The sequence below is a fragment of the Thermobia domestica genome, chromosome 1 (genome assembly GCF_964235325.1).
Source record: "Thermobia domestica chromosome 1, izTheDome1.hap1.1, whole genome shotgun sequence".
NCBI classification, from domain to species: Eukaryota; Metazoa; Arthropoda; class Insecta; order Zygentoma; family Lepismatidae; genus Thermobia; species Thermobia domestica.
In genome coordinates, this window is record NC_137454.1 from 157,116,681 (window position 1) to 157,260,859 (window position 144,179).

At 35.1% G+C, this 144,179-nt stretch overlaps 1 protein-coding gene across 1 annotated transcript; it reads left to right on the forward strand.

Annotated features, from left to right (window-relative positions):
• The first annotated feature begins 23,841 nt into the window (after positions 1–23,841).
• LOC145668663 (sodium channel protein Nach-like) lies at positions 23,842–85,664 on the forward strand. Its single transcript, XM_081736759.1, has 10 exons — positions 23,842–24,044; positions 31,711–31,851; positions 39,439–39,615; positions 46,306–46,425; positions 52,081–52,165; positions 71,586–71,880; positions 78,493–78,546; positions 81,488–81,593; positions 83,443–83,549; positions 85,206–85,664. The coding sequence occupies exons 1-10, from the start codon at positions 23,842–23,844 to the stop codon at positions 85,334–85,336; spliced, it is 1,419 nt and encodes a 472-aa protein (XP_081592885.1). The 3' UTR covers positions 85,337–85,664.
• The last annotated feature ends 58,515 nt before the right edge of the window (positions 85,665–144,179 follow it).

Genomic DNA, 144,179 nt, shown 5'->3' on the forward strand with positions numbered 1-144,179 from the left:
TATCGGCTCATTATAGTGACCTTTTAATGCGACATGTGATTCCTGCACGAAACTATTTGGACAGGATTGTTTTCATGCAAGATGGGGCAACACCGCACATCGGTTGCCACATGGAAGATCTGCTTCGTGAAATCTTCACTGCAGATCGCATCATCTCGTAGGTTTTCCAGATGCGTCGCCAGCAAGATTCCCCGATCTAAATACGTGTGACTTCTGGCTGTGGGGATATCTGAAAGCTCAGGTCTACTAGGGAAAGTTCAGTCACTGGAAGGATAGCATAAGACAACATGTTGCAACAATTCCGCTGGAACTGTTGCTGGCAACTGTTGTGGATGCCATTTTGACGATGTAACATGTCGTCAATATGTCTGGTGGTGATATGGAGCATGTTATTCAAATTAATCACTGTAACCCCAAATGTTATAAAGTTATTCCCATTGAACCTTTTGTTACCATTACATGGAAATAAAGCTTCACGTTTTGGTACACTCACATAGTTTCTAAAGTTGTTTCCTTTGCACCATTTGTTACAATCACCTGCTCTTCATCTTGTTTGTATTACATTTATCTCCTATGTTTGATCTCTTTGACGTAGGTAATCGTCTTACCAATACATTCAGGATCATTTTCAATTGTGTATTACCTGTACAGCGCCACATTTTCTCCTGGTAGTGGCAAGTGGAGTTAATAATTTTTCCAGTGTAACTCGCTTCTACATGGTCTCATTAGCATATTTACTAAATTTCAATATAATACGTTGATTACGAGCTGGACAGCCGCGAATAGCGGTACTTTAATTGTAACTACCGTATATATAGCCTTTGCATTAAAAAAAAAAAATATATATGCTAGGACTTATTGTCTGACTAGATCTTGTCTTATTTTCAGGAAAACACAATATCTGTAGTATCTTTCTGGAGGTAAGCTGTACCGTCGTCTACCACACATCTGTTCTGCTATAGAGACTTTTTATGCAATATATCAAACAAAAGATTACCCGTTTTCCAATATATTATAATAGGTTTTGTATGTGTTAAAAGGGTCTCTTTCTTTCTTCAATTGTTATACATACTAAAATTTTATCTGTAATCCTTCAGACTTGACATCCAATAAAGCAAGGACTCGAAAATGTTATAGTGAGAGTATGGGTGAACTTTGGTTTTATTTTAAACACATCCATATATGTTCTGGCATACTGTTTAATAAGCGCATACCTTATTAAACAGTAGAAAGAGAGACAGAGAAAAGTTGTAGGAAATAAATTATAAATAATTTAACAATGTAATACACACAACATAACTCAATTTAACTGCCTAGCAACAAACTGCTGAAATAAAATTTAATTTTCTTTTCATAGAAAGTTTGTTCAAACGAAAGATGTTCAATGCTTATGAGGAATGTGGTTGCCAGCCATCTTGTGAAGAAGAGCACTTCGAAACACACCTGGGATTTAAAGGGAAGTAAGTATAGTGTAAAATCAAAAGGATTTTAAAGTTGTAGGTATCGATAAAAGTAGAATACGTAGTATACTTTTTTTCAGTATTTCTTATACAAAATAAGAGAGAAAGAGTACAGAGTTAAAATTAGTAGTTCAGTCCAGACTGGTAGCCAGCCCAAAAATGTAGGGGGAGGCGGTAGAAGTTAGGGAAGGCCCGACCCAACGATATTATAGTTTATTACCATATTATAGTTCATTTGCAAGCCTACCTTGAAAATTTTAGGGGGGCCCGGCCCACCTTAGCCCCCCGTGGATACGGGCCTGGTCAGCCTGTTGTAGATTACTCAATCTGACGCTAAGGGTTGTAAGAATATCTTATTAAAAAGCAGTTTTATATTAGGTTGTAATGGGCATCTGACTTCTAGATTTTCCCGAAATTCTCCAGTTATTTAACTGTTTTCCTATAAGCAATGCGGATTTCCACCATTTTTTATTTAATTTAAAAGAATAGCTTGCACAATAAATAAATATATATTTCTTTATTCTATATATATATATATATATATATATATATATATATATATATATATATATATATATATATATATATATATATACAATATTAAATAAGTAAATGGATTTTGAAAAGTACTTTAAGGTCCACCTGCTAATAACTACCTTACGCCTTGTTTCAGCGGAAAGGAAATGACGAAAGTGGTGCATAACAATCTATCGGAAGTACCTAGATTTAGAGCAAATATAAGTAGTTCAATTCATTTTAAATTTGAGGGAATATTGTAAAACTGGACGCTTAACCCTTTTAGGATTTTTGGTAACTTTTGTTATCATGGCGTAGTATCGTCTTTAACCGCTTATTTAGGTTCTTTAACTTGAAATTTTGCATATGTATTATGTGCGTAACAATGTATTAAAAAAAAAAAAAAAAAAAAAACAGATCGCAACGTAAACTCGGGCCCGAGCCAGAGGGGCACAAACAGTTCGAAAGAATTCCCGGTTTTTCCGGATTTTCCCGTTTCTAATGTATAATACAAGCGAGTGGCACCGTTGGAAAGTATGCTCTATTTTGAAAGAAACGAGGTATGAATCATGATCCTACTCTACATTAAAGTCACTCTTGACGTAAAAAATAATTATAGCATCCATAACTAAATAGAGCGAGAATGTTCTAATTTTAAGATTACAGAGACAGGCTTAAATCATGTTATTATGCTATAGTTCGTTTCACATAAACGATAGGAGAAAAGAGTTTTCTCTCCACCACGCTCACTCACGTTGTTGATAAACACGGATTTTTTTTTTTTTTTTTTGTTCCTTTTTCCACCACCAATTCTCGCTCGCGGAGGTACAGAATGTATCTACTATAAATATGTCTAAAGAATTAATAATAACTTTAAAAATAGAAATATATATTTTAAAACACTTTCTTACGTTAATCTGTATTAGTGAGAGAAGTAAGATACCGTTTAATATAACGGTAAATTTAATTGAACAGTTTTTCGTATTTTTGAAAGTCGGTGATGATTTCGGAACAGCAAGTGATGACAGGGTTAGGAATTGAATAAATATTTACAGTATTCCTAGAATAATTTCATAATATGGGATCCAAGAGCAAATACAATCTGTATTCGTGAAGTATCAGAGTACTAACTTAAGGGCAGAACTTGAAAATAGTATCACTGAAACTGAACTTGAAAATAGTAGTGAAATAGTAATAATAATTATAAAAAAGAAATACAGAAATATGTGCCTCGTTTATCTGCTATATATGTATATAGGAACACGAATCAAGAGTACGCACTTGAAGTTCAAAAGGCTGTAATTGACATTTTATTTGTATATCCCTTATCGCATATATGTAGGTAAAACTTTTTCCTATGGGATAGGATATTTTAGTATCACTGTAGTTTTTAAATTAGCGTTAGGAGGGATGAAAGAAAACATTTTGATTTCGGACACAACTCCATACAAGAGGTAAAAGTTCTGTTGTGTAGGGCCAAAATTTCGCAAAAAAAAAAAAAAAAAAAAAAAAAAAATCACAATGTAGTAGAAAATATAAAATATTTTACGCATCAGAAATATAATACGAATTGAATAATACTCTAAAACATAAATGAATTACTTGTTCTTGGAAAATGTGACATCCAAACAAAACGCAAAAAATATTAGGTTTTACGATTGAAATATCCGCCCCAAGTGCATCATTTCCAACGCCCGAAAATTAAAACTACAATACTCACAAGTAATTGACATCTGAAACCGCTCATTTTGCTATCGCTCAACCAACAATTGGATTTCGTAGCAAAAGACATTTTGAATCTGCAATGGGAAAGAATTCTTCACCGCATGTTGCACGGTCTGAACATTAGGGACATTTTCTCTTGCAAGATATGATTGAAATCTCGAAAGGCGTGTTAATCAGTAAGAAATATATAGAGGAAATGCGGAAGGGAGGATGGATTTCATATTTCAGTTCATGGAGAGAATCTCAACTGTCCGTTGCGAGACAGATGGACTAGAAGTTTCGTCCAGTATGAGACCCCATGTCTGCTGCGGACAAATTGGACAGTTGCGGACAAATTAGTGGTGTATTTCGTAGAGTTTAACACTAACCATCTGTGTTGATGGTTTCATTTCACCTCAGGAACTTACGATAAATGACTCCCACCATATAACACCATATTAGCAACAACACCTGTGAATGCAGAGTGGTTTAGAAAACTTTCCAGGACGTTAATCATGGCCCAGCCGTAATTCTTATCGTTTATTATTGTCATAACAGATTCATTTTCATCTGAAGTGATAATTTAACTCAGAAAAAAAAATGCCCGGTTATTTCTTACATCCAAAGAATTGCTCATTTTCGGAAGACGATTGTTGTAGCCCTGCGACAACTCATGTGGCACCTTTGTGAGTCCAACATTTCTACCTTAACGCCTACACGGAGCTACCAAACGATAATGGTACAGCGTATGTATAATTGATTTGCAATGACACGAACATTTTTTCTGAGTGTCCACTTCACCAGTGTTCCTGAGAAGCTATGTTATGTTGATCGGTGCTCATTGAAATCATTCTGTAATACTCTGTCATCGGAAGCAAATTTGACAAAGTAACGGTGAAGAGTTAATGCTCTTTTCGGCTTGCTGTGCAGTTTGTTGCAGTCTCAATTGGTAAAGAAACATCTCTCGCAGTAGTGTTTATTTTATTATGTACTTTCACACAACCGTGTTATAAACGCACTACTTCCTCAATGTCTTTACTGCTGAATATTATTGTTCTAACGTATACAAATTAATTGATTTTTTTCATCAAAAGTCATACATAAACGTATCAGTTTCTTTGTATGAACAAAAACCTTCGTGTCACCATATCTTACACACAACACATTGGATCCAAATTTTCAATAAGAGGACTTTAAAAAGTCTCACTACAGGCCAGACACCTTGCTTCTATGTACATTGTCTTGCTGTCGTGAAACTTTCGGCGTTATGTTTCTTCTAAAATTTATTCCTCGTGCTTAGCTCTTACATTCCTTCCTCGTGCGTTCCTTGCTAGTACCATAAATTTTCTTCTTTCATCTCTTGTCGCTGTTAGGAGTATTCTTGTTCGGAACAGAGATTAATATTTGAGATTTAATTTTCTTGACTTCAGTTTGCATGTGTTTCACTCTTTACACAAGTATTTGAAATAAGCAATGCATTTTTAAACGCTGCTTGTAAGTTTGAGTTATGCTTCAGTCCTTATACGAGGTGTTACCCAAAATCTCCGATACTTTGGGTACACCGATGGGTACTTTGGCCCATTTTTTATTTTCAAAATTCCCATTTTAACATCTAAGATTAGGAAGGTAATTTAATGACATTTCTCCTTGTTAAAATTCAATCCTTTGGGTTTCTTTCGAAAGCAGTAAATACTCAGTGTGACCAAGAATGATGATTGTAATTCCAAATTTTGATACCATGCAAGATTTTTCATGGTTGAGGTAAATTTATCCCATTTGTTAAAATACTAATTAATACACGAAAGTATTATCATAACACTGTATTTAAGAAACAAAAGAGAAGAACGGAGTATTATAAACACATTGGTGCAATTATCAATGTTTTTACTCAAATTCAATTGAACGAGAACTATCGTTCAATGTAAATATTTGTATTCTACTTGGGTGAATACGAAACATCTATAAAAGAACGCTACACATTTCTGAATGCTTAACTTAAAATTCTTTGGTTAATAAACATGGGGGTTAAATCACTTTGTTCAATTTAGAGACAAACAAAAATATCGTTCAATGAAAATCTCTCTAAGTGGATGAATACTTAACATCTAAAAAATAAAGAGCACCATATTCTTCATTGCAGTAGAGTACTTTTCCGGTACCATACTGCTCAGTTTTAGGAAGAAAATTCTTGCAATTCACCATTGTATAATATCCTGTTTTAGCAGATAGTGGAACGTTAACTTTTCTTATTACATCGCATCATTTGTACACCATTTCATCTTTAATATTGGACCATTTCCAACACGTAGAAAATATGGACGAATGTTGCCCTAAAAATTGGGCAATAATTACCCCACGCAATTAAACACTTAATAATTTGTGTGTAATAGAACAAACATTAAGGTATGTTAGCTTATCAATATTCGCTAATGAACAAGGTTTTTATGTTCTACTTAGTTGCACATTCAATATGTCACTTTAATGCAATGAATAAAAGTGAAACTTGATATATAATAAAGGTTTGCTTGCTAACAATTGCTTCCCACCAAGGGCGCCCATCAAGGGGGTAAGGTGGGGCGCTCGCCTTCCTTTAGAGAAAATTATGCTTCGGAAGATCGAAAATCCAATAGATATTTTAGAATAGTTACCGCACAATTTGAGACTACTTGAAATGTCGCTTATACCTGTCCCCCTTGGAAACCACAACATGGGCGCCCTTGCTTCCCACGTTCCGGAACAAATCACTACACCAATATTTATGTGTTCTCAATGTTGTAATACTTCGATCCACAACTTTTCTTACTGATAGAAACCATAATAACCATGTAGAAAAAAATCAAATCTTTCTCTTTTTTGGGCCAAAGTTGCTTTTAAAGGGCTAAAGTATACCCAGTTCACGGTAATCTTTTTCACCGGGCATACCAGTAGCAGTACGTCATTCCGCCGCTTGATGTCTCGAGGTACATGTATTAGCTACTGCACTACAAAGTTACGTCATTTGTGGCGCATTCACTTGTGAGCAGGTCCGCAACCAGCCACAGAGGTTTGGAGAGGAAGCATGAATAAGTTAGGGGAGCTAAGTCATTAAAAATTATCTTACAAACATCTAAATTGTGTTTTTTGTATTAATGAGGGCATTTTTTATTGAAGTCTGGGGGGCCACGAAAACTTTAGGGAGGCAGGTCCCCTAGCCCCCTCTAGTTGCGGGCCTAGTTGTGAGTCGTAGTTGTGCATGTTAGGACGTGTTTTAATGCTTCTGCGATTTGTCAAATGACGTGTTAGGGAGCAATGAATTTGCATCAAGCTCTGTGTCAAATTGAAGAAAACTGGAGCCGAAACCCACCAAATGCTGAAAGAGACATTTGGTGAGAGTGCACTGAGTCAAGCAAGAGCATGTGATGGTTCAAGCGTTTCAAAGAAGGCCGCGAATCTGTGGAAGATGAGAAACATTCTGGTCGACGATCAACATGCACAACACTGGAAATGATCATGAAAGTACATGATGTGATTCGCGAAGACAGAAGGCAGACAATCCACGATGTTTGTAACAGATTTCGTCTGTGGTACTGCACATGTGAACGAATTCTATTCGATAAATTGAACGTGAGACAAATTGCAGCGACATTGTCCCTCGCCTTCTCAGCATCGACCAAAAAAACCTCAGTATTCAGACATTCACTGTGTTGGCACAAAGAGTTAGAGAGTGTCCAAACTTCTTATCCAGAGTCATTACAGGTGATGAATGTTGCGTCTATGGTTATGACTCGGAAACGAAGCAGCAATCATGACAATGGATAACGCCATCCTCTCCAAGGCCGAAAAACGTCGAAAAGTTCGTGGTAACATCAAGTCGATTCTGATAATTGTTTTTGACGTTCGACGAATTGTGCATATGGAGTTTCTTCCACCTCGTCAGAATGGCAACGGGAAATTTTACTGCGAAGATCTGAAGAGACTGAGGAATGGCAAGAGCTCGGCAAACGAAAGACTAGTTGCAGTACCATGACAACGTGCCCGCGCACACCCCGCTCGTTGTGAGGGAATTACTGTCTAAAAACAACATGGCAACGGACCCCCCACTCCCTACTCTCCTAGCCTACCACAGTGCGATTCTATCTGTTGGGATCATAACGCTGGGATCATTGCATACATGCCGGAGGGGGCTACTTTGAAGGTGACGGAGGACATTAGGACGTAAGTGTAGTTTTCTGAATTTTACAATGACATTCTCGGATATTTTGGTAACACCTCGTATAACACCAAAGCTGGGCTTTGAATCCCTTACAATAGTCGATCATATAAGAGCAACTCTCACAGTAACCCATTTCACAGCACACTATCTTACCTTCAAGAGAACTCGATTACTGGATCACATCACCGACACCAGCATCAGTGTTGGTAACATCTTCAGACAGCTGATTTAGCATGGAAACTATTTAGAGCAGCAACGATCTTGATAAGATGGAAATGACAAAAGGATCATTCTCGTTGAATTGTTCGTGCTTGTGTTGTCATTGAAAGGTATTTTATATCTGCATCATCTTCTATGTTTGCACACTACTTTGCAACTCCGACTTCTTCTCGAGTCTTCAAAAATTCTATCACCAAACTGTGTCTGACGAAGTCAAGATGTTTAGTTAGTTGGCGAAACTGTTACACAATTATTTTCAATTAAAACTTACTTTGTTCAGAGATTTCTATTTTTTAGTGAAGTTACTAGAAATTAAATTTAATACATACAACTAAAGTGCAACTTTAGTATAAATACAATATATAAATTGATAAGCTGAATTTTATGTAAAAGATGCAGATGACGAAAGCAATGATTGTTGAATCAGCTGCTCTACAGGAGACCATAAATTATCAAACAATAAGAAAGAAACAGACTGAAAGATATGCAGAAAATTATAGAAGTAACAATAGAAATTCAGTCTGAACACAGACTGTCAGAGGGCAAATCAAACCATGAAACAAATGGGAGAAGGGTAGTTTTCTGAAGGTTATAAGCCAAGTTTGAACAGTTCACGAACTGCTGTAGTAAGTCCAATACGTAAATCAAAACGAATGGATTAAAGGAGGTTGTTAATATAAGTACATCTGCTTTTATCTGTTGAGTGTGAAAATAGGTAAATTAGAGAGCGGAGAGTAATATGAAATTGTGAAAAAAATAAATCGCCTCCTGATAGAGACTGACAGATCGTAGTAAAGGATGTTTAAGGCGCTGCGCCAAGACTGCTGCAAATTATTTAACTTTTAGGTAGAAGTGATATAGGTCAAATCTCGAACGATCGGAGACTTTTGCTTAGTTTTCGGTATAAAATAACTATAACACTCTTATGAATAACACTCTTATAACACTCTCAATATTTTTTTTTTGGGGGGGGGGCACTATGGCTCAGTAATAGAGCTCTTACCTCTGGGCGTGTGGACCCTGGTTCGATCTCCTGACACGTATGTTTATGGTTGACAACACCGTGTCCGTGGATTTTCTTGAGGTACTCCCAATTCATCCCACATTCTCTCATTCTACCAATTCTTCAATCTCATTCACTTGCCTTAACCCTTATCCGGGCAACCGGGGCCTCCCAGGCCCAGTAGCTTATTTATTTATTTTTTTTTAATTTCTCAATAACCATAAATATTTCTACGACATAAAATTCTGAATTATTCTATCTTTAGTCGAAGTTACCGTAATGAACATATCGAGTTGGTAAGGCTAATAGAGTTGGTAAGGCCTCAGTTGCCGTCTACATTACAAAATAGCTTGCCCGGATAAGGGTTAATCATTGTCTCTTTGAATAAAGGGCATAATCGTATTATGCTAACCTGAAATATTTCATTTTATTCGAATAATCCGCATTTTTAAACGCGGTAGAAAGGGAAGTAAGAATAGACCTCAAGTAAGGCCAATAATCCGGATAGAACTTTTACGACAATCCATGTAAACGTAGTGTCTTTGATTGTTTAGCTATACAAAAGACAGAATGGATTTCTCCAACGAAATGGGTTGTAATAACTGAAGAGCATCTGTTGAAGTTAAGATATACGGAAGATGAATATAAGAAACCAATTTGCGAACATTGTGTTGAAGAGTCATCAGGTTTTGAGCAGTGTCATAAATCAGTGTATTGTCGTCCAAACGTAAACTGAAAATATGCTGAGAATTGCGCTATTCAAATAACTATATCACATGATTGATTGAAATAGTCTTCGCCGGAATACTGTGATACACATTATCGTCTATGTAAGATTGCAATGTATGAAGAATTTAAAGGCTTTTAAACTGCGCTTTAAGGAAAAAATGTAACAATACTGTTTATATTTACGTCCATAAAATGCATTAACTGCGTTATTGAGAAAAGGATCAGAAACATTCTGCTGTGCAGGCGAAAAAAAAAGAAGCAAGAAACAAAACCGCATCAGCATAGAAAACGTTAGTGGCTGAAAATACACAATTTAACTAGTTAGCAAGGATTGGGGTGTAAAACAACAACGCGCACCCACAACCTTGGATTTATGCCATTCCTAGTGTCATGTGGATTTTTCGAAGTGAAGCACTGTTGAGACCTATCAGAACATTAGACACTAGACAAAAAAAGGCCACTTGACCGCAAGGTTACTAGAGAACAGGTTGCCTCTTAACCATGCTGCACGGTCATAGGCTGTCCCGGAATGACGTCACTTATAGACCCGCGAAACGCGCAAAAAATTTGTTGTCTGCTTTTTTCCCACTTAAGAATAAGGAAGAGGGTCTTCGCATGAGAAGTTCTATACTGAATTAACATTACATAATGAAATCCTTTTTTTTTCCTTGCATGCAGAATCAAACTTAAGCGTCTGTAATTTACTACATAGAATAATGATCGAGAACAGAATTTATAATAATAATTGTATTTTACGATAATATTCTATTGTTAGAAACCTTACCTCACTGGACAAGTTTCCTGAGCTTTTTCTCCCGTTTGTCCTGAGAGCTTCTTTCTCTTTTTTGCAGAAACCTTAACACTTTTCTGTTTTGTCAAACTATTCAAAAACGTAATTCTGGCATATGTTCTCATTCGCAGAAATGTAGTCACTACCGGCATTTCAGAATTCACATTAGCATTACTCCCACAAATAATCATCTTTAGACATTTCATGGTATCTTTTCCCCTACGCACTGTTCTTCCATGGTAAATGAAAGCTGTTCTTGCATATATTTTACGCACGAAAGCACTCTTCAGTGGGCTGTGTAAGATGGCCATGAGACAAGTTTTGAATCAGGGGTGTAGCCAGCAGACTTATCTAGGAGGGGTTCGTCATTTTTGTGGGTAGGAAGACAGCTACAATTTACAAAGCCAACAAAAAAAAAAGTGTTACAGTTAGTGATTTTGAGACCTGAAAAAACCGGAGATTTTTCGTTTCCGTCCGGAAAACTAAAAAGACTTTTTTTTTAAAAACTTTGGTTTTTGCTTTTTCTCCATAAATATTATGTACCAAGTAGTTTTTATTATGCTTAACCAAGAACTACAGCTCCGGACCAAATGTTATGCCTTACAATTTAAGCCCCTTTACACAGAATCTATTTACATAAGAGTGATTTTCTTTGAAATTTCGCTTAATTTCTTTAAGATTTCCTGACAAAAATATCTATTTATTATTCTTGACTAAAAACATCATACAAATTCACGTATTAGCATAGATTGACAATTATTTTAAAATAGGCCTATATAAAATATTTTCATGCTTCATATTGGACATGATCCGCACAGGAGCACTAGATCAATCGATTGTAGCAAATGTGGCAGCAAACTCTGCATTTGGTCATTCCTTACACGGAAGAGATACCATACTATTCGATCGGTAAATAATTTACCGATTATTAATTATATGTACTTTGTTATTTTTAAATAACTGAAGCGAGGTAATCTGACGATGGTGTTTTAAAAGCTGGTCATTTCGGTGGTCCAGGAAATCATTTGGGGGGTCTGGCCCCGATGCCCCCCGTAGCTATACTACTGCTTTGAATCGATGATGGTGAAGAGAGATGAACGGGAACATTTTTATTGTACTGATTACTTAAATGAGGGTGTATTTTTTGCATTTTCTTTATTATTATTATTATTATTATTATTATTATTATTATTATTATTATTATTATTATTATTATTATTATTATTATTATTATTATTATTATTATTATTGCAAGCCAGGCTGCTATATACGCCAGTCCATCTTCTTCCATTGCTGATTGTGTCTCAATGTAGCACACTTGACTTAAGAACATCTCTGTCTTCGGTCATTGTCTTCAGCATTTCATCAGTACATACAACACCAGATTTTTAAAGAAATTTGCTTAAAATAAATTCTTCATTTTCGACAGTATTTGTGTTTTTGTTAATTTTCAGTACGTCAGGATTATTGCCTAAACTAATCATTCTAATCCTAGTTAGTGCATTTAAAACTGTAGGATGATCATAGGGTTCTCAAGTGTCTTCAAAGCGTTTGGTCTACGGGTGACGTATTACGGTCTTCACCGACTCCCTCCGAACGAAAACCGAAGTGTTTCGAGGCAACCTAGTCCCAATACTAACATAGGCACAGAAATTTCTGAAGGAAAGCCATGTATAGGGCCATTTTGATACGATTGCTAGCGGAAACGATACGCACTAGACTCACTATATCCTTTACGTGTTTAAATTCCACTGTTCAGAGTGAGGTATAAAAAATTACTGAATCTTCTACTGAGATAGGAATTTCAAATAAATGGTACATTCTTCCGAATTCAGTTCTAAAGCACTGATATGATCGAAAATATCCGGAAATGTCGTCGTCATCTATTCACAGATTTGACTGGGATTTGGACGGGCACTTCTATTGCGTCTATCAAGCTTCAATTTAAGATTCTTTAGTAGCTGCCTTAATGATTGTACCTTTGCTCAAAAATCACAATTACACCAAAAAACAATATTGAAAGTGGCAGCAAGTCACAAAACTCAAGAAAGTTTTACCGATTAAACAACTACAAATTAACCGTCGAACACACAGGAGTGAAGCGAACCCAGGTCTGGTTAGCTCACTCTCTACGAATGCTGTGCTACCCCTGAGCTAGCGCGGCTTCCTACTGATATTTAAAATAAAAATCGATAACATGTATTTGAGGTTGTCTTTGAACAAATTCTACACATAAGTAGCTAGTGTATTAAAAAAAAGAAATGAAATTAGTTCCAGTGGCTATGCCCTTTAAGCTAAAGGACACAAATGATTACTGTAGGTGAATAATAATGAAATTTCATTTTCGTGCTTACACATTGGGAATCGAACTGGGGACCACGTGCCAATAAACCAGTTGAGAAGGCTTACCTCTTCGTCTTTCAGTTCAGTCCCCTTCAAGTCATTTGGTGTTGGTAAGGAAACCAAAATATTTGTTTTAATTCTCTTCATACTTTATTTTATTTCAGCTTCGGAGTAATCGGTATTGGAATGGATCAGTTTTCGGAAATCCTTCTTCCCTAACTATATGGATATCTGTTGTCTGCAGTATCATATAAAGATATAATTTTGCAGTTTTGCACACGGTCTTTGCTCGGCAAAGACAGATGTCAACTGCAAGGACACCTATGGCGGGTACAAACAAAATTGAGTTTCTTTTCGAGTGAATTCGGACGGTATTTCTTTTTTTGATGTCTTCAAATACTGAAAAATGTTTGAAGAAATATTTTAATGGACATTTTCTAAATTAATGTTTTACACTTTTTAAATATTAAATCCGTATTTTAGTGGAAATTTAGACTATGATTGGATCGCAACCATAAACTCGGCCTACAATAGGGCCGAAGGTGGCATGCTCATGTAATCGTCATCAAACTACTTCTTCCATCTATTCCTAATGTCGTCCAGTTACCTTTCTCATCCACTCCTCTTAGCCCACAAGACATAGTGAATATTTACTTTTCTTACTTACTTTCTTCTTTTTCTGGCATGGTAGTCATAATCCTGTAACCAATTCCTGATAGATTCCACAATTTTTAACTTGCAACACACCTAGTAAGAGAGTTGACTAATTACTCAAATTAACAGGAAAACTGTCAAGAAATCCAAACACGACATGTATGGAACTTCATGTGCTGACGTGTAACAGAGAAAAAGAGATGCCTTGGTGGACATAGATGTGACAGATTCTACCTTTAAGTGGAATCCGAACAAGGACCGAGACTGGAATTCGGTGCAGTTGGCGGATGTGAACTTCCGAATGTACTTATTTATAGTTTTCTATATCAAAATTCAATATCTTTTCATTTAATTGGCTCAATTGCCTTATGATGCTGGGTCAACATGAAAAATCCCGTGATTTCACCGAATTGAACGCGAGGCTACGTTGAACGAAAGCATAATCTATAACTATTCGCCTGCACAAAAGAAATTAATACAGAGTTCAGCTATATTTATTTACTGCCAGGGTTGGAATAAAACAGTTTTTTTTTTAAAAAAAAAGAACAAAACCTATGTTTAAAACATGAAAAAGATGTTCAAAATGTTTTAAACATGTTTTAAAGCACGCACAAAAAGACATGTTTTAAACATTTTGAACACTTTAAAACACGATTTTAAACATAGATTTCAAACTCGTGTAATAATATTTGTTAAGACTTTTTGCTCTTTACTTGCAACCAACCTTTTCATTTATTTTGTCTTGGTTAAGACTACACTATGTTGTTTAGGTCCAATTTCCTGAATTTTAAGCAAGTCCGAAACTCGAAAGTAGAGCCACCTTTGGAGTCCTTGGGTCAAAAAATATACAAGAGAACAATATAGGCCTATAGCTCCTTACGGACAATGAAAATCGATTATAATATCAAAATCCTTATTAATTCGGTGTGAGATCTTCAATTGTTTTCTGTTTGCTCAGCAAAAGGCTTCTAAATCTGCATTACTGCCCCCAACATCTGAAATTTAGGGTAAGGGGCGGATGATCTCTAAACGGACGCTTCTCTCTAGCGGCAATTATATAAAATTCTACCTTGTCACGTAGTTTTTCTTTCTTTCATTTCGGATTCGTGGTTGCGAAGATATGACGTTTTTCGTCGGTGTATTCTTTTTGACACATCCTGCATTTATTTACGTTAATTATGCATCATTGACTATGGCATTCGGAGTTTGACTTGCTAATCATTCCCACGCTTCAGTGTACACAATGTAATGTTAATATCTTAAATTTACGAGCAAGGAGGGGGGAAATTAGCCCTCCTGTTCTCCCGTTCTATCACCGCCCTTGTCTAGCGATTGTCCTATGAAACTCTAGCCCACACCCTTTCACGTGGTTTTTGTTTAATTTATTTCGTACTCTTGGCTACGAAGATACTACGTTTGCTGAGCAAGGGTAAACCTTTCTGAAAATGGACTTAGATCCATTGTGTTCTAAACGCTCCATATCTAAATATATTACGAAAAAAACTAAGTTGGAGCCAAATTATTTCTGCAACCCAAGTTTGTTCGAAAGCCATAACATTTGTTTAGTTTGAGTTTTGTATCTGTAAAAGGGATATATGAGACGGGGATTATTGTTTAAAGTGGGATCCGAACCACTAATTTTGAAATCTTATGCCGCATCGCAGTCAAAATCTATACTGCAGATTCCGGACGTCTCGTGCTTGTACCCTCAAAATTTAATGTTATAAGACCGAACGGATGAACACATGTATGTCAACTCGTCCCAGGAACCTCACTGACGTTCGACAATGATGTGACAATAAGTATCACGCTTTAATGGTTAGTTACGCGGGCGACTGTCATACTTTGAGCTTTCTTGCCTGGTCCCTTCATACAAGTTATGCCAGGGTGTAAAGTTTTAAAGAAAATTTAAAACGGAGGTGGGGAAGAGGGACGAAATAAAACTTTCATAATGAGAAAGAAATTGGTGATACAAAATTAATTCTTACTTGAAGTTCCCGGTTGCACATCACTGACGTTAGAATCATCAGAAGCAATTTCCCTATCAACAAATCTACCATCAGTTTGAGATTCTAGTATTTTCACAGCATTGCATTTTTCATAATGATTCTTCACTCTTTGAATTAATCAACTATTTCTTTCTTACACGTTTTGCAACGAGCTCGTATGGTCGTTTTCTTATTTGATGGAGTTTGAGTTAATTTAATAAATTTGCTCCAAATGATGTCCTTTTTTCTTCTTATAAAACTCATATTAAACGATTCCAAGTTGTACGGAGACTGAGAAACAATATGTACTGTATCAACGAATGCCTGCAATATTTTAATATCAGAAGCACAATTGTGGGCCTTGCCGGACAAAGGGAACATAGGTCTATGTGCCCTTTTTCCGGCAATCGTTTTAAACGATCCGCCATGTTGTTGTGATTGTGCCCAGAAAGTTTCAAACAAAAATCTCTATTCGTTAGTCTGTGGCAAAACTTTTTTTGAATCTGTGCAGCTGGAAAGAACAAAGAAATAGTCGGCAGCAGACAACAGTGGTGTTTACGTATTTTGCCTGTTGTTTTGAGGTTACATTTATAAAGGAAGTTTATTATTAAATAACAGATATTTAAAGCAATGGAGCAGTCAAAAGCTAAACGTAAACGTAAATCATACAGTAACAATATAAATCTTAAACGTGAAAATGCTAAAGTGAATCGACTTAAAGGTGAAATGTATGTAAACAGATGTGGGAAGACTGTAAGTGGCAAACAGTTTGGTTATGTTCCTGATTGTTGTAGTGAGAAGTGTTGTATTCGTTTTACTAAAGAACATCAGGAAGAATTATTTTCGTTCTTTTATAATCAAGGTAAAGAGCTCCAAGACTCATTTATTTCTAATTGTATAACAAAAACAGAACTTAAAACTCACGCCATTCATCCCAAAAAGGCCCGAATCAATACATGGACCTATAGCCTAAACGTTGGTGGTTTGAATGTATCAGTTTGTCAGGGTTTCTTAAGGAAACTACTACAAGTTAGTCCTAAAAGAATAAGGGTAATCCAACAAAAAATGTTGAATTCACAAGACTTTACAGAACGGAGAGGTCATCACACCAACCGGCCCCACAAATTGAAACCGAACGTTTTGCATTTGATGAAGACGCACCTTGAATCAATTCCACACAGCCTAAGCCATTATAGTGGTAATAAAACCTCTCTCAAATACTTTGACAACCCAGAGCTCAACATTAAAACGTTGTACACTATGTTTCAAGAGTTTTATAGGGCTGAAACTAATGAAAACTTGAAAATGGGCTACCCCCACTATTTTAAGTGTTTTAAGTCTAAGTTTAGTAATGAATTTGGTATAAGAGCACCTAAAAGTGATGTATGTGATTATTGCACAGAGTGCAAAGAAAAACTGGCAAGAAATCCTAATGACCCAATCAAAGTACCGTATCAGGTTCATCAGAGGAAGTATAAGAGAAGACAAGCTTTAAGAAATGAGTACATTGAAAAAGCAAAAAATGATCCATCTTTTTTGGTATGTGAATTTGATTATGCACAAAACTACGCGGTGCCAAGGCTGAATGTTAACAGCCAATTCTATAAAAGGCTTTTATGGCTATATGCATTCAATGTACATGTTTTTAATGATGACGAGTCTTACTTTTACTGTTTCATGGAATCACAAGCATGTAAGAACTCGAACAGTGTGGCTTCATTTTTGTATGATTGCCTTAAAAAATATGTAGAAACATCACAAGTAAAAACTATTGTTTTGTTATCAGACTCTGCGGGAGGACAGAACCGCAATGCTACAATGATTAAGTTTTGCTCTTGGTTCAGCAAAGTGTTTAATGTTGAACTAATTCAGTTGTTTCCAGTTAGGGGACATTCTTTCACACAGTGTGATCGGAACTTTGGGCTCGTTCGGTCTCATATAAAAAAGAAAGAGGTCATTGGAACTGCAAAACCATGGCTTCAAGCTATGGTTCAAGCTCGGCAGAAACCCAGCCCCTTTACTGTAATAATGGATCGAAATCTGATCAAAAGTTGGGACGAGAGCCTTGAACCTTTTTTTTTAAACATTCAAAAGACTTCAAAACATCTGAAGTTCACTATCATGAAATATGTAATGATCAAATACAAATGTGATGGAACTGTATTGTGTTCTCCCAATTTCATCCCTACCTACTCGCCTTTCAAGTTCATGAAAAATGTTAATAAAGCAACATTAGCACAAGTTCAACCAACAACAGTGCTATTTCCTCAAGTGTCACAAGCTAAAATGGTTGATGTTAGAAGTCTGATGAAGTACTTGACCGCTGAGGACCAAAACTGGCTGGAAAGTTTGCTTGAAGAGAACGCTGAGGCCTAACTAGACCTAACAAAACATCCTTTCTATGATTTAGGTATGTAATTTTGTAATAAAGTTTGTTCTTTTAAAACTTGTGTTTTGTTTCCAAACATGATAACTGGTTGCTGGAAAAAGGGCACATAACATGTCTTACAACTTTTATTTTTTACTAAAAGTACTTTTCAGTAATCACCATAGTAATATCACTAACATATAAAGAATGAAATGTCCCACCAAAAAATATTCATCACAGGTGTTTCTTTAATTATAACTAAATATAAATTACAACTCTTAACTTTGAGAGCTCATTCCCGAAAGTACACTTTTACTCTATGTGCCCTTTGTCCGGCAAGGTCCTCAATTTAGCAAAGAACCCTTTTTTTGTTTTCGGAACTCAACACAATAAATTTATTTCCAAGATATTTTTTTTATTTATTTTTAATATCAGTTCTACAAGCAAGGGCGCCGATCCTGGAGGGTCGGGGGGACCGGGCTTCTCAATGCTCGTGTGGGCCCCATGATTTTTTTATTGTCATATGCATTTTTTTTATGAACATACAATATTTGGCATAATTTGAGTTCAATTTGTCTTAAAATCCTCATATATGCCTTCTTGAGTTGATTTTGAGTTTAACGTCCCGTTCAGCAGCGAGGCTATATGAGACGTGGACCTACTGATTAACGTGGAATCCGAACCACATGAGCTCCCGCCGGGAGTCGAACCCGGACCTCCCACGCCAAAGGCGCGTACGCTAACCGCTTAGCCACGAAGGAGCTCTATATGCCTTCTTATACCCTTGTCTAAAACCCTCAGACTGTTGTCTGCAACCACACACACATCTGAATGCCCTGCTCCCTAAAGTTACAGAGAAATCGGGGCCCTTGTCTACAAGTAGTCTACCCTTCGACTACGACACTTCGTCGCAAGTTAACTGATACGTATTTAAACAATGCAATAAACGTAAAAACAAGGGAAAAAGAGGCAAAATAAATTATAGATCAGAACATTGACCTACTGTAGTCACGAGAAATCAAAACATTCACCTTTGAAGAAAATAGTCTTCGGAATGGGGAGCACTTTTTGACAATTTTCTTTCTCTGGCAGATTTTTTACAAAAATAAAATAAAATAAAAATATGTTTAAAACAAGTCTTAATAACACAGTGTTTAAAACAAAATGTTTAAAACGTATACAAAATTTGTTTTAAACAAAATCAATTGTTTAAAACAAGTTTTAGGGGAAGGTTGTCTGGTATCGGACATCGGGTGGTATCGGACAAAAGCAGTTTTCATTATTTTCCGCTTAAGGCGGCACCTGTCAAGCATACAGTGAGTTGATCAGAATGAGCTAGCCACGCCCACGCCATAGTGGATTTGTCCGATGAACGGTATTATATATTATTGCTATCACAACATTTATTAGGATGTATATATTATAATTCAGGCGTATAGTTCCATTCGTGTTGTTACAAGCCGGTAGATAGCCATTCATACGTTGTAAGTCGTTCGGCTGTTATCGGACAAAGTGGAGTCGGGTGGTATCGGACATTACACTGTAAACAAACCTGACGTTTTTTTAATGGTTTCTGGCTTTCTCAGAAACCATGAGGAAAGTACGTGGCAATTGGGATGAAGAAAATATGAAGTTGGTCATGAACAAAGTTATTTCCAAAGAAATACGTGTGGCCAATTCTAGATATGGTGTTCTTAAGAGTACATTAGGAGATCGTATCAAAAACTGTTGGAAGGGAAAGAGGCAACAGCTAAATCTTGCTGCTCGAATAACAAAGACACGTTTAATATAACGTTTGATAGTGAACAAAATGAAATATTATACAATCATGTAAAGGCTTTGAATATTCAACTAATACCACTAAGCAAACCAGAATTTTAAAAACTAACTTACAAACTTGCTGAAGAACTGAACATCATAATCTGCGAGGAGTCTTTTGATGAGATTGGATATAGTGCAAAACATGTAAAGACTGGGTCCATGAGTAATATTCCAATGTTGAAGACAGACTGTTTTATTACTGTCATTTGTGTCAGAATAAAACAACGATTCTTGATGAGACTAAGAAGTTTAAGATCTATTTTTTACTTTTATTTTTAGGTGTATTTTTAAGGCTATTGAAATTGTATTTGGTGTGTAAGAACTCCTGTAAGTAAACAGCTAGCAATTGTAATTTGTTCCGTTATTAAATTATGTCAAAACACCAATTATCAATAGTTTTATGTTTGTCTGATACCACCCTCCATTTTTAAGAACATTAATTTGTGTTACCTTTGATTTTCTACAAAAATATACCCAGACAGAAATTTTAACTTGCTGCAAGTTGCCACAAACTTGCTGTCGCAAGGTCAATTAGCTTGCCGCAAGCTATATTATGCAAGCCAATTAGCTTGCTGCAAGCTAGTTAGTTACATCTGGGCAAGGCTTGGTGCAAGCTTGTCTTCACAAGTTAAACACAAGTCAAATTATCTCAAACGCAAGCCAATTATAAGCGTATTCTCATCAATGGCAAGCTTTAATAAGCTTATTGCAAGCGAAACACACGCCAAACAAGTTATATGGAAGCTTGCAGAAGCGAATTTAGATAAAACAGTATAAAATCAATTAATTTAACCGTGTGACTAAATCTATGCTACAATATATTGTCCCCTCAACTTCCCAATTATTGAAGCAAATAATGCACAACTGTGAAAACACCCAAGTCTCCGATCCGCTTCTGCAAAACATCAAAATTAGCATAATTGTTATGTTTTAGTTGTGACAAGCAACGCGCCGTTGCTTCTTACAAATATCTAATATGTTGCTATATTAGCCGCGAGTACTTGAAATTTCTACCTTTTTATATAAAAACGCAGAAAAATGTTTATACTTTAAACACAGCGTTCAGATAAAGTTTATACTGTAAGTTAAACTTGAAGTTTATATTAAAATATCTCCAACAGTTCTTTGTCCTTTATTCAAGCTGAATGCTAACAAGACGCTAACAACGCGAACACTAGCTTGTCGCCGAAAGTTAAGAGGTCAGCGTCACGTGGTTTTTGAGAACAGCTGAAAATCGAACGCGCGCTGGCTTTTTACTTCAATCTAAAGAAAAGCGTCTCGCAAGTTAAGCGTGGGTTGCCCGCACTACAGCTTGCGCTAAGCAGAAATAAGCTTTTGTATATAAGCCAAAGCGAAATAAAATCAAATAAAAGCGGCAGGCAAGCTTGCGGCAAGCAAACATGCTGTCTGGGTAGATTATTAGTTTTTACCTGTCAAGTCACCTTTAACATGTTATGTATAAGATATCAAGGTATCATTTTGTGCATTAAGTAATTGGATATAGCTTTTTTTCAACCTGACAGACTAAAGAAAGCTAAGGTGTCCGATACCAGACGACTTACCCCTAATCATTTGTTTTAAACAAAACAATCCTGTTTACTACTCACATCGTTTTTCATTTGAACCTAGTTTAAAATGATGTCGTATTTGCCACTAAAATATAGGATACTGGGATAATGTTATATTCTTTACTTGAAGCCCCTCCCCATAGAAGTACGTACTATTTTATCGTAACGAGTGTATTGTATAATGCAACTTTCTGTTCCAGAGCGGGAGGCAATAACGAGAAAGGTCTAGGTTACATTATGGGAGCATTTCCAATCATAAGATACAGACGAGACGTTGTGTTCGGGAAATTAGAAATGCTGGGTGAGTAACTGGAATAAATTAAAAATATATATTAGAAATATTAATAAACTAATACTTGTAGAAAATGACAGAATATATTTGTCTCGATGTCCTATAAAATGAAAACAAATTCTAAAGATCTAAACGGGAACATTCATGAGTCCTAAAAAGCTTGAAAAAGGTTATCGCAAAGAAATTTTTAGTGCTTCAAACTTAAATAACTTCTTAAAAATGAAAGAACATTTTAAATTACATTAAAAAAGTTCTCAGGGAGTTGATCTAGTAAACAGTAATAAAGTTAGCATGATATTTCTGCCAGAGTTGTTTAGCTTCCGAGCTTTCTGCTTTGATTTGTGAGAAATCTGTACTATTTTACTTTATGATAGATTACAGATTTTATACAGATTTACACTATAGAACTTATATTTCATTATAATTTTATAGTGCTTTTCATATTTTGTATATATATATATATAAAATTAAAAAAGATAATCATTCAATTGTTGAGTTCGGAAAACCGATCATCTCCATCAAAGCTACTTTGAGATAAGTGACAAACAAAACTAAATTAGTCAATATCCATCTGACATATAGGGCTGTTTTCATTTTCGGACAGTAGAACTGACATTTTTCTACTTTTCAACCCTACTACAATATTGTATATCTATTTTGTAATTTCTTCTATTTTTATATCTTGATTTTGGGCAACGGTGCATAAAAGTACACCATCTGTCGTGCAGAAGAAGAAGAAGAAGAAGAAAAGAATATATATGTTGTTGATTCTAAATAGAAAAAAATAAGATTTAATCTCAATAGTTAAAGTATATGTTGGTTTTATAGGTGTAATCTGCATTTATAGTTATCAAAACAACAGATAGTTAATTGTTTAAAACGTTGCTATGACAATCGAAAAAGAAAAGTATAGTTAATGAAGTTTTGGAGAATAAAGGTAATAGTGATATAATTTGTTGTGCCTGATTTAATGTGATTAGATCATTTTGACATTTTTTAAAATTTACACGGACTGTGGGCTAGAATGTAACGTAAAATATATGTATAATATAAATGAATCATTACATTTTAAATGGTGGTTCCCAATATACGTTACATTTATAGATGGTGTTTCCGCTCGGGACGTTACATTTTAGATGGTGGTTTACCGACCAGGACATTGAGATTAAATGAAGTGTAGTAAAGCAGTCTCAGCGTAGTGATCAACACGGAGTATTCTTTACTCAGAAGTGGGAAAACAATTATCGAAACATAAAAATGAGTGTTTCTGGAAATGAAAATATGCATGAAGGTGGTGGTGATGTAGAGCTAGTAGGTACGAATTCATCAACGAACGTGGCTGATCTTATAAGACAGCTTGGTCAGCAAATATCGCAGCTACAAAAAATAATGGATACTCAGCTAGATCAAATGTCCCACCAAATATCGCAGCAACAGCAAAGAATCGATACCCAGCTAGAGCAAATGTCTTATCAAATAACTCAATCCATAACACATCAACTTACGCAACAAATGGACTCTAAATTTGAACACTAAATGAGTGATGAATGAAATGGTGGAATGAAGAAAGTGGGAGGAAACGGGAGAACCCCGAGAAAATCCACGCATGCGGTGTTTGTCCACCACAAAGTTCACTTGGCGTGGGCTGGGATCGAACCCGGGACCCCAAGCACCAGAGGTGAGCAATATACCACTGAGCCACCGCGGCCCCTAGAAAAATTCGAGGAAGAGTCTGATTTAGTGGGAATAGACAGATCTAAATTGTTGAAAATTCTGCCTCATATTTTATTACCACCTTGTTCCGTATGGTTCAAAGCAATCCGAAGCAATTTACGTAATTATCTAAATTTTAAAAATGCTTTACTTTCTAATTTCGAGAACGATTTTTTGTTGGCAAATCGAGACGTCTTGGTTCGAAACAGACCGTTTTATTCCAAAATTGATAAGAATCTAACTGATTTTGTGATATCCGTATATAGTGAATTGAAGTTGATTAATCTATACCAACAGAAATCAAGAATAATTGCATCAATCCGAATCTTGTTACCTTTCAAGTTGCAACAAATGTTGATTTCTACACAATACTTTAATTTCAATTACCTGATTATGATAGTGCAAAATTTTGAAAGTCAATCTAGGTTGCAAGCTAATAGTAATCGAAATCAAGCATATGCTAATCGTAATCAAGTTAGTTATGTACCTGTTCGCAACACCAATGTCAGAGAAGAAAGAGATCTTAATGCGTAATAGAATTGAAACAGATTTTACCAGTAATGGAGTCAAACCTAATTACAGAGGAAATAGGAATAGTAACTATACAGCATTCAGAAATCAGACAAACAGTACACATAATTTTCCTCGAAATAGGTTTTGTAACCATTTCATAGATGGCAGAAGGTATTAAAATAGAAGTCAAAGATCTGGAGGAACACCTAATATACAGAACTTTACACAAGATTGTAGTGTGCAATGTAACTTTATCGAATCCTTTGGCAGTATAACTTAAGCTAATGTTTGGCGTCTGACAAAACATATTCAATTGGTTTTTGTTTATTTTCACTTTGAATACAATTATAATTTCATTCGTCATTCGTGCTTTGTTTGAATTCTATGCAAATAATAAAAATGATGGATACTAGATTTCAGTACGCTGTGATATGAATACGAATATCGTTTACTAAAAATTATGATAGATATGCTCTAATAAATAAAACATGTTATACGGTATTCTAACCCACATAAACTTTGCTGATTCTTAATACAATATTTTTTTATTTGTATTGTTCCTGATAATTATATTGATCAAATTTTGTTTTATTTCACTTTGAATATTGTTATAATTTCTTTGTAATTCGTACTTCTTCTGAATTCTATGCTATTTATATCTATGCATCGATACGAATATTGTTTATCAAAACTATGTTAATTGTGCCCAAATGGAAGAAATAAGTTATATAATATGTCAACCTATACTGAGTTGATTTGTTAATGAGCTTCGATAATATTGATTTGAAGAATCTATTTTAGGACCTAAATAATTAATAAATTGATCATATTTTTTGAATTAGTCCTCTTCGTCGATAATTTTATACAATTAAAATTGAATTAATTGTTAAATGAATATAAGAATGAGATAAAATGAAATTAATATATATATATATATATATATATATATATATATATATATATATATATATATATATATATATATATATATACGAGGGCTATTCGAAAAGTAATGTAACCTTAATGTAAAATTATGTAACGGTCTAGGATTCTTTCTTAAATTGTAACCAAGTCCTCGTCTGGAGCCATTTATACAACGATATTGTATATCTATTTTGTAATTTCTTCCATTTTCCTATCTTGATTTTGGGCAACGGCGCATAAAAGTACATAATCTGTCGTGTAGAAGAAGAAGAAAAAAGAATACATATGTTGTTGATTCTAAATAGAAAAAAATAAGATTTAATCTCAATAGTTAAAGTATATGTTGGTTTTATATGTGTAATCTGCATTTATAGTTATCATAACAGCAGATAGTTACTTGTTTAAAACGTTGCTATGACAACTGAAAAAGAAAAGTATAATTAATGAGGTTTCGGAGAATAAAGGTAATAGTGATATAATTTGTTGTGCCTGATTTAATGTGATTGGTTCATTTTGACATTTTTTAAAATTTACATGGACTGTGGGTTAGAATTTAACGTAAAATATATGCATAATATAAATGAATCATTACATTTTAAATGGTGGTTCCCAATATACGTTACAACCCTATATGTCAGATACCCTATATGTTAGATATATATTGATTAATTTAGTTTTGTTTGTCACTCTTCTCAAATTAGCTTCGATGCAGATGACCGGTTCTCACACTGAACGATTCAATTTGTATAGTGCTTCATTGGAATAGGTACTTTTCTGGAACTGATTGACTTCAACATCCGATTTTAGTAGCATACTGATTCCATAAAATTTTCGGTATTGAGCTGCTATTACGATGCAGTTAGAAGTTCTCTTTATTTAAGCTGAATTAACTTTGGCGTTGCGTGAATCTATATTTTGTAAATAATATATACCCAATACATTTAAACAACCCAATTTCTTCTGCTTCTGGGATACCACTATTGTCTTGGATAGGTCAAGAAATTCTCCAAGAAGAACCTTTTTACTCTAAACCTTCGGTGGAAGCACATTTAAGGACACGGAGTAGGAATTCATGAGTTTAGTGCAAGAGTGATGTACCAGAGGATCCGAACATTTGTCACTGTAGGATAATCACCTACACGTCATACGTAATATTGAACATTTATCGGAAATACTTTCACTGTATACTTTGACTTTACATTTAGCAAAAACGTAAATGGTTACGGTACTTTTGTTTCTGTCCTTTACATTTGCTGTCATAAATAACTTTCTGTTCTTATTTCTAGTGTCGTTTGGTGGTATAGCTGGTCTATTTGTAGGAGGAAGTCTTCTCACATTGGTTGAAATACTTCACTTCTTAACGCTAAAACCATTATTCTTATTCGTTCGTATGGCGATACAACGATGTATAAGGGAACATTCTTTCGGATCAAAATCAGAAACTATCAAAATGTATCACTCGAATTCTCGAACAGCAGACAGACATCCTACGCCATCTGTTGAGAAGGCGTTATCAACTACAGAGACATCTAAATTTAAGTCCATCAACTAACTCTTACTTTGCCTGGAGGGAGGAACTTCGAACGCAAATTGGAAGCCAACATGTAACTTCAAGTAATTTGTTTCATCAATATTGAACTTCTTCTTCTTCTTCTTCTTCTTCTTCTTCTTCTTCTTATTATTATTATTATTATTATTATTATTATTATTATTATTATTATTATTATTATTATTATTATTATTATTATATTTCTAGTCTCATGTACCGAAGAAACTGCATAATAATAATACAATATATAAGGACCCATGGATGAATAGAGACCTTAAATCATTAATAAATAAGAAAACAAAATATTTTGTAAAGGCCAAACAATCAAATAATATAATATGGTATCAGAAGTACTCCGATTTAAGAAAGTAGGTCAAAAAGAAATACCTAGAGGCTAGAAAGTTTTACTTTTTAGCCTTTGAAAGCAGTATTTGTAAAGACAGTTTGTACTTCTGAAGAACATTGAAACAACCACATAACAAACAAATACCAAAACAGATAAAATATAATAATACATCAGTGTGAGAAATTTTAGACATAGCAGAATGTTTTAAAGTTGTATTTCATAATTCTTTTAATTCTGGATCAGTGGCGTAGGGAAGGGGGGGGCCCGGAGGGCCCCCCCAAAGAGGTCCGACAATGTACTTTGGTACTTTGATGTTTGCAATGTTTTATATATTTTTATGTTTATATATTTTTTTGTTTGTAATTTTTCTATATGTACCTATAACAGCACTTGCCCCCCCCCCCCCAAACACACATCCTGGCTACGCTACTGTTCTGAATCCAACCAAAATAAAAAAAATGTAAGGTTATGCAACTGACAGAATATAATCAAGGGTAAAAGTGAGGGGGAGCGCGGAGGGACGTCGTCCCTCACTTCCAGAAAATAGCGTCAAATTTAGTAATTATATGTAACACATCGCCAAAGACTGGAGTGTTTCCTTCAAAATGGAAGCAAATATATGTTTTGCCAATATACAAATCTGGCAATGGACATGGTGTTAAAAATTATAGGCCCATTAGTTTAGTTAGTGCACTCTCTAAGATTTTTGAATTAATTGCACACAAACATTTATTTTTTAATGTAAAGAACATTTTAATTAGAGATGCAAAAAAGCCGGCTTTTTTGAATCGATGGTTTTTTTCACATAAAAAGCCGGCTTTTTTGGAAAAAAACCGAGAATTTTGGAAATTTTGGTTTTTTTCATTTTCATGATTTTTCTATCCAAATAGCTTTCTTATAGTATATTCTATAGTTAGATAAGATTTCCACGACCTGAATGCCATATTTAGCTCTGTAATTCACCATCAAGATGGATGGAGCACATATTTTACGAATTAAAGATAACATGAAGAATGTAGTATTTGAGGGCAATTTTACAGGTTATTTAACTTTATTTTAACTTTTGAGTTATCGACATTTTTTTCCTTCTCTAGATCATTTTAGTTTGTCATCCGTGTTTTATTTCTAAGAGCTTCTAGCACGAAAGTTAAACCTACGTTTTTCTATATATCCGTCAAAGCATACGTTCTTCAATATGTCCGTCAAACCGTATTTCCACATTTCTGTTATACTGTAGTTGTGCAATGATTTAGCAATAATTTTCCAGATACAACCTTGAATACCAATTTATACAAATAATCAATAGCGGATTTAGAAAAGTACTTTGGGAGGGGTTTCTCTGATTGTTTCGTTTTCTAAAAAGTCCTAATTTTATTTGGGAGGTGCTTGAAGTTTATATGAGTACTGTACAGGCATAACTAATATTTCGTTTCGTTTATATGTTTAGCAATAATCTTCCGGATACAACCTTGAAGATCATTTTATACTGAGAATCAGTGGCGAATTTAAAAAAGTGTTTTGGGAGGGGTTTTCTTACTACTAATGTTTAGTTTTTCTAAATATTCGTAATTTTTATTTGACGGGAGCTTAAAGTTTATGAGAAAAGGCATACCTAATATATATTTCGTTCGTTTTAGACGTTCCACAACTTTGGAGAACAGGCTTCAGTCCGAAAGACCGATCCTCTAACCTTCGCAAAACCGTCACTGCTGGTAATTAGTAATAATAACGATTTAAAAACAATAAGAAAGGAAGTCGGCCAACTCCTACACTCCTAGTCGGCCAGTACACGCACTATTTCTACATTCTCAGATGGAATGAAGGAAGGCTTTGTCAGAATGGTCGAATGCTGGGTTGAATCCCGGACTTCCCGATAGAAGCGCAAAAGCCAACCACTCAGTCACGTTTGTTGTGCAGTTGTATTTAGCTTAACTTAAATATATTCCGTAGTCTTTTTTTTTTGTTCCGTAATGATATGTTGAATCCCTCTTGTTAAAAATTCAGAAAACTTGAGGACTGGGTAAACCGTGATGGTGATCAAGGGCGCCCATGTTGTGGTTTCCAAGGAGGGGAAGTATAAGCGACGTTTCAAAAATAGTTTCAAATTTTGCTGTAACTAATGTAAAAATCCTATTGGATTTTCAATATTCTGAAGTACATTTTCCTCTAGGGGGGGCAAGCGCCCCCTTAACCCCCCTGATGGGCGCCCTTGATGGTGGTTATAAAAAACTTGACTGTAGAATTTCAAGAATATACAGAACCATGTGCAGCCTTTAATTGTATCATACAAATCTAAGTATTTCTCTTATGTTTTATTTTAATTTTATTTTGTTTCAAAAAGAGGGTATGGAATATTTTGAAGTAAAAATACTACATACAATTTTGCTAGTTATTTGTGTATTTTTTGAAAGAAGTTTTTACTCTTAGGGTTGGCTCGTTTACACCAGCTGTTTTTTTTTAAAAATAACTGGTTTAAACTAAAAAAAATAAAAGAACAAAAATGCGAATCGTGTGAACTTCATAGTGACGTTTCACATGTCAAACCATCTGCATTAGTCTTATTTCCTTTTCACCTTTTAATCAAGGTGTCCCATGTTCAATTCTCGGTCGAACCACAACCCTTTTTTCATGTGTAAACCAAGTACTCTTTCGGATGTCACTTTAAGCGAAAGTCTTCTCCTTGATAACCTCGGTATTACGTAAGGATGTTAAGCCTAAACATACAAAACGAAACCAAATTATATATTTCTGCATGCCTGTTGTTTTATAAAGAAGCGAAGGTTGCTAAAATATATTGATTAAAATTGGTAAAATTTATCGATTGCCTACTTAGCTTCCAACATTAGCTTGGATTCGACTTTCAATGATACCTACATACTAAATTTGTAATTTAATACCTCAGTTTTAGAAAAATAAACACACTGCTGAACAAGACTGCACTTATTTAATATAAAAACACATTTACACGTGACGTTTCGATCTTCTATCCAAGATCCTCATCAGATGTACACTCACGTCTGATGAGGATCTTGGATAGAAGATCGAAACGTCAGGTGTAAATGTGTTTTTATATTAAATAAGTGCAGTCTTGTTCAGCAGTGTGTTTATTTTTCTGATTTTATTCGCAAGACGTTGACTATGATTGTGTGTCACTCAGTTTTAGCGTACTGATTATAATACGTTGACCTTTAAATTTTACATGCAAATTAAATTTTACAGGATTTTCCCGTTATTGTTTTACATTTAAAAGAATGACGGGATTTGCCCGATGGCTAGGGCGGGAGTTTCTCAATTTAAGAAATTTACTGACCGGACTTCTTTAAGCTTATGGGACCTCTTCCAGCATAACCCCGTTGTTGAATAATAACACCAAGGCGAAACAAACTTATTTCTGTGAATATGTAATACAAATACATAAAGCAAAATATCTAAATCAAAAAACCTGGTTTAAACCCCAAAAAAGCCTGGTTTAAACTGCCCCCCCAAAACGGGTTTTTGGCATTTTCAGAAACAACCATGGTTCTTGCCAACTCTGCTTACTTTTGTATATAGGAGGTTAAAATGTGTTTATTATATACATTGGTTAATCCTTTGGAATTCATAATGTAAAAATGTTGAAGTAAAATTGTTTAAAATATCTTTTCGAAATTCATGGTTTACTTTCGAGGTTTTATATTATTATCGGCATCAACCACTAATTAAATGACTTTCTGTGTTATAGAGAAGCGAAACAAAGTCTGCTTTATCGATTTAAAGCAGAATTTTGAAAAAAGCCCAAAATTTCCCAAGCAAAAAAGCAAAGCAGAAAAAACCGAGTTTTTTTTCCCAAAAGAGCCGTTTTTTTTCCGAGCCCTTGCATCTCTAATTTTAAGTGATACACAACATGGTTTTTATAAAGAGAGATCGATTGCAACCAATCTTATCCATTTTACAGATATTACGCACTTTGCACTAAAAAGTAATTTACAGGTTGATGTTATCGATATGTATGAAGGATTTTGTCTCTGATAGTACCAATCTATTATTGACGTAAGACAATTTGAATATGTGTGATATAGAGGAGCGCAGGAAGGAGTCATGGGAAGGAGGCAGCAAAATATTGACCATGGCAGTGACACTCGGGTACACCTTCTAGGTTACGAAATATGTGCGTGATTAGTCCCAAATCGGAAGATTATTTTGGCGCACAACACTTAAAGCATTTCACAAGTTGAAGACGGTGTTTGGCCATATACTTTAAGCAATAGCCTTTTTAGTTCTACAGACACATTGTAAATTGAAGTATGTACTTACCATATGATGGTATAACCTTTTTTCTACCAGTAACGCATGCCCTGAAACAATTCTACATGTGATATTCAAAGTTCAGTTTGAGCCAGCTTGAGATAAATGTTTCTCGAATGCCTTATGGACTTCAATATACTGAGAAAATTGACAATCTTTCAAAATATGGTACTGATGATGAATACCAAGAGGCTGAAAGTATTTCTGGGCTACATGTACTTTCTCGTTAGCTATGCACACAAGAAATCTGTTACTGACGTGATTGAATAACTTTGTGGCAATAGTATATAGTGAAGCTGGTACTGCACTACAGGAAGTGCTTGAACTTGCATGATATCTGTGTGGATAGGATAAGTAGAAACATTTTGTACTTTCAGCCCAACAATATTTCACTAGCATGTGTTACACCAAAACTTTCAATACATACTGAAAAACCCACACATTGTCTATCTTAATACTTATGATCTCGAATAGCTATTACACATAGAAAAAAGAACTAATGATAATACATATCAGACTTTATAGACAAACTTCTTGGCTATGTTGAGTAAAATCCATTTATTCATCATGACCACATTCTCTTCAAAGACGTTTTATAGGTATGCGTGGGATACCTTGATAACAGATTATATGTATTTCGATTTCGTATAATTAACTGTTATTCAAACATAGAATCTAGCAATAGTTAAGAGGATATTGACTATTCAATTCTGTTTTAACGTATTTCTTTTCAGCAGATTGTCAAATATCCGTCTTACAAAAGGAATAGTTTTATATTTTAAAGTTCTCTGCCAGTCCTTGAAGGAATATTCACGTAATACAGCTGTTGATGGAGTTCGGTATATCGGACAATTGTCACTTGTGTGGCCGCTGAGGTAAGAAATTAATTCTTACTTTGTAGGAATTCTATTCATTTTTGAAAGAACAACGCTCTCGTTTCTAGTGAATTTCATTAGCTCATGTTCCTTATCAACATGTTAATCAAAAAAGTAACAAATAATTCTGAATAATCAACACTCCTGATGATCAATTTAAAAATATACAATCCCACTTACTTCGTTAGTTGTTATTTCGAGCTGTTTCCATGTGTAACTTCGTACACAAATCATTTTCCTAATTGTGAAGTAATCAATATTTCCGATATAAATTTCATAACTAAATCGATTTGTGTTTGATAAATAATAATAAAAAACAGTAAGACATCCTTATTGGTTTACTATTCCTTAAAAAAATGCTTCGAGAGGATTTGAAACCCAAGAGACAGACACTAATTACATAAAAGCTCACATTATGTTGATTACAAGTATACATAAACTGCTGTATAGCACGTTCTATAGAAGATTTTTTCTTTCTTCCTCTCGCATATTTGCTATATCAATGTGTATAATATAAGTATGTATTATATTATGTTAAATAACCCACATAGGTTCCATCCTTTCCACACAAACCCATTATATAACCACTTACTGTCAAAGGTCAAAACCTGCAAGAACAGTATCATCCCAGAGATTTTCCTTCTTAATACTGTCCAGTATTATTGCCTTCGTAGTACGAGTAGTACGCCGAGTGCAGCTGTCGACAGAATTTCTCGAGTTGTCTTGAAGTGGAACTCTTATCCAACAATCAAATTGTCTAGAATCAACTGCTAATTCTTCAGTGACAAAATCGAAAGATTCTAAACGGCTAAATTGTTAGAATTTGGTCAGATTGGAAGTTGTTCTATCGGACACTGCGTTGAGAGTACATTGACAACTTACCGAAAACAGTACAATACTGCAGCTAGAGTTTATCCATTGCCTGAACGATTTAAGAAGAATATAACCGCATTGAGGAGCATGACCATAAGGACTTCGAAGCCGACAACTTGCATCATCTATCTTCTAGAATAGCTGAAATATCAGGTAGTCTAGAAAGTATTGCATCTAGAAAGTAAGCAGTTATGACATCATGACTTAAACATCCGTCACTAAATAGTGTTAATTCATTTTGAGAAAGCTGGCAAGGTAAAGAATCTTGATGTATGGGTGGCACATGATCTTATTCAATCGAATTTCTATTTAGGAATCTCTACTGAAACGTAAAGAAATCGAACCGTTTCTGAAACGGATAACCTACAAGAAAAATGTGCGGAAAAGATCGTGGTCGAAACGAGGAGAAACTCCACAGTTTATAACAAAGTTCACATTGAAGGTCATGCTCTACATTTGGTGGATTGGGAGGGCATCATGCATCACGATACATCATGCCGGACAGAACAATAGACTCAGACCTGCACTGTCGATAATTAGCGTGTGTGCACCTAGCAATTCAAAAGAAACTACCGGAACTGGTCAGTAGAAAGAGTGCTATACCACGCTGATAACATCAGACCGCTTGCATATTTAACAATCTATCGGAAATGGAGATAACTTTGTTCGTAGGTTTTAATGCATTCACCGTATAGCCCGGACATGTCAATATCAGATTATTATTTGTTTTGGTCTCTGCAGAGCTCCCTAAATAGTGTCATTTTCAAAATGGATCAGTGAAAACCACGTGTCACAAATTTTTGACCAGAAAACAGAACTTCTGTGATGATGGGGGTTATGGTGCTGGATGGGGTTGCTGGAAAAATGGCGGAAAGTCATTGGCCAAAATGGTACACATGTTATTTGGTAATGTCAGTTTCAATAAATGCGTTCTAAATTATGACCTTCAAAGTCTCAATACATTTTAGACAGCCTGATACACAAACCTTTGTAACTATCTAATCTTCTTTCTCTTCTTTTCACTTTGTCTATTTTTCTAAAGAAATTGCTTCTTCATGTCAACATCTCCTTCTTTATTGCAGCTGAGAGCTCAGTTACTATACACTGGGTCTGAAACAATCTCCAGTACCCCTATCAGAGTTATATTCTGTCCACAGGCGGTGCAGACTTCCTGAGAAATCCACCTTCGAAAAGCACCTTTAAATAATATAAGGATTACAGGGTGGATTTAATATGAATAGATTGATTGGAGGTATTGTCCCGTTTCAACACCAACCTTACATAAGACAGTGCAATTATTGTTTTTATTGTCGTATACAGTTGCAATCCTATTTCTCCTTCTATTTCTATAAAGGTAACCAAGAAAGTTCTGTCGCATTTTCAGCCACCACCTTCGAACATCGATATGCCACCCAAGACGTACCTGGATGATCAAAAGTAATCCCCATCAGCATCGACGACCTTCTGCCAATGTTCTGGAAGGCCATGGATTCCATCGCGGTAGCACTTGGTGGGTCGTGAAGTGAAGAATGTATCAAGTGCATTTTACACCTCTATTAGGGATTTGAACTGCCGTCCTCGAAGGTCATTGTCCGAGGAATGAAACAGGTGATAATAGAACAGCAATGTTCGGGAGTATGGCGGATGCAATAGTGTTTCCCGTCCATGGTGTAGAATGGTGTCCCGGGTCATCCTAGTCACGTGGGGCTTAGAGTTCTCCTGTAAGAAGAGGACCTCTTTGCGATTTAGAAGTGCTGGCTCCAGAGTTTTGAGTTTTTTGAAGACGGCTCAACTGCTGACAGTACACAGTTGCATTGATGCTCTTATCATCTGGTAGCAGTTCCCAATGCACGATGCCGCAAGCAGTCCACCAAACACACAAGAGGATCTTCTTCTAGTGCAGTTCTAGTTTCGGCTGTTTTGGAACAGGTTCATGGGATGCTACCAATGACGACGGCGCCGTGAAGCTTCGTACAGAACTCACTTCTCATTACATATCAACACCCTATCCAAAAATGGCTTCTTCCTCAGATAAGACAGTAAAGAAACACAGGTGTCTGCTCGTGTTGCCTTCTGGCCCGGTGTAAAATTATGTGGGACCAATCGACCCAACTTGTAGTACTTTCCAACTAGATGGAGGAGCTGCCGAATCGTTTCTCCACTCACAGTGAATTGTAGTCCCAGTTCTTCACACGTCTGGTCACTGTTCGCGTCAATTAGTGTCTGAAGATCTTAATTTTGTCCATGTGTTGGTCTTCCAACACGCAATGCGTCTTCGAGTGTTTCGTCACCTCCTTAAACTTGTTAATCCACCACTGCACTGTCCGCGTAGTCATGACACTCTCACCGAAGGCCTTGCATATCTTCCGCTCCGCTGCAGTGGCATTTGACCCCAGTTTGAACTCGTACAGTATACATGCTCTTATGACGTTCTGTGGAGATCTTATTTTCACTCTGCTCCACGCAAGTTCATGGTGCAACTGAACTGCCCAACCGGGTAGCATGTTGGATATACCCACACCAACAACTGACCTTCACCTTATCTCCATTCGCATTCAACTCACGGTCTGAGGGCCAATTGAACACATACCTATACAAAAAGCGACAGAACTTTCTTAGTTATCTTTATATTTAACATTTTATAACTCCTTCAAAATAATATTTCATTTAACATAGTATCCCAGAGTTTCGATCAACTTATGGTAGCAAGATCTACCTCGAAGAGTATTGCCTTAAGCCATTAAGTTGACATTAAGTTATACTGTGTGTTATGACTGATCGACTTCGTCGAAAGTGCTGTAAATAGTTTGGCAGTAAAGCTTCACGGCAGTAAAGATTTATCTACATGGTGTTCCATAAAAATGTACTCACACTAATTGGCTATTACATACATATTTAATTTTGAATAAGATATTCATTGACATATTTATAGATCTAATAAAATACATTAACAAAATGTAACATTATGGATAGATTAGTCTTTTTCGCAAATCGTTTATACATTTTGTATCAAAATAAAAAGTATGTGAGTGATAGTCAATAAAGACTGAGCATATTTTTATGAGATACCCATTATGGTTATAGTTGATGCGCTGTCAACTATTCCTAATTCCATTTTATTCTCAAGTTAAATTGGTATTCGCTCTACGTCACTAAACACCTGCATCGGAATCGGAATCGGTCTTGCAAGCCTACTTTGTAACGAGAGTTAGATTTCTGGATTTGTCTATGAGGTGGATGCGTTTGTTAGGATCGATCCCCTTGAACAGTAGATTTGTTAAGGTTAGAATTTTGGGTTGGTTGGGAAAGGTTACTAATTGTTGATTGAACATAATTAGTGATAGGATTTACCAGAATGTTGTTACTAATTCTTTTCTATAATAGAATAATTTTCTTTTAGTTTCCCACAATGTTATTAAATGTTTGATTTGGCATAAAAGATCGGACACTCTGTTTAAAGATGCAGTATTATACAGTACTGCCATTAAGTCTTGTCATCAAGTATGTACCAGGTATGTTCTCTGGAGTATATGTTTGAGTTTTATTCTTTGGTGGCTAAAACTTGACAATTTGAGATTATTGAGCAGCGAAGATATACTGTATGAGAGCGAATTTACAACTTAACATAGAATCCGAACTACATGGGCTCCCATCGGGAATTCCTCCTCTAAAGATGCACATAATAACCACATAGTCATCAGGGAGCTCTGGTAGGATGCAAGTTCACATAGTACCTTTTAACTATAATTTGCTGGAAATAGTCTGAGATTATCCTGCAATTCTCTTTTCCTTCTTCATTCTAGTCTATAGTAAATTACTTCTAAATCGGAGAGACAAGATATAAATTTGTCTAATGTGAGTATGGTGTTACGTGTCGTAACTTTATATATATATATAAAAAGAAATGAGAGAAGTATTAGAAATGCGCCTTAGTTCACTTTTGTTAAAGAGGTTAATCAGCTCCGCCAAGTGGTTGGTTGACGAACTATACCAACAGGTATGTGAAATACGTATGTGTAAGGCCGCTTCATACTGAAGTTGTTGATAGCAAGGGTAATATATATCTAGTGTAGAATTGGATACTAAGCGAAATCTAAATTGCTACTACGAGTTTGAGCAGATTTTGTAATGGAGTTGTGTTATTACGCTCTTCTTGTTAATCGAAATTGGATTATAACATTGATATAAAGTTGTGCTACGAATTTTATTAATACTGAATAGGAGGATTATTGAAAAATTTAATAGAATTTCTGTGACTCTGTGGACGTTTAAATGGAAGGCGGTAAGTCTCATTAGAAGCATATGTTTGTGGTGGATTGAGACTCCATTGTTCAAGATTTGTTAAGTTATTGTACATTCGTTGCTTTATTTAATTTCTATAAAGATATATTTGTTTATAAGAGCTCATCATTTAACCTGAATGGAGAACATAGTGATATATTCGAAGTTTTCACAATCCGATATTTTGTGGCAAGTAAGTAATTTTCCGAGTGAAAGAAATCTTTATGTTATATTATCTCTGGAATATTCTGATGAAGTTAGTGAACTATTATTTGTTTCTCTCTGCTTCAGTTTCACAATTTAATCAAACAAAACGTGGGGTGATTTCTCGACTGGGGTCGCCTTACCCTATGCGACTGTCCATGCTTACTTCGGTAAGGTCACATGAGCACAGCATAACAATGAGTAAGCAAATACAAAACCCGTAATGTAGATAAGCCATAAAATTACGAACAGCTATTACTGTTTTATAATGGCTGTAAAAATAAAAATTAAAAGTCTGCAAAGTCTCGAAAAGAAACATGCTTCAAATATCTTTATCCTGTCAGAAGGATATTAAACGTGAGGAAAATCTCTGCAAAAGCTAATGGAAAATTTCGGATAAGCTTCTGCCATGTGGTAATAAAATGAGAAGGATTAAAAAGGGTAAAAAAAAACTTGGAGAGCTTCCGAGAAATTCCGGAAAAAACAGTTACTAACATCGGGAAAACTAAGGAAGAAGTCCTGAAAAACTCTAGCAAAACTTCCACCAACTCGGAAGAATCTGACATGAGTATTGTGTGTTGCCAACCTTGAGTATGTCTTGAAAAATTTGGCAAATGCATTACGATGTTGTTACAAGTTAGAAGATCGGGAAAAACTCAAGAAAAATAATGGAAAAGATCGAAGATGTCCCTGGAAGGCCTTTGTAAGAAAAGTAATGACACTAGGCGGTAGAAAAATACATGGGAAACTCCAGCAAAACAGCTACTAATACACAAAGAAAAATCCTTTCTCCGGACAGCGGTATATTGTACAAATATACGGTATCCTCTTGCTTACTATAGAAATCAGTACGGAGCATACGTTATTCGTATGCTACATAGGCACTGCCCTTAGATGTTACATCATGGCGTTGCAGGATGTCTGACATCTAACAGTTTTCCGTATATCGCATACATATACTTATGTTAGCTTAGTCAGCTCTATGTTATATACGCCCATTTATATGTGAGATCATTACCGCCTACGTTGTTTCATACAGAAAGTACGTATAGATGGAACACTTATACAGGAAGTATTATAAAAGATGCGTTTTCAGTTATACGTCTGCTGTACGTTAAGTCCAAAAACTACAGGAATTACGCATGTAACCTATCTTTTTAAGTACGCCACTTACAATTTTTTTTCTCAGTGTACCTCTACTATAGAAAGGCTGTATTCACTGTTTTGGCTGCATATTTCTATACTTCACTTTGAACACATTTCCTTGTTACTGCTCAAATTAACAATACTTGTCAAAAGAAACAATTGCTATTTTCCTTCTGAACTTTCACGATGTTGTCGTTAGTCTTCTGACAGTAGCAGCAATAGCAGGACAATTAACAATGTTACTGTCTTCTAGAATCGAGGCCCTAATCGAAGTTTTAAAATAATCATCATGTCTCTAGTGCCACACAATCATAGTCAACGTCTTGCGAATAAAATCAGAAAAATAAACACACTGCTGAACAAGACTGCACTTATTTAATATAAAAACACATTTACACGTGACGTTTCGATCTTCTAGCCAAGATCCTCATCAGAGTGTACGTCTGATGAGGATCTTGGCTAGAAGATCGAAACGTCACGTGTAAATGTGTTTTTATATTAAATAAGTGCAGTCTTGTTCAGCAGTGTGTCTCTAGTGCACGTAGCACCCTGCGAACGGGTTAGTGAATTCTACAACTATGACTCGAACTCGGTTGGATGGATTGAATTCTCACTGGGATGGCTTGAATTCTCGCAAGTAAGCGAGTATTGAATTTACTTTCTTCTTGGAAACAATTTTATTGAGAAGCTACGCGGTTCTTCAATCTCATCTGACTAAGCTATTTTAGACTTAATTTTGTGTCTCTTTTATTATCAAAATAAAAATGAATTGCTAGATACTTATACAAAATTACAATAAAATCGTTCATTGACATCTGTTTTCAGAGGTGTCTGATTTTGTTTGAGGATATCTTATTTTTCTCTTAATTTTGACCAAGTAATACTTTATTAACAGTGTAGAGATTTAAATACGTATTTATGTGATCTACCTTCAGTTTTGCACAAAATCAATCTATATTTTCAATCATGATATGCTAGTTTTAAAACATAATTTTATAGAAGTCTTACAGCTTTTTTCTTTGCGAATCTTATCGTTTGTTTCATGTGAAATATTTTAAGTGAAATGATTGTCTCTAATTTTAGAATTTTCTGGACTCTGATTTGGATAGCATCAACAGGAGCTTCTATTTACATATCTTTGTCCATGTTTCATATGTACTACCACAGCTCTATTGCTTATGAAATGGAAACAGATTTTATATCTTGGAACTCTACAAAGGCTCCTGCCACAACAATTTGCTTCGATAAAACAGATAACCTGTAAGTGTAACTTTATTTTCTTGTTTGATTAGGGAGTAAAGCACATTTTCATCAAATGCGACATTAAGGTTTTCGCGGTGTTTGGTACTGTAATGCCGTAAACACATAGTTTATTATCTCAATTAGTAGAATAAAATCAAAACCAAACCTGAACTGAAATAATACTGACAGTGTGCAGTTGCAGTTTAAGAAATGTTGTGTAGCCTAATCTACTTAAATATACAGTAGGAAGTCGAAAATCCGAACTAATTAGGACCACAGGTAGTCCAGATTGTCAAATTGTTCGGATTTTCGAAAATGACCAAGAAAATGCCATTTAGGCTTAAATATACTGTACAGTATGCTCTTTTATCGATGCAGTGGTCATACAGTACATACAGTAATTACAATACCGTAGGTAAGGCTACTTACATTTAATATTTCTGAAGAACCTGCTCGTATACTAAATTACACTGTTCTTGTAATTCACACTTAAAATTTAACTTGTATAGGCCTAAGAGAAAATTAAAATATGTATGACAAACAATTACATATGAATAAGCTTCTGTAAAAACACTGACTTCACACAAAGAAAATTGAATTAGTGTACTGTCACTAGCTTCTAGGGACTGCGTTCGGATTTTTGACGTTCGGAGTATCAACGTCTTACTGTATATTTAATACATTTGATACATAAAATAATGTTACATTAAAAACTTTTGGTTACTTGGTACAGTTTCACCTAATGCCATCTATCATACTACCAGCATTAAAGCTATAAAATTAATTACAATAGTCCTTCACTTATTGCCGAGAAGCAGCACAAATAATATTTTGTAAAAAATCACAAGATGAAAGTTCAAAATGTCTCAAATATGCTTCGTACACTTCGTTGAAATGGAGAGCACAGTGGCTGAATGATAGACTGCTTAACACTGGAGCAATTGGTCCTTGGTTTGATGGTAAGCCATGTGAGTTTGTGGTAGATGTAATCGTATCTATTAATCTCCGTGTCGCCCATGCATCTCTTTTGAAGAACCGTCGAACGTTAAATGTCTTGTTTGAGTTTTTATAATATTGAAATATGATCTTGAACAACCTTTTCATCACCTAACAGTTTCTACTGTGTCATCAACCTACGAGTAAATTCACTATAGTTTTGTCTCTTCATATTGCGAAGGAAACAGCTGAACAGTTATTATTATTATTATTATTATTATTATTATTATTATTATTATTATTATTATTATTATAGACGTAAAGCGTCATATTATTAAAAAAATATATGAGTGAAACATTTGTGCACAACATATAAATGAAAGAGAATTGAGTTTAATGCGTAATTTATACTCATTGCTTCTATATTGAACTAGCTGAAATATCAATTCTTCTCATTAAATAATAAGGTTTGATAAAAATAAAACTGGGACCTTGAATATCGATAATCTCTTACCTGAGTTGATGTTCGTGAGAATAGCCAATTAGGATTTACTCTTATATTTTAAATTGTAACGAAACTACTTAAATTTCAAAATTTAAGAAAAATTATCCTTAACCAAAAAGTTTTTTTTTTTTAAAAAAAAAGATAGTTGTTTAGTTTCAAGCTAAAATTAGGCTAATTCTTACACGAAACATCTCTCTCTCTCTCTTTGGAAAAAAACAAAATTCATAATTATATTAAGACATAAACCGCCTTATGCAGAATCGTTTTGACGGATGATTAGCGTCATATTAAAGGCCTGACTACTGCAGGAAACATATGTTAGTGGAACTCTTTATTGTGGCATTAATCACGCGTCAGAACGACTCTGCATAAGGCCCAAACTGTTTATTTAAACCAAGTCAATAGCCTATAGAATAAGCACAAGAGTGCATTTACTTGAATGTAATTCTTTCAGCAAATCAAGTTCATTGTTCTGTGCAGTACTAATTTCAGTGAATGCATATACAACCTTCATGTCTTCAATATTTGTTTTTGTTTCTTTAACTATCCATCGGATAATATAGTGGAGAGCTCCCGTCCAATTCCGCTGATCTTCAGAAACATTATCCGGTCCTTTCCTTCCCTAAAGGTACTTCGATGAATATGCCACTATTCTATGAAGAAATTAAATTTAAGTTGAGTTGATTTTAGTTCAGCATTCCTTTCAGCAGCGAGGCTATGTGAGACGTGGACCTACTGATTAATGTGGAATCCGAACCACATGAGCTCCCGCGGGGAATCGAACCCGGGTCTCCCACGCCAAAAGCGCGTACGCTAACCGCTTAGCCAGGAGGGAGCTCGAAATGAAATTTAGTCTCTCCAGAATTTCTTCGGCTTAATTTGGAGGAGAAAACTAGTCTAGCTGAGAAAGGCATCAAATTACAAGTTTCTTCTTTCGCTGTTATATAATCCACATCTCTTTGTACCAAAATCCAAATTTTCTGACATTGAAGATTGTAAATTTAAATCCTCAAATGCGAATACTTACATTGGTCATTGTGAAAGTTCCTAAATCCATTTGATGAGTGAACAAAAACTAAGTTACCACTCAGTTAATAAATAGTACAAGTGTTCGTTGCCGTGACTTTTCTTTAGTCCTGAGCTAAGGGTATTGAGCTTCTAATTCTTTGTCACGCCAATCAATCGGCTTTATTGGACGACCACAATTTGTTACGCCGTCGTAACGCTCTACCTTGAAAGTTTTCTGTTCGAAGAATCGTGCTGAGTAATGCAATCTTGTTAAGTTTATATTTATCATGACTTTGTGTTTCCAAGAGCGAAATTCAGGTTCTGTTAGAAAATAACTAATTAAAGGATTTCTATTCCCGGATTAATTTAAGGAAAGAAAAATAATCAAAGGTTGAGTAGAAATTAAGATTTAAAATGATTTCTGGAGCTCGTACTAGAATTTCAGATAGTTTTCCTTGTCAATTTGTTTTTATTTCTAATTGTTTACTTTCTAAAAAAAGGAAAATTACAAATTATAATAATTCAGAATTTCTGGGAATCATAATTTATTTTGAGTTTCATTTTACGATATTGTAGAAATTGCTCCCTTTCCCGCTTCGGAAGCGGATTATTAAAATTGTTCTCTTTGTTTCTTTTAGAAGTGGCGTTTTCAAGATCACTAAAACAAATATTCATTTTATTAATTTAAAAGTTTGTACATCAAATTTCAAACATTCAGTTTAATCGTATATCCATATTAGACATTTTCCAGAGTCGGATATTGAGATTTTAGTAACTACCCCATTTTCACCCTTTAAGAGCTGAATTTCAGAAAATGCTGTTAGAAAAATGCATAAACCTTGTCAGAAAAGGAAGTATTTGCATATAAAATTGTAAATAGAGCGCTTTATATAACACAAACTGAACAAAATCATTTGAGAATCGTTATCTGTATTTTTACACCAACTTATCTACAGAATGAGCGAAGTTTCCTAAACTATGATTCAAAAACTGATTTATGGTGGACAGCGAAAAGGTTTTTGCACTGAATTGTAAATTAAATTACAGGGCCGCATTTAAAGGGTCTTAGGGGGTCTGTAGACCCGGGCCTCTAGATGGATGGGGGCCTCCACTCTGATTAAAATCTCATCTGGGTGTCTAAAAGTAATCATAAAGATACAATAATTATCATAATATAAAATATGACCAAAAATATGAAACATATTTCTTCGTTTGTTACATCCCCCATCTTAATAAATTAGCATAATTCAGTTCTAAAAGGGAAGATCGAATATAGTGCATGAGAATCGTGATTTATATTTTTTCTTTGAATACAAGTCTTCTGTAGTCTCATATAATTATAAAATATTCAGTCCCAGTCCGGTAATATATGTCATGGTTCATGTCGCAGAACTACATATATTCCCTTAACTTTCTTACTGTACTTTAACATACATGTATCAGGCGAAGTCAGCGGCCACATTTTTTCTAGCCCCGGGCCTTTAGATGTATTAATCCGTCTCTGTGAATCTGAATTATGAACAAACGTTACAAAGATCTTCAATTCTAATGTATCAAAGACATTGTAAAATCTTGGACGCTATCCTTGAACATGTCAGAATAATAAGTTAATAGAAGGAAAAATTGAAGTATTTCGAAATAACAATTATTTTCATCATCTTCTAATACTCGAACTATTCCTAAGAAAAAAATAACATCTACTACATTCCTTATTCCTTGTATGTGAATCAATAAAAACTTCATTTTATGTTTGGAATGTTTGAGTGCAAAGCTGACCCTCTTGAAGACTGACAAACATAAAAGTAGATTTCGGGGAGAAAAAAATCCAAGTTAATAACTACTAGTATGTGAAATAAGTTTCCCAGGCTGGTATAATGATAAGAATGTTAAAAAAAAATCATCGTATTCTAAATTACCATTACCAATGATATAGATTAACTTAGCCGTTTGATTTACCTTTACATTTGAACTGTTAGCATCTAGGTGTCAACCTCATGATAAATCGGATACAAGTTGCCTATAACTATCAATTTCTTAAAATTGTCGGGAAACCAAGTATCTGATCCCTCGCTATTATCAGATTACTATTTGTGCCAGAACCACTTAAAACAGCAATATATGTTATAGTAATAATAACTATCAGTGACGTATTTAAGGAGGGCTTCCAGGCTTAAGCCCCCCCGAAATTTTATTAAAGTAAATGAAATATCTTGCAGAATTTTCACATTTTGAGGAATTACGTTAGCAAAGCCCCCGAAACAAAATCGTAAATACGTCACTGATAATAATAATAATAACTTTATTTTCAGTGTTGTGAACAGCTCATTAACAAAAATACAACACTATGTTAAAACCATTACACAATCATTGAAAACAGACCAGAAAATTTGTAGTATAGAATGAATATTAGAGCTGGTTAAGGCCCTTTTTAGAATATTAATATATTCGAATTACAAGATTCAAGCTGATTATAAAACAAGAGTAAATAGAAACAGTCAAAATCATAAAATACTATTTACAGAATTATGGAAATTAAAGCTTCATTTAACTATCGTTTCAAGCTTGCTTAAAATTTCATACCCAGTATGTAAAAGATCCTGGTTATTTATTATCTTATTTTTATATAAAAGAATGGTTCTTTGAATAAATTGTTATAACTAAAGATATTCTGAATATAGATTATATTGTATAATAACAATAAAATCAAGTCCTTGTCAAAAAGTTAAAATAATTTAATTTTGCAAAAAATGCTCTATTGTTTCTCCTAACATATGCTCATTTTAAATTCTTGTAAGACACTCTTCTCAATATTTTTCGTTTTGAATTTAGTGTTACCAAAGTCGACTGACTTCTTACACTATAAATCGGCACTCTTATTCCTATATTTTCCAAGTAGTAATCACTACTATTTATTATCCAATACCATTTGAATAAAGTATTTATCCATAAATTTCCTTCTTTCTGATAGAAATTGAAGTCTCCAAAAAGTTACCAATATTCGTATTCGTGTGAATAGTAGTCCTTTTTCATTTTATGACATAATAGTCGTATAAAACACTTCTGTACTGCTTCGATTTTGTTAACAAGTATATTAGACGAACTATGTTATTATTATTATTATTATTATTAATAATAATAATAATGGTTGACCAAAGTTTTTTCTATTATATTGTACTAGACTGGCTATGAATAAATATTAAGTTACGTAGAAACAACTTCTTTAAAAATTCAGAAATTTGTGATTGATTGATTTACGTCCTTAAGCAACATAGAAGCTATAGTAGACGAGACTACCATATATGTCACGTTCAATACTCAAGGGAATCAAGTTTATTTTTGAATATTTTGGACATAACTCACCTTTAAGATCCTTTCAGAGCTATCTGAAGCTCCTCTTAGAGCTAAACGGATGCACGTATAGATATTGTAAATAACGCTTATAATGCCAAGTACAAACTTTCTATTTCTTTTTCTCACAATTTTGGTAACTGGACTTGTTTTTCGTGTGCTCTGAACGCCTCATATAGTCTCAGAACCACGATGGGGATTGAATCCGTTACGGTTAGTGAGTGTACCAAGCAAGACCACCTCGTAGTGAACAGTTCTTTCTGCACCACACATTTCACTTCCAAGACAGCTGAATTATGAGACCACGCTACAGTTCCCTGTACTGAACTGTCATGTTCATAATTACTGTTCAAATCTATTATCGGTAACTGAATTAGCAAATTCAATGAAACTTTTAACATATCTTACCTCAGCGAAGGTCAGAGACTCGGTTTTTTCGAGTTTCTCGAGACATCTTGATATCAAAATGGCACTCCAACTGTCTGCAAGGACGTATTCAACTATTTAAACAACGTCTTTTGTATTCAAACCACTTCCTGGTAGGTGGAACACTCGTGATGAGAGGGGTCGTTAGAGATATCGAAGAGATATTTTGTGCAAATATTTTTGTCGATGATTTAAAGTTAAATGAAGTCATAACTTACATGAAATAAATTAGTGTAAATAATAAACGTGTATGTTAGTATGGTCAATATCACACATATATAATTTCTTTCAATTTTTATAGAAACATTTGGATATTTGAGCCGATTTAAGTACAATTTGCTGCAACTTGAGGAAAATAATGTAATTTTTAAATTGCAGCAGTATAATACACTGAAATAATAGTCTTCATTTTGGCAGTTTTGTAAAAATAAATTATATACCTCTGCATTTGTTATCTATTTCTACAAATACTATTTCTTCTACAGAACATGCAAGGAGCTCTTTCAAAATTGCTCACTAGATGGCGAGCCTATAGATTGCTGTTCTTTTAGAAGTCTGCCGTCTGATTTCCCCAATTGCTACTCATTCAACTCGCAGCAAGTGAGGTACGTATAATAACCACACAAAGTCTGAGTTTAAATATGACTACGAATATCATAAATTTTATGAAATTACAATTTGATCGTAATTAAAATTACATTTTTTACAAATCAACGAAACTAACGATCTACACCGTTAGTTGCGCGGCAAATGTCAACACAGTATTCCACTTCAATTCAAATGTTCACAAGCATGTAGAGTGACGCTTCTTATTGCAACAATTCTATCACGCAAGTCTTCCAAATTTTCAAACTATGTAGAATAAACCTGATTTACCATAACTATCTATGGTAGAAGTATACCATAACAAGGAAAGGCCAGATACAGAAAGATGTGGGGATCGTTAGGGCCATTTTATGAACTTAGAACTTCTTTCAATCCATTTGTGTTAAGATGATCATCCAGGAAGACTCTGAGGACGTAGAAAAATGACATGGAACATCATCTTCCTGGAGAATGGCTCCGGGTGGGAGTTGTGGCAAGCATATTGTTGCACGTAAAACTTCTCGGAACAAAATCCACAGACTTCAATTCCATCAGGAATAACACATAAAAAAAGAAAAAAAATTGGCGTCCATGTAACTACTAGCTATAGGCTAACAGTTGATAACACTTTAACGACACTGTAGCTAGTGCGTAAGCGAAATTGACACATGATGCATTCTTAGCAAAATTTTCTGAGTTACTCTTCACAGTGATACAAATTTCCGTCATTCTACTGATTTGTTATATTGTTACGAATTTTTGTTTTATCGGAGTTCTAATGGAACATGTATATATTGTTTGGTAATACATAGGTTAATTCAGTTTTTTTGAGCCAAAGTCAATGTACTTTACAACTGTGCCGCGCATGCGCAACCTATCACAGTAAAATTACCATGGGGCAACCAACAGTATTTCGTTAGTCATGCAGTAGATCAGTGTAGTGATTTGTAGTCTGATGCCAACAAAACTGAACATACTATTTTGGGAGGAATTTATTGTGGTCCTTTCCAACGCTAAGTTCACGGTGTCGCGCATCGTAGAAATGTGTCAAGTGCGTAACTTCCATGTAGGTCGTGCCATGTGAATCGTATTATACAGAAATATGCGGCACAAAGTCTTGGGCTCACCACATTGACGCTAACAGCAAGAAACTGGACGCTATTGCATGTGACGACCTCAGAAACCCGCACATAGCGTGCGATGGCCGCATATCGCAGGCAACAATTAAGCACGTTATTCACAGGGATTTACTCCTCACGGTAATTCATAAGAACAGAGTGCACACTCTGAAACTATGTCATGTGGCTGAGCGAAAAAGGAATTGAAGGAGGCTGTATGAACGTCATCTAGCGGGTGATGGATGGAAGTTGGTTGTTATTCTTGATGAGACGTGGATTTACCTCACAGGCTGATGTAAAGTTCGCGCCATTACTTACAGATCTGTTGACGCTAAAGGTCGAAGCGGTTTCTTCTGCCAGTGGGTAGAGACTTTCAAAAAAAAAAAAAAAAAAAAAAAAAAAAAAATCATGATTGTGGTCGGTTTCTTGTACAGAGGCAAATTGAGTATCCGAAAGGTGAAGCGAAAAGTCAAAACTAATGCTGTATACTACTAGACACATGTCATGACTAACATGTACCAGCATGAAATCCCAGCGTTGCACGGACAAGGCGTGATCTACGTTGAACTGCACCAAGAAAAGGCACCCATCCACATGGTGAAAACATCGGTGGAATTCTATCGCCGTATGGAACAGAAAACTTAAATTTCGGCAATTTTCTATCCTGATATCCTTGTTAAGAGTCCAGATGTCAGCCCAATGGACTATTGTACTTTCGAACTCCTCAAGCGGCGCCTGTCCCATCGTCAAATCCGCATCGTCTCCGACCTGTGGAAAGTCTGTAAGGAGGAGTGTGATGCAATAACCAGGATTCAGCTGAAACTCAGTCTGCTGCAATGGAAACACCGATGGCGGGCAGCAGTCAGTAAAGGTGGCTTGAGATCGTACACAGTTGGCGATGGAAACATGGCAGTTCCTAGGTAAGTGGCACATTCAAATTCGGTTTAATATACTGTAAATGAATCAAGCTCTGTATATATTAACTTGATGACTTCTCATTCAATAGCTGACTTCAAACCAAATATTAGTTGCAAGTGAGAAATATGACGATAAGAGATTTAATTCAAATTGATGAGTAAGGACCTCGACCAACAACGTGACAAACGCCAACAGGCCCGTAACCAGCCCAAAAATGTAGGGGGGCCCGGCTGAACTTAGGGGGGCCCTATCCAACCATATTATAGTTCATCACCATATTATAGTTCATTTGCAAGCCTACCGTGGAAATTTTAAGGGGGCAGCAAAAATTTAGGGGGCGCCCGGTCCCCCAGACCCCCCTGGATACGGGCCTGAACGCTAACCTAAGAACAGTACTCGAATTTTCAGCGGCGTAGGACCATGTTTTGTTTCATCGAAAAGCCTCTAGATAGCGCTGCAGGTGTGATTTAGTTGACCGATCCGCACTTTTTTTCTACACACGAGAGCAGCTGGCTTGGCGGGTGGAATTTAAATCCTCAGTGAGTGATGCTAACCTGTGGGGAAAATCCCATTTTGTGAGATTTTTTGACGTTATATTTTCGGAAGGGGATAAAGAGCAACATATATCAGATTTTTCATACATGCAACATATATATAAATCCACGTCAACAAAATTCTTTACAGGCGAAAAGTAGACAATAAGTGATCAATAAGCACGAAATCACTGTTGATACTGAAATTCGAAGTCTTTCCTTTGCTGTGAAGAAAGTTCATGCTAGTGGAGAAGTGGTTTATGAACCAAGTTAACCATATCTTGTGCTCAAAATCCAAGCGCCAAGGAACACAATTCGGTGCTCGGGTATTTGAGAAATGAAAGAGAAAACTATAATGAATGAATGGAAAGAGTAAAATACTAATCGAGAAACAAGCAACTTTCAAGACAAGACATTCTCACAAAATATGTGAAGAACGTTGTTTCTTGCGGTATTGTTACTCTCAGTAGAAGCTGATGGCACAAGATCTCAATATGGACACTACATTTCTGATAATAAAATATATTTGTTTTCTGATTAAGGAAAACATTCTTTCATAAACTGTTTTACCAAGAGAGAAGATCGATATATAAGGATAATTCGTTCAGATATTGTGAAAAGTGAGTAACATACAAAAGCTTCATTTGTAAAAATTGGTATAGAACTCGTCAGTGCTTAAAACAGATCAAATAAAATACTTAGAAGGAATATGGTACTTCTGTTCCAACAATCAATAACGTATGAAAGGAGATATTAAAAAAATATTGTTACGATCTATAATAATAATAATTATATGCATCGATTTAATTACTTACTATTCAAATTAGTCATTTTTCGAAATTACTAAGAGTTGTTGAGATATTTCAATCCCAAACAAAAATGCAGAACATTATGATGCATAACAGATTCGAGAAAAATTGCACTTGAATGTGAAAAGGATAAATACAAAGCAAGAGGCGCCGATTTCTGTATGAGAGGATTGCCCGTGGTGTTAGGGAGTTTGAAGTAAACAATCAAATAGGGAAATCCCTAAGGTGTTTAAGATATATTGCAAAGTTGCATTGAATCGATCCTTTCTCTTGACAAGTGTCACAAGGCCACGATGTATAACAGGGCTCCCTTTAAAGCTGCCTAAGTGTATAGTTAGTGTGACATGTTTAATGTTTGAAATTTTCATTTTATTTCTTTCATGTGCTTGGGCGATATTCTACAACAGCTGGAAACTATAGAGCATCATTGAATTTACAAAGTTTTTTGACGGGGTATACACTTCTATTCTAGATAATAATTGATATTAACATTGAAGCTTGTCCTTTTAAATTAAATTAAACTACGAATGGAGCTCACTTATGAGTTTGTTCTAAGTCGGTCAAGTGTAAGAATGATTAATTACAACTAAATAGTCTGTGATGCAAATACATTAAAGAGCTGAGATGATTGAGTAATTTATTTTGAATTTATTTGCCTTTTGTATACACATTGTTACTTTATACTTCTCGACAACTCATTGCTTGCTCGGTTGATTTCAATTAATGCCCTTTTCATCACCCAAGCTATAAGGTAGTGGAGCATATTGTCTATAGTGGAGTACAAAATAAAGAGAGTAATATTTACGAATATATTTTGAAGTTAATGGCACGGCATTTCTACTTATTGTAATGAATCGTGATTATCTCTTGGGAAGGGACATTTTGGCACTCTAAGCGAGACTGATAACATCTGCTGCTTGCAAGGGACCTTTTGACACGAATTGCTCAACATTTTTATGAGAGGACGCTTTGGCATCAAGTTAGACAATCAGAAGGCAATATGTTATTGAAGAGATTAGTATGAAAATGAAGCATGGAGAACATACAATTGTAATTTTTCTGTATTAATTGAAACTGGGACATTCTTCATAGCAAGCAGCAAAAAAAACATTAATTGTGTATTTGACGAATGGCGAATGAACGCACCATTAGCCATTAGTTTGCCGAATTTCGTACCAGTTACACAACATTACGAAATAATCCTCGAATGCATTGACCAAGATTATGTTCAGATGAGCTACTCAGAAATACCATGAGATACCCTTAAAAATTGTTTATCCTCTTGCTGACAAGTTAGGAATACACCATACAACTGTTATTTGATGATTCTGTTGAATCGGTAACGTACTACATGGATTGACACCAGTCAACATGTATCGCCATCTGGAGGTATGCAGTTCTCTGAGTGTAAAGAATAACCTGGAAAATTTACTGGATCGAATGATCACTTTAGATGAAAAATGGATCTATTGTGACAATTGTAAACAGTCAGAGAATGGTTGGCTCGTGATGAACGTCCAGGACGGTTTAATAATCCACCTCTCCAACCATAGAAAGTATAGTTGTTGATGTTGTTGTCAATGATGGCAGTAATCTATCACATCTTTCTCAGGGAAGATGAAACCACCAGTGCATATCGTTATAGAACTGAACTCCGTGAAATGCATCGCAAACGTATCTTCAAGTATCCAGCAATGGTCATCAGACATAGTGCCCTCGTGTGAGACAAAAATATTGGCCCTCATGTTGCGTAAAGGATGGTGCAGGCTCCTCTTGAGTTACAGTACTCTTCCTCACCCATAATATTCCCCAATACCTCTCCCACTTACCACTATTTCCCCAGCACCTCGATCGCTTCTTGGTACGGAAGATCTTTCTTAGTGATCGGGCTGTGCAACGTGCCCTTTCAAAATTTCTCCTCGCAGACTGCAGATTCTTTTCCCACGGAATTCAAACCTTGACTGAGTATGACAAAAGTGTATTTGCAAATGCAGACGGATAAACGGCGACTATTTTGATTTCATTTTATTGGCCTTTAGGGATGATGAACTTGCGACGAAAATTTAATTCGCACAAGCCTAGATGTCTCGGATCGACTTTATTCCGAAAACTGTGTATTTCGTTTTTTTTTTATTTTTGTAAATCACGTTTTATTAATAATACTGCTGCATATGATAACGACTGTATCTGAAATTTTGTTTTAAAAATAAAAAAGAAATAATGATTTTGTTTCGACGTTAAATATATTTGTTGTTCATTGTAATTTTTGCCAATGATTTATTTTTAATGAATTTTAGGGAGCCAACAGAAATGGTCTACCTGAACACTACATATGACATAAATCTTAAATTTAAGTTCAAATGGACATCTCTTCCGGGAATGGTAAGTGTTTCTTTTAAGAAATATTATTTTCGGCTATTTTAGATTTAAGAAGTGAGTCGTACTGCAATTCTTGATGTAAGATGCTGAATTTATATTTGAAACTGCAAACAGATTTGCAATGTTATAAATATGGAAGTTATTTAGTAAATCAAATGCAGCAGTCTATCGACACTTATTTTTTTTTAAAAAGATCAAATTCAGTACTGGTATTCTCGTTTTAAAAAATAAAAAAAGCTTATTGAAACTACTTCTAGAGATATACTAATTGTTCAATATAAAAATATATTATAATCTATCATAAGGTAAATGAGAGATTATTAAAAAAAAACATTTTTACTATTGAAATTATATTGTTCAAACATTGTCTTCGTAAATAATAGAATACAATTGGTTATTACAAAATATTTCATACACATCAGTTACAAGATAAATTGAGGAGTTCGATGTAATAAGGGCGTAAGCAAAGTTATGCTCTTTATGCATCAAACGCATAAGTGGCTTTTACCATGCTTGTTTAGCCTCCTGTCAAAATTTCAACTCAATATCGGAATAAAATGCTGCATATTACATTGTTTTATGTAAGATAAAAACACTACTTAAATTTTCAACATTGTTTTTTCCTCAAATGCATATTTCAGATTTACTCTTATTGTATCAAACGTCTCAATTGTGAAATATATAGATTTCTTAAAATTTTAAGTTGTGTTCCTTCATGAAGCATGGAATTGTTGCGCTACATCGCTTGGAAAAGTGATGAAAGAAGTGCTAGTACCCCGTCACTGAAAAATACATATTTTCCTAATATGAAGCACACATGTAATCTGACCCTTGTTTCAATAAAACATCAAGTGGGGTCCCTAGAAAGAATAAAAATGTTTATTAGGGTTTTAAATTCTAGTGAGGACCCAAATTTCACATTTTATGTTTTTCTAGGGGGTAAAGTATAAATGCTTGCTTCCGCAGGAAAAGTTCCAACTTACAGCGCTTCAAACTACTACTCTTACTTTTTAAATGTAAAACTTTGGAAATTCTTTATTTTGCTATATTTTGATAGGACTACAGAATACTTATATTCCAGTAATTTCACTAGAAAAACGAAAGTTATTTATTAAAACGATCTAATGATTTAAATAAGTATAGGGTAATATGTAAACGTATAAGATAGGAAAAAGTAACTAAAAGCTGAATCCATTCTATCAATGTAAGTCACAAATGCATTGGAATAATAATTAAGGTGAATAAGGTGAAGAGTGTGAAGGAACCATACACTGAGAAAAAAAATGTAGGTGGCATACTTTGAAAGCCGGCGTGTTTTTTTAAAAAGGTACTCAGAAAACCAGCCATTTTTGGTATTTTTCAATAAAGAATTAAAAAATATTCTACAGGTTAATATGTGTGTTTATCACACCACATGAAAGATCAGTGCTTCCTCTACATTCACAAACAAACATTACAAGCATGCGTGTGTCATAAGGCGAACTATAATGGTTTATCTTGGATATGATTTTCGATATAGGAAAAAGTCCGTACCTAGCCTTGGTATGATAAACACGGAAACATTCTGGCATGCAGAGACCCACATCATAATCAGGACACATCCATGTTGTGTTCTTTCGCTTCCGTTTGCCATCATATACCTTTCCTACATCAGAACAGACCTTACAATATCTAGTAGGTCTCTCTTTTTTCCGTAGCGGGAACCTTCTTTGTAAAATGTCTCCCGGTCAATCTGTTGGTTCCAGTTGAGATTTGAGGAACTTGTTGAGCTTCGAAACATGCTTTTTCGCTCAAAGCTTCCCCCACTTTCTGCAGAAAGTCTGCTAACTGCACATTGTTCTTCTCTTCTAGTTTTCTTGTATAGTATCCATGCATTTGCTCATGACATATCGAACAATTGGAAGAATAGTTTCTTCCACCACTTCAGTTGCTTCCGATTGAAGGGGTAATACGCCACTAATTGATCACTTTTGTCCACACCAACTTTGTTTATATTGTAGTCTAACACTACGTTCGGTTTTATCTTCCCTACAGGCCCGTTCTTTGATTTTACGGTAACTTCAGTGGATGTAGCTTGATGTTTAGTTGAAAGCATCAAGACATCCCTTGTGTCTTTCCATTTCACACACAAAAGATGATCTTTACGCTGAAACACCATATCACCTTATTGTTCTCCCTTCCTGCCTACAACGGACTTCATTTTTTGCCGACCAGGGTATAGCAGCATGCAGAGGTATCCCTACAGATTCTGCAAAATCATCTTGCACGTCTCTGGCATGCAATAAGGAATCCTATATAATAACATTTGCTTGCACGTTCATAGCACGTGCATGGCCAGCTTGGCCAAAATACCGTGCACGTGCTATGCACGCGCATGGCTTTCAATGTGTTAAAAACGTAGGTTACATTCGTAATTCCTGTAGTTTCTGGACTTAACGTACAACCGTATATAGCATCCTGCAGCAAACGTATAGCTGAAAAAGTATGTATTATACGTACTGTCTACATAAGTGCAATGACGTCATTCGCGTGACGTCATCTACAGTAACAAGTATATACGGAGGTAATATCTAGCTTTGTGACGTCAGGATCGTATGTAGCATGTGGGTTAATAATGACGACACTCACTGACTATCAGGACGGAGCATAATTTCAAGAAGTATGCAATATACGTTCTGTACGTGTGTTTCTTGCGTTCAACCCCGAGACAGCATCTATATTGTACTTCTGCCCCGTACGTACGACTAGATACAGTGTACGTATTGTACCTATGTATTATACAGATTTTCCTTATGTCGCACACAGCTTGTCCCGATACAGCATACAGAATATCCGTATGCACCATACAGAGTGCACATATGCAGCTTACAGACTGGCTGCATGCGGCATATAGATTACACGTATGTCGCGTACAGGCTGGCCATATGTAATGTATGGATTGGATGTATGTAGCTTATAGATTGTCCATATGAAATATACGGATTTTACCTGTATCGCATACGTATTGCCTTGTTGTAATATATGAATTGGACATATTCAGGATCTACATTGTACGTATAGTGCATCATTATTGAAGTGCTGCAACATACTGAGAAATGCATGATACATTCTTACTGTAATGTTGCCACATATTGTTTTTCTCTGTATGGAAACAAAAATAGCTTAAAATATGGTTGATCTCCTTTGTGCCAATAATAATAAAATTAAAAATACTACACTTTTCAATCTTAGTTTGGAGCAGTGAAACTGTCCAGAGAAATGTATTTATCTGCAGGGTGTAAGTTTGGACTTCCTGCTAATTCTTTGGAAAGCTACTGCAAAGCCAAGTGTTGAAAAGTGGCACAAGAGTTAATTTTAAAATTATTGGCACAAAGGAGGGTAACCACATGTTAAACTATTTTAGTTTTCATACAGAGTAAATCAATATGTGACAATATTACTGTAAGAATTTATCATACCTTTTGCAATAACTTAGTTGCAGCACTTCAATAATAATGCAAAATGCACAACCATGTACAATCCTATGTTCAAACTCAAAAAAGACTTACGTACAGTCATTTATTAAGCCGTTATCATCCATTGCTTGTACAGTCACGAAAGAAAATATTCTTCAGTTGACAAAATTTGTTTTCCTAAAAACTCAACAATAAATTAACCTATCAGAGTACCGACTTTGGCAGGTTGTCAAGTTATAACTATTCGAAGAATAACAACAAAAAGATCCAAATTAATTAATTTGTTGCCGAGCTATTGGCAAAAGAAAATTTGTCAACTGTCAAATACTTTCTTTTCCGTGTGTACTATATAAAGATGACTTTACCTCATTCTTTTCCTTAATAATATCCTCTTCCAAAATGCAGAAGTTGTTACCACAAGAGGCGTGAATAGGATTTTCCAGAAATAACTTCTCTGCACATTTTAATTAACAGATATGTTATTTTTTAAATGACGCTATAATTAAAAACACGGTGTCAGCTGAAAAAGTTTTCCCTCACAAGATGATTCCTAAACAGTACTCGCCATTAAAAATGAAACTTCAAGGAGACAGGGTAGCTACGCCAAAGTTCCCAAGCCGATATCTAATAGTAAGTGTCGAATATGCTTAACCCTTAACATACCAAGCGGGGTACTCTAGGGACCCCAGAGAGTAATATTTGGTGATACTGCCGCAATTATAAGAATCAATTTATTCTCGATTTTTATATGTATTCTGCAACCCTTTGAGATATCAATTACATGATTAGATCAACGATGCGTTTCTTTAAAAAATACAAAAAATAAAAACACACTTCAAAATGTAAAAACTCCATTGTTAAACCTGTGTTTCAGATTTACGAACACAAAAGTATGAAATTGTATGAAGAACTGAATAGTGTTCAAATATACATAATATTTGACGTCAACAATGTTCATTTAACTTAAGTATGCTTCTAGACATCCAAAAAATAATAGTTGGAGTACCCTCTGCAATACTATGTTGAGAAATTAAAATAATACTTGGGGTCCCCAGAAGACTCCAGCTTGGTAAACAACTTTGACGACTTAGGCTTGGTACGTTAAGGGTTAAACTTACCGCTGTATTCGCTGTGTGACAACGTGGTGATAGCAGAGCAGAACTGACCCAACATTGACAACCAGAACGACTGTAACACAGCGAGACATCGAGAGGATGTTCTCTTCTGGTATGGTAAGCCATGCGTCTTACGATCCAATGCCACAGCTCATCAACTGTAGCTGGCGGAGTTCACAGGTATAAGAAGCTGTGCAGCCATCGACCAAACATATTTATCCTTCCCTGCTCTACACATTCTGCAAATTTGGACTTTCCTGGATGTATCCTTCTTAGTTCAACATTTTAAGTAACGAGCAGTGTAATAGTCTCATACATTATTTAAAGAAAGAGCGATGATTCTCAGAATTACTCGGAAGTTTCTAGTTTACAATTATATACATATATAGATAGATAGATAGATGTACAATAATTTAAAACGGTTATATCAAAGTTTGCATTCAGAGCACAAAAAGAAGTATAGCTCTCGGAACATTGATTTTAGCCAGATAATACCACTAGTAAACTCAACCACACTCAGTACCGTTAGTTGCTTGGTATTGTCTATAAGGCAAAGATCATCGTATCTCATTGCGTGTAGATTTTTGTATTTGTTTAACACTAAAAATTGTTTGTCGCTAATCGAACCCAGTAACATATATACCGACAGGACGTACGTTAGTCACAAGGTTACATGAGTGAAACACTAAATTATTCGATTGACACTTGTGGCCTTGTCAACACTAGAGAAAGGTACAAAGTGATTAAATAAATACGAAACATAGTACATACAAAATATAGCGATGTATGAAGTCTCCTTTTCATACGATTTGGAGAAAGGATACATCTGTAGAGAGCAACATAAATGATTTCTCTGGATAATTTGGATTAGTACAGAATTCGAACAAAAATAATTTTGAAATTCGTTAAGTCCAACATTTTTTCTTTCTTTCTTCAGATTCTCAATAAAGTTGACTACTGAAAAGCTGAGTTACAGATTTTATGTTAAAACATATTCACTATACCATTGCCTTATTCACAGAACAATACATTAGTTATTAATGTATGACTGAAATAATAGTGCTTCGTGCAGATTTATCCAATCGGAATTGCACAATGATAAAAAAAAATGTTGCAAGGTATAATGTTCTTATTTACAGAGAAAAAGAGTTGAAAGGACTTAACGCTAACAAACATTTTCTTTAAACAGACATACATTTATTCTAATTTATGGAAGAAAGAAATAATTTGCGGAGCAGTATATTTATTAAGGTTACATATTTGTACAAAAGAATGTAAATACAATCGGGTCTGTCTTCAGAAAGGACGTGCTTTTAGCCACAAATTACACTGCTTCTTTTCGCTGTCTTTCATGCAGAATCCTGGTTTTGTTTTGATGCATGAAATACCTGAAACAAAAATCCAAAAATATTTAAAATGTTACATTTTAAAATATTTAACATTTTTTAGATTAAATGGACAAAATCTGTTCGGTCAGGTATGGACTTTTGGGTTTCTGGTAGAAAAATGATGAATTAAAAAAAAAAGTGTTTGTTGATGCTGAACAACTCGAAATGTATTACTATGCAAAAGTAAGTGGGTACCCACTGGCGTTCGAGGTACCATGGGGTACCTAATATGTCTGCATTTTTAGATATGTGGAAATATATGTCTCTAAAATGTAAAGAACTGATATCTGTTTAGTACAGAAAACCGCAACTCGGTAAGCCTTATGGATACCGAGGTATGGGAAAATAAAGGATAACACCATAGAAGTGTGAGTTTTGCGTACTAGATTGTGCAGTTTCGAAAACGTAATTACTGAGGGCTAACAACAACCTCAAAAGTAGTTTCAATTCAATACACTACACACACGTCCTTATGGGGGTTTTCGGGTACTATGGCATTCGCAGACCTCCCATTTCTAAACATTCTAAAATATATCTTAATAAACTTATAAAGAACGTTACAGGTGTGTGTTTACCGAAACCGCAAGTCGGTACGTTTAACAGTTACCGAAATATGGTGAAATAAATAGGAACACCATAGGTATGTGGGGCTTCCATACTTGACAGTAGTTTAGAAAATTAATGAAAATATGACTAATGGCTATCAAGATATTGTCAAATAAAGGGAGGACCCACACAGTTATGGGGTTTTCGTGTTAGGTTGTAAAATTTCCGAAACCGATCATGAAATCTGAATAAGCACCAGTAGCAATTTCATCCTAAAGTAACTGGGTATTTTCATGGGGTTTTAGAACATCATGGGTCTAAAAAGATTAAGTTTTAAAAGCTTTGGAAAATATAATTTGACATTTGTAAAGAGTATTAGAAAAGAGAATAGAGTTACCCAAAACTTCCAGCCAGTACATCTTACAGCTAGAGAGAGACCGTGAAATAAAAGAGTTTTAGATCTTGAAATTTCATAAAACAACTTTTGATCTTAATAAAAGTTAAATAAGATGGTACTTATATGGGTGAAGTGAGTACCTCACACTCGTCAGGGCAATTCCGATCGAAAGATTAATTCAGCTCGAAGTTTTCTTCGGGTAAATCCAAGCGTGATAATTCCTAGCGTACAAAAAGAATGAAAATTCTTTGTCAATATCTAATATAGCGACCGAGATATAAGTAATTATGTATTTTACGACGTCGTAAAAATGGAGACCCACATGGATTTGTACTGTTGAGTCTTTGCTGTAAGAAGAAGAAATTTCAGAAAACTACCGTATATACCTTAATAGACAATTAAATGGGTGGAGGCACGGTGGCTTAGTGGTAGAGTGCGTACCTTTGGTGTATTGGGTCCCTGGTTTGATCCGTGTCCAAGTCAGTTTGTAGTCGACATTGTATTCGTGGGTATTCTCGGGGTACTCCCGTTTCCTCCCACCTTTACACTCCATCAATTCTATCATCAACATTCACTTGCCTTAATTTCATTTTAAAATTAAATGGGCAGTTAAGTGTGATCGTATCTCTGTGGATTAAGAGAATACTCCAGTGTAGTTTCTGCAAAACATACTAGGTACACACCCCACCACTAAGTTACTGTGTCCTCACTGATTTAATTGTATATTAAGGTATATACAGTAGGTTTTTGAATTTCTTTCTTATAGCAAAGACCCAGAAGTACAAATCCTTAAAGATCTCTATTTTTACGTCATAAAATAAATGACTCGTTATATTTTGGTTGCTATATTAGATATTCACAGGGAATTTTCACTCTTTTACACAGCTCGATGAACCTTTGGAACTGCCTGAAGAAAACCTAGAACTAATCTTTCCATCGAAATTGTACTGAGGTACTCACTTAACCCATAGAAATACCATCTTATTTAATTTTGTTGGGACCAATAATTTTTCCGAAGTTTCAACATCTCATACTCTTTTATTTCACGGTGTTTCTCTATATGTTAGATGTACTAGCTGCAAGTTTTAGGTAAATACATATTTCTAATACTCTTTACAAATGTCAAGTTATATTTTCAAAAGCTTTTAAAATTTAATCTTGGTAGACTGTAAGATGTTCTAACACCCCATGGAAATATCTAATTACTTGAAGATGGAATTGCTACTGGTGTTTATTAACTTTCCATGACCGGTTTCGGAAATTTTATCATCTAATACGAAAATCCCATACCTGTATTGGTCCTCTCTTTATTTGACAATATCTTGATAGCCGTTAGTCATATTTGAATTCATTTTCCAAATTGTACCTTCAAGTATGCAAGCCCCACATACATATCGTGTCGCGCTTTATTTTCCCATATCTCGGTATCCGTAAGGCTTACCGAGTAACAGTTTTCGGTAAACAAATATCAGTTCTTTACATTTTAGACACATGTATTTCCATATATCTAAAATGCAGAAATTAGGTACCGCATAGTACCCCTCTACCCCATTGGGGTACCCACTTACTTTTGCATACCAGGGCAAAAACACCAGTGGTCGTTACTTTAAGGTTGAAAACATACTCTTTTGTCTCTTCTGTGAGCACCGTGAATCGGTCGGAGCTGTACCATAGTTGGAAAGAGACACTGATCCTTCCTATATATGACCATGTAGTCAGAATTCAAAATCGAATAGCCGTTGAAGGAAAAACAATATTTTAAAATCCCTTGTATTGCACCGGTAGTAGTCATCTCAAAATTGAAATGTTCCAGTGGTAGTTAGGGTTTTGTACCAGTGTTCGTCACTCAAACAACTTGACATAATTTATTCAGAAACGCACTGTTTATCAGTTTAAAATTAAGAATAGAGTATAAAGTACTAATCTTAATAACTGTGCATCACTTTTGGCACTCAAGAAAGAAAATAAAAAAGTTTTTACATACTTTTTAAAGCAATTTCAGTAAGAAAAATGTTAACTGAATTCAAAAGTTAACTGTATATTATTTTAACGTTAAGAGTACAATATTAATTACTATGTTTAATAACTATAGTGACTTTAAGCACTCAAGAATGAAAATAAACATGTTTGTACATACATTTTTAATACAATTTGAGAAACAAAATTAGTTAACCGAATTCAAAACTTAATTATATATCACCTTAAGATTAAGAATGGACTATAAAATACTGAGGTTAATAATAATGCATTACTGAAGAATGAAAACAAAAATGTTTTTAACTACCTATATTGTATTTACATGTTGTTATTTCTCATTAACATGCTTTTTGATAACGCACGATATGGGCTAGGGGACGCACGAGAAATGATTTGAGACTGTCACCTCTCGCAAAGGTGTCGCGAAAGTTGTCTCGTCTCGAAAACTGTATCTGTTTCTATTGGAAGAGCTATGTCTCGTCTCGAATTTCGTAACAAAAATTCGTTACACATGCAGTTTTGTGTAAAAAGTGAAATGTATAAATACAGGAGAGAAAACATTGCAAACAAACATTATGTTAGTATGTTGAACATACTTTTTTGTATGTGGTGCAAAATATCTTCATCTATGGGGTTACTTTGCACCAAAGTTTATATGAAATGAAATCTTTGAGTTTTACGTTCCACGCTTTTGCCGGGTATGCAAAAGGAGACTATAATCATGAGAATGAATGAATTAGTAGAATGAAAACTGTGAGAGAAAACGGGAAAACCCCGAGGAAACCACACACAGTGTTTGTCCAACACAAAGCCCATTTGGCACGTGCTGGGATCGATCCAGGAACTCCACGCAGGAGAGGTGAACGCTCCACCACTGAGCCACCGCGATCCCTCATATAGAGTAGAAGTAACAAGATGTAAAAAAAAAAAAAAAAAATGGCCCGTCTGGAGGACATGTAAGCTAAACACCAATACAATTGTTACAGATTTATTTACTTGCACTGTTTAGGCTCAACATCGCAACACCAATATCATTATGTCACATCCTTTCAAAACTATGCTAACTGCAACGTAGACCTGCTTTGCTTCGTAATGTCCAAATAGTTGATTACTGTGCTCGAAAGCAGGCAAGTAGCATACAAATTTATGATGTTGAAGGCGTTATTTTTCACAGCTATGGAGAAAAGACATGAAAACGAAAAATAAAAAGAAATCTTTGTTTTACGTCCTACGGTTATGCTATGTATGCTGACAGTCACAAATGAGTATTGAAAATTGATGATCTTGGAATACGATTTGGTGGAATAATGAGGGGGGGGGATAGACATTGATTAAATATAAAATTGAAAAGAAATAAGGGCCTGACGCTCAAATATTTATCTATCTGGCAGCCATCTTGATCCCTCTAAAATATCATGAAGTACTTGATTGATTCTAAACCCAATAATAGTAATAGTAATTATAACAATAAACACAGAATATACCTAGATATAATTTACGCACCTTGAAGTGTAGAAATTAATGATTGCAATCCTCAGCATTCCAATAGTTCTTTGGTTTCTCCAAATGAAGATTCGGACATCGGTTTTCTTCTCAAGCTATAATGGGGTACAGTAATCAGTTGCAGTCCAAAGCAAAGTCACTAAGTTAAGCATGAATATAAAAGATTTTGTGTTAAATATTTCAATGTAAATTTCATGAAATAGAATTCATTAGTTAGTTACATACAAACTCTTACGCATGTAAGTCAGAATCTACTTGTAATAACTTGTAAATTTAAACAAACTAAATTATACTACAGTTATAGGGACATCAAACATATATTCCATAAGATATATAGGGTGTCTCAAAAGTCCCCTGACTCGATTATTATCAGAGTTACAACAAAATGTAATTGGGAAACCGTCTCCAAATATGATGTTTCCAATGTAAGTTGAAGGAATTTTCAAAATCGGATGAGCCGTTTGGCTGTATACTCTTTATGCGTCCAATGTTAAATGAAAATGCAACGTTGCCATTTACCTGGACCCACAACATAAGTGAATGAAGTTACTGATTTTTACGCTAACATGTCGATGGCTAGCCCCCATTTCAAACAGTAACTTCATTCACATATGTTGTGGGTCCAGGTAAATGGTAACATTGCATTTTCATTCCACATTGGGTGCATAAAGAGTACAGCCCAAACGGCTCCTCCGATTTTTAAATTGTGTTCACTTTAGATTGAAAACAACATATTTAGAAATGGTTTTTCCTCTTACGTTTTGTTGTAACTCTAACTGTCAGAGGACTTTCGAAACACCCTGTATACATCATACGAAGTTCCTTTCTAAATTCTATACGGGTGTAGTTTAATTGAATGTGAGGTGGGTAATACACATTAAGCCGTTTGGGAATACTCTCACAGACGGCCGCCATTTTGGATTAAATTTGTTTGTTATAAACTGGTGGGTAATGTGATATATATATGGCCACGGGCTAGAATTTTCTCAGTATGTCAAATATGCAATCAGATTCCATGGAGCTTAATTTGGTGAAAAGTTATTGCCAATTGAACGTTGTATTTACCTTTTTCTTCTAGATGTAGAACCATACCGTTAGCACGTGAGGAATGCATCGAAATATTCAAACTGTGGAGCGGGAGGAGTGCCTGTACAGTGGTTACCGATTGCAAACAGAATCATCCACAATGTGACTGTGTTACATGTTGCAGTGTCACAGTAATTAACTAAATTTGAGGAGACGGGCACATTCGTGGACATACGTCGTAGCGGACGATCGTAGACAGCTACAGATGAAGCAACGCCTACGGCAGTGCTGACTTCTTTCTCGATGTGGCCCCAGAGGAGCACACGTCATTTATTAATGCAATGTGGGTTGAGTCATAGGGTCTGCGCGTGTATAAGTGCATCCGTACAAGGTGCAAATGAAGCAACATCTCCACAAGAACGATGTTGATCGCCAAGTGCAGTGAGTAATTATGGTTAACATTTTTATGCAAATACTCTTTTCAGATGAAGCTGACCTCTACGTAAATGGGAAGGTTAATAGGCAGAACATGCACAATTGGTTACCTGACAACCCCGCGTGCAAGACCCCTCCAACATGACCAGCGCAAAGAAAATTAATTATGGTGTTGGCAGACAAATGAGGAATACGTCTAATCAGTCACTTTTTCATTCCATAAAAATAACTGCGGAATAATACCTCACGCTCGTACAGGGATAGATATTGCGAGCTGCGATGCCCGAGGATGGTACATTCTCGCAGTTTTTTCAACACCATGGCGCTTTCTTCATTATGGATTCGTATTGCGTCACTACTTGAACAATTCTCTAGAACATGGGTTGATCGACGAGAGGCAGTTGAATGGCTGCTCGATCACCGGACCTAACGCTGTTCAATTTCTAGCTAAGTGGAAAAGTTAAGGCTATGGTTTGTGCAGTAAATATTCATAATTTTTATCATCTAGAACAAAGTATCGCCATCGTCTGTGCACAAATTTGACCCTATATCCTACTTTGTGTCCACATCAATTGGAAGAAGCTTCTGCCAATGTTTATTGCTCAGTAGGAACATGTGGAACATATACTATAACCAGGGGTAAAAGTGGACTTGAAAAGGTGGGGGGACGGTAGGTAGCGGCATCACTCCACGCCGTTCCTCCTGCCTATCTCTGCCCATTGTACCATTTTAGGATCTGGGGGACGCCCTACATATTTTTCGAGGTGGGGAACTGCGTCCCCCGCGTTCCCCCTCGCTTTTACCCCTGACTATAACAGGGAAATGTGTTCGAAGTGGGAAAAATCAGAGGCGGTGTGTTTTATTACGATTTTGACTCGACATATCGGCTATCTAAATGTTCAAATGCAGTGAGGTGTGAAGCCTACAAGATTGCATTTCTATTTACATAATGTCTGAAAACCACTGGAAAGCTTCTTTTAGTTACGGAGAAAAAACGGAGAGACTGATCCATCCATCGTGAACAACTTTCTGGAAAAAAATAAATAAAAATAGCCCTTACCTTGTATCAGAGAATTATACACGAAAGTGCTCAAAAACCGACTTTTAATATTAACAATTTCCAGCGGGAAAACTCCTGGACCACACACTCGAATGAGGGGTATTTGAAACTCCCGTAAGATCTGCTCCCACAGCAATCCCCTAAGTCCGCCCATGCTCAAAACACGACGCTTATAAGAATTCAGACAAGACGACACATACATACATACGAAAGAAACAATTCAATACGGCACATCAAAATATAAACTAGATGAACTTCTTTGAAAACACCTCATTTTACAAACAAAAGGTAGAAAAAGGTAAAAATGTCAGTATTGTCAACTTAGAATCTACATAAGAAATAAAATCTTTTTATGTGCAAAGCTATTCGTCAATACGTATAAAAAATGGATTTATTAATGGTATTTAGCATTTATTCTTCCGTGAAGGTATATCTTGATCACTAAAAAACCAGAAACGGTATGTCTCTATCACTGGAAAAAAAAACAGAAGGGTATGACATACCACTACATATAGTCTCACTTGGTTCACTGCCAATAACATTTCACCAGAATAAGTTACATGATATCTGATTGCATATTTGACATCCTCAGAACATTTTAGTGCATGACCATGTATCACACTACCCACTTATCGTCCGTATTACAATTTCGAATCTAAGATGGCGACCGTCCGCGTGATGTAATCCGAAAGTATCCCTCTGGGCCTAATGTGTATCTCTTATCTCGCAATCAATGAAACTACATCCCTGTAGTTTTCAGAAAGGATGACAAGGGACTTCTGATGCATCCTGTATATAATAGTTGTATCAATAATGACGGGTATACCGGCTAGGCTAAAGGAGACGCTGATGATGATATAATGAATGAAATGGTGGAATGAAGAAAGTGGGAGGAAACGGGAGAACCCCGAGAAAACCCACTCACACGGTGTTTGTCCACCACAAAGTTTACTTGGCGCGAGCTGGGATCAAACCAAAGACCCCAAACACCAGAGGTGAACGCTCTACCACTGAGCCATCGAGGCCCGACAGGAATATTTGTTGAAGTCTACTGTCTTCTTCAGTACCAAGGTTACACAAAAATGAGCCTATGGTTTTGATGGAATTCGAACCAACATTATATGTATACTCTCTCAGCGAGAATCAAAGCTGGCACCAAGTTTACATATGCGCGTGCATTGTATTTTACTTATATAGCTCACAGAGCTATGGGCGAGCAAGCAAGGCACGTGCCCCGGGCGTGTGGTTGGAGGGGCTACTAAAAGAGAGGTTATATATTAGTACTTTTCCATTTTGGTGTTTAATACTTTTCATCAGAGTGCGAAATCATGAAATCAAAGTGGGGGAGACTGAAGTACTGAAGAGAGCGAGAGAGAGGAAAAAAAAAAAAAAAGCTGCGCAGTCTTACACTTCAAAGAATTGTAGTGAAATGAGAAGGTCAGAATTCAAGATGACATTCGAATGCTTGGCACGAAGAAAAACATTGCAAGCAATTTTGAAAAAAAAGAAAGAAAAAAACTTAAATAATGTGATATATTTTGTAGGCTTTGGATATGTATGTTTTAGTTGGCATCAACAATTATTGGTGTGTTTTGTCACAATTGACAGTTTAGCGAGAGACTAGGCTAACTGACAATTTTAACTTTCTGAAAGAAAAGGAAACAAATGAAAACAGCACGTTACAAAGGATACGACTGATATTCATAGTTTGGCTTAGTATACAACAGGGGTGGATTCAGGATGGACTACTGGGGGGCGGTGGGTTGTAATGCCACTACTTACAAGATAGAGCTACTTTTAAGAGATTCAACTCTGGGTGGGTTTTATTTTATATTAAAATACACAAAGTTTCCTCTTCTTGGGGGAGATAGACCCTCCCTGGATCCGCCCTTGTCTCAGGACAAGCCACACAGACAAGTGGTTGAGGCAAAAGTCAATTAATGACATTAGTATGCTGTTCCGTCAAAATCTCAATCTTGACCTGGATGTAAGTTAGCCTGGTCTCTCACTGAACCCCTCAATTGAATGTTTAATATGTAAATTAGGCACTTCTACATCACAAACAGTAAATATAACCTACCTTATTCTACGTTTTTAAATGCATTTCTACAACTGATTGTAACTTTAAAGGTTCTCGTGAAGATTAGCTGGCGGAGGTTACCTAACATAGCCATGAGTTATCAAATTAACAGTTGTGCTTCGTGGGTGATGATAATGATCCTGAGGTTAGATGTTAAATTGGACTCGAGAGCGGAACAAGGGCTGATCTTATTCGTGTCTCAGACGAGGCATGGAATGGAACGAATATGAAAATAAGGTTGCTGTAATAGTTTTTCATAGGGTTTGTAAGATTTTCGAAACACTTGGGAATTTTTTTTATCAAGACTTGACATTTTTTTAAGAAAAAAATCAAGACTTGGCAATTTCAAGTTTCATCCCCCTCCCAATCTTATAATGCTCACTACGCCGCTGTAAGCAATACATATTTTCGACAATATTCGTTGTTCATCTGTTTCCGCTGGGTTCCAACGTGGTGAGCTGCATATGGGACTTTTAATAGTGTTATTATAATGAGAAAGAATTGCAAATTATGTTCATGTTCCTAAAAGAGGGAAATTGAAAGAGAAATTAAATTAAAAATAAATAAGGGAGAGAAAAGTAATTACTTGAAAATAAAAATAAAGTCTTTGAGTTTAATGTCCCACGATTATGCTGTTAGGCTAAGGGAGTCGGTGATTAAAGCAAGTTAATGATTATGGAATATTTGGTGAAATGAGAAAGTGGGAGGAAACCAAGTCTCCGAGAACACCTACGAGCACGTATATGAAAATGAAGTAAAACATACACTGGCCTATGCTTTCTTTGTCTAGCAGAGTCATAGTTTGGAATCGAAAATGTGTTTTGAATCCTTGTATTTAGAGATTGAGAATGTAAGTAACGAAATCACTTAACACATCCATTAAGATTTCGGAAAGCGAAATCTAAATTTAGGTAAGCTAACTCCATGTACTAACTGCTTGCATCCGCTTCGTACATTGTTCGAAGGGTCACGAAGCAAATCACCTCATTTAGTCTACACATACCTAGTACTAGCGTTAATTACCTGCTTCGTTGGGTGAAAATAGGAAAATCAGTAATATGTTACGTTAGTCAGTCACTTTTCATTTCTGGTTCCGAAGGGGGGGTCTGGACCCACCCCTTGGCTGCGTGCCTGCTTCCCGTAAAAAGCTTCATTCGAACCCTGAATCAAACAACTCCATCTGTAAAGCAGTGCTGAGTTGATTTTAATATCATTTTCTGCAACGAGGCTGTATGAGACGGGGACTTACTGATTAACATGGACTCCGAACCACTCCCGCCGGGAATCGAACGCGGGTCTCCCACACCAAAGGCGCGTACGCTAACCGCTTAGCGGTGAAGGAGCTCATATCTAAAGCAGTGTAAGCAACAACAACAAAAAGAAACACACACACATACTAGAAGTTTGCGCAATTGGGGATCAAAACATTCTCAATGAAGTATGAGAAATAGTAAACGTCAATCAAAGTGGGCTTCTGCTTATTCTTTACTTCGTTAATACTTAATTCCTTCTAGAAATAGTGAAACAATACTATGAAGACACAGTACTTAAACATAATCGAAAGAATAAGACAAGGAAACAGAGTAATTTCCGACTAATTAAACTAGTCATATATACTATACCTAACTGTTACATTGTATTTCTTACCATATCACGAAAGCGATATAACTTCTTTACCAGCCATAGAAGCTGGACGCAATCCAATACTGCAATTTAGACGCTGTAACGAAAGCTGCAAGTCAAACGCCTGACACTCCTTACTCTTCAAACTGTGTAATAGCTGTTTCAAGCGGCCTACAACTTATGACCTTGAAACTATGTGCTAGTAACCAAATTAATGCCAAGGTACGATACAAACACCCCAACTTGCCACAATGACGTCAACACAAGGAAAAAAAGAAAAACATCTAATTTTTGGTTCGAAAATTATGAAACAATAATAATAATAATGTAATTCTCAGAAACTCAAACATTAGTTAACTAGAGAACATAACAAGCAAAACAAAACAAAACAAAACAAAAAGAACCTTAAACGTGAGCTCTCCCTGACTGCTGTTTTTAAATTTCAGTGAGGCTGTAAAATATGTTTTGTTTTATTGTTAAAAAACAAAAAGAAAGAAAAATAAAGAAAGAAAGGAAATAAATTTTGTTGCAAATATCCTAGTAAAAATAGGTTTCCTAGACACAAGTGGCTCCGCGTAGCGTAGTTGCTAACGCTCTCGCCTTCGGTACGAGCGGACCCAGGTTCGATTCCGGTAGGGGCACTCGGTCGAAAAAGTATCAAAAGCTTTTAAGTCCAGACATCCTGAATGAGGCTTTCTTGGGTTTTCCTCATTTCACACCAGGCAAATGCCGGGTGGTACCCAACATATAGGTCCCAGGCCGTTTGCTTCCTTCCCTTTCCCCGGATAGTGTGCTCACCGAGGGACGTCATAACTCACATGTGACGGGCTAACAAGGTTATTGATGCCGAAAGCCCAGAAATCTAAATCCTAAATCTTCACTACACAAGAAAATGTTCGCGCTGAAAACGGTTTCTTAGCAATTATGTTAAGCAGTCCTGTAGTAAATCTCCATCAAGTAATAAACCGTCACATATAAAAAGGAAAGAATAAACACATAACATTCATTTTGCGTACCTTGAAATGTAAAAAGTTACAAAACATTAATATTCAAAGATTTCTCGAAATTCAGATTAACCCATTTCTTTCTCCTCAACCATTAACGAGTTACAATAGTAAGAATTGTAGTCATAAACCACATTACTTGTTTAGTACTATATTAAAGCAAGTTATACTAAAGGAATATATAATTAATGGAATATTTAACTAAAGTGATAATTTACTATTGCACTTACCCAGGCTTTTGTTTCCTTCCGCTCTTCTTTTCCGTTTGTAAACAACCTCGTTTATAAACCAGCTCGCAAGCATACGACAATTGTTTCATGACGTCATCTATGGTGCAAGAAAGAGGTGTCTATAGGCGGTCAGGACCTCACACACAGATGGACGTATATAACATATAGCTGAAGTATTTAACATACGTATACGTATATAAAATACGGAAGATTGTTAGATGTCAGACATCCTGCAGCGACATGATATAACATCCAAGCGCGTTAAAGGCAGTAGCTGTGTAGCATATGGATAAAGTACGCTCCGTACAGATTTCCTTAGTAAACATAACGAATCCTTGTATTTGTACAATATACCGCTGTCCGGATAATGGATTTTTCTCAGTGTAGCTGTACATTACAATGATAATGTGAATATGTGATTTTTGACTTTATATATGTGCATAATTTACATATGTATTTCTTAAAAAAAATAAGTTAAATTTAGATTTATTTTTAAGTTTTATTTGTGTTTCTTGCTAAAAAAGAACTTCTTCTTCCATACTCACTTCAATTAAAATGAAACTATAAATACCCATGTCAACCTAATTTATTAATTATGTCCAGAAATCCATTTCAAACGGTTACGCCGTTTCGTGTCATAGAACATTTTAAGGGTAGAACATCGAAATTAACATATTAAAGAAATTACTCCCTTAGAAGTGGAATTTTCGTTGAAACATATATTCACTTGCTTTTAATGTGAAGTATATATATATATATATATATATATATATATATATATATATATATATATATATATATATATATATATTATATAAAAGAGAACGCACAAATCCTTTGTTAGCTCATCACGCTAATACGGCTGAACCAATTTCTTTCATTTTTGGGGGGTTATTAGGATTTGGACCCTAGATGGTTTTTATCATATCACTTTAATTTTTAATTACCAGTGTCTTGAGATAATTGACCATTCAAGTGTCCATAACGTACAAATCCTTTGTTAGTTCATCATAGGTATAAAAATAAACGTATTTATATGCAACCCGCATGACCGTGTCACTCGGCGGGTTAACATAAATGACAGGCGCTATAATGTTAACATTTACTGCAATTTGAAAGCGAAAAAGTAAAAATTATCTAAGTAACAAAGTTTATTGCGTTCCGGGGTGAACGCAGCGAAGCGGGGTGAACGCTGCTAGTATATATATATATATATATATAAAGTTTTATCTTCCTAACTTGATAGGCTCGTAAATGTTCTATTTTTGGAATACAGTATGAACCAACGATACGAATTTAATCATAATATGATCTGATAAAAAGGCCAGATCAAGCCCAGTCTTGTCTTCAAAAATTTTAATTTCAAACGGTATAGCCATTCTACCCATAATGAGGCAATATACATTAAACTATTTTTAAGTAGAGAGAAAGACGTGAACAATTACAAAGAAAGTACTTATAAAAACATATAGAGATGTTACAATCAAAATTAATTTGTCATTGTTGTAAACATTTATTGTTCTTTTCCTTTATTTGTTAATTGTTTGTTTTTTTAGATTCCAATTTCCTTACCTCAATTCACAGGCCCTTGCACATGGAACGAACGATGTACCACTGAAAACAGGAACAAGCCTCGAGTTCTTAAGAATGGATCAGCCTTATCTCTATTTAATGACAGATTTCATGGTGATTGATGAGGTGGCAGATGCGGACGTGAGAACTATTCCTATTTCATCCAGAGGATGCAAATTTCCTGATGAGACTGAGGGACTGTGGGCCTTCCCGTATTATAGCTATACGGCTTGCTTAGCCCAATGCCGTGTGGAAAAGAAAATGAAATTATGCAATTGCACTGATGTTCTCGTTGGGTTTAATACAGGTGAGTAAAGGACCTATATGAAAGGAAATCGAAAACACGTTATGGAAGAGATACTTTCAAGAATGTAGTATGTAAGAAGGTTAACAAATGCACACAATAAAGATAACTGGGAGATCAGTAGTTAAAGAAAAGTTCGTAAGTAATTGTATGGTAAAAGAAGGACGTAAATCATATTTGGAACTTAAGAAAATTACTTTTGATCCCTATGGTTAGAGTACGGTCTTTGGCGCGGGAGACCCGGGTTCGATTTCCAGCGGGAGCTCATATGGTTTGAATTTCACGTTAAATTGTCAGTCCTGGTCTCATATAACTTTGGCGTTGAAAGGGACATTAAACTCTAATGCAACCAACTAACCAAGATAAAACACTTCACTACATATTTACTATGTTTTATGAATTGTCGTCAACATTACAATAGGAATGATCAGATGAGTAATTTTGAAAAAAATAAGGTGTTTAATATTAATAAAATTCTTTGAAGTAGATTAATCATGGTTTTAAATGCCTTTCTAATAATATAGAAATTTCGGGACTCAATAATTTGGATATCCTCAACTACCCTTCAAATTTCCTAGCTATAAGAAAAGATTAGGAATTAGTTACTAGTTTGCTTAATTACATTTATAAATATTAGATATGTTATTTTCTAAATTTTCGATATTGCCTTGAAGTTATACACACAATAAATAAATAAAATTAAAAAGAACGGGTAAGGAATCATCCAAGTAATTAAATGAAGAATTACCACATCAAAAATAAATACATGAGCATATATGAGTAACTATAACTATGAAAATGAATATAGAGACAATGTTAGAAACATGAAAGCAGACTAAATATTCAATAAATATTCTACTTTTCTTTGCGCTTCACTGTTTCTCTGTGGTAGCTAAATTCTTTTTTTTTTCAAGATAAAAGTAGCCGAAAAATAAATGTACTAATGAAAGTAATATACCAGATAGTTCAAATTTTTTGTCACCTCCTACGGAAAGTGTAAGAATAATAGAATAGTACCATACACATGTATAGAATTTAGTTGATCACTGTCATTCATTGACATTCTCGCACCCAGAAGGTCTGTATGAACATCATTAAATGCTACACGCAAAGGGATGCTGCACCATGTTTTGTGTGATATTTGGCCAAATGTTGCCTTAGTAATTGCTACAAAGCGTCCTCCAATGCTGTTGAGTTGCCTGCGGAAACACATTCCTTAATATTACTCCACAAAACATTGTCGCAAGACGGGAAGTCTGAACGTCTCTTAGGTCAATTGAGAGGTGCTGAAAGTTACAATCCTTGTCATATCTATCTATCATAATAATTGCATTCACGTATTTCCTGATAGTGTTGCCATAGTGAGGTAATGTACATCTTGTTCAATACAAGAGTTATTTTGATCGATATTCAATCTCTGGGCTGTGAAATCAATAAACCACTCCCTCAACATGGTGAGATATGAGCGGTGGTTAACAAAGCCGTTGAAAAATAGGGTCTTATGAAATGCTTACTCGATATCGCGGCCCAGATCATCAGATCCAGGAAGATGTGCTCCAGTTCTTTACAATTATCGGAATTTATATACTCTAGAAATAAATATTCACGTCCATTCCGGTAAATCGCGTATTCATCGGAGAAAAACAGCTTTACATTCTATGGACTCTCTGAAACGCATCAAGAAGCCATCCACATGTAACACGTCTTTTGTGTCCATATATTTGCAATGAACTTTTGTTTCAAACCATAGAGGCCCGACTCAGTCATCTGTAAGATTTCTTGTGAAAAAAAAGCTCCTACGAAAGTACAGGATTACAACTTATTCACAAACATTCCTAGTGCTATTAAGGAGGCGATAAGACATTTGGACCATCCAGTGTGTGATATTGGCGTTTTTCGAAAAAAAAAAGGTCATTATTGTTTACGACTTATGTTCTGATTAGGTGATTACGGAACTGCTCGAAGACTTATAAAATGCACTGATGTCGAAAATTTAAGGACGAAAGTAATTTTCGCATGTTGTATTACTCTCAAGTGGCATTGACCAGTGAAACTTGAACCATACCTAGAAAGTAGTGCTACAGCATGACAAAGGAATCAAAACAAAGAAATGGGTAATAAGAAGAACAAAAATGTCACTTTTATAGAGTGTCAAAATTTACATTGAAGGTCCTGCGACTCATGATGGCTCATGACTTACAGAAGTGAAATAGTTCTTAGAAGTGTGTGTGTGATCACCACGGACTGCGATTCATGCTCTACAATGTTTTCTCAAAGTGCTCTGGAAGGTTGGTTATAAGTTGTTGTGGTATAGAATATCCTTTCTCCAACATTGGTACTGACCACTTATGAATGATTCCTGGTGCATCTGAATGTCCTGGAAGACGTTTACTCATAGAATACTACGCATGATCGATGATCAAGTCAGGGGAACGGATAGGCCAGTCAAATCTCAGAATATTCTTTGGTTTGAAGAGCTCCACCATCTGCACTGTTTGATTCAGCCTCGCATTATCATACAAAAAGACTAAATCCAGACCAAAAGCACCTCTGAAAAGAGACACGTGGGAAAGGAGTGCACTGTCAAAATAACAGAGATCGGTTATATCGCGTTCAAGAATTCGGAGGTTGGTATGGTCATGAACATTATGCTTTTCCGCACACAAGAACAACTAGATCATCAAAATCATCATATTCTACAATATTCCTGGGTTCCTTGCGTGTCCTCGCCTCTCGCGAGATGAGTAAACGTACATAATCACTATTTTAACTGAATCTATTCTCATCTAAGAAGAGAACTCGACCAACTTCTCGATCTAATCCTGGTGTTCTGAGCTCCACTGTAATCGGTGTCGCCAATTTGCGGGTGTCAACGATACACAACGTATTGGCCGTTGGGCAAAGAGGCCACCCGCATCCAATCGACGTGCCGCTGTGGAGCTTAAGATTGGGCGCCTTGCAATCCTTTAAATGTATTAGCCATTGCGTCTTCTGTTTAACGTTGGTCCCTTCTTGCCTGTTTCACAATGTAGCAGTCGTCAGCAGTTACAGTTGACCGTGGTCAACCACCACATTTCTTTCGCATAGCATTTCCTGTAGTTTGGAATGTTCCTTATGCATGTGAAACAACGCTGTGGCTAATATCAAACTTCTGAGCGGCAGTCGTCACACTTTGTCCTTCTTTCAGTTTCCCGATAATTCTTTCCTTGTAAACATATCCAAATGTTGTTTCCGGGTCATGTTATTGTAAGTAGCAGCACTACAATGCACCTTTACAGCTCTGTCTTGTCCCTTTCGTTGAGGGAGCAGACATATAGGCTGATGTAACGCCATGCAACATTTTCCTTCCTGTGCACGTGTGAGAAACCGCTGGCACGTGCCCCCGGGCTTTCACTTATTTCCAACGGCTACGAAATATTATATGTTACTTTATCTATCTCGTCCTTAAGCTTTGCACATCAGTGTAGTTATAGGTGTTATTAACTGGAAACAAATATACATACAAACATAACACATACACTACCACCCTTTAATATGCAGCGCCTTCTTCCTCGGAAAGAAAATAAACTAATTCCTGGTGTTCAGGAAGCTATCGATAAAGAGCTCCATATGCACATCGATACTTGAAGTAGATCTTGCACAATTCTAAAAATAGTACATTTTATGTTATTCTCTACAAGAAATCTTATGCATATCAGGGAACTCATTTTATTAGAGATGATATTAACAGGAAATAATCGAAATTTTTAGTAATGTGTCATCGGAAATAACATTTTATTAAATCGTGTTAGCAGTTATCACTAAATATTAAATCGTATTAAATATTCCCTCTAGTGTTATCAAGAGAAACTTCATAGAATGAAGAACATTAATATTGCTGAAAGATATGATAAAACAACTAATTAATCTGTCTTCCAATCCAATGGAAAAGATAATATCTAATGTGCAGTAATCATTACATTAAAATTCTTTGATTTTTGATACTTTAATAATTTGGTGTGAGAATTAGGTAATTTGAACTTACAATCTCTATGCATCTATACCTTAATGATTACGTTAAAGAATATCATAATAGGAGGGTAAGGCTGAAGTAGTTTAAGGAGTACAGAAGATCAAACAGTGAAAAAAGCCATGATTTTTTTCTAAAAAATTAATTTTGTTAATTTTTTTATTTTTAGTCGTGAAATGAAGAAAAAACATCAGGAATTAAATGTTAATCATGCCATTTAAATGAGTGTAAGTTCCAATTAATCCCGAATCGTTAACCTATTTTAATTCCAAACAATGTTTCTTAAGCATTAAGAAAAAAGTACAGCAACGATTATCAACATGACACTTTTCTTTCACAAGTTACTGATATTTGGCAGGGACATATTTAAAAAAATCGGGATGTCCAGAACTAGCTTGAGGCACGAAATACATATAAAATACGTTAATTTCGCCTAAAGTTATGTAAAATGTACAAAATTCTTAAGTTTCAGAGATGGAATCGGACACCCGTAAATACGCTTCTATTATCTAGGAACAAACAAATAGATGCACACACAAAATAATTTTCGCCTTAAATGTTGATGGTGATTTCCTTGTTAAAATAGTTAAGGATTTACAAACTCTATGTTACAAAGAGAAGAAAGCAAGATTGCCCCGTTACATGTTCAAAGTGATATTTTCCCTAATCATCCTCTGCATGAACACTCGTTTTCACACTGTGCTGTACATACATTTGCGTCTCATTGTATTATGATTATTTCTTACATAATCGAAATAACAGAACAGAAACGGGAGTTCACTTATTTTCACTTCAAATTAATCTATTTCGGAATTTGATTTAAATCAATTTTTATTTAAAAAATCAAATGATTTAAATCTTGATTTTAATCGTGATTTAAATGAGACTGATTTAAATCAACCCACCCTGAGATCAAACATTTTTCTGATTTGTAATTGTTTACAAAAATACGAATTAATAATGATTCATACTTGAATGTTGGTGTACTAATACTTTGGATTTTCAATTAACAAAAAATGTTCAGTGTTATTAGGTTTATTGTCTTACATATTTTTTTAAGATTTTAGCACCGGGTAAAATTATAAAATTTTCAGAACAAAATATAGCTGTAGGCTGAATTTAATTTATAACAGATATCCATCATAAGAAAGTTTGTATGAGGACTACAATACTTTTAAGAATCATCTATATAAATACTTAAAAGAAATCAAACTATTGTAAGGTTTCACATATTTCAACGCTATGTGCTAGTTGTAAACACATTTCAGACGACAGCCACGAAGAAGACGTCTGCCACCATCGCCAGCAATCGCCAAGTGACGAAGATCAACGGAGTCAGACGACATTTTAGGATTAACCCTTTAATTGACAAGCATTGATAGCATTACCATTAAAATATCTAGTTGGCTTTTAAGGTTGAACCATGTATTCCTGATTATAATTTCGTGATTTTTAAAGTATTTTTTACTTTGTTTACAAAATATAGGATAAAGCAACAGTGCCATAAAATAGGTCTCGTGTGTACCTACTGAGTAGCATTGCCCTATTAGGGTCAAATATCATAGGAATATTCTCAATAAATCATTAACAGTTTCGTTGAAATATTTTCCAACAGAGCAAGAAACTACAAATAAAAAAGAGTTGAGTTGATTTTAGTTTAGCGTCCCTTTCAGCAGCGAGGCTATATGAGACGTGGACCTACTGATTAACGTGGAATCCGAACCACATGAGCTCCCGCCGGGAATCGAACCCGGGTCTCCCACGCCATACAAATAAAAAAGAATAAAAGAATAATAACTTTCGCGGAACGAAGGAGATAAAGCTTCTACAATACTAAATTTGACTGTCCCCTGTTGACAAAGATTAGAAGTATCTAAAGAAGCGCCCCACAAATCATGTATATGAATATTGTATGAAAGCAATAATGCCAATTCAATGATCACTGAAGTTATAATTCGTGCTGATAACGCAATAGAATGCGATATTGCTTGAGAGCAACACTGCCAAATAAAGGGTTAAAGAAAACAGTACAACAGAAGGCATCAATCTCCACCGATTAATAAAACCATCAACTATTTTCTAAGATGCTTGGCCATTGAGACGCTTCTCTTGTACACTCTCTAAGAACGCGTGGTCATTGAAAGTTCCCGTTCCCCTCTCTAAGATGTAAGGTCATTGAGAACCACCTATGCAACATGCTCTAAGACGCATGGTTATTGGGCTCTTATAATTGACCAACACATTACAAAGTTATTTAGAGGAATATATACATATTTGTAATATTTGTTACTATTGTATACTAAAGAAAACTTTTATAATAAAAGGTGGTAGGAAAGTCCAATCTTCCGTGTACCATTTTTTTTAGCTGACATTAAAAGAGAAAACTCTTTACACTATTCATTTTATTACATTTTCAGGAATAGAAATTACGAAAATTTGATTAGAAATTATATTTAATATTTAATCTAATAGATAAGTTACAACGAAATTTTATATACGTATTAGCACTTGAGCATAATTTTATAAAATTTTCGATATTATTAATCAATAACTTAATTATAGGTAATACAAAAGAAGATTTTAATATTTCATATTATTTATTACAGAAAAACAAGTATTATGTGATGAGATTGGCGCAAAGTGTATTAAGGACAATGAACGTAAGTATTTTATACTGTTGTCAATAGATGTTTGTTGTAGTGAGACATAATCTTTGAAATTCTTTTAAACACTGCAAAAAGGGAACAAAATGTTACAAAACATACGAATATATATATATATATATATATATATATATATATATATATATATATATATATATATATATATATATATATATATATATAATTTTTTACACACACATACAGTTAGATCATATTTTTCACTCCTGGCCGAGAGCGCGGCACATTATTGAAAAGTGCTGTAGAAGTTGGCCAAGAGAGTGACTCTGAAAGGACCCACAAAAAGTAACGTTATAAGTAGAATACTGAAGATACTTTCTTAGCTAAAATTTAAAACAAGTGCGTTTCGTTTCACAGTGTGAAATTACGTGAGTGAGTGATTTTGAGTTTAACGTCGCGTTCAGCAGCGAGGCTATATGAGACGTGGACCTACTGATTAACGTGGAATCCGAACCACATGAGCTCCCGCCGGGAATCGAATCCTAGTCTCCCAAATCAAGGACGCGTACGCTAACCGCTTAGCCACGAAGGAGCTCAGTGTGAACTTACGGTAGACTACCAAATCATAGAAATTCAATGCTTAAACACATCTGTAATTACTGGTTACAAGAGAATAATCAGATCAAAGGTAGAACCTTTTCCTCGGACGCTGAATCAACATAAGAAAGCCATTACTCGCTGATTTACTATTTTGGTTTTATGACGATAAAGATTGAAACCGGAAATCGTTAATTTAAACTACTTCCCGTTTAAATAGATGGTTAAAACAGTAGATGAAACCTACTCTTGTGTAACTGAATCGATTGCGGAAAATTGAATCTCGATATTAATTACCATTCTTGCTTAACGGAAATCTATATTGAAATGGGAAGTAATATTAAATTACAGCCACTTCTGGTTTTGGTACAGTGTTGTGGTTACGATGGTATATTCTCTTGACACCCTGAATCAATTGCAGAAAACAACTTGTCGCTACTTATTACTATTTGTGTTCTGTGGCGATAAATGTTGAAACCAGAAATAGTTAATTTTAACCACTTAAAGATTTAATAGTGGGCTAAGAAAGATATAACCTACTCTTGGGAAGCTGAATCGATTGAGAAAACTGCATCTCGATGTCTCTTACCCTTTTTGCGCTATGGAAATTACTATTGAAATCTGTAGTAGTAGTAAATATTGACCACTTCCAGTTGATTATTGCGACTTTATTGCTTTTGGTAACGTTGGTACATCATTATAACAATGCGTAAGCGGTTTGAGAGTGTGCTAATGAAGAAAAGGACATTTCTGTGCGACACCAGTTTCTGAGAAACTGTTAACGAGTAAACTATGCTCAAAGTTTGGTAGACATTCTCGTTAATCGTACGTGTTCAAAATCCTTGTCCTACGTCTATTTCTTCAGGAAAAATAAGGAATTTCATACGATTTTTGTTAAACACGATTTTCTCGAAAATGTGATGAAGGAACTTTTTCGTTTGGATATATCATTCAGTTTAGTTAACTACATTTAATGAAATAGTTAGTCTCGCTTATTTCTCGGAAGTCTAACTTGTTAGCTAAACACCTCTCTAATTGTCTATAACGGTGTCTGAATACTGAACATTCTGTTTCTCATAGGCACCAATCGACTTAACAGTCAACTTGCTACAGATATTTAAGAAAATTTTTACTACGAAAGTGACATTATCCTGTGCTAATATACCACTGATTAGTCCAAAACACCCTTCACTTTTAAACTCTGATAAATATGTAAATTTAAAAAAAGTAAAATAAAAGTTTGTTTATGTTTATTTGATATAGTAAAGTTATAATTACATGGTTAACATAAATTCATACTTACGAAGAAATTTCCGATACAAAAAATATTGTTGAATTGTATAATTAAACTGTTATTAACCTTTCAATGGGAAAGCATTGATAACATTATCATTAAAATATTTGGTTTGTTTTTATGGTTGAACCATGTCTTCCTGATCATAATTTCGTAATTTTTAAAGTATTTTTGTACTTTGGTTACAAAATACAGGATGTTTATTTCAAAGCAACATTGCTATAAAATAGGTCTTATGTGTAGCTACTGAGCAGCATTGTCCTATTATGGTAAAATATCATAAGAATACTCTCAGTGATTACCAACAGTTTCGTTGAAATATTTTCCTACAGAGCAAGGAACTACAAATAAAAAAATAAAAAAAAATAACTTTCGTGGGACGTAGGAGATAAAGCTTCTACAATACTAAATTTGACTGTCCCCTGTTGACGAAGATTAGAAATATCTAAACAAGCGACACGCAAATCCTGTATATGAATATTATATAAAAGCAATAATGACAATTAAATGATCACTGAAGTTATAATTCGTGCGAATAACGCAATAGAATGCGATGTTGCTTCACAGCAACACTACCCAATAAAGGGTTAATTACTGATTTCCTAAACCGTCGTTGTAGATTCTGTACACCATCTATAAAGTGTATTTTGAAAATTGAATTTTTATATTGCAACACCATTAAACAATATTTTCCAAAATGTTCGTGTTTGTGACCAATCTTACGTTATAGTAAAAATTTGACTTACACGAAGAGTCTTTGAACGATCTATTTACGCAAGTCTTCAATTGTCTTAAATTTTATGTTAAATGATCTTCAATTTATTTACGTACAATCGAAACACTTGAATAACTCTATTCAAACCGCTATTTAATCTTGTGAACATGCTATTAATATATTAAACTGACATAATTGTTAACTAGATAGATACGCATACTTAACGAGAACAATACACAGTATAACGTTTCCATGTTTTTGTTCAGTGTATGTACTTTGTTCATTGTTAAATCAGTTTAACGTATAGCTTGTACGTATGCACATGCTATGTATGAAAAACTAAAAAAATACACGTTATAAAAATGTAATTGCAGTTTTTCTAGAGCCTGTTAACTCTGTAACTGAGAGTGAAAGAGGTCTTAGCTGCGACTGTCCCTTGAGCTGCACTACACAGAGCTTAGAACATATGAGGATCGTGGCGTAAGACAATTCTTTAATATTTTTTTCGTTAACTACTCTAATTTTATTGTAAAAATCAGTGATTCACTTTAATTTAAATTTTGTTACAAAATATTGCCTTCAATCAGTGTGGCAGAATATATATTATGCTGGAAAGAGGATAGAGAATTGAGTACAGTGAGGTTCTCATTAGCTGAATTGTCTATAAATTAAACTTATTAACTCATCTTTCTTAATATTTTTCCCTCACTATTCCAATTATTCACACTTTGATCATCATTAAATATACACATATGTATGTGTTTATGTATACATTATCAATAACAGCAAAAATTGTATAACTTGGCCAAGGGTTATAAATGTATTAGTATTTTTGGAGATGATCATGAATATGCTTTTTTATTACTGATCCCACCGTGATGCATACCATTTTGTAGAATAAGTTTTAGATAACAACATGAAAAGCAGCAATGTGAGATTTGACCAATTTTTATTTTTGGGAAAATATTTCAAATTTGACTTCAAATTAACATTGATTGCCCCTTCTGTACAACTGTAGGCTAATGCAAGATGGAGAGGGAATATTTATACAGAAATTGCATTTATACAGAAATTATGTTGTTTAGTACAAAAGCAAAATGACGACTATTTCCTCACGTTTAATATCTGTATTTTATTGAATAGATTTCAACAATAACTTAAAACTTGTTATTAAAATCAATCCTTCTTTATTGTTGTAAGGATTATAGTTGCTTAGAAGCAAAAGTTGTATTTAGCCGGAATTTATTTATTTATTTATTTTTGTAAATGTGACTGGACAGTATAACCGAGTATTGTTTTGTTTATGTGTCGCTAGGTTTAGTGGTGTTTAAAATTCTATGGAGGCAGCAAGAAAAATATTTTGTTTCGGGTTACATTTAACATATATGTAATTTATATTATGTTATAATGTTCAATTATTATTATTATTATTATTATTATTATTATTATTATTATTATTATTATTATTATTATTATTATTATTATTATTATTATTATTATTATTGGAATTTAAAAACATATGACTGAAGTATAAGCTAAATGTGTAGTGGTCACTTCTAAATACTTTTCAATAATAAAATAGTGTAGTTAATTAAAACGACGTTACGGCTTGTAGGCCTATATGGGTATTGTATTTTGGATGTTTTATATATAATCATAATTAGGGCCACACTAAATAGTTAAGTGGCATAGAATGTAATTATTGAAAGCTGAATAATTAGTCGGCTTGGGCGAAGATTATGGTAAGCGCCACTTTCAGTGAAACTGACTTATTAGGTGGAATGGGATATGATCGAACTACAGAAGAGTATGTAGGTAATTTAATTTCGTAAATGTACTTGCAGATAGTAGGGAAATCTTGTTTGTTATGTGTCGTTGCATTGAATTGCATGGGAATGGTTAACCTCTTTTTCCACTTTACTCGAAAGTTAGAAAAGTGACGTATTATTATGTTCCCCTGAGGCGCTCAGTTGTAATATTAAGAAATTATCTTAATGCTAATGTTCAATTCCGATCGCCAATTTTAAGATGAATATTATTGTTATATGTTAATGAAGAATTAAATAAAATCTATGAAAAGTTTTATTTATTTATTTATTTTTAGCTCTTTTGCATTTAAATCTGAATAGTGTAGAAAAACATTGATCATAATTTTTTGAATACATAATTCAATCAAGTTGAAAACGCAAAATGTGTTCTTGTATAGTTAAATTAATAATTACAGATGTTATGTTTTGATTTCTCATCAAGTATTATTATTAAAGATATGTAGATTTGTTATTGAGTATGTTATTGCCAGCCTATTTCATGCTATGTGTTGCTTTTACAGTGAGAGTACTACTGTTATAGGCGATTACTGCGAAGTACAAATGTTCATGACATTAGCAAAAACGAGACGAAGATTGAAAGCTGTCCACGGAATCATTGACATTGCTGGTGAGTATTATATTTAAGTGTCTTTTTCCCGATGTTTCAGATGCAATTTGACGTGAACATTACATACGTAATGTTTTTATGATCCACCAGATTTGATAACATAGAAGATTCCTAACTAACTGGAAGTCATATCAATGAGAAATAGATACTAAAGTTTCTTAAGCTTCAAATTTTGACGATAAGTCCATCTATACAACAGAAAACCTGCAGGTATGCTCAATTGAGGTTCAAACACTCTTGTGTCTGTTTTAAGAATCCTAAAATTGCATGTTGACGATCTTCGTTTTGTATATCCTAAGTAAACTACGGTTTTCTTGCTCTTTTAGTTTATGCACACTTAAATACAGATATTTTTGTTAACACTGTTGTTTTAACATGTTCCCATTACCAGAAGTCAGGGACGTCAAAAATCAGGACTTTACGGACGAGAAACTGGTTCCCTTCGACAAATTTATGTTTCACATAATTGTTCGTCAAGGTAATGCCTCACCTATAGAAGGAGGCCGGAGACTCTTTGAAAGTAATGAGTATTACTCAGGTCTCGTCTGCCTAATTCTGGAATTAGAAATATATGGAAAATTGTCAGGATAATATTTACAGTAACTCCTCTCAAAGAAAAATGGCTATAATAAAATTTCTATGGAAATGGGATTCTTGATTAATCGGATTGTCGAGGTCTTATTGTTTTAATTCCGAGTAGTATGCAACCATTTCTTTTTCACTGTATTGTACGGCTGCATAATGTCAAGGCGGCCAGGCAAAATCCTGTCTTTCTAGAACAATAATGATCACCTCTCTACACTTAAAATTCTTAGACTACGAGCGGAACATGTGTGTCATGAAAAATTTCAGACTGTTGAGTTTGTTTTGCAATTCTGAAACGTATACGCTCTTCTCCCATTGGTTCAGGTGTGACCAAGAGACTCTTTAGTTTCCAAAGTGCCTGCAGATGTAAGGAATGTCGCAGATAAAGTTGTAATTGCATAGGTATATAAATCAATCCTCACATTGACAAAATGATTCGTAGTCTAAGGTTTAGTAATATGAATTCCGAAATAGTTCATGTATATCTCAATGCTTTGTTATGACTTCTTCAATATATTATTGAGTTTATTATCTTTTATAAACCATGTTTAACATTGGAAAAAGGTTTAAGTCAGAGAAAATATGTTTTATGCTTAAGAAAGGCAAATGCAAACGGAATTTTTACTACTTACATTGTAATGGGATATTGCTACTTCTACATAAGCAATATTTTCAACACTAAAAATTCTATCTACTGATGTCCTATATACGAAGCGCTGTATAACAAACTGATTGAAACGACCTGTAAGAAAAAAATATGTAAGAATAAGCCACATTCCTTCTGAAATACTTTAAGCAATTTGTCAGTAATATTTTCATCTATTTTCTTCTTGCAATTTTCTAACGATATTGCATAAAATGTTGAAGTTGAATTTATATTTTATATAGGGTTAAGTTAAAGATGTAAAAATGGTGCTTTAATTAATTAAATGACTTCATGTAATTCCATTTTTCTCCCAAAGGGGATTTTAGATGTAAATATGTGCTAGACAAATGAGCTTTACTATTTAATTTAATTTAATTTTATTCATAAAGAGAAAAACTCACAGATACATGTGATTTCTTTTACAGTGTCAATTGGAGGTGTGTTTGGACTCTTCATTGGTGCTAGTCTCATGAGTTTTGCTGAATTTATTTACTACGTTACAATAAGACCATTCTTTCTACTGTGCAGACGGAATTCACTCTACGTTAGAACATGAAATGGACCCAAATACCTGAAAGATGGAGGTCAATTTTACGATCGATGTTATAACTCATATGTTCGTTGAACTCTATGAATATAGATGGAAGTGGTACAGCTAAGAAGGAGACCTTCTTGCTCTAATTATGAGTGAATTTAAGATCTAGATTGTATTCTACAAAATGTTCAGCAAACAATATTACAAAATTTCAGCAAAGAAAAGATAATGTTTATATCCCTGTATATATCCGATCCCCTATTCTATATATATTGTGAAACTTTGCCCCATATAGGTTAAGGGTAGAGCGTTAATAAAAAGAGCGTCCGGAATCGACTCCCACTACCGGCTTTTATTATAAATTTCCACTATAATTTTATTATAAATTTCCAAGTATTTCTACAAAATACTGTACAAATAATCTCTCTAAGTATGCAAGGTTAGTTATAGGCAGTCTTTGACCGTAAGGTCCCAGACAGGATCTCTACAGAGCCCCGAAGAAGGCTATGCAGAGTGGAGTTAGGGTCCCTATGGTCCGTGGCAAGAAGAGGGATGGTTAAGTGGCCAACAGAGCCCCGAAGCAGGCTAAGCCAGGAGATAGGATAGGCGTAGTCCCAAAGCAGACTAGAGGCCCTGGGGTTAGGTTACTCCTAATGTTCCGTGGCAAACAGTAGGAGGGACACAAAAAACTGGTCCCGAATTGCCGATGTCCAGCCAATTTATAGAGGTCCTTGGGTGGCAGTGGTGCTGCTGCTCAGTTGACATCGTCTGCTTCGCGGGAGGGGCCAGAAGCCCGTCGTCTGCAGGTAATAATAGATCCCTCTGATGTGTGGAATTCTCTTGCTAAACCACGTGGTGGTGTTTGTAAACATTGGCGTGTGGAATTGTTTATACACAACATGACGTGGGACATCACAACACATCCCCTATCCTATTATATCCGATAAGCCAGTCCTTTCCATACTTCTCGGTTCAAGGTGCCTTGGTGTCCCACGATTTTCTGACGGCATTCCAAATCAAAACATATGTGTACCTAACGTAGTATATATAAAAATGAATATTTTAAAATCATGACAATATTAAGAAAGTTTGAAGTATGTACACTCATGTCCAAAATGATTGTCGCATATCTATAACTGTCTTCTTGTAAGAATATAATTTGATAATGATTTTGCAGGGTACTTTTATTACTGATACTATGCGTATAATCGGGAAATGTATATTTGTGGTGAATTTCATAGGAAAAGAATTATAAATACGAAAATTAGAATGAGTAAAACAAAATGTTGCTAAATGGACAAGAAAGTTTTATTTTCGTTTTATTGTTCTTATTTACTGCTCTTTTGACATGAAATTTTCCATATACATGTCTTTGCTAATTATATACACACTACCATTATAAGAAATACCGAGCGAATTCGTTATCAAATTATATTCCTACAACAACATATTTATAGACATGCAACAATAATTTTGGACATGAGGGTACATGTTTTCAGAGGATAAAAATAGGATCAGTGAAAGTATGGTGAACCTCGAAAACAAAGCCTAAGAATCAATTAAATGAAAATTTCCAAATATTTCGCTGCGCCTGCTCTAAGTCAGTCAAGGACACACAAATGTAAGAACCTTAATTCGTCTGATTTATTCGATTATATATGCTACTACTTATTAACAAGATGAGATGTAAACAATACAAATCTATCTTGTACTGTTGTTTTAAATGCAATTCTAAAAATAAGGATTCCTTTAATTTTTTAAACTTTAACAAAGGTTATTGCTTTCTTACTCAACTCTAAAGCTCATGAGCAAGCAATTCAAATATATTTCATAAATACTGAGTCATAAACATTGACTTTTGTATAAAACTCAGGAATATTAGGAAGTTATTTCAATGCAGATGTTATTCACAAGGTTGTCATTTATTTGGTGTTATCGTGCACGTTTGTAATGTAACTTTTTACCAAAGCAAGATTAGTCACAATGTATAAACAATTTCCAATTTATATTATTTGTATATATGGAAAAAGTATAATAAAACTAAATTGTTTGTGTATCACGAAAATAAATGCAGTTACATTGTGAAAATAAAATCATAAATTGAACTTTTAATGGCATGTGAAACATTTTTCTATGCATTTTTCTATAGAACTACGTTGGAGATGAGTGTGGAATTTCTGAAGATTTATGAGGTTTCGATAGCAGTGAGCTCTCCGTGTATATACTTCCCTGTCCTACTACTTTTACAAAAAGAACTATTGATCAGCTTTGAATGTGTTGTTGTTTGTTTGTTTGCATCTAAGGAAAGAATTTTGCATGCATTTTCTTAAATAAAGACTTATTTTGAAAGACATGGATAATAGTTAGTTGTGATCTATCTCAAGTATAATAATACAATAATTATTATAATGAATGCTAATAAATTAGATGTTAAATTGCCTATTACAAACAAAACTTTTAAACATGAAAGGCAATAATTATAAGTTTGCAAATAAAGTATTCTTTAATTTAACTTGGTCATTTAACATTCATGTAATACCATTCCGCTCATATGCACCCACACTCTTGTTGTACATTTTCAAATATAATTAAGACGTAGAGATCCGTAAGTATGACCTGTAGGATGATGAAATAATTCGTGAAGCAAGAAAGTATGAAGAAATATAAGCATTTAAAGAAATATAGAAATTAAGATATTTCTCATTCGTAAGTTATTGTAACCTGGTTGCAGTATAAGTTTTTTGTTATTCAGAAAATAAAAGTTCAGTCTAAAAAATAATTTAGAGACAATTCCAGCACAAAGTAATGATTTTCTTTTGTATTTGCAACTAAACACTTTTAATGAGGCAAAGAACAAAGAACATTTTCTATAAAATGTTAAGATAAAGACATACATCTTCAATCGGTCCTTCAGATTACACTGTTATTAATTTATATACGCATAACGTTTGCTTCATATTTTGTAAATATTTTGGTGTTTGGAATTAAGGAAGTTGTATTTGAATAAAGGAATTTAAGGGAAAATTTAACGATTTCAGAAACCGAGGAAACTTTCAACGATTAATAGAAAGCCTTAGCAAACATTAAATGTACACGTAAAGAAGGTGCTAATCGATATATTACATTTTTATCAGGAAAAGCAATATAAAATGTTCATGAATGCCTTCTTTCCTTGTATACCTGTTTTTTTTTTGTTTAAGTTTTTCTGCAAATACTTACTGCCTCTCTTACTTTTTCACAATACCCGTAGTGCATTTAGAAGTACAAAACAGTACCAACACGTAATGTCCATATAGCCAAAAATTGCAACGAGCCCCTTTTTTCCGTGTACCCTTCATATTTTTAAATTTTTAATTTTAATAAAGTATTGTATATAAAATATGTAATGCTAATAATAGCCATCGAACATAATTCATATATTGTTTATTTTATTCAGTTTTACTAACTCAAAAATGTATTAATTAGGGTCAGCTTTCTTTTACTTTCGGGTAACGATAGAAGAGAAGATAGATGGTCAATGTGATAGGTGATCGTGAAAAAATTCAATTAAGATTTTATCGAATTTACACGTTTCGTGGTCGTTGAAATGAGTTTTCGATGCAAGTACATCTGTTTGTCCGTTCTTCACGATATACCTCACCTAGAAGCCACACTGGTTAATGTACCTGCACCTAATTTTATATTTAACATGTTTTACGAAATTCTCCATAGGAGTTTTTCAAATTTTCTTTCTTCCTGTCTCAAAAAACAAGGATAGTTTACTGAAGGGTGAAAATTAAAAAAAAGTGATTTTATCGAAAATGGAACTGACGATTTTGTTTTAGTAAATTAATATTTCATTAACAACGTTATAATATAGTGTAAATCTTTTCTTTTGGGTGGGAGGTGGAATCCGGAAGAGGTAATTTTATGGCTTGAAGTTGAGCTTTTCTCGGGCGATTTTCTCAAAATCGATGCAGAAAATTTTGTTTAATTTCATAAATAAATGTTCTTAACGAAACTACGATATGGTACAAATGATTTTTCATTGAAGATTCACAAGAGCCAGTTTATTTTTGGGACGAGTTTATCTCTGACGATTTTGTCAAATAAGACTCAAGCAATTTTCTTTATATTTCATAACTAATGCTGTATTAACAAACCTACAATATAATATAAATAATTTTTCAATTTTAAAAAAATACAAGAGATAACTTGTGGGAGTGACATTTCTTCGATGCATATTTTTCTGAAAATGCATAATATAATTTTGTTCATATTTCGTAAATAAATGTTTCTGTAACAACTACAACATGATATGATTCAATTCAAGAAGTCAAGAAATTTGAGTCCAGTGGTCCGTAACATTTATTTAATATTTATAATTTATTTAATATTAATTTATAAATATTTATTTAATATTTATAATTTATTTAATTTATGTAATATTTATCTATGCATTCTCTTTCTTAAAACTGTATTTAAAAGTAAAATCTATTTATTAAAACCTGCATATTAATTTGATTTATAATCAAAACAAAAAGATTGAATATTAATTTGATTTATATTCACAGCCAATCATCTTGGAAGGCATTCTTCTCCTTGCAATATTTACGTGACGTATTTACACTCTCTGATATTTATTAACTACCATCCGACTATTGACATCTGCTGCTGTTATAATGCATTAACAAAGAACAGTAATGACTACGGAGATTGTCTGTTGTAATGAGGAATATTGACACATAAATAGATTGATAAATTGAGTAATTAAGTGCCTTGCATGGTGGTTCAATGGATTACCGCCTTGGGTTACTGATATTACCGACATATGGAAACTATTGAAGGTTGCAACCAGCAAGGCAATTAATTATATTATCATTAATGTCATATTTTAATAAAACAGAAAGGAATGACTTAGCGAGTTTGCTAAAATTACTTATTTCGTATTTAGGCGCCCTACATTCGAATTTAGTTGTTATCTTATTGAGAGAATGTTTTGTTGTTTTGCTGTCGCAAATTTTTCATGCATAGTTCGGTCTATCACGGCTAGCTTTTCACGTTTGGTTCCACCTTCTGTGATCTGTTTCTCCCATCTATATAGGTCTGTTCTGCATTTGACACGCTTGAAGTGTTTCTCTACAGATTTTCAGAACATTTATCTCTTCCTTCCACGTTTCCTAAACGATACTGCCGTCCGCTTGTATTCCATGTCCACAGTATCACTGCTGTTGACTCAGTTTGTCTGTACGTTGGAGATTGTTGGGCCATCCCACTGATCCATCTCATCTTTACTTGACATACTTGGGATGTCTGATCTATTGCTCCATAATAGGTCTTCTTCAATGTCAACATGCATGTGCCCATTCGTCTTGTAACTTTCTAGGATGTCGAAAATGTAGTCCTTGAGCTCCATTTCCGTTCGTGGTGTCCGGACATATCGTGTTGCCTGATATGCCTCCACCAGCATATTCACTACACTCAGAGGATTCAAATAGACAATCTTGGGACCACAAACGTCACAAGCTCACTAGCACCTCACCCGAATTTGTTACACACGCACAAATACGCACAAACACATACAACAATCAAACACCACCCCAGCTATCACACTGTCCAATGTTCATCACTAGGTCTCACAAACAGTTGAACGTCACCTTGTTTGTCTTGTTGAGGTAACCTGTTTGCGGTAACATTGCTTGTCCTGCGGTTGAGGTAACCTTATTTGTCTTGCGGTATCCTGTGAAACACACAAATGCACATACACTTTGTGGGCCTGCACCTCGCATTTGGCAACTTTGTATACTCAATTCAGCTCGTATCTCATACGCTGCGTCCAATACTCTTACTGTTCAAACCAGTGGCGGCCGGTGGATTGTGGTTTCGGGTGTTGCAGCACGAACGACCGGAGACAGAAGATATAAAGTGGACTCATTGACTAATCAGCATAACTTTAGATGCAAATACTATGTGACATGTTACATTAAATAAAATTCTGTTTTTAAAAAATAAAAAATGCAGAACATTTTATTCGATTAATCACCTTATTTAATTAGTAAGTTCATTCTTATCTCTTTGATGGGACCAAATCTGCCTAATACATGCTGGTTGAACTCTGGTATTCTTATTGTCAGGTCTTTTTCGATGGAAAGCATAACCAATGGTGATAACCAGGGACGTGTAGTGCATATTACCGCTGTTACCGGCGGTAACGGTAAAAATATTACAGTTTTTCGTTGTTTTCATATATCTTCAAATTTCATTATCGACATGGGAAGATGTTTACATTTTCCTTTTTCTTTTCTTTCTTTTTTGTTTTCTTTTTTTTTTTTAAAAAAAAAAGTTTGGATGGCCTGTGCTTCATTTACATTGTGAACGAATGCAACATGCCAACAGCAAATAGGAGCATACTGTTGTTGATACCGCAGATTTCAGAGGTAACGCGAACACCGATAGCGTTCGTTCACTCCAGAAGCACCTTTTAGCGTGCCAGCCAGAAGCATCCTGCGAGCTCGTATTTGGACTTTCGGAATAGCCCTTATGTTACCGTTCGGCTGAGTGGAACAGGAAAAAATAGGAACGTTCCTTGTCAAAACAAGGAGAATCTAGAATATCATCATGTATATTCTACTCACCGCCCGCTCAGGAGTCTATTCGCTCTCCTCTCGCTGTAGAGGCGTTGTGTAGAGGATCGAGCGGGCGGTAACTCTACTATACTGTTTCGTTTGCTTCCCCATTCTAAGGATAGAAACTTGGCTGTAATTTCAGTATTCATAAGGTTATTTCACTGTCTTAACAGCATACAATTTCGAAGAAATATAAGTAGCAGGTTTTTCATACTAATAACATTTAACACGTGCTACTCTGAGACTGATGTTCTAGTGCATTATTTATATGTTAATCTATCATTTTTACACGACTTTTGTATGTTAATACGTTATCTTTAAATTTGAATAATATAGCAACAGTGAACAAGAAGAATATATTCCATAGGATATTCTAACAAAAATTTAATATAGGTTTACTTTGGTTCAAAATAAAGTTTCTCATTGAATGTTAATTTGAGCTTACGGGCATTATTTGTTTAAAAAATTGAGATTTTATTTCTGTTTAAACGGTATATATAAATTTAGATGGTTATCTCATGCCTGAAGGAGCAAAGATATTGTCAGTCCCTGAAGTGTCATTAAATATATAGAAATGCGTATCGATAAAACACATTGTGCTATATGGGAACTGTTTCAAGAGCAAGGGGGAATAGTAACAATTAGAGCAAAGCAGAGATATTGCCCGCGCTCCATGCAATTCGAGTAATTATTATTATTTAGGATTTATGCTAATTAAGTTGAAAATATTTGTTTTTGATTTAGTATAGAAAACTTTCGATGCAACAAATTTCCAACTCTAGCCGCTAGCCTACTAGTTGAATTTGCACTTTGATGCAGTTTGATGTGTTGAAAAAGAACTGTGCAATCGTCTTCGTCGTGCCGCAGTTTGAGTGTCTGACTAATTTTCAATATGGAAAACTTGTTGCTCAAACATACGATGAAACTCCAGTTATGGGTGGTGAGGTAGGGAACTGCAGCCTCTTGTTAATTATATTTTCATTCTTCATAGACTTAATTTAGTTTTAGAAAAGTCCGTTGATTATACAAAAGGACACAGGCGTAAATAGCACCCCCGCAACCTTCGTAACGGAGGGGGGGGGGGCGCACGAGCTCCAGGGTCGCAAAATATATCGAAACTAGGGGTGCATAACTAGGTTGCGGGGACACTGAAGCTTCAAGTTACGCTACTGAAAAAGGGTATGTTTTTTTTATTATTATTATTGTGTTGGGACTTGCTTCTTCTTCCTCGAAGTCTTCAAAAAGAACAAATGCTCTGGATTATTTAGTCAACAAAAGTATCCCAACAGTCTCAAATAGAAGTAGGGTAAATGATGTGCTGTATGTCTTTAAAGATGAATTGTTAGGAGTCTTTAAATCCATGATGGATAAAACGGACGAATAGGATTCTCAAACCAGAGTTTGTGTAGCAAAATTATATCAAACATTTCAAAGTTTTGAGTTCAATTTTTTACTTGAACTGTTTTCTGTTATAGCATCAAGATAAGAAATCTTGTTCAATATCTTACAAAAGAAAGTTCATGATGTAGGTTACTGCAGAAAGAAAACAGTTGAGTTTGAAGAATGTCTAAGATCATTGAGAGACAGTTTCAATAATATTTAGTGAAAAAATGAAAGAACCTGAAGAGTCACATTGTTCAAAAAGGTCAAGAGCAAATGAAGTGGGATTTGATCCCTTTGCCAACGCCTATAGTTTGAAATGGTTAATACTCTGAAAGAAAAAGTGAGTACTAGATTTTCTGTTATTGAGAAACAAGAGTTACTTGTAGTATCAGCAACCGGTAACAATCGTCAAAGTGTCACGCCACGTCACTGGTGATAACGTTTCTTGGGACATTCAATTCCTTGAAAGTGTCAATTCTTTTTGATGTGAAAAAACTTTTCTTCTTTTGCTAACGCCATAGGTACAGTTAATATTAATTTCAGAAGCTTTGTAGATTCACTAAATATTTTTTCTAGATTATTGCGAACAATTCATTCTAGCAAACTCAGTCCCTGACAGTGATCCTAATTCCTCTTCAGTGTAGACTGAAGAGAGCTTGTAGCAGAGATTAGTGTTATAAAAATGTACATTGAACACGCTTTATTCACAATTTGTCTAGGAAAATTTAAAATAAATTGTGGAAATATATCTAATGCATACAACATTACTGCTGTAAGATGTCCTGTAAATTTGAACCGGTGTTTTTACGAACACTCACCTGAATTGCACTTTGCTTGTTTTGTTTAAGCCTTAATTGCAAGTTTTTTCTTCAGTTGAAAGCTGGGCAATTTTTGTAAGTTATTTACAGAAGTCATGGTATACAATTCATTCAGAATTTGTAGGTTATTTACAGAATTAAACCCAATAACTAATAACCAAAACAGCTGATACAAAAGAGGTACTGGTATATGAACTGCGAATGTCACATATTCATACATAGGGCTGCTAACTGGCCTGCCGGAAAAAATGTTATTTTGATTAAAGCCGGTGACGGGTACAAAACTTCTCACCAGCCCCTTTATGACCGGTTTTTTCAAATTTGAATCTAATTCGAAGCAATTTTATCTAGTTCGAAGTATAGACATTGAATCCCCTGTTATTCTTTATACCCAAAACTGTTACCTTTCACCATCTATCAACGATTAATATATTTTGTTCACCTGTTTAGATAATTTTAGAGAGATGACAGGGACTTATCAGGGAAAATTTGAAATTTACTTTCAAGGAATTTTATACATTTATTAAGATAGGAAAAGGACTTCTTAAAGCAATTTCCTGTAGTTGAAGTAGAGACCATCCGTCTTATGCAGAGTCGTTTCGACGTGTGATTAGCGTCATATTAAAGGCCTGACTACTGCAGGAAACATATGTTAATCGAACTCTTTAGTATGATACTAATCACATGTCAGAACGACTCTGCATAAGACTCTATATGTTTAAAGAGTGAATTTCATTTTCCAAATCCAAAATTGTCACATAAAGATTAGTATACTTTTGTTCATCTGTTTCGATAATTTTAAAGAAATGGTAGTTACTGGTAAATACAATAAATTGATCAATGCTGATTGATCAATTTCAGTTTCTCATTTAAAGCACAATGTATCTATTAAGCTTATTAGTGAATGTTCTAAGGATATACAAAATATATGTGCTAATGCACTTTTGTTCATGATAGTACATTTCCCTACCCTGGATAGACCCGAACAGAGATACTTCACGCTTATACCTATATAATAGGGAATTTTGAGAAGATGCCGGGCTTTTTTATTTTACAGAGTTGGCAACCCTATTCATACATCAACACACACACACACATGTGCGTAAAAGAAAAAAAAACTACATTCCAAATCATCCGTCTTGGTTGTTACGCAATGCACGACGGACACAATATACTTCCACATGAGACGAAACAATGCTTATAAATGTCATACGTTCTGGAAAGCAACCTTGAAACCCGCCAGATGTAGGAACAGCATGTTAGCTGGGAGGGGTCCAAAGTATTTGAGGGAGCTTCAATACGTCTACGTCATATCGAACCTGTCTTATACTGCACGCGAAAAGACCATAAGTAATTCTTAATTACTGTCACTTATATTTTTAGAGAAAATGATAGAACGATTATTTTTATGAGAAAAGAAAGAGTATATGATGAGGCGTAAAACAAAATATTTAGCCTATTTCAATAATTTCTCTGTTAAACAACTATAGTTCGTTAGGACAGTCTACAAATGTTAGTTTAGTTTCGAAATTTTTGGGAGATCCGGACCTGGTGCCCACCCCCCGGTGGCTACGCCCCTGAGCATTGATAACTAGTCCCAAATTCAATGTGGTGTTCCCCATCATACAGTTTTATGTGGAAATTATCAACAGTATAAAATATACTTATTTTATAAAAGAAATATGTATATACTAAAATACTATCCACAGAGCGAGGGGGGGTATTTTCTACATATTGACTTATTAATACTTGGTTCACAAATTACTGTATAAGATGCCTTCATTATCTATATAAGCAAGAATTAACTTGTGAATGCGGGTCTACTTTCATATGTTTTCTGCTCTACTACATATTTTCTTTCTTATTTTATAATTCTGCAATCACTTTTTTAATTGTCATTATATTGATTTGCTTCAGTATAGTCCCGTAATTTAAAAATATGAATGCATAAAAACAAATTGCATTTGTTAACTGCTAGTGAAATAAAATTCAGAAAGCTTATTTAGCGCGAAAAAGCTTCTCATTCACTGGAAACCGTGCTGTGTTGCAGAAGCACTGCAACGACCAGAGCCTTTAACTTCTGAGATAGGGGAAAGGAGACTTAACATTCGCTCCGATTGCCGCGCTGAAGGAATTTGGTCGTTGTATGCTCGCTGTAACGCAATATAAATTAGAGACTGTCTGACGGATTATTTTTCGCTTTTTAAAACAGATTAACGAAACGGACAGTTACAGAAGTAAAAAAATACGTTATTTAAAGTATATATGGGAGTATTAGAAAGTATGTTTTCTGTTCTTTACTACTATCGCTAATAATATTTTTTTCTTGAAATACTTTGGTCGTTGCGCAACGCTGCAACACTAACACTAGCCGCCATGGTTCAAACTGGTTTTGTGTTCAAGGTCAACTTGCTCTTTCCTTACAATACCAGCATCTATCATGATGTACTATGTCATCTGACCTTGTTTTCTTTCATCTATTAGTCGTTTCTACCACTCAATTTGAGGTTTTGATCCTATATGCAACACGCTACTCTTCTCGTTATCGCTAGATTTCACATAATCTCATTTTGCCCCATTTTTATGTCCCTACTTGACCCTTTCAATGCGCTTGTTGGCCGATATAAAAAATATGTGTAACTTCTTTTTTGATATTCTCTATTCTGTGCAATCTTACCACAATCGGCGTGTTACACCGAGGCACCATGCCTTGTTAGATAGATTTTCATGATCTATCATTGCCCAGATAGGTGAGCAATATTTCATTTGTGAAGAAACTAGTGCCTTGTAAAACGTTGCTAGAGAAAAGAGGTTCCATATTTCTATTAATGTCTGTATACTGATGTCCTAGAACACGCATTAATTGCTTAGTTATTGTTCTGTAAAAGTTAGTATAGTGTTAAAATTATCTTCAACATCCTTATGTAATAGTTGACTATTGTAATGAGCAAACCATTTATGTAGTATGAAGTGTGTACATTATTTTTTCTTTAAGTAAAATGTTATAGAAGTACTCGTATCGGGATTCACTTTTAAGAGCCATGTATTAGGAGAACATTATTTAAGTGGTTTTGAGGTAACTGCTTACTTCCCTGAAGATTTTAGTCATCGGTGAATAACAAGATTCTAGTGGAAGTGGAGCTAAAGCAACGAATAAGGATATATATATAGAATATAAATAAGAGTTATCCATATACATTTCCCTTTGCTATTCCAGATGTTAGAGCAGAGACGGATCTAGAAGGTAAAAACTAGGGGCCAGCCAGACCTCAGACTATGATAGGTATATCGTGAGTTTACTATACACTTCCAAAAATATATAAAATAATAGCTTAAATTATTTTTGTCACTCAAAAAGTGGCGTGGGGCTAGGCCTAGAGCTAGATTTGATATTGTGTTAGAGATATAGGGTTAGAAATCGATCCTACCAAGACGATTTATCTCGGTGCGACCTTGTAGGTAGTTAGTCAATGAAGATAAGAGTGGCCCATGAATGCCGAATTTATTGGGAATTTCGTAAACTAGAAATGGATGGATAATGGAATCGAAGGCTTTAGATAAATATAAATAGATCTAAGATAGATGTAGTTGTGGATTGTAGGAAACCCTATTTATAGCATGATTAAGCATATTACTTAATTTAGTAAGACAACAGCTATTGGAGATAAAACTACGTTGGACGATGCTATTACAGGGAGAGGTGAATTTCAAAAGTTTGTCTGACAATTTTCATCCAAATAACGAATATGTTTGAGGGAAGCGAAATATGACTGTAAGATGACTCGTGAACTTTCAATCTTAATTGGGGAGATAAACTGTTTTCCAAGAAAGGGAAAATAGTTTTCTACATACATTTGTCAAAAGTAAGCAATATTAGATGTTTCAAAACGCAGAAAAAGTCGAGCTTACATTGTCAGGATTTGAGCCTCTTTCAGGTGAGAGAGATAATAACAGTGACTCAGCAGTGAGATAACGTGAATGAACTGAACGGAGTATTTGTGCGAGGCATGTATTCTTTTCTGAATTGCATATTGATTGTAGTAATTGGTAACTTTACTATGCAATGACTAAACCACTTCAGATTTGAAAAACAAACAACTTTCTCTTGTGTTTCATTACTTAAGTATACTGGAAACACGAATATATTATAGTTTAAAGGAAATAATAGGTATAAGACTTTTCTCTTATGTTTCGAACAATGTATTAGGGCTACAATATGTACCTAAATGTGACTTTCTAGTGGCTTATCTCCTAAACTCTTTGAGCTTTGTACCTAAAACTTTCCTGACATGTTAAGCACACTTAATACTATTCTATTACACATGTCTCGGGCAGCAACGTAATTCACCTAAATGTGACTTTTACTTGTAAGTATTTGCACTTCAGTAGTTTTCTTCATGAAGTCTTATATCGAAAAAGTTCTTAGAAGTATGTTCATTTGCGAATACACCGACAGATTTTATAATATATACTATGGATGTAGTATTACATAATATCCTTGAAAGCATTTAAAAATCTTTTTCTTCAAGCAATACCAATACGAAACTAATGTAATCATAATTAATACTATTTTTAAAATATTAAGTAAACCGGTATATACCAAAACACACACACACACATATATATATATACAGTATATATATATATATATATATATATATATATATATATATATATATATATATATATATATATATATATATATATATATATATATATTAGTGCTGTCGAATTTTTGAGACATTTGCAGTGTTCGGTTTTTGAGAAAAACGGTTTTCTGAAAACCGCGGTTTTCAAAACCGAAACCGCAAAAGCGGATTTCCAAACGGAAAACGCAAAAGCTTTTTTCGAAAGCGAAAGCCGCCCGAAACCGTGTTTGCGGTTTTAGAAGCGAAACCATGTTTATCCTTTTCAAAGCAGAAACAAAGTTTGCTGTTTTTAATTACACCTTTTAACAACTGTGAAAGCATCTATCAATCGAGATAATTGTATTGATTTATATGTGTGTTTCAACTTTTTTTTTATTTGCTCCAAGACTGTTATAGTAACATGTGCAGCACTGGGCGAAAGGGATAGTTCGATGGTTGTACAAGTCACAGCTAAATTAGGGTTGCCATATTTTAAAATCAGAAAAGTGGGGGGGAGGGTTCTAAACCGTAAGTACTGATGTGAACTTATGTGTTACAAATAGTGATCTGGGATCCTTCACACTTTTTAAAAAAGTTATTTCTTTGATCACACTTCCAATGTACTTTTCGGCTGCAGGGAAGCAAACTGGACCCCACCAGATTTTCATATATTTTGTAAATTAGCACACGAGGAACACGAATCTGAAGGAATTATGACATTCCGAATTTCGAAACTCGAGATATTCGAACATAAAGTGACCACGGAAGCAAACTGCACCCAACTGATTTTTATATATTTTGTAAACTAGACCACGAGGAATACCAATCTGAAGGAATTTTGACATTCCGAATTTTGGAACTCGAGATATTCGAACATAAAGTGACCCCATTTGGTCATTATATATTTTGTAAACTAGACCAATATGGGCAATAATCTGAAGGAAATTTGACATTCCGACTTCCCGAACTCGAGATACTAGAACTTATACAGTAATTTTATATAGTATGTATAAAAGTAACGAAGAAAGTTCTGTCGCTTTTTGACCTATCACCTTAGAGCATCGGTATGTGATCTAAGATGTACCTGAAAGATCAAAAATAGTACCCTTCAGTATCAACGATCTTCTTTCAACGTTCGGGATGGGCATGGATTATTCCTTCGCGGTAGAACTTGGGTTGCCCTGAAGCGAATAAGGTATCAAGTGCATTTTGCACCTCTGCTACGGAATTGAACTGGAGTCCTCTAAGGTGAGTGTCCAAGGAGTGGAACAGGTGATAATCGGACGGTGTAATGTCCGGGAAGTATAGCGGATGCAATAGTGTTTCCCATCCAAGGCGTAGGATGGTGTCCCGGGTAATTCTAGCCATGTGCGGCTTAGCTTTGTCCTGTAACGGGAGAACCACTTAGCGATTGAGAAGTGCTGGCTCTAGGCTTTTAAGTTTTTCTTGAACACGGCTCACTTGCTGACAGTAGACAGTTGCATTGATGTTCTGCTCTGACCAGCCGGTACCAGTTCCCGATGCACGATGTCGCGAGCAGTCCACCAAACACACAGGAGGACTTTCTGCTGCATTACTGGTTTCAGCTGTTTTGGAACCGGTTCATGGGATTTTAACCAATGATGATGACGCCGTGGAGCTTCGTACAGGACCCACTTCTCATCACATGTCAAGAGCTCCTCTGTGGCTAAGCGGTTAGCGTACGCGCCTTTGGCGCGGGAGACCCGGGTTCGATTCCCGGCGGGAGCTCATGTGGTTCGGATTCCACGTTAATCAGTAGGTCCACGTCTCATATAGCCTCGCTGCTGAAAAGGGACGCTAAACTGAAATTCAACTCAACTCAACTCAACTCATCACATGTCAACATTCTGTCCAGAAATGGCTTCTTCCTCAGACGAGACAGCAAAGAAACACAGGTGTCTGCTCGCGTAGCCTTCTGGCCCGGAGTCAAGTCACGTGGGACCCATAGACTCAACTTGTAGTGCTTGCCAAGGTGATGAAAGTGCTGCCGAATGGTTTCTCCACTCACATTGAATGTTAGCCCCAGTTCCTCACATGTCTGTCCACTGTTCGCCTCAATCGCTACCTGAAGATATTCATTTTGTATATGTGTTGATCTTCCGGCACGTGGTGCGTCTTTCATGAGTGTTTCGTCACCGTCGTTATAACCACTCTTGCACTGTCTGTGTAATCACGACACCCTCATGAAAGGCCTGAGATGTCTTCCGCCCCGCTGCAGTGGCGTTTGACCCAAGTTTGAACTCGTACAGCATACACGCTCTTATGACGCTCTGTGGAGGTTCCATATTCTCTCTGTCCTTACACAAGTTCACGTTGTAACTGAACTGCCACAACCAGGTAGAATGTTGGATATACCCACACCAACAACTGATCTTCGTTTTATCTCCATTCGCATTCAACTCACGGTGTGAGGACCAATTGGACACAGACGTCCACAAAAAGAGACAGAACTTTTTTGGTTACCTTTATATATCTCACAGGACATAATATGTTTCGTATATTGGATATTGTGTTTTTTCATATAGATACATAGCGTCTATATTAAACTTTAAGTTTTAATATCTCGAGTTTCGGAAGTCGGAATGTCAAAATCCTTCAGATTCGTGTTCCTCGTGGTCTAATTTACAAAATATATAAAAATCAGGTGAGGTCTAGCTTGCTTTCCTGCTGCCTACCTTTTAAACGAAACTGAGTTTTCCAGAGTGTACATTATGATTCAAACTGAGTTCTGCCCTGGCTAACATACATACATTCTCTTCTATTAGAATCTTTAAAGTTACACTTGAAATTGTCTTTCGGTATTCTTGTAGCTTATGAAGGCATGAATAATTCAAGTATGTTTGTCACAACATCTACAAACGAACATTCATTCGTATAGAACCTAGAATACATTACATTAAAAAACACATGAACTACAAAATAAAACTCATAAGCTAGAGAAAAAGGAGAAACCATCATACACATGGAGAGAATGTGTGAAGCTGCTAATGTAATTCTAATAAACACCATTCTATCGTCTGCTTCTGCTTTAGTACTAAATCTATATTTTCTTCTAGCTTGTTTCGTGCGTATTTGTACAGCAAGTGTTTCACTGACACGTGACTACAGAGTGGTAAACATATTTAATTGTTCTGAAAGGCTATTAAAAAGAACTAACATTGAGTTTTTAGTAAAAAAGTTTAAGGAAAATGTACTATTTTAATTTAATATTCTATATTCAAGCGTCGTCATCTTTATACTTTTTTTGTATTCAAGTTTTAGTATAATTATAATTTAGCATTATGTACTCAAGCTTCATATGTCCACAATGTAATTGGGCAGCAATGCTTGTTTAATCGATAAATAAATAAATAAACAAACCCCTGATAATAATAGAAAAGATAAGCTACATGCTTTTCTTATGATTGATCGTCAAAATGTACTCGAGCAAACCTGTAAAATTTGTCGTTTAGAATATTAAATATGTCACTGAGTCTAAACAGTGTTTTGTTAAATCTTTTTGTATAATATATATCCAGAAACCACTGTATTATTATTATTTGTATTAGTGGTAGTAGTAGTAGTAGATTTCTAAATTATGCTATGCAGAAGTTTCGGAAGTCTTATAGAACGGCAATGTTCTTCCGACCGTCCGTAGACTGTCTTCCGACAGGTATCAGAGCGGGAACGATATACACTGAAAAAAAATCTGTTACCCAGACAGGGTGTATTGTACAGTAAGTGACACTTCTGGATGGTACACTTTTGTCGGAAATTTCCATATGGGTGTACCATCAAGAAGTGTCCCTTACTGTACAAATATACGGAATCCTTATGTTTACTATAGAAATCAATACGGAGCATACGTTATTCACATGCCTACCCTGAAATGTTACATCATGCCGTTGCTGGATGTCTGACACGTAACAGTCTTCAGTATATTACATACATATACGTATGTTACATACGTCAGCTATATGTTACATACGTCTATTCGTATGTGAGATTCTGACCACCTATATACAATTTTTCGTTCGTACGGAAAAGTAAGAGGGAGAAGAATTCATATTCGTTACCCTGTATAATTTTGATCATGGTTCTAGTCGCCTAAGACTAGTGGTGGAGACGCCCCCATTTAGTATGTGCTTTAATGCTATAAATTTGGTATTGTTATTTCGCGCCTCTTAGGTGCCTCTCCTTTCTATCCCGACAGTTAAGTTGTGTCGCAACATTACTTTTAAGCGGAAGGTCAAATTTGCTTAACAAAAGAGTAATATCCCAAGAAAAAGTTTCCATGATCTGTAGCTGTATCTTCCAGTTTATAGGCTGCTTCATTTAATTTTCCTCTGTAAGTGAGCCCTCTTTTACCAATGATCTTCTGCACTTTGACAATTCGATTCATTACCTGTCTGTTCTCCTCAACCTGATACTGCAGCTGTTTTATCTATTAATTTGGAACATTTGGAAGTAGTTTCTTAACACTATGTTCTCTTTTGTTAGATACGTAAGCATCCACGCTGGTCTGATGTATTTTGGAAGACTCATGTTTTCTTACTCGCTGACGTACAGAATTTTTATGAAACATGTTTGTTCAATCTGCAGAATAAGCTGTGCACACGCTGAAAAAAAAGCGCATTTTGAGTAGGACAATATGAGAGCAAAGCCCTGTTGGTGTTATCTACTCGTTTATAAGTAAACTCAGGATTAAAGGATATGTTCTTTTTTGGTTGTTGGAGATGGAACTCAGAAACTTGAAGATATCACCCTCTTGTGGATGTATGAAGAAGTTCGTTTGTCTGTTCCCTGCTACATGTCACTTTTCACTGTTTTCACTGACTTTGGAATCGAAATCATTAGAACTGAAACTTTTCTATTCATTTTATTCTTTGATAGCAATAATCGTAGCTGATGTTGGAAGTGCACTAATTTCAAGAGTCGTGGAAGTGGAATCGTCTTGTTCATTTTCCACTCTGACAGTGACATTTGTACCTGATATGGTGGGAGAACTAATTTCAGCATTTATGTTCATTTTCTACTCTGACAGTAGCATTCGTAGCAGATGAGGTAGGATCGTTAACTTCAACACTATATTCAGTCTGTTGATAGTCAGTAGTTGATACTCTTGCAGGTTTAGAGGCACTAAATAGGTGTATGATCACGTTGCAGATTTCAGCGTCTGCATCTAATAACTTAGCCTTCTTTCCACGACGCCGCTTTGTTTTTCACGATTTAAAGCTTGGTTCATTCAGTCCGAAATATTCCTTTATGTGTTGCAGCTTGGGGGCGATTCGTTGAGAGGGCGCACCGGGCGCTGCCCGGTATCCCGGTGGCCCTATCCGCCTCTGGATGAGATTATATTTATAGTCACTTCTGGCATCTATGGGCTAAGCCCATCATAAATAGGAGACATAATGTCTCGCGCGAGCACGATAGTCGGGGTCTGTTAATGATCAATGTTGAATGCCAGACAGATACATACTCATAAAATGTGAGACTGCAGGACCTTTCCAAATCGTTTTTTGGAAGTTTGCTGACCCGGAGATGCCATCCCACAGATCATCGCCAAGTAAGGCCTATGTCATAATAGATGGCCTATGTCAGAAAGAAGGAGCTATAAATGAAATGAAACCCACGTCTCTCTTTCCCCAAGAAGGTTCAGAGAATATAATATTACAACCTATTGTTCCTTCAGTTTATACAAATCTTCGAGGTTAGTCTGCATGAGAATTTCTCTTGATATATAGCAAAGTAGTAGTAAATCTTAACGATCTTTTCAAATACTACAGTACGTTATAAGGAAAGGTGGCTAGAAAAGAAGAAAACAATTGCAAGTTTATTTGGAAACGTAAATATTCTACCCTGTCAACTTCTGTCAACACAAGTGATTGACATCAAGTTAGAACCATCCATTCCCACCCTCTCAGAAGAGCTCTCATAGAAGAAATAACTGGACGCTGACTTTAGGTTCAAGAGGGAATATCACATGTTACATTTTTTGGGCCATAAACCCATAGCGAGGAGATTATGATGTTCCCGGAAATATGCCAGAAAGTCATTGAACAAAATGGTGCACATGTTGTTTGGGTAATGTAAGTTCAAATCACAATACATGTATTCCCCACTTTGATCTCTAAATACTCAATAGTTTTTCAACTACTTGATAGAAACATTAATTAAACATTAAAAAGAGTCCAACGCGTTTAGTCTTAGTTCCATTCCTTTATTTTGCCACACTTTAAAAATATACTTTTTAGTGAATTTTACGAAAAGATTGATTTTAAACGTTTCTTATATTGATGAAATGCTTAAACTGACGTTGTCTACGCATATATGCAGTTTAAATACATCTACACACCCACCCACCCACACACACACACACACACATACATACATACATACATACATATACACACACACATGGCGGAAGGTCAAGCGGAGGGGTAGATGTATTTTCAGTGGTAGCTTTTTTTTTATATGGTGAAAATAAGAATTTTATATTATTTGACTTACATTATAACTGATCATGTATGAGGGGCAACCAAAAGGCGGACGATGAAACCAAGGACTATGCTCCTTTGCCCCCTTTAATGTCGTCACTGAGAGGACTACTTTCTTTATGTTTTAAGTTATAGATTTTCTCTTTGTAGGGTCAAAATCGCGCAGAACTGTTTACTGTACCTAATAATATATGACTAGAAACTATTGTTTTAGGTTCAAATTTTTTAATACGTTTTAAATACGTATACATGTGTAAAGAGTTTGGTTTATCAAAGCTCCATTATATATTTACTCTGTTCGTGTGTTCGTCCGTTCGAGAGACAAAACAATCTCAAGAACAACTTAATGAATCATCATCAATTTTCGTCTAGGGCATAGAAGGTCCAAAGTTAGGAATCGAATTCGTTGATGGAGAAGATACTCATACTGTAAATGGTAGAAATCAGCCACTTCCCGTTTTAACGTTCGTCTCTAAAGAGCAAAAATGATAAAAGCGAGAAATGATTTTCTGTAGTCGATAAAGTATCTGAAGAGTACATTTAATCTCCATCCCCAAGTTCATACTAGAACCAAAAGTGAAAGAAATCCCCTAGAACTTCCGGCTTCAATATTCATCCATGTGGAGCAGAGATTATAAGAGTTTCTTTTTTTTCTTTGCTTCGTTCGAAAATAGGTAGAATCTTTCTCGTAACACTCTACCAATAACCTCTCTGTTAGAATTGGTAGTATTAAAGATATACTATCACTTCCAGTTTTAATATTATTTGAGAAAATAATATGCCAAACAAACTTAACTCCTCTATATAGTGTACACAAACCAATAGTTTTAGGGGTTGCAATTAGTCATACGCAAGGAAAACAATTAATCAGCTCCTAAAAAACTTTAAGTTTCTTTCATGAAAAATGACGAATGCTTTATTCGATTATTCTCAATGAACTCTATTACTTGGGGTTGAGATGCGTCAGGAACAAGGGGATGATCTTTTCTCCTGCTTTGTGCTCGAATCGCTCAAAAGTGACGGGGTGAATTGATCACCACCTTGAGGAATGTTCCACAACAAAATTGCTAAAATTTATCCGATTTTAAAATGAAAATAATGTTTTGTTTAAGACTTATACCTATTATTTAGTGTTCAAATATTTTAGCTAAAGGTAAGGGCGACTTCACCTCATGTTACATTTCACAGACATAAAGTCAATTGTGACTACAGACTTCTCCAATGGATTTAACGTGGGAATTTCAATTTACTTATGACACGTGTATTCCTCGTGCGCTTGGTTTCATAATTTTTGTACTTTGATTTAATAATTGGTTAGAGTTTAGCACTATTACCTAGTACATAAGCTAAACCCAATGTCAAGGACAGGCAAAACAATTAATCACTATGAGAAAATAAGATAACAGTGATTAGTAATAATAATTTTCGATTTTTTTTTTTTGGAATAAAGACATATTTTGTCTCCATTATTTCTTAGCTTAAACGTTCATTTACTACACGAGACATGTTTATTAAATGAGCAAACAATTTGTCTACCATATTGTGACTAATGATGAAGATACGATCAACATTCCTATAAACAACTGTAACATATTTATTTTCAATATTTGTTCTCTTCACAGAGATCTATGTATTTTTGTACTATTAATATTTCACACACACAAAATGTGACAACGTTGACAAATATAGTACATACTACAAATCGTTAATATCACGCATTTTAATGATCTATTTATCCGTTGTGCAAACTTTTGAATAATTATCATTCAGAAGGACTAATTCTGTTATAAATTAATAAATTATTCTCTTTGTTGTTATCAACATTGAATTAATTATAATATAGAAGGCAACAATAAAGCCTGCTGTTGTAGAGTTTGTGAGTAATGTGAGATTAGTCAATGCATCATCTGTGCTATTGACGCTATCCTGTACCGATAATACCGATAACTTCTTGAAATAAAATTATGATATTTATGTTACTTTTGCAGTTCTGCTGATGAATTATTATTAGTTAGTATCTCAACTATGTAAGTACCGCATTTATTGGTTATTTCTTATATTTCTATAATTTCAACTTTTTAAAATATTAAAAGGATATTGTAATTTTTCTTGAAGGAAGGTTTGACGTTACATGGCATACACAGAACGTTATGTAGCTTTTATTTTTTGCTTTAATTGGATGTAATGAACGATATTAGAAGAGATCACTCAATTGCCTACTTATAGAGTTACTGCGGACAACACATATTTTATAGCCACATTCGTAGCCTTACCCTTTTTACTAAATTCTCCAGTTTTTCGAAGTAATCAAAATTTCTTCTTTACGTTTCTTTAAATGTCTTCACTCAATCACACTGTACACACTGGTGAATCGTCTTCTACGAGTAACCTTCCATATTAGGTCTTGAATTTGCGGTAACGAAATCCACAATAAAAGGCGTTACTAGCCAGGGTGACAGCCATTTTAGAGTGAGAGTGGGCATGTTGTGTCATTTGTAGGACGTAAAATGAAACAGGTAATTTGTCAAAGAAAAAAAGCAATAACAATTTAACTTTATGATCAGTGTTAAAAGATACACTAATATTCAAACATCTATTAAGAAATTAATGAATAAAGCAATCTTTATACTTTTTGAAATAAGTTCAAAATACGTTGGTACTTTATGCTTTTTTCTCCATTAGACTTTTCTCTATATACTCAGAGCATATGCTGTACGTCCTCAGAAAAAAAGATATCTTATGAACTTCTGGGAAAGACGTGTCAAGCGACGATTTCGAGTGATTAATAAATAATTGTACAGGTAGGAATACTGTGCATTGTACTCAGTGTCGATATTACACCAGCCTCTTACAAGATTACACGGAAGAACAACTTCAAGATACTTTAATTGGATTTAAATTCAAGAAAATAAAGCCTATCTATTAGTTTTCACAAACGCCGCACCCAAGGATTCCCAACTCATAGAAAAGCACGTCAACAACACTTGGAAATTCGAAAGGAACATAAGAAAAGATGAATATTCATATCTCAACTCAAAGATCTCGTAAGTCAAATTTATCAAGGTGAGCAAGTAATCCGTGTGAGAAATTATTATATATCAAGCTTACTTCTTCATGCAACAATAATGCTGAACATGTTGAAATTCTAGACTATCTTTCTACAGTATTGCAAACCCTACCAATTACAGATAAGAGTATTTATCTACCTACAAAAGTGGCGTAGAATTCTAAAGTAGGTAATCAATCACCGTATATTACTCTCATCGTAGAAAAGCAATGGCTAATTTGACCTCTTCAACAGTTAATTGAAAAAAGTCTATTTACTGTAGAAGAGGGTCAAATTAGCCATTGCTTTTGTAAGATGAGAGAAATATAGGGTGATTGATTACCTACTTTAGAATTCTACGCCACTTTTGTAGATTTTTGAGCCCCCTTCTATTCAGAGAATTTCAACGAGTAGCGGAAGAATCTTGCTGTAGTCGAGTCGGTCCACACAAGTGTTATAATTTTCGTACCTGAACATTCTCGATTTTCTAGTTAATGATTTAAGGTCTATTTCACTCCTATGTACAAAGTTTTTAAAAAATAACATACTATTTTACCGTAAGAATGAGAGTATTTTATGATAAACTACTAAGTTCATATTAATATGGTCCTGGCCAAAACAATCCGATCTATAAATCTTTATCAAATGATACAGATTTCATTTTTAACATGAGTCTACTGCTTCTTCACCTATTGCTCTTTTAGCCACAGACTACTCTAAAGCCTTTGATATGGTTAATCATCAAAACCTACTCAAAGTCCTTGAGAAATTAGGTTTTGGGTAATCATTTTCTTCTGTGAAGTATTTATACTCAAAAATTGATAAAAATTAAAGTTAACAGTGACTTAGGTAACTCAATGAACATCAATAGTTGTATTCTGCAAGGTGACCCAATATCAGTCTATTATTCAGTTGGTCGCTCTTCCAGCTTATGTATGTCGCTCAGAGTTTACACCCTAATGTCTCTGTCTACAATAACAAGATAGTTGCATACTCATAACTGGATGTCTCACATTACTTTTTACCAAACCCAGTAAACATGAATTATTTACAACGCCTATTAACCTTGTATTAACGGGATTCTAGAGCACAACTTATTCATAGCACAACACAAATATTGTGTATTCATCAAGAATTCATTCCTTAATATAGTAGTAGTTAGTATAAGGTAATACAGTCGGTCAAAATTCTTGGCGGATACTATCAATCAAACCGTAAAACACACTTGTCACATTACAGCTAATACCAGCCGCATTCTTCTTAGCACTCATATCACTCTTTGCAGCACTTCATTTCTCATGTAATCAGCTTTCAGTGTGTTATGATACATAATGCAAGTTCTTTCACTGTCAATTAAAATACACAAACAGTTAAACAGCATAGGTTCTTTTTCTTAAAGTATTTCAAAATATTACGCGTGCTAAGACTCGACTACCAGTAAAAGAGAAGGAGATAACCTTGTTACATATAGACACATAACATTCGCTTAGTTTGCACTGAGATTGTAGGCTTGCCTGCGAATACGAGGCTTATATCACAGCAACTATCATTAATCCCTGCGTCCACTTTTAAGATTTCGCTGCGCCAATATGCATATTAATGTGGGAGTATAAATACAGTTGACTACGTGATGTTCTATTTGATATGATGTGTACATTAGCAAAAGATTTAATAGAAACTATTTGGTTCAACAATCTTTAATGGCGATATGTTCGCTTGTGGGTTACATTTCAACTTCGTGTCACCTTAAAGCATCCAAACAAAATTGAAATGTTACATGAAAAATCATCAATACTTCCTGTCTTGTATCAGCAACGAACATGGTCTTTTATAGTCAATAATGTTTACGAAACGATTAATAACTTCACAATATAGATATTGTAAATAAAATTATTCAATGTTATTGTAATGTAGGTATTGTAATCAGTAATACATGTTAAATATAGATAATCTTCCTCATAACTTTAATGAATTTCGAAAATGTGCAAAATAAATGGACATATTATTATAAGTAAAATTTGTCATCTTTCATCCCATTGTTTTACTGTAACAGGAATCATATTGTGTTTTAATTTTAATTATTTTTCGACATCAAAAAATAATGCTGTTATTTAGTTCACCATGCAGACTATAATGTTTCTTTTACATACAAGCAGACTTTAGCACCAAGATTTGAACAAGTAATGCCTGAAATATTAATACAGCTATATCGCTACTGCATAGAGAAGAAAACACTTTGCGAACTATGTAACTGTTCCCACAGAATTATTTCAAGTAATGTAATATATGTAAAAAAAAGTATTTATTTATTTATCTTATTTATTTATTTATTTCTTATTTAAAATGGCGGAGTTAAGGCATAACCTTTTCTTCCACTCAACCATTTACATATGAAAAGTGAAAATGAAACTTTCATACATTACATATAAAATAAACACTAAAATAAACAAGCGACAATGCTGAAGACATGTTAAACTATACAAAAAATACATTCCTCCGATTGACTTTGTATAGATAAAATGATGCACATTCTTAAGTGATTGTGTATAATATATACGTGCATACACATGTTACACACGAAACTATTCCTTGTGTTACTATGCAGTCGTACCTTTTTTTGTTTACTGAAGACCTTCATTAGAAAGATATTCTTTAACACTGAACCAGAGTTTCTGATGCTTTCAGGTGTGTCATTCCAAGCTCTGGTGGCAAATAGTGTGAAAGATTTGGAAAAGAAGTTAGATTCGTGCGTTTGAACGGCGAGTGTTGTATTGCTTTTAGAACGGGTATTTAGTGGGTGAGTATCGCCGAGAAATTTAAATTTAGAGGATAGATAAGTAGGCTTTTTTACAATTAATTATTTTATATAAAAGTATTAGAGAATGAATGCGGCGGCGAGTGCTTAGATTGCACCATCCTAGATGCTGATAACAATGGGAGATATGGCCGAAGCGCTTTTTATTCAATATGAAGCGAACGCAGGCATTCTGAATGCGCTGTAAACGTTTTACCAGATCTTCGGTTAAGTCAACATATGCTGCATCACAATAATCTAAATGAGAGATTACCAATGATTGAACCAGGGACGCTTTAATGGATTCGGGAAGAAGATTTTTAAACGCTGAAGAGAATGAAGGGAGCCGTAAGCTTTCTTGCATACTCTATTAATATGGTCTGTCCAATTTAAGAATTTGTCGATCTGGAGTCCTAGGCTATTGACGCTATCGCTTACAGGAATGGGTACATTGTTTACAAGAACATTCGGTAGGCTTGTAATATTGATTGTGGAGAGTAGTTTGCGAGAACCAAGCATGATAAATTTTGATTTGGTTGGGTTTACTTGCAATCCATTGTTATGTGCCCATGTGCAGATACTTTCAATGTCAAGTGATCAATCGCGGTGGTTAAATTTAGGGGATTAGGGGTTAAATAGTATTGTACATCATCTGGATATAAGTGATATTTAGAATGGGTTATGTGTTTATGTAAATCGTTGATGTATAAGGAAAACAGAAGAGGTCCTAGGACGCTGTTCTGCGGGACTCCATATGGGACAAATTTCGTATTAGAACATAAGCTGTTAGTGACAACTTTTTGTTTTCTGTTTGATAAACAGGAGCTAAGCCAAGATAAAGTTGACTGGGAAAAGTTATAGAAGGAATACAGTTTGGCAATCAGTATGTCATGGTCTATAGTTTGGAAGGATTTAGAAAAATCTAGTAAGGATAACAGTGTAATTTGACGTTCATCCATAGCGGCACGAATATCGTCAGTGATATTTACTAGAGTAGTGCAAGTGTTGAGCTGAGATGTGAAACCTGACTGAAAGGGATTGAACATTTTATTTTTTTCGAGAAACTTAGTTAATTGGTCTTGCATTATATGCTCTAACTCTTTGGAAAGTTCAGGGAGTATACTAATAGGGCGGAGATCTGCTTTTGTTGAATTTGGGGTTTTAGGCAATGGGCAAACGTGAGAGAGTTTTTCAAATTCATGGAAATTCTCCGGTTATGATGGAACTATCAAAAATATGTACAATGCCATCTATAATGAAAGGTAATATTTTTTTAAATAAAAATGATTGGCAAGTCGTCAGCTCATGAAGCAGGTGATTTGATTTTGTTTATTGCCTTCATGACTTCCGGAGCAGTGACGAGATGAAGGTTAAATATATTTTTTACAAGGCTGGTTTGTAATATTCTTCAAAGTATAGACTTTATCTGGTGTGGTAATTGGTATATAGCATAGCTGTTCATTTATGGTGTATATATGGAGTTCTGGAAGTTTATCGATTTTGGCTTTGACACTAATACCAAGGAACTTCAGTTTTTGCCATAGTTCTCGTGGTTGAGTAGTATGGCTCAGGAGCCTTCTAGCAAATTCGATTTTCGCCTTACAAATTCTTGATTACAACGGTTTCGTAATTTTCTATATTCCTCCTGCATTAATGAGATGTTTGATTTTTGTTTTAAAGCTGCTCTGTAACGTCTGTGGGCAGAGTCTCGAAGAGCCATGAGCGCGAGTATATCATCATTAATCCAAGGATTGGGGGGGGGGTGTCATATGAAATTGCCCAGTTATATATATATTAAAAAAAACTTGACTGCTATGTGTAGGCACCTATGTACTCATATACTGAATTTATTTATTATTTTATTTGTTTTGATTCACTTATGCTTGTTTTATTTTTAATTCTCATATACTAATGTACATATTTTTGTTTGTTGGTCTTCAACGAAGATTTTTTTTTAGAAAGATGGTCTAATTCTCACGCAACAGATTAGGATTCGAATTTTACTCATCCCAATTTTTTTCAGTTCGTTTGGTTTTGCCATACTTTCGTTTGGTTTGTTCGTTTCGAGAAATACATTAAAGAGCAGTAGAAAACTTCATATACATGTGATATATCATCAAATGCTGACATCAAGAAGCAAATAGTGTCGTAATAATGGCTTGGTTCCTTTGATATATAAATATGTTTTTACTATAGACACTTTGATACAGTTTTTGTCCATGTATTAGAGGAATTGATAGTTTCCGATTGAAGTAGTTTTGAAGTAGGCTATACCAATTTCGAATACAAAAATATGTAGATTTACAAATGCTTATATATTTTTAGAGTATGAAATTAGGAATCCGATCCGATTCGTTCTGATGAAGGATCAAGTGCTACACGCTATCCTTGTGTCAAATAGGATATTCAGACAATTTCACAACAAAGGAAATTAAATTACTAGAGGCTTAATATTAGAACATAAAGTTTCTTCGCATTACATCTGGAAGAAAACACCAAGGTATTGATTACTGTTTGAGTTACGAAATACAAAATAAAACATAAAAGCTTGTCCTTTTTGACTCACGGAGAGAACAATGGAATAATGACATTTGTGACCAAAATATACAAATGGACTTCAATATGCAAAAACGGATACTCTTTGTGAGTTTCACTGATACCATACAGTTATTAAATGTGGGTTCTAATAGTTTTTACTGAGAGAAGATATTTTGTTTTGTATTTTGTTTAAAATATACAAACATATTATAATTTTATTTACATGACAACGTAACAAAGTTGTTACTTTAACATCACTTCTTTGATATTAGTATTTTTGTATGAAGTTTCTCACTATTATCCAATGTTTATCCCAAATGACAAAACCAAACGAAAAAGAAAGTTGATAAGTTTCGAACTCTAAGCTTCAATATGAGAATTCAGTACATTAACGATAAGACCATGCTGGAAACTGGTAAATGATTTTCATATTAATGACTTTCATGTCATTTTCTTCTTGGTATTATTCTTTGATTACTATTTTCTTTAATTCATTGTGATATTCTATGATTTATATGCTTGAAATATAGTGATGTATGGTATGTGTTGTGTTAGTTTGAAAACTATTACACTCGGAATATTTCTTTCAAAATTATTGAAAGATAATTTTATATCCTGACAAGACCGTCGAGTCAATGTGTATATTTGTGTACTTCTTATTATTGTAGTCAGAAACCATTATTTTTTTCATATTTTGCAAGCTATTGATTAAAACTGTAGCAATAAATCTCCTCAAACAATGTTTAAAAGGTCTTGTAACACTGCTCATAATAGATATATATATTTTCTTCACCATTGTGCAGCCATCTTATATACATAATAGCATGACGTAATAACATTTGAGAACATATAGATATTGAGTCGACAACGCTGCTTTACTTACAGAATTAATGATTATGCGTTTGGATAGCCTCTTTAATATGTATTATGTTACCAAAAGTTCCTATACACTGCCTAAATACATTTGAAGTTATTTGAATTTATCTCGAAATTTTACCATTGTCACTTTTTAAAAATATTTATTGTGCCATAGCAGCTATACCTTCGGAACATATTACTTGTTCGGAGCGGCTATCTAATTGTTTTCAGATTATTCAAAACCCATTTGATAGTGAAGAAACATTCCTGGTTCATCAAACTTTAGCAGAAAATGTTGGTAAACATCTCAATAAACACACCCAATCTTCATGAAATTTTGTATAGTGGTAGACCGTAGTATGATAGAATGTGAAATACTTTCCCTCCCAGATCTTTGTTTCTCGGGTCATTGGCCATGAAAGTTGGGACTTGGATTTAGTATAATTTTTACCCTCTCAAAAAGAATCTAACTGATATTTAGAATAAAAAGTACATGGATCAAATGTGTTAATATGAGAAAGTAAGAGGCAAGAGAATTGTTTAGCTATGTTGTAAATACAGTGTATCAAGATTTCCTACAATCAACCACCCATACTTATTGCTTATGACCAATGCTCAACATCTGTAATGTATGAAAATGAGGCAAGTGAAAAACGCTCGGTCGTTGTTTTGAGTAAACGACTAAATTGTCATTTTCCATTAGTCACAATTAACACTAAATTTAAAGTATTTCCCATAATGAACTAAATCTAAGGTATTTTTAAGTTAATAATAAATGTGGAGAGATCCATTGGATAACCGGAAACAGTTTTTGCTAGATTAATGGGTTAACATTATTGTTTTGTCTTACAGACACTAATCGATAGTAATAGAAATGACTGAGTACTTAATATAGTTTACTTTCTACTAGATTTCAGGCCATTATTAAAAGTGTTTCTTGCCTTCCTTCTACGTCTGAAAGCAAGGAAAAATGTTGTCATTTCTTATGTTGTTCCTGAAATACACTACGTTCCATGGCCTTCCTGAAACTGTGAAGAAGGATCGGAGCTGGATAGAAAGGTAAGAGCTAGGTGCTAATATTAAAGAAAAATATTACTTATAATAAAAAGTCTGGATCATACACTAGAAGTAGAAACTAATCTACTTGATAATTAAATTTGTTACAGCAGTTCTTCAACTTGTGAAATAATTCTGTCGCTTTTGTGACTTTCACAAAATCTTGAAATTTTTAGTTTATACAGACTTGACTTAAAGAATTAATTTGGGATGTGGTAGACACAGAAATAATAATGTTAATATTTTGACAAGTGACAGATAACAGAAGGTTCTTCTGAATAATATTGTTAATACCTAGGTATTTAATGAATCAGCAATCTTTTAAACACTATTTGTTCTTGGCAAGCAGTTAACATTCAATGTAAAACAGTTTGATCTGATGTATTACGTGATTCACATACATTTGTATGTTATACTTTATAAGAAATAAGCCGAAAATTGCACATTTTATTTTTTAAGAAAGTGATGTCATTAAAATAGTTTGCCATAATTATTATTAAATAAAATTTGCCTTCGTTTTCAAAAATACGTGTGCCAACATTTGAGATTAGCTTTCGAAGCCAATAAAGAGATGGAAAGTATATATATTACAAAACTGTGCCTAAAACTATGCCACTTATAGAAAATTAATTTTAACAGGAGTTACCGCAACTTTCCAATTAGTTGTTAATAGGGTTAGAACTTTTAGATACAAACATTTACTGTTAGAGTAAAACAAAGCTATCAGATTGCACCCTAAATGCGAAGTATTGCCTCCAGATGGGAACACAGGGAGTTTTCCTGCATCTTTTCTTTCCTTTTTGGACCCTTACCACTTTAGTCTACTTAATGTACTCCTTTTTCATCCCATCTCTACTTTTACTGCTACTTTCTAAAAATTTGTTCCAACTATTATTAACGAAAATAGCTGTCTATTTTATTTTAGCTTATAAGATAACAATGAAAGCAGATAGATTCTGATACGAGACATCGTTATTTTCACTTTCAATTTGGTTATATTACCATTGATCTTGGTTTAAACAGAATTTCTTTGCACTAGGGTGTAATTCATACTAGCTGAACTTGCGCTCTCTACACAGCGCATCATTCATGTATGAGCATGAATCTTCTTATCATTCCTCACAACATCTGTACATGTCCCTTTACAGACACAAGTGAAAGCCGTCTTGATACAAAATGGCAATGAGTATCATAAAGAGGAGACATTTTTCGATATTTTTTTTCAATATCTCCCACCGTTAGCAAGATTTAAGCCTGCTTCCGGTTGGAGTTAGAATTGTCGTAGATATGTAAGACCACGTTTCCATTTTACTCCATCCATGCAGCACTACACTCTAGTAGACAAGTAGTGAACCTCTTCATTAAAAACGTGTATTTTGGCGCACTTCCCCTCCCTGTCCAAAAGAATCCGTTGTTTCGGAAGCGGCAAAACTGGTTTTTCCTTTATGTCAGAGCGAGGGCGATAGCAGGTAGCAAGCAAGACGTCCCAGAAAGTTGCACTTGGTTCAACTCCTTGCAAGATGGAAAAAATGTTGTATGTTCCATTCAAGACTGTGTTTACATGGTGAAATATGGTAGAATTTCAAGATCTTTTTATGGCAGCTACAAGATTCATGTAACGTGGCAATGCGATCTTAAATTCGGTATATGTATGTATCGTAATGAAAATCGACAAAGGGGTATCATAAGGGAGACTTTGTCGATTATTTTTTGAATATCTCTTAAGGTTTGCGAGATATGATTCTACTTCCGCTTTTGGAGTTACAGTTATTGTTGTAGGGACTTGAAATTTGGTTTAGACCTATGTATGTATCTTGATAAGAATCGGCAAGGGGTGTAATAAAGGAGATATATTTTCAATTATCTTTTCAATATCTCGCACCATTTGCAAGATTCGATCCTACTCCCGGTTTTTATTGATTAATTGATTATCGTTTACTGCCCGTTTTCAGCAGAGATGCTATATGAGATGTCGACCTACACTTCAAAGTGTAATCTGAACTATTATTTCTGTATGCTTCCTCTGGGAGTCGAAAACAGGAACCTTTACTCCCTTGGAGTTAGAATTGTTGTAGGTAGGTGAAATATGATACATGTATGTAATTTGATAAAAGGAAAAAATGGGAAATGGACATCATAAAGGGGAGATTTTTCGATTATTTTTCGATATGTCGCAATGTTTGCGAGACATGATCCTACTTCTGGTTGTAGTTGGAATTGTCGAGGGAAAAATGAAATCTTTGAGCTTTACCTCCCATGATTATGCCGGGTAGGCTAAAGAAGACGGTGATTATGAGGAATGAATGAAATGGTGGAATGAAGAAAGATGGAGGAAACGGGAGAACCCGGGAAAACTTACACACACGGTGTTTGCCAACTTCAAATTAAAATGGTGCGAGCTGAGATCGAACCAGGAACCTCACACATTTGAGGTGAACGCTCTACAACTGAGCCACCGCAGCCCCAATTGTCAAGTGAGATGCAATTCGGTATATGTATGTATCGTAATGAGAATCGGCAAGGGGTGTCATAAAAGGGAGGTTTTTAGATTATTTTTTCAATATCTCGCACCTTTTACGAAATATGAGCTTACTTTCGGTTGGACTTAGAATTATCGTAGGTATATTAAATTTAGTATATATATGTATCGTAATGACAATCGGCAAGGGGTATTGTAAAGGGGAGATTTTTTCGATTGTTTTTTCAATATCTTGGTGCGTTTCCGAGAAATTAGCGTGCTTCCGGATTCGAGAATTCAGAGCTTGTATTTAGGAGTTGAGAGGTTGGATGTCATATTCTAGCGAATTTTGTTCACGCAATGTAAAATTTGCATTGCGTTTTAGTTTGCGCTAATTAGCATAGTAAATTTCTTTTTGCATTCTCGCCGAATAGTATGTGAAACGTCTTTAGTGACTAAAAGATTTCGTAAAGCATCAGTTGCTTGATTTTGATAAATAGGTGGTTACTGCAATGGACTTCTTTTGGAAAAACTCGTATTCGAATCCATCGCCACAAAAAGTTTTAATAGGCTTGAATTTCAGTTTCAGTCCGAGGTCAGTGGGGCAAGTAAGATCTCCTGTGAAGAAGAAAAAAGATATACTCGAATGGCGAAGAGGAAGGGGACTGCAACATGCCAATGAACGAAGGAAAAAGATTTACAAGTTCATTTCCTTCACTTGTTTTAGATTTGGTACCATTTTCTGATTCATGTATGATCAGCGTTTTCTTTCTTCTTGCATGCAGTACGTAATAAGCAAATACATTACATACAGAATTAATTATAATGTCAGTGATATATGGTAATAGTGTCAGTGATGAAACAATAAAGATTCATCTTAGCTTGGAAAAAATGATTATTCTTCGTATTTCATTATTATTTGCCCATCAAACAAATGCCTGAGTGATATACAACTCCTATATACAACAATGTTGTGGTAGAATGTATAACTCATAGGATTATAACGATAAAAATCACTGGTTCCTTTGTATTAAAGTTGAGCCATTAAATAATACACACACCGTCCCTTATTTTTATTCCATTGGTTGTCCTGACAACGACGTTCCAAAGGCTTATTATTTTTGAAACATTTCAATATCTTTATATATTGACAATCATATTATTTAAAACATTTCTTTCTCTTCTTCTGATAGTAAAAATCAGCCAGCCTAGTATATATTTGGAATATCTTATGGCCCTAAATTACAAATATGCAATGTACTGTTGTAGGATATGATGCTGTACTTTTTTAAAATTTAAACACTTCCAGTGCACCCCTAAAAAATTGCAATAAAGAAATAACGGCCAATATTCTTTTTTTTTTAAATATTCAATTAGAACCGGACAATCTACACAAAATTTGGGATAGACCAGCGAAAAAGACACGTTTCTAGCACTTGCGGTTTTCGAGATCTCATTGTCGAAAGGACTGAAGACAAACATATAAACTTTTCTTTGGCGACAAACATATAAACCTAGTATTTTAATATATAGATACTGTTAGCGTTTGAAATTTGAAGGTTCACAATTTAAGGATAATAGCAAATAAATTATCAGCTTGAAACAACGAAAGAACATGCAAAAGGAAACAAAACCATATATCGAAATTTCTTTGAAGTGGTGGTAGCCTTGGAATTTAGCAAGCCTTTAACGACTGTGGTTATGTGAGACATGGACCTACAGTTAAGGTGGTATCCAAACCATTGTACTGAATACGTCCGTTTAAACAGCCTCCCGCCACTGCTGAATTTCATCAAAATGGTCCGAGACATTTGTGCATCGTTTGTAAACATTTGTGCACACAAAATTTTTGTTTGTGCACAAAAGGAAAAACGAGGTATTGACGTACTTAGAGCTCCAGCTCTGTCACCAACGCTGATTGGTGCCAAAATGGTCTCAATTGTCAGTGCATCGTTTGTCCACGTTTATGCACGCAAAACTTGTGGTCGTATACAATGCAATTTTAAGGTATTCAAAAAAAATAATTTGAGGGGCTGCCTAAACGATAGCCCCAACTCCACCGATTGGCGCCAAAATGGTCTCAATTGTCAGTGCATCGTTTGTCCACGTTTATGCACGCAAAACTTGTGGTCGTACACAATGCAATTTTAAGGTATTCAAAAAAAAAAAATTTGAGGGGCTGCCTAAACGATAGCCCCACCTCCACCGATTGGCGCCAAATGGTCTGAATCGTCTGGCCTGAAGAAGCTTTTACATTTTATTACCAACCGAAGCCGGGTGTGCTAGCGACTACGCTACGCGAGGCCACTCTTTTGTTGGTTTTGCATCGTGTTTATATATCTGACTCATTCAGTACAATACTCCACACAAAGTAATTCATAAACCTTCTTCTAACTCTTGATCCAAAGCCCCCACAAATATACTTTTTTCTCTTCGTGAATGCTTCATTTGATATTTCTATTCTTGCTTTTATTTTACATTCACACTTCATATCATTACTAATAAAACCTAGGTACTGATAAATAGTCACCTGTTGTACTTCCTCCCGTCCTATTTCTACATATTCCTAACTACCTATTCCTACCGTTTGAGATTCTATTACTAATATAATTAACTCAGAAGGCAGGTTATGGCTAAGTCACAATGTTCGAGGATGAGACTATTTCATCTTCTATCAAAATCATATGAAATGTAATTATTGCGATACATAATTTACCTTTTCCTATTTCTTTATGTTTGTATTACTAGGACCACTTAGTGAGACTTCTTCTTCTTCTTCTTCTTTTTTTTTTAAATACTAACTGAAGCACCCATCGTTGTCAGGTCTTAGTTTATTTCACTTCCTCTGCTGATATGTAAGCCGTAATGCTGGTTGTACACAGGCACGACGTTCTTAAAAACTACGAGGGAAGTGCATACATTTTTGCATATTTTTTACCCCTTAAATCCAACTACTCCACGCTGACAACGTCTTCGTACACGATTAGATCTACTGAAGATGTGTCTATGAACAAAATTTGGTGGAATTAGGTGACTTCTTTCTAAGTGAAATTTAGTCCACAGATACACAACATTTTATATATGGGTACAGATGATGATGTTTATTAGGTAAGTATAGCAGGATAATAAACGACTTTGGTAAATAAGTATTAGGCTATTTGTTTATTAGGTTAAAAACCATACAGTAGCAGTGAGTTAATTCCATCTTATGTCTACTAGAACCAGTGACTTCCTGGGAATAAATAGTTTCGTAAACCTATTATAGTTATATGTATATATATTTGACGTTGCATAGTTATAAACGAAATTGCTTGAGACAATAATATGAGGAGCCTGTTTTCAAGCACCACTGAAGGTAATTTTTTATTGGAATTTTACTTCAGAAACGAAATACTAATATTGCTATAATTCCTCAGTTAATGGAACATGTTTCCGCGGTATATGTTATGTATGATTATACAGAAAATGTTCCAAAGCGTAAAAAGTATTTGATTTGGGATCCAGAGATAGCACAATAAACAAAAACTGTTAAAAATGACTTGAGTGTTGTTTGGAAACAAGCTTCTCATCGATAATTTAATTAATAGTTTTTCTTTATGTTCATAGACTGCTATGGCTGTCCCTTTTTCTATTGGGTGTGGTGGCTACAGTGATGATTATTCTGCAGTCGTGGCATAAGTTTCAGGAGAATCCAACTGTTCTTACTATTGAGAGAAACAGAAATGACTGGACATTTAATAAACCAGCCATCATGCAATGTAACGATCCTCAAACAAAACGTTTACCTATAAAGCTGTTTATTCATGAGTAAGTATTCTCCTTGTGCATATGATTTACTTTGTAATAATATTGTAATTATGGGAATTATGTTTCAAGTTGGTATAATAATAATAATAATAATAATAATAATAATAATAATAATAATAATAATAATAATAATAGTCGTCATTTTCATCATTATCATTACAGGTATTCTGCCATTATTGGAAAGTCTTTGGATGGAACTGTGTAGCTTTCATGCTCCACAGTATTAAGCTAACCTCTTCGTCTTTACGCGCGATATTTCTGTTTTGATATCGTCTATCAATTGTAACCTCCTTCGCCTCCTCCCTCCCTTTTCTGCCACCATATCCCCTAGCACCTATCTCATGATACAGTTTCTTCTTTGCCAATGTCCCAAACAGGTTCTCTTTCTATTCTCAACAGCATCTAAAAGTATTCTTTTTTTCCACCACCATTTCTACACTGAGAGAAAAAAATGTAGGTGGCATACTTAAAAACGTAGGTTACATTCGTAATTCCTGTAGTTTCTGGACTTAACGTACAACCGTATATAACATCCTTCAGCAAACGTATAGCTGAAAAAGTATGTATTATACGTACTGTCTGCATAAGTGCAATGACGTCATTCGTGTGACGTCATCTGCAGTAACAAGTATATACGGAGATGATATCTAGCTTTGTGACGTCAGGATCGTATGTAGCATGTGGGTTAATAATGACGACACACACTGACTATCAGGACGGAGCATAATTTCAAGAAGTATGCAATATACGTTCTGTACGTATGTTTCTTGCGTTCAACCCCGAGACAGCATCTATATCGTACTTGTGCCCCGTACGTACGACTAGATACAATATACGTATTGTACGTATATATTACACAGATTTTCCTTATGTCGCACACAGCTTGTCCAGATACAGCATACAGAATATCCGTATGCACCATACAGAATGCACATATGTAGCTTACAGACTGTCTGCATGCAGCATATAGATTATACGTATGTCGCGTACAGGTTGGCCATGTGTAATGTATGGATTGGATGTATATAGCTAATAGGTTGTCCATATGAAATATACGGATTTTACCTGTATCGCATACGTATTGCCTTCTTGTTAAATATGGATTGGACATATGCAGGATCGAGATTGTACGTATAGTGCACCATTATTAAAGTGCTGCAACATACTGCAAAGTGCATGATACATTCTTACTGTAATGTTGTCAAATATTGTTTTACTCTGTATGAAAACAAAAATAGCTTAAAATATGGTTGATCTCCTTTGTGCCAATAATAATAAAATTAACAATACTACACTTTTCAAATCTTAGTTTGGAGCAGTGAAACTGTCCAAAGGAATGTATTTACCTGCAGGGTGTCCTATAAGTTTGGGCTTCCTGCTAATTCGTTGGAAAGCTACTGCAAAACCAAGTGTTGAAAAGTGACACAAGCGTTAATTTTAAAATTATGGGCACAAAGGAGGTTAGCCATATGTTAAACTATTTTCGTTTTCATACAGAGTAAATCAATATGTGATATATTACTGTAAGAATTTATCATATGGTTTGCAGTTAGTTAGTTGCAGCACTTCAATAATAATGCAAAATGCACAGCCGTATACAATCCTATATTCAAACTCAAACAAGATTTACGTACAATCATTTATTAAGCTGTTATCATCCATTGCTTGTACGATATAAAGATTATTTTACCTCATTCTTTTCCTTAATAGTATCTTCTACTAAAGTGCAGTTGTTACCACAAGAGGCCTGAATAGAATTTTCCAGAAATAACTTCTCTGTACATTTTAATTAACAGGTAAGTTTTTTTTAATGTCGTAATAATTAAAAGTATGGTATCAGCCGAAAACGTATTCGCTCACAAGATGATTCCTACTCAGTACTCGCCATTAAAAATGCAACACCAAGAAGGAGACATGGTAGCTGCGCCAAAGTTCCAAGGCCGATACCTAATAGTAAGTGCAGAACACTCTTAAACGTCCGCTGTATTCGCTGTGTGACAACTTGGTGACAGCGGAGGCGTTGTGCAGCCACCGACTAAACATATTTATCCTTCCCTGCTCTAGACATTCTGCAAATTTGGACTTTCCTGGATGCATCCTTCTTAGTTTTAAGCAACGAGCAGTTTAACAGTCTCATACATTGCTTAAAGAAAGAGCAATGATTATCAGAATTACTCGGAAGATATATATACAATAATTTAAAACTGTTATCTCAAACTTTGCAATTCAGAGCACGAAAAGAGCTATAGCTAAAGGAACACTGATTTTAGGCAGATAGTAACTAGTAAACTCAATCACACTCAGTACCATTAGTTGCTTGGTGTTATCCGTAAGTCAGAGAGCATGGTATCTCACTTCGTGTAGATTTTTGCATTTGTTTAATGCTAAAAATGTATTTTATCGCTAATTGAACCCAGTATCATATATATACCGACAGGACGTACCTTAGTCACAAGGTGACATGAGTGAAACACTAAACTATTCGATTCACACCTGCGACCTTGTCAACACTAGAGAAAGTTACAAAGTGATTAAGTAAATACGGAACATAGTTCATACAAAGTATAGCGATGTATGAAGTATCCGTTTCACACGACTTGGATAAAGGATACATCTGAAATAGCAACAAAGAAATATATAATGATTTCTCTGGATAATTTGGATTAGTCCAGAATTCGAACACATATACGTTGGTAAGTCCAACATTTTTTTTAAACTTATTTCTTTGGATTCCCAATAAAGTTGACTACTGAAAAGCTGAGTTATAGATTCTGTATTAAAACAACACCTTCGCTAGACATGTTCAGTATACACATTGTCTTACATATAGAACAATACATTAGTTATTAATTCATGTCTGAAATAATAGTACTTCGTATAGAATTTTACTTCATCCAATCGTAATAGCACAAAGATAAAAAATATTGCGAGGGATAATGCTCTTATTACAGAGAAAAAGAGTTGAAATGACTTAACATTAACAAACATCTTCTTTAAACAGAGATAATATTTTATTCGAATTTATGGAAGAAAGAAATAATTTGTAGTACAGTATTTTTATTAGGGTTATACAGTATATTCGTACAAAAGAATGTAAGTACAATTGGGTCTGTCTTCAGAAAGGACGTACTTTTAGCCACAACCTACACTGCTTCTTTTGACTGTCTTTCAAGCAGAATCCTGGTTTGATGCACGAAATACCTGCAACAAAAATCACAAAATATTTAAAATGTTACATTCAGTGTGCTTAATTTGGTTGTACTTAACAATACAAAGTATCTTAACATTTTTGAGATTAAATGGACAAAATCTGTTTGGTCAGGTATGGACTTTTGGGTTGCACGTAGAAAAACTATGAAGTGTTTATTGATGCTGAACAACAACTCAAAATGTATTACTATTCAAAAGTAAGTGGGTACCCCAATGGTGTTCGGGGTACCATGGGGCACCTAATGTCTGTATTTTTTAGATATATGGAAATGTATGTCTCTAAAATGTAAAGAACTGACATCTGTTTACCGAAAACCTCAACTCGGTAAGCCTTATGGATATCGAGATATGGGAAAATAAAGAATGACACCATAGAAGTGTGGGGTTTGCGTACTAGATGGTGCAGTTTCGGAAACGTAATTACGAGGGCTTACAACAACCTCAAAAGTACTTTCAATTAAATACACTACACACACGCCCTGATGGGAGTTTTCGGGTACCATGATATTCGCAGAACTCTCATTTCTAAACATTCTAAAATATGTCTTAATAACGTTTTAAAGAACGTTAGAGGTGTGTGTTTACCGAAACTGCAAGTCGGTACGCCTAACAGTTACCGAAATATGGTGAAATAAAAAGCGACACCGTAGGTACGTGGAGCTTGCATATTAGACTACAATTTAGAAAATTAATTAAAATATGACTATCAAGATATTGTCAAGTAAAGTGAGGATCCATACAGTTATGGGGTTTTCGTGTTAGGTGGTAAAATTTCCGAAACCGGTTATGGAAAGTTAATAAGCATCAGTAGCAATTTCATCTTAAAGTAATTAGATATTTCCATGGAGTTTAAGAACAGCATGGGATCTACCAAGATTAAATTTTAAAAGCTTTGGAAAATATATTTTGACATTTGTAAAAAGTATTAGAAATATGTATTTACCTAAAAGTTCCAGCTAGTACATTTAGCAGCTAGAGATACACCACACCATACAATAAAAGCGTATTAGATCTTGAAATTTCAGAAAACAATTATTGATCCTAACAAAAGTTAAATAAGATGGTACTTCTATGGGTTAAGTGAGTACCTCAGACTCGTCAGTACAATTTCGATCGAAAGGTTAATTCAGCTCTAAATTTTCTTTGGACAATTCCAAGCGTTTATCGGGCTCTGAAATAAAGTGAACATTTTTTGTCAATATCTAATTTAGCAAGAAAGATATAAGGAATTGTGTATTTTATTACGTCGTAAAAATAGAGACCCACATGGATTTGTACTTTTGAGTGTTTGCTGTAAGATTAAGAAATTTCAGAAAACAACCGTATATACCTTAATAGGCAATTAAATGGGCGGGGGCACGGTGGCTTAGTGGTAGAGTGCTTACCTCTGGTGTATTTGGTTTTTGGTTCGATCCGCAGCCAAGTCAGTTTGTAGTGGACATCGTATTCCTGGGTTTTCTCGGGGTACTCTCTTTCCTCCCACCTTTGCATTCCATCAATTCTGTCGACAACATTCACTTGCTTTAATCAAAATCTCCCTGAGACTAAAACGCATAATCGTGGGTCGCTACACTGAAATATTTCCTTTTATTTAATTAAATGGGGAGTTAAGTATGATCGTATCTCTATGGGTTAAGTGAATACTCCAATAGTTTCTGCAAAAAAAGATTAGTTAAACACCCTACCACTAAGCTACTGTATCCCCGCCCATTGAATTGTCTATTAAGGTATATACAGTAGTTTTCTGAATTTTTTTCTTATAGGAAAGACCCAAAAGTACAAATATATAAAGATCTCTATTTTTACGTCATAAAATATATAATTCCTTATATCTTGGTTACTATCTTAGATATTGACAGCGAATTTTCATTCTTTTGCACAGCTCGATGAACCCTTGGAATTGCCTGAAAAAAACCTAGGGCTGAACTAATCTTTCGATCGAAATTGTACTGAGGTACTCATTTAACCCATAGAAGTACCATCTTATTTAATTTTGTTGCCACCAATAATTGTTTCCGAAATTTCAAGATCTCATACGCTTTTATTCCACAGTGTTTCTCCAGATGTTAGATGTACTAGCTGGAAGTTTTGGGTAAACACATATTTCAAATACTGTTTACAAATGTCAGATTATATTTTCAATAGCTTTTAAAATTTAATTTTGGTAGACTCCATGATGTTCTAACACCCCATGAAGATATCTAATTACTTTAAGATGAAATTGCTACTGGTATTTATTAACTTTCCATGACTGATTTCGGAAATTTTAGCATCTGACACTAAAATCCCTTAACTGTGTTGGTCCTCCCTTTATTTGACAGCATCTTGATAGCCGTAAGTCATATTTTAATTCATTTTCCGAATTGTAGCGTCAAGTATGCAAGCCCCACATATTTATAGTATCGCTCTTTATTTTCCCATATCTCGGTATCCATAAGGCTTACCGAGTTGCAGTTTTCAGTAAAAAGAAAAAATCAGTTCTTTACATTTTGGAGACATGTATTTCCATTAATCTAAAATGCAGAAATTAGGTACCGCATTGGAACCCCATTGGAGTACTCACTTACTTTTGCATGGCAGGGTAAAAACGCCAGTGGTTCTCACTTTAAGGTTGAAAACATACTATTTTGTCTTTTCTCTGAGCATTGTGAATCTGTCGGAGCTATACCGTAGTTGGAAAGACTCACTGATCCTTCCTATAATGACCATGTAGTCAGAATTCAAAAAGGAGTAGCCCTTGGAGGAAAAACAATATTTTAAAATCCTTGCACCAGTAGTCCTCACCTTAAAATATCACACAGCCCTAGGCTCCACCTGTTGTCACCTTTAAAATTAATGTGAAAATTGCTGACTAATCTTCTGTAAGTACCGTAAGACGGGATTATTTTGCACTTCAGGATTAACTTTGCACAAAATACGGCAAAAGTTTCACAATCCTCTGTCGGTAAAATTATGGACTAAAGAGAAAGTTTCAACTGCCACCGTATGATAGAACATCTAACTGGATTTTGACTATAATGTTGGCGGTTAACATCAGTTCTAATTAAGTGAATGGTTTGTTGTTATAGAGGTATGGAAAGCAGTAACTGTAAAGGCCGACAAAATTTGAAAGATATCACCTACAAGAATTTTTGTCAAAGTCAAGTCAGTTTCGTAGAATACTCTGTGTATAATGGGACTTTGAGACAATAGTTGAAATTGAAGTGTGAAACGTTTGAAAGCCATACAAAAATAAAACTGGGAGAAGGCTGTTTCAGCCTCTAATCGGGGCTACTTTGCACTGATCAAACGTAACCCCTCAGATAGGAAATTATTACTATTGGTACCTCCTGCCGTCTAACTTTAGAAAAATTTCCTATTCAGGTAAATGTGGGAATGGATTTCTTGTTGGGAAATAAATTACGAACAGCGGCGGATTCAGAAAAATAATTTGAGAGGGACTTCACCCAGAAAGATTTCCTTTATTTAGAAATGACTAGACTTTTTGAAGGGCTTGAAGCGTAGACGTATAGGAATGACTAACATTAGATTTTTTTAAAAGAAATTCTGCAATTTGGGTGGGCTTCAGCCTGAAAGCTCCAAATCCCGTAAATCTTCCACTGATTACGGTTGGGATGATATTCTTGGATATAAAGAGCAACCAAGGCAAATCAGATCTCGGAGATTTTTGCTGTTCTTGAGTTGCCATTTTTGTGGGACATACTAAACTATCAGAATGTGGTTCCTATGTCCGTACCAGAAAATACATAATTTTCTTTACAAATATCGATAATTCGTACTAAGTACTGACACCGATACCGTAAGTCCAACCTCAATATTTGTAGACTGCATGCAGTATTGTGTAGGAAGTGAAATGTATAAATAGAGGAGAGAAAACATTGCACAGAAACATTATGTTCATATGTTGAAAATACTTCTTTTTTGTATGTGTTGCAAAGTATCTTCAGCTGTCAGGTTACTTTGCAACAAAGTTTATATGAAATGAAATCTTTGAGTTTTACGTCCCACGATTATACCGGGTATGCTAAAGGAGACGATGGTGAGAATGAATGGAATAGTAGAATGAAAAATATGTGAGAAAACGGGAAAACCTCGAGAAAAACCACACACAGTGTTTCTCCAACACAAAGCCCATTTAGCACGTGCTGGGATCGATCCAGGAACTTCACGCAGGAGAGGTGAACGCTCCCCAAAACACAACCTCAGAATATATTTCATATAGAGTAGAAATAACAATATGTTGTAAAAAATGGCCGGTCTGAAAGGCATGTAAGCTAAAAAAAAAATACAATTGCTACTCGATTTGTTTACTAGCATTGTGTAATTATCTATGGTACTGAACATCGCACACCAATATCATTATGTTATGTCACATCCTTTCAAAACTAGGAACTGGAAATTAGACCTGCTTTGCTTCGTGATGTCCGAAGAGTAGACGGCTGAAAGGCGAAAGCAGGCAAGTAGCATACAAATTTATGATGCTGAAGGTGTTATTTTTCACAGCTATGGAGAAAAGAGAAACATAAAATAACAGGAAATCTTTGTTTTACGTTCTACGAATATGCTATGTAGGCTGAAGGTCACAAATGAGTAATGAAAATTGATGATCTTGGAATACGATTTGGTGGAATAATGAGGGAGAAAAATAATCATTGATTAAATATTAAATTGAAAAGAAATAAGAGCCTGACGCTCAAATACTTATCTATCCGGCACCCATCTTAATCCCGATAAAATATCATGAAGTGCTTGATTGATTCTAAACCCAATATTAGTAATAGTAATTTAACAATAAACAGAATATATAATTTACGCACCTTGAAATGTAGAAAGTAATGATTGTAATCCCCAGCTTTCCAATAGACCTTTGATTTCTCCAAATGAAGATTCGGATATCTTGTTTCTTCTCAAACAATAATCAGTTGCAGTCCAAAGCCAAGTCACTAAGTTAAGCATGAAAATAAAAGAATTCATTAGTTAGATGCATACAAAATCCTATGCATGTAAATCCGAATCTACTTGTATTAAATTGTAAATTTAAACAAACTAAATTATACTACAGTTATAGTGACATCAAACATATATTAAATAAGATATACAGATTGTCTCAAAAGTCCCCTGACATAGGGTAACTGTTATTATCAGAGTTACAACAAAATGTAGGAGGGGAAAGCATCTCCAAATATGATGTTTTCAATCTAAAGTGAAGGAATTTTTAAAATCGGATGACTCGTTTGCGCTGTACACTCTTTATGCGCCCAATGTGAAATGAAAATGCAACGTTACCATTTACCTGGACCCAAAACATAAGTGAGCGAAGTTACTGTCTTTTACGCTAACATGTCGATGGCCAGCCCCCGTTTCAAACAGTAACTTCATTCAGGCCAGGTAAATGACAACGTTGCATTTCATTTAAAATTGGGTGCATAAATAGTATACAGCACAAACATCTCGTCCGATTTTTTAAAAAGTGTTCACTTTAGATTGAAAACGTCATATTTCGAGATGTTTTTACCTCTTACATTTTGTTGTAACTCTGATAATAACAGAGTTACCCTATGTCAGGGAACTTTTGAGACATCCTGTATACATCATAAGAAGTTCCTTTCTAAATTCTACACGGATGTGGTTTCATTGAATGTGAGTTGGGTGATATACATTAGGCCTTTTGGGAGTACGTCACACGGACGACCGTAATTTTGTGTTCAAAATTTTTATTATGAACTGGTGAGATATGTGATACATATGGCCACGGGCTAGAATTTTCTTAGCGGTTCAAACTCGCGGGCCCTTTTTCCTTCCCCATTTTGAATCGGTACATGAAAATGGGATTTTCTTTATGCTTGCCTGCGCCGATTTTGAAAATTCCTTCACTAATCGACTTTTCTTGACGAGTACTACAAGAATCAGTTAAAATCTCGCGGGCCCTTTTTTCCTCCCCATTTTGAACCGGTACATGAAAATGTGATTTTCTTCATGTTTGCCTGCGCCGATTTTGAAAATTCCTTCACTAATCGATTTCTCTCGACGAGTACTACAAGAATCAGTTAAAATCTCGCGGGCCCTTTTTTCCTCCCCATTTTGAACCGGTACATGAAAATGTGATTTTCTTCATGTTTGCCTGCGCCGATTTTGAAAATTCCTTCACTAATCGATTTCTCTCGACGAGTACTACAAGAATTAGTTAAAATCTCGCGGGCCCTTTTTTCCTCCCCATTTTGAACCGGTACATGAAAATGTGATTTTCTTCATGTTTGCCTGCGCCGATTTTGAAAATTCCTTCACTAATCGATTTCTCTCGACGAGTACTACAAGAATCAGCTAAAATCTCGCGGGCCCTTTTTTCCTCCCCATTTTGAACCGGTACATGAAAATGTGATTTTCTTCATGTTTGCCTGCGCCGATTTTGAAAATTCCTTCACTAATCGATTTCTCTCGACGAGTACTACAAGAATCAGTTAAAATCTCGCGGGCCCTTTTTTCCTCCCCATTTTGAACTGGTACATGAAAATGTGATTTTCTTCATGTTTGCCTGCGCCGATTTTGAAAATTACTTCAATAATCGATTTCTCTCGACGAGTACTACAAGAATTAGTTAAAATCTCGCGGGCCCTTTTTTCCTCCCCATTTTGAACCGGTACATGAAAATGTGATTTTCTTCATGTTTGCCTGCGCCGATTTTGAAAATTCCTTCACTAATCGATTTCTCTCGACGAGTACTACAAGAATCAGTTAAAATCTCGCGGGCCCTTTTTTCTTCCCCAACCCAATATTTTTGTACATTTTGAATGTATTCAAGTATAGAACAAAAGTATTTAATTAATTCCTTTAGTAGGCTTCTCAACTTAATATTTTTAACTTAAATTTTATTTATTTTAATTATTTATTTTCTTGTGACTCAATATTTAATTGCAATCGTTCATTAGGGAGAAGGGTGGCCATTCTCAAATATATAAATATAGTATTCTTAAAATTTGTGTGTTCTCGTATTATTAGTTTCTTCCACTAGACATGGAAATTGCAAATTAATACCTGGTAAACCTGGAAAATTCAGGGAAATTGAGTTCCATATTTATGTATGAACCCTGCTATTTACACTTTTTTTCGATTAGGGAGAACTGTACAAAAGGGTGTTTTGGGAATGGCATAACAGTAGGTTTCTGGGGGTGTTGTTCGAAATTAAATGAAATCTTTAAGTTTTACGTCCCACTATTATGCTGGCTAGGCTAAAGATGACGGGATGTTGTTCGGTAGGGGTCAATGTTGCCAATTTTGGGAAAAGTCGCTAAATCAGGGGAATTCGACCTCAACGATAGCGTAGGGTGACCATAAAATTTTCAGTTAGAAACGGGACAGGTTCTGGCAACCCTAGACTTTTAGATGTATCTTTGTTCTTGTCAGTGCCTTGATATCAGAGTTCCCCCCTCTCTCTCTTTGTTACAGAGCGGGTACTTATGAAAAAGGAAAGACACGTTGAAGTTTGTTCAACACACAACCAACAAACAACCTCTGCTGCCTTTCGAGCAGTACTGCAAACTATAGAGTATGTTTAATATAGGGAATTTCAGTTGAATTTTTGCCTCTTTGTTATTATTAATACTTTTAAAAGGAGTAAAGGTACTGGGTTTGTTTTTACTTCTTTAATTTACATAAAACGGGACGAATACTACTTTTTTTCCATCTACTGACGGGACGGCTGGGACACGCCCCTAAAACGGGACTGTTCCGGTCAAAACGGGACGTATGGTCGCCCTACGATCGCGACAAAAAATAATTTTTCCGGTTGGAGACTTTTTTGGGTGAGTTTTAAATGACGATTTGGCTACTTACAAATTTAGCGACTTTTTGCTGCAAACAAAATGTTCATCTGTAGAGAAGCATTATTAGTTCAAAACAGTTTTTACTTTCTTTTTTTCTGTTTATTTGTTTTAATCAGCCAAGTGATGAAGAGTTTGGAAATACAGCGTACCAACTGCCCCACAATCCTGCATTGTTATGTTACCCTTGCCCTCTAACGAAGAACAACTACAAACTTAATGTCCTTTAGTTCGCAGAGTTTCCGTTGAGAGGCACACGTAATACATCATTACCGATAGCAACAATATTAGCTATAGATGCGTGAATAAAGGCGAAGTGGGTGTTTGTTATATTTGTCCTTTGGGGTCTTTTAATTATTCTGCACTTTTTCTTTTACAAAAAAATTGCTTAACGTAAGTACTGTAGTGTTAATTATTTCGGAACTATTTTGACTCCACAATATGAACAAAAGTACCCGAAACAATCTGAAATTATCCCTGAATTAAAGGACTGGTTGCGCCCTGTTTACAAAGATGTGAGTAGAAACAGCGGCGCAAATCTGTCTTCAACATGGGAAGGGGGGGGGGTTAGACCATTACCATACTTTTTTTCTTGCGATGTCCAAAATACTTATGAAGTTGATAAACAATGTTGTGGAGGATCAGAGTTGTCTTCAGCGTTGGGAGGCTGCAGATTTGAGGCTTATTCTGGGGGACGTCTATTTTATCTCACGTTCCTTTGTAGGAATCGGACAAAAATCATCAAATTTCTCATAGAAAACACATTTCAAATCGGATTATTGGGGAGAAGTCCCCCTCAGTTCCAAGATTGGAGGAGACATGTATCCGTCATCCCCCGGGATTTGCGCCAGTGAGTAGAACATATTGTTTAGTTTACATCTACGACTTTAAAACAATGCTTATAGGCAATGAATTTCTCGATTATTTTTTTATAGCGACTTTTCACCCAAAATTGGAGTCGTCACATCTCGTTTCGCAAACTTATTGTCAACATTTTGGCAACACTGGTTGCGGGGAGAGCTACAATGGATAAGTCAAGTTATTTTGTCGCTTCCGCTGTGAATCTAAGTACAAGATTCCAAAAATTAAAATATTTTTTGGATCCAAACAATGTCTGCTGGGTGAAAGCATAGACTGGAATGTGTTTCTCTTCATTTGCATGCAAATGTGTTGCCTTTCCTACCTTATCTTTAATCCCATAGTAGCTTCTTTCCGAAAGTTAAAAAAATGCAATTCTTCCTTTCTTAATAGTATTTATAACTCAAAGTATTACGTAAGCATTGCATATTACTTATGTAGCTCACAGATCCGCAGCTATGGGCGAGCAAGCAAAGCATGTGCCCCGGGCGCGTGGTTGGAGGGGCGCCTAAACGAGAGGTTATATATTAGTACTTTTCCTGGCGGTATTTAATACTTTTCATCAGAGTGCGAAATCGTGAAATCAAGGTGAGAGGAGACTGGAGGAGTGAAGAGAAAGAAAGAAAGAGAGAGAGAAAGAGAGAAGAAAACACTCGCACGTTTACACTTCAAAGTAAATTAAGTCTTATTTATTTTTTCTGTCCCCCTCCTCCCCCTCCCCTAAGTTCTACTGTCAAAGTAAATAGCTAAAAACACTCCCAGGCCAGAACCGCATCTACGTTGGAAATTTGATCGAGATCGGTCGGATGGTTCAAGAGATTAAGAAAAAATGAAATGAAATGAAACCTTTGAGTTTTACGTCCCACAGTTATGCCGGTTAGGCTAAAGGAGACGGTGATGATGAGCAATGAATGAAATGGTGGAATGAAGAAAGTGGGAGAAAACGGGAGAACCCCGAGGAAACCAATGCACACGGTGTTTGTCCACCACAAAGTTCATTTGGCGGGGGCTGGGATCGAATCCGGGACCCCAAGCACCATAGTCACTTTCAATTTTGTAATATATATATATATTGCATCACTAACTAAAATGCTGATAACTAATGCTGATAACTGATAACTAAAATGCTTGGATTGTATATATAAAAGTCGCCCCCTGCCCGTGAAAAGCTTCATTCGAACTCGGAATCGAACAATTGCATCTGTAAAGCAGTGCTGAGTTGATTTTAACGCTCCTTTCAGCAGCAAGGCTGTATGAGACGTGGACCTACAGATTAACGTGGAATCCGAACCACATACGGTCCAGCCGGAAATCGAACCCGGGTGTCCCACGCCAAAGGCGTGTACACTAACCACTTAGCCACGAGGGAGCTCATCTGTAAGGCAGTGTAAGCAAAAAAAAAAAAAAAACGCACACTGGATGTTTGCGCAACTGAGGATCAAAACATTCTCAATGGAGTATGAGAAATAGTAAACGTCAATCAAAGTGTGCTTTTGCTTATTCATTACTTCGTTAATACGTAATTCCTTCTAGAAATAGTAAAACAATACTATGAAGAAACACTAATTAAATTAATTACTATTACGTTGTATTTCTTACCACACCACGAAAGTAATATACCGTTTTTACCAGCCATAGAATTGGAACCTAGTACTATACTGCATTAGTCACGTCGTCACGAAAGCTGAAATACCTGGCACTCGTAGCTGTTGAAGCTGTGTTGTAGCTACAGTATATCACGCGGTCTGCGTTGGTACTCCTCAACATAAATACGTCACAGCCCAAAGCCAGGAAACATCACAGACAGAAGCCAGGGACACAAGCAGTGCCTGACACTTCACGAATTCAAACCCGCCAAGACTCAACTCAACATGACCTTCAATTACGTTCTAGAAACCAAACCAATGCTAAGGCACAAACTCACCAACTTCCTATTTGAAAACACAAGAAAAAATTCTAACTTTTTTGGTTCCAAAGTGATGACATGACAATAATACTATAAAGGTTTTAATTCTCAGTAACCCAAACATTAATTAACTAGGGAAAATAACAAGCAAAAATAAATAAATAAATAAAAATTAAATTAAATTAAATTAAAAAAATAAAAACCTGACAAGTAAGCTCTCCCTGACGAGTCTTTCTTTTTTTTTTAAATTTCAGTGAGGCTGTAAAATATGTCAATATCTTCGTAAAATATATATATTTCAATGTAAACAAGTCCTTTAAACAAAAGAAAGCTCTGTAGTAGAGCGCTTACCTCTGACCCGTTAGGTCCCTGGTTCGATTCCTGCTCCCGACAAATAGGCTTTTGGTGAACACTGTGCGTGTGATTATTCTTAAGACTTTCCAGTTTCCTTACATTTTCTTGATTCCACCATTATCATGTATCTCATCGTCACCTTTTCACTTACATTGATGTACAATCATGGGGTGTTAAACTAAAAGCAAAAAAAAAAAAAAAAAAAATCTTGCAAGTATCCTAGTAAAATGAGTTATCTAGACTACACAAGTGGCCCCGTGTAGCGTAGTCGCTAATGCTCTCGCCTTCGGTGCGAACGATCCCGGGTTCGATCCCGGTGGGGGAACTCTGTCGAAAAAGTATCAAAAGATTTTAAGTCCAGCCATCCTGAATAAGGTTTCTTTGGGTTTTCCTCATTCACAGCAGGCAAATGCCGGAGCGGTACCTAATATATAGATCCCAGGCCGTTTTCTTCCTCCCCCAATCCTTTCTTCCCTTCCTTTCCCCGGATAGTGTGCTCACCGAGGGAAGTCATCCCTCATATGTGACGGGCTAACAAGGCCATTGATGCCGAAAGCCCAGAAATCTAAATCCTAAATCTTCTCTAAACAAGGAAATTTTCGCGCTGAAAACGGTTTCTTAGCAATTATGTTAAGCAGTCCTGTAGAAAATCTGCACCAAGTAATAAATCGTCACACATAAAACGGAATAAATAAACACATAACATTTATTTTGCTACCTTGAAACGTAAAATGTTTCAAAACATTCATATTCAAAGATTTCTCAAAATTCAGATACACCCATTCATTCCATTCTCCTCAATCATTAACGAGTTACAATAGTAAGAATTGTAGTCATAAACTACATTACTTACTTAGTACTATATTAAAGCAAGTTACACTAAAAGAATATATAAGTTAATGGAATATTTAACTAAAGTAATAGTTAACTATTGTACTTACCCAGGCTTTTGTTTCCTTCCTCTCTTCTGTTCCGTTTGTAAACAACCTCGTTTCGCAAGCAAAAGACGGTAGTTCAATGACGTCAGCCATGGAGAAAGAAAGAGTGTCTATAGGCGGTCTGGATCTCACACACAGATGGACGTATAGAACAAATAACATACGTATACGTATGTAAAATACAGAAGATTGTTAGATGTCAGACATCCTGCAGCCACATGGTGTAACATCTAAGCGGGTAAAAGGCAGTACCTGTGTAGTATATGGATAAAGTACGCTCCGTACAGATTTCCTTAGTAAACATAACGAATCCTTGTATTTGTACAATATACCGCTGTCCGGATAATGGATTTTTCTCAGTGTAATAGCCTCTCATTAGTTTTCCTCTCGACCGAACCAATTCTCTCCATTCTTCTCCACACCAACATTTCGGAAGTTTTCAGTTGTTTTTCCATCACTTTTAGTGTAATGTCCATGTTTCAGTCCCATGTAGTACAATGCTCCGCACGAAGCATTTCACGAGTTTTTTCTCAACTCTTTCATGTTCTCGTCTCCCAAATTCTTAGTGAATTCGTTTGATATATTATCTATCCCAGTGGCCTTTCCATTCCTAATTTTGGATATAGCATTTTTAAACTCATCTCGAAGAATACGAAACCCTTTATCATTCTCGCGTACTTTATTTTCTACTTCACCATCTATGCCACATAATCTGTTTCTACTCTCATATATGTCCTCAACACATTCTTTTCGATCTACCTAAGACTTCACGCCTCTTATTGACAAACTTCTCATTCTTATTTTTATCCTGCCATCGTAATTCCCCCTTGTTTCCCCCGAAGTTTCATTAATTTCATTTACATTGCATTTCCGAACTCTTTCTAATTGTTCTACATCCTCACATTTTCTGACGGCAAATTAATAAACAAATTAAGCTTACACGTAGTGTTGTGCCCCCTCTTAGGAGTATGAGCGTTACGGGTAGAAGAATAGAAACTACTCACATAGAATCTGCTACGTAACATTGTTCGCTAGTGGTCTACTATGCCACGCTTATTTGCATGCCCGCGACCGCTCGGTCTATTTAATGGACGGGTTCCGCAAGAATGTAGTGAACCCCGCCCGTAGTTCCTCAATATACGCTATTGATTTCACATGCACGATGTGCACCGTCAGAATTTGTCCCCTAAGTCTGACTCGCCGAAGCGATGTAACCCCCATTCACTGAGGGAGTGGGATACGCCCACTGCGCGGCCAGACCGAAGTCCTGAGTGCCTACCAGTTAACCTACTGGTTCAGGCAGACTGCTAATGAGTCAGTCCTACCATGCTCTGCAGGCATAGCGCCTGAGCCTTTCAAGGCAATCTCACCTCCACCATACGCTCACCGTTACCCAGATTCCTGGGATTAGCTCCCGCATGGTAACGAATCCCACGGTATGAGAACAGCCCGGCAGAGTCCAACCCAATCCGGGGCCCCAGAGTGTATAATTTTCATATATATCAAATACATAAATAAATAATCTGTTCTAGTAGAATAATAATTTACAATGTTATTGGCAACGGACGCCATACTTTATTTATAACGACATACACATTTATTTTGTAGATTTTCCCAAAAACTACACATGAGGATTATCATTCACTTATGCAATTTTGGTCAATTCTATCAATAGGAGTACGTCGGATCTATGAACACTTCTTAAGGAGTTCGGTTTACCAAAATTCATTTGTATTATATATTGCTCTGTCCGTGTGCATCTCCGTTTGGGAGACAAAAACATCTCAGAAATTACTTGATGGATCACCATCAATTTTGGCCACACTGTAGACTGTCAAAAGTTATGAAACCAGTTCATTGGTGAAGATAATATTAAAACTGAAAATGATACAAATCAACGATTTCCAATCTTTATGTTAATCAGTATAGACCAGAATCTGTAATAGATAGCGAGAAGTAATTTTCTGCAATCCGATTAAGCCCCCAAGAATACTTTTCATCTCTATTCTTAATTCTCTACTAAAACTGGAAGTGATACAAATCACCAGAACTTCCGGTTTCAATATTGATTTACAAAGAGCAGAAACAGTAAAGAATAGCGAGAAGCTGTTTTCTGAAATCGATTTAATGTTCTAAGAATATATTCCATGCCTACTCTATCTCTCTACTAAATCTGGAAATTGTAGAAGTCTGCTACCACTTTGAAGTTTGAATATTGAGAAAATATCGCGTCATACAAACCAAATTCCTTCACACGGTGTATATGTAGTGCTGCTTTTTTGTTATACACTAATAATACTTTAAAATTTTGATTCAAGTAATTCACCTCCAAAATTTGCTGGTTATCATTTCTCTAATCGTTAAATTAGCTCACAAGTATATATGCATCATTATCATAGGTATTCTGCCCTTACTGGCAGGTCACTTGCAGCAGCTGAAAAGCTTCCATGCTCCACGGTCCTCCGCTAACTTCTTCGTCTTCACGTATGATCTTTCTGTTTTTATATCATCCATTAAGTGTAGTCTCCTTCTCCATCTGCCTCTCTTTCCCGCCACCATACCCTCTATGACGTCCCTCATGATACAATTTCTTCTTAGGCAATGTCCCAACCAGTTTCTCTTCCTCTTCTTAACAATATTTAAAAGTGTTCTTTTCTTCCACACCATTTCTAACACCCTCTCATTCGTTTTCCGCTGGACACAACTAATTCTTTCCATTCTTCTCCACTCTCACATTTCGAAGGCTTCCAGTCGTTTTTCGTCACTTTTAGTAATGTCCACGTTTCCGCTCCAAACAGCACAACACTCCACATGAAGCATTTTATGAGTCTTTTTCTCAACTCTTTATTCAAGGTCCCACAAAACAGACTTTTTTCCTCTTAAAGGCTCCTTTTGCCATTCATATCCTTGCTTTTATTTCACGTTCGCACTTCATGTCATTACTAAGAATACTACCCAGATATCGAAAACTATTCACTTGTTCTATTTTCTCCCCTTCCACTTTTATATTTGACACAGACCTCTTCGTTCCAATCACCATAGCTTTTGTCTTTCTAACATTTATTTTCATCTCATATTCTTCTAAAACCATACTCAGGTTTTCTGATATTTTATTAATTTCCTTTTCAGATTCTGCAATAAGCGCCGTATGGTCTGCAAATCTTATGCATCTAATCATTCTACCTCCTACCGAAATGCCGTCATCATCATGTAAACTCTTTTTCACTATCTCTTCTAAATAGACATTAAATAGTGTTGGCGAGAGGCAGCATCCTTGTGGAACTCGCCTTCCAATTGCACTCTCTTCCGTCAGTTCTTCCCCTATCCTAACACTTACTTGTTGGTTTTTGTATAAGTTTCTAATGAGTCTTCGATCTTTCCATTCCAAGCCTATCTTCTTTAGAACTCCCAACAACAATTCCAAATTCGTGCGGTCAAAAGCCTTTTCTACATCAATAAATACAACATACACCTCTTTTCCTTTTTCTATAAATCTTTCACCGATCGCCCTCAATAATCTCATAGCATCTCTTGTGCCCTTACCTCTTCTGAATCCGAACTGCTCCTCCTCAACTTCTTCATTTGTTCTTCCATATAACCTTCTGTCCAGTATTCAGAGCAAAATTTTAGCTGCATGAGATATGAGACTAATAATTCAATAATCCTCACATCTCTATGGGTTCGATTTCTTAGCCATCGGTATCATGATAGTCTTAGGGAAGTCTTTTGGCCACTCTCATGTTTCATATATTTCATTGCATAGTCGGAACAATTCTTTCTTTCCCTTGTCTCCCATATTTTTAATGAATTCAATTTGTATATTATATATCCCGGTTGCCTTTCCATTCCTAATCTCGGATATAGCCTTTAAAAACTCATCCCGAAGAATACTAAATCCTTTATCATCCTCGTCTACTTCATTTTCTACTTCAACATTTAGGCTACACGGTCTATCCTTACTCTTATATAAGTTTTCAACGTATTCTTTCAATCTTCCTATGACCTCATTTCTCTCGGTGACTACCTTCCCATTCTTATTTTCTACTGCTAACGCAGTACTTCCATGTTTTTTCCGAAATTCCATAAATTTCACTTCTTTGTACATTTCGTCATATTCCCAACTATTTCCAATTCTCCTATGTTCTCGCATTTTCTTTTGTAAAACTCTTCCCAGGCTCTGCCTGTTTCTCTCCGCAATTCACTATTTAACTTTCTGTACATCTTTCTGCCCTCTTCTGTATCAACTTGTTTCCACGTCTTTCTTTCCCTCATTTTCTGCAACATCTGCTCTGTAACCCATGGTTTCATAGCCGTTTTGTTTTTGCGGTAACCTACTGCTTCTTCTGCAGCAAAGTTTAATGTGTTCCCACCGTGCGTTACTACCTGAGCCTATTATTTCCTCGTTTGAATATTTTTCTTTGAATTTATCAACAAAAGGATTTCTTACTTCTTGGTTTTTGAACTTTTCAGTATTCAACACTTCGTTTCCTATTCTTCTTCTGTCTACATTTTTCAGTTGAATAGTAGTTCAGACATAGGCCAGCACAAGATTATGATCAGAGAAAATATTAGCCCGGGAAGGGTCTTCGCATTCTTCAAACTATTCCGATACATGTCCTGAATCTTAATATAGTCTATATTTTATCTGCCACCGTCTATTGATGATTTTCATGTACATCTTCTTCTCTTGTGAATTTACTAGTGTTCCTAATTACTAGTAAATTCTTTGTCTACAAAAATTCACTAGTCCCTCTCCCCTTTCATTTCTTTCGCCTAAACCATATTTGCCTACAATACTACCTTCCTGTTTTTCTTCCACAACTGCATTGAAATCTCACATTATAATTACACATGCACCCCTCTTCTCCCTATCTATAATTTCTTATATTTTGTCATAATTTTCTTTTAATTTTTCTGTTGCTTGCGAAGTCGTCGGTGCATATGTCTGTATCACCACTAGATCCTTCGTTTCCCCTTTAAGTCTTAACATCATAACTCTATCATCAACAAATTATACTTTTACCATCTTCTCCTTTAAGCGCTTTCCAAGAATTATTCCTACGCCATTATGACTGCTCTTTCCATTGCCTGAGTAAAATATTCTATATCCTTCGCTGTTCAACATTCCATTACCTTTCCATCTAACTTTACAAACTCCTACCAAATTTAGGTTATTTTGTTTGATTTATTCTTTAAGATTTTCTAATTTTCCTTCCTGTAATATAGTACGTACGTTCCATGTCCCTATCCTAATCCTTTTGCTCTTCCCTGTCTTTCTTTCTCTGTCTGTCTTCCTCCCCATTATTACTTTATCGTCCAATAGTACTTCCCAAGCCATCCCCTTCGCGGAGATCCGAATGGGGGATATTTACCTTCTGAACTATATTTTGATTTGGAAAAGACCATTGTACATATGTTCTCTTTTTGCTGCCAGCAAACTAGGGAAAATAGAGTGGTGGTTTCCCGTTGCCTTCCACCCCGTAGTATCCCAGCTGTTAAAGTCACTCTGACCACACCTGGGACTAATGTCCAAGTTGCCTTACCAATCACAATGATTTCAGCTGACTTGGCTAGTGGGAAACTGCTGCCTTGTCTCAGAACACACTTCGCCAAACTACTCCATTTAGATCAATTCGGTGGTGGTGGCCCTTCTGGTATTGAACTACCACCGACATAGCTCTAAATTTTATTGTAGCACGCTATCCTCCCTACCAAATACGTAAGTGTCGTCGTAAATGTGGTGTTTATCGGAGAGGACTATATATTAAGTAATCAAATATATAAATTATCTTGTGAAAGTAGTTTATAATGTTTATATGAATACAGGAAATCGAAATTTTTATTGTTTTTTCGAAAGGATATCCGGCTACGAAATATTTTTAAAAAAGGTTTACTCTGCTTGCATATAGTTTAATTTTTTTTTAAATAAATTTGTATTTTATAAACTACAACCATGAAAAATGATTCGTAAATATTAAGTTCTTACTTGAAACTAAAGACTATAATTATTAGAAAACCTGGAGATAGGTTACAAAAGAATTCAACTTCGCTGCAAAAATTATGTTATTGATAAGCTTAAAAACTTATTTTAACTATAATTAACCATGAAACACGAAAACGGAAGGTTCTATAGCTTTATGTCTTTCTTAAATTAATTGTTTATAATTGTAAAGTTAGAAAAAAGTTTGGATAGTTTCTAGTGTCCTCATACTTGTATTTTACCATAATGTCAGAAAACAGATGCGTTTTAACAGTACGCCATTATGATAGCCGTGATATGTCTGCATTTACTGCCAATGTGTTGTTCTTGTTTCAGAGCGATACATTCCTACCCAGCCTATCCATTAATATTCTCGTGTCCACATACAATGCTATAGATGTCTCAAATTCGTGACGTTTTGTAAAAAAGAAGTCATTATCTTCATATGTTTCTTGCTTTCGTGAGGATGAATGCTTAACCCTTCTCAATGGTCTATATCTAAAAAAAATGTCTATATAAACAGACATTCTCTGGGCATCGGTTTTATTTCATTTGCACTTATGGTTCAAAAACTCTGATGATCTAAATTTCGGGCTGTGCGACTTTCTGGATACACGCTATTTTGTGGATGCAATAGAATATGAATATAATTTTCAATACATGTTTTCTGTAAATTGCTTTTCTAAAAGTGTATAGTATCGATTATATATATTATATACTGGGTTATTGATTATAGGGTTTATATTAACTTTCAACTTTTTATTATTGTCTTTTTCGTTGTGGCAATTACAAATATAGATATCTTCCGAAATATGTACTAACTTTTTAAAAACGAGATTTAGGTATATCTAAAATTCTGTTGGTGTGATTTTACAAATAAAGAATTCTTTTCTTAAAGAGCATAAAAACACACATTAATCATCTAGTGGAAATTATTTCATATTGATATATGTATGCATAATGTCACCGTGTAAGTTATTTTGATATTTACGCAGAAAAACGTTTTATTGAAATCACACATGCTTCAAATAGTACATAGAATATAATCTTAGAATCAAGAATTTGGTAACGAAAAGATAGAGTTCACATTTAGTATTTGTCCTTGGTTATGGAAATGCTGTTATATCGCACGTACAATTACATTTTTAAATATATTTATTAGTGAAAATCAAACTTGACCTACCTAGTCAAAAAGTGAAATAATAAACCAAGCACTTTTATACTTAGGTAATGTATCGTCCGTGTATCGATTTCTGTCATTGATATATCTATTGTTTCTAAGACCAGAATTTGATACATCTTAATCAGGTAGC

What these genes read in the sequence shown, in the direction of transcription:
- LOC145668663 (XM_081736759.1), top strand. Translation starts at nt 23,842, where the DNA reads ATGTACCTGTTCGCAACACCAATGTCAGAGAAGAAAGAGATCTTAATG. An exon ending in TTCGATAAAACAGATAACCT is followed by an intron (nt 39,616 to 46,305) that starts GTAAGTGTAACT and finishes TTTCTTCTACAG; the next exon opens with AACATGCAAGGAGCTCTTTC. An exon ending in TTCAACTCGCAGCAAGTGAG is followed by an intron (nt 46,426 to 52,080) that starts GTACGTATAATA and finishes AATGAATTTTAG; the next exon opens with GGAGCCAACAGAAATGGTCT.